The 144,179-nt window shown below is 43.6% G+C and overlaps 1 protein-coding gene across 1 annotated transcript; it reads left to right on the top strand.

Moving 5' to 3' along the window:
- Positions 1 to 59,891: 59,891 nt before the first annotated feature.
- Positions 59,892 to 122,353, top strand: RFLNA (refilin A). The gene is made up of 4 exons (XM_075322636.1): positions 59,892 to 59,990; positions 69,996 to 70,352; positions 116,560 to 116,669; positions 117,347 to 122,353. The coding sequence occupies exons 2-4, from the start codon at positions 70,134 to 70,136 to the stop codon at positions 117,678 to 117,680; spliced, it is 663 nt and encodes a 220-aa protein (XP_075178751.1). The 5' UTR covers positions 59,892 to 59,990; positions 69,996 to 70,133; the 3' UTR covers positions 117,681 to 122,353.
- The last annotated feature ends 21,826 nt before the right edge of the window (positions 122,354 to 144,179 follow it).

Genomic DNA, 144,179 nt, shown 5'->3' with positions numbered 1-144,179 from the left:
TTTTTGAGATATTTTATTCACTGTGTTCACTATATGGTAAAACTGATGTGTGGGTGTGATGCCTCAGGTCAGTGCGAGTTCGTAGACACCAAACATGTATAGGTTTACTTTTATATAAGGGGTTAAAAAAAAATCGGAAGTTTGTCCGAAAAAAGTGGCGCACGTTTTACGCCATATTCCGTGACCCGTAGCGTTCTCATTTTTCGGGATCTTAGGCTCAATGACGGCTTATTTTTTGCGTCTCGAGCTGACGTTTTTAACGGTACCATTTTTGCGCAGATGCTACGTTTTGATCGCCTCTTATTGCATTTTGCGCAAAAGTTGTGGCGACAAAAAAACGTCGTTTTGGCGTTTGGAATTTTTTTGCCGCTACGCCGTTTACTGATCAGATTAATTGATTTTATATTTTGATAGATCGGGCGTTTCTGAACGCGGCGATACCAAATGTGTGTATATTTTTTATTTTTTTAACCCTTTAATTTTTAATGGGGCGAATGGGGGGTGATTTGAACTTTTAGGTTTTTTTGTTTTTTTTTAATTTTTTAAAACTTATTTTTTTACTTTTTTTTTTTTTTTTACTAGTCCCCCTAGGGGGCTATTGCGATCAGCATTCCGATCGCTCTGCAGTATCTGCTGATCACAGCTGGAAGGCTGTAAACAGCAGATACGCTCTCTTTCTCTTTTGCTGTGCCCCGGGCACAGCGAAAGTGAAACCAATTCATGTGTAGTACAGGAGTCATCACATGACCCTGTACTACCATGACAACTATCGGGAGTCACGTGATCGCGTCACGTGACTTCCGGTTTCGGCGGTAAGTAAAACTTTACCGCGATTGCGCTTATAATGGCGCTGTCATGTATTGACAGCGCCATTATAAGGGGTTAATCGGCACGAGCAGATAACGATTCTGCTCGTGCCTAGCAGGCACACATCTCAGCTGTGAAAATCAGCTGAGATGTGTGCCGATCGCGGCATGCTGCCGCCGGAGGACCGCGGGCAGTAAGATTATGTCATTTAGGACGTAATTTTACGGCCCGCGGTCGTTAAGGGGTTAAGCAGCATGACCCTTATCACAATGTCATGAGGCAGTCCTACATGCCCCCTTCTCTGATTGACACCTCACTATCAATGTACAATCTCTATTGAGAAAAATAAAAAAGTGAGCCGGAGAATGAGTTGGTATACATGTAATTTATAAGCTCATGTTCACACTGGCCATATGACAAAGAAAACCTTATTCAGATTGAGGCCTGTTTTCACCCATTGTAAGATTTTAATATTAGAGAGTGTACGTACTGTCCTGATCGGGTACATTTTGTCACGGGGGGATGGCTGTACGCTTTTTTGATCAAAACAGTGTTTACTAAGTACCCCATGTTCATTTAAATGCATTATGCTTTTATTTAGTTACTTTATCTTGGGTTTTCTTCAATCTCTATTGAGAGACTGTGGTGGGCACGACAGCTGTCTCAGCTCTGCTACATGACTAAATCTAAAAATTCAGTTTTTTTCAGAACGGCTACACCCAGTAATCTAAGTGATACCTCGTTGGATCCAGGATCCCTTTGTCTTCATCATGCTGCTCTTAGATGAGGAAGCAAAACCCTCTGGACAGATTCCCTCTAAGACTTGAACTATGAAAATAATTTGGCATGATATTTTTGTAGTTTTAGGGGCATGTGTGGCGACCATGTTGCTTCAGGCACCACAGGGTACTGCACCTCATCTGGGGTGCAGTATTCATCTCGGATACGGAGGAGGTCATTGCCGGTAAAAGCACCACAATTCACCAAAACACACAGTTTAGTTGCCCTCTCACCGGGACTGGGCCAGGGTAGAGAATTGGGGGTGGCCATCACTAATGTAGTGAACCCCTGTGCTCACTAGTTCAGGAACCCGAAGGGGAGGAGCTTCACACGGGGAGTAAGGTGACAAACACACACAGCCATTCAGTCAGTCCTCAGAGTGTGATGGACAGGGAAAAAGTGAGATGTGGATGACTCGGTCGCTGAGAAGAGAGCTACGATATAGCTCCCTCAGGACCGGGCGCACAGAGAACAGGGTTCAGAGCCCTAGGCTGGTGGGATTTGCACATCCCTCCAGCAAAATCTGCCAGGCAGAGGATTGCAAGTCTTCTGGTCCACACCAAGTGCCCGGGGCACAGCAGCATATAGAGCCAGGAGTCGTGACACAATAGCGGCACCAGTGACAGACTCCCGCTGTCTGCCATACGGGACTGGAACGGAGTCAAATCCGAAGACTCGGGTCCCAGCGTAGCTTCAAGCCGCTGGGACTCACACAACACAGCATGGAAGGACTCACAGAGAAACACACTAGTTCTGACCTCCGAACTATCTGGGATTGGCTGCAGCCCATGACAGCGGGGCCCGGCAGTCCAAAGGCAGTGACATATCATTGAGTAAACAACTTTGATTGCAACCCCTGTGTCGCTCCCTTTCTTCACCGCCTCCAACCCTGCGCTCCTTTAATAGCGTGAACTACTACTCCCAACATCCTCCCTGGGGCCTGAGCTCTGCCTGTGGAGAGCTATACCATCATAGCTATGTTATCATCCCCCCCAGAGAAGCCCTCCTGCAGCGGCGGCTAAGACATGGCCACCCACCACAGGTGACATCATGAATAACTTCAACCCCCATCCTCATGTTTCCCCCATTTATTGACACTGCTAGGGTCACGGAACCAGGCCTGGCCGCTGTGACAACCCGACTCGACACCGGCCCAGTGACGAGTAACCCCCAAGACCCTGTGGGCGCGTCACATGCAATAACTCAGTCACCTGAAAAATAGTAAAATGTGATGTGAGTGATACCCAGTATGTACGGTGTAGCATGTCTTTGTGATTATAATATTGCTTCCTCTAAAACTAAAAGAGCTCCTGGCATGGCACAGTTTGTTTTGAAGTCATAAATGTATATGTTGCATCCAGTTACAAATACACTTAAAAAAGGAGTCCAGCTCCCCTCAATTCTTTACGTATCATTGTATTTATCTATCTACCCAATTTACTACATTATCTTTTAGATTAATCTTTCAGAAATGTCATCCAGATGTCTTTTAAACAACTGCTGAAAGACAGAAAAAAAATGTGGTGATGTATTTTTGAATATCTGGTTGGTTGATAATGTGCAAGGTATTTTGCTTTTCATTATCTATTTAAATTGCAGAACGGTATGACTGTAAATGTGATTGTCATTAATAAAAATTACTATGGTAATTATACTATCGGGTAAGATTTATAAAATCTGATTGTATAATTGATTCTTTTCTTTCCTTTGAAATCTCTGTGACTAAAATCTATTTCACACATCTGGATGAGGCATGTTCAAGGATTTTTGCAAGCTCCAGTTAAATGTATAGACCAGTTCTTGAAATATTTTTAATAAGTTTGCTGTATGTGAATATTCTTTAAAAAACAATGTGATCCATTTATATTTGAAAGTGCTTTGGGAGATAGAAAAGCACAGAGATTTCTGCTCTAGAATATTTCACACTATGGCCCTCATTCATTAAAGGGAACCTGTCACCACTTTTTTGGTCTATAAGCTGCGGCCACCACCACCGGGCTCTTATATAAAGCATTCTAACATGCTGTATATAAGAGCCCAGGCCAGGGTATAACATAAAAAAACACTTTATAATACTTACCTAACGGTCGCTGTGGTGGGGCTTATGGGCGTCTCTGTTGTCCAGTGCCGGCACCGCCTTTATTGTCCATCTTCTTCCTCTTTCTGACGCCTGGGTGCATGACGCGGCTACGTCATACACACTCGCCGGTCCTGCGCAGGCGCACTACAATACTTTGATCTGCCCTGCTCAGGGCAGATCAAAGTGCGCCTGCCCAGGACCTGAATGCCGGCGAGTGTGTATGACGTTGGACCCGTCATGCGCCACGGCTAGAGAAGAAGGAGCACAAAGATGGACAAAACAGACGACGCCGTCACCGGATAGCAGAGACGCCCATAAGGACCACTGCATGACCGTTAGGTAAGTATTATAAAGTGTTTTTTATGTTATACCCCCGGCCTGGGCTCTTATATACAGTATGTTAGAATACTGTATATAAGAGCCCAGTGGTGGTGGCCACAGCTTATAGGCCAAAAAAGTGGTGACAGGTTCCCTTTAAATCACTGGTCTTAATAAGCGGTGTGTTAAATCAGATACTCCTGATTCACGAAGAGGTGCTCGCCTCGTAATGACTCTGGAGAGCTTGATCAGTAGCGAACGTCTCTGTGCACCACACCAGAAATATTACACCTGTATGATGTGGAATAAAGTATAAAAAATATTCCAGAAGATTTGGAGTGACGGTCCTTTGTACTAATTAGAAATATTACTCCAGTCATGGACAGGAGTAAGATTTTTGGCATAAGGAATGCCACATCTGGTCAAGAATTAGACAAGTTGTGGCAACACGACTCCACCACACCTCCTTCTTTCCCCAGCTCCAACCATTTCAGTGGAGCAGGTGGTAACTACCGTGACAACTATCTGACAAAATTGCTTTATGAATCAGAACCTATGAAGCTACAAGACCTGTGTTTCAGTACCATAGCTACCGGGGGAACAGAGGGTGCAGTAGCTCGGGCCCCGTGCTCGAAGGGGGCCACCCGAACAAACAAGAAAAAAGGATAGTGCCATACAATGATAAAACAACCAAGTAATAAATTAGAATTAAAAAAAATAATAATTAATTGTATAAGCACACTTAGAAAAGCACGGATCACAAACTCTCAATGTGAAATAACCACTGAAATACACAGACAATGTTTAAAAACAATTAAAAACACACAACATCAGTGGATCACCATTAGGGCTGGGCGGACCTGGATTGTAAAAGTCCGGATCTGCGCAATTTCAAAGTTGCCCAGGAAAAATAAAGAAAATAAGACTGAAGCAAGAGCTTCATACTTACCCAGGCTCCGGCCCGACTGTATGCTGCTCCTGCTGCCTCCCTGTGCTCATTTCATATGCACTTCAAAGCGGGAGAGAAGAAGGGGTTAATGCCGCCCGCTCACCAGAAAGGATGTAAAATTGTTGATTAATAAATACAGTGCCTTGTGAAAGTATTCGGCCCCTTTGAATTTTTCAACCTTTTCCCACATTTCAGGCTTCAAACTTAAAAATTTTAATGTTATGGTGAAGAATCAACAACACGTGGAACACAATTGTGAAGTTAAATGAAATGTATTGTTTATTTTAAACTTTTATAAAACATAAATAACTGAAAATTGGGGCGTGCAATATTATTCAGCCCCTTTAAGTTAATACTTTGTAGCGCCACCTTTTGCTGCGATTACAGCTGCAAGTCGCTTGGGGTATGTGTCTATCAGTTTTGCACATCCAGAGACTGAAATTCTTGCCCATTCTTCCTTTGCAAATAGCTCGAGCTGAGTGAGGTTGGATGGAGAGCGTTTGTGAACAGCAGTTTTCAGCTCTTTTCACAGATTCTCGATTGGATTCAGGTCTGGACTTTGACTTGGCCATTCTAACACCTGGATACGTTTATTTGTGAACCATTCCATTGTAGATTTTGCTTTATGTTTTGGATCATTGTCTTGTTGAAAGACAAATCTCCGTCCCAGTCTCAGGTCTTTTGCAGACTCCAACAGGTTTTCTTCAAGAATGGTCCTGTATTTTGCTCCATCCATCTTCCCAGCAATTTTAACCATCTTCCCTGTCCCTGCTGAAGAAAAGCAGGCCTAAACCATGATGCTGCCACCACCATGATTGACAATGGGAATGGTGTGTTCAGGGTGATGAGCTGTGTTGCTTTTACACCAAACATACCGTTTGGCATTGTGCCCAAAAAGTTTGATTTATGTTTCATCTGACCAGAGCACCTTTTTCCACATGTTTGGTGTGTCTCCCAGGTGGATGGTGGCAAACTTTAACTTACACTTTTTATGGATATCATTGAGAAATGGCTTTCTCTTTGCCACTCTTCCATAAAGGCCAGATTTGTGCAGTGTACGACGGATTGTTGTCCTATGGACAGACTCTCCCACCTCAGCTGTAGATCCCTGAAGTTCTTCTGGAGTGATCATGGGCCTCTTGGCTGCTTCTCTGATCAGTCTTCTCCTTGTTTGAGATGAAATTGTTGAGGGATGGCAGGGTCTTGGTAGATTTGCAGTGGAATGGTACTCCTTCCATTTCAATATGGCTTGCACAGTGCTTTTTGGGATGTTTAAAGTTGTGGAAATCTTTTTGTAACCAAATCCAGCTTTAAACTTCTTCACAACAGTATCACGGACCTGCCTGTTGTGTTCCTTGGTCTTCATGATGCTCTCTGTGCTTTAAACAGAACACTGAGACTATCACAGGGCAGGTGCATTTATACAGAGACTTCATTACATACAGGTGGCTAAGGCTATGTTCACATTTCCGTTGTTTAGGATCAGTCACAATCTGCCGCTGTGATAAACAACGCAATCCGTTTGGCGGATTCCGTTGTTTCCCATAGACTTGTATGAGCGGCGGATTGTGACTGATGACCCTGTGTTGCATCCGCCACGTGGTGCATCAGTCGTTTTCTGACTGACCGTCGGGCGGGAGGGACGCAGCATGACACGTTTTTTGTTGCAGCAAAAAAAGCACCCCGCAGGATTCCGTTGGAATCCGTCAGGAGACATAATGGAAGTGCATGGCGCAGGATTACGTTATCCTGCGTCACACGACGGATTCCAGTGCAGGAATCCGTCGCGTTTTACTAAGCATGTCCAGTATGTGTCCTGGGGAAGAGGTTCCATACCTCGAAACGCTTAGACCTATGGAATAAAAGAATTATTTATTAATAAACAATTTTACATCCTTTCTGGCAAATGCACGGCGTTAACCCCTTCTCCTCTCCTGCTTTGAAGAGTCGTCCACGTGGGGCTGAGGGAGCCGCTATTAGCTGTATGCTATCTGTGGTGGTTGTGACCCTCACAACCACATTAGATGAGTGTACAGTATTACACTTTGCCCTTTTATGTATCTGGTAAGACTAGAGATGAGCGAACCGGTCCCGGTTCGGCTCGAGCTTGGTTCGCCGAACGGAGGTCACATTCGAGTTCGGTTCGGCGAACCACTCGAACCCCATAGGAAACAGTGGGAGGCAATCACAAACACATAAAAACACATTATAAATGTACACATACAGTTAATAAACATTGCCATAACACTTACCGATGCCCGCGATGCGTCCTGCACTCTGTCTCCAGACGCTTTTCCATCGGTAATCGCTGTGTCCTCCCAGTAACCAGCAGTGATGCAGGACCTATCGTGACATCAAAATAGCCATGTGACCAGTCACGTGTCTATTATCTCATTGGCTACAGACTGGTCACATGGCTTTGACGTCATTCTAGGTCCTGTCATTGCATCTCTCCGGTACACGGTGCACGTTTGGGTATCGCCGTGTACTGGCGACATGCTCTGGCACACGGTCGACTCCCCGTTCTGCTTCCCCGTTACGTTAGGGACCGGCTGACACAGCCGGTCAATAACGGAGATCACCGTTGCCATACCAACGCGCATGTTAGCGGTGACGTCACCGCTAACAGCGGCATCGGGAATCACATGATTGGAGCACCGTTGCTATGGCAACCCGTCTGTCAGCGGTAACATTACCGCTAACAGCCAGCAGCACTGATCACTCACGGAGTGAAGACTACACGGGGAGCAGCAGCGTCTTTCTCCCATGCTGTGCTGCTCATGTAGCAGAGCTGCATGGACTGAAGGAGAAAAATAGAAGAGCATGGATCGTGGAGGGAAATAAAGGGAGTAATAAACATGGAGTCTCTAAGTGTGTCTGTGTATTTATTTCTATTAAAGTATTTTTTCTCTGTGTGGTATCTTTTTTTAACCCTTTATTGGATATTCTTAATGGCTGGGTCAAACTTGCCTGACATTTAGAATCTCTGACTTAATACTAGCTAGTAAAACAAAGCAGCTATTAACTCATGATTACCCAGCAAGCCACCCGGCTTCAGGGCTGCTGAAAGAGTTGGATACAGCGCCAGATGCTGGCGCTTCTATGATAGCACCATTTTCTGGGGTGGCTGTGGACAGCAATTCACAGCAGAGGGGCCCAGAAATCTCGGGCCAACCTGTGCTGCGGATCCAATCCCCAGCTGCCTAGTTGTACCCGGCTGGACACAAAAATGGGGGGAAGCCCACGTCGTTTTTTTTTTTTAATTATGTCATGAAATTCATGAAATAATTAAAAAAAGGGCTTCCCTATATTTTTAGTTCCCAGCCGGGTACAAATAGGCAGCTGGGGGTTGGGGGCAGCCGTGCCTGCCTGTTGTACCTGGCTAGCATACAAAAATATGGCAAAGCTAACATCATTTTTTTGTAGTTTTTTGGCAATAAAAATAAAAATGCTTCCCTTGATTTTCCATTGCCAGTGAAGGTAACACCAAGCAGTGGTGGTTAGCAGCCAGTAGCTGCTTGGATTACCCTTATCTAGCAATACAAAAAAATGCAGCGGGAGCCCATATATATTTTTTTTAATTATTTATTTAAATAACTAAAAACAAAAAGGGCTTCCCTGTATTTTGATTGCCTGACATCACAATGCTGTAAAAATAAATCTTTAAAAAAAATGATGTAGCGCTCCGCGGTATTTTTGATTCTCAGCGCAGATAAAGCAGACAGCTACGGGTTGCCACCCCCATCTGCCTGGCGTTACCTTGGCTGGCAATCAAAATACAGGGAAGCCCATTCATTTCTTTTGTTTAAAAAATAGTTAAAAATAATGACGTTGGGTCCCCCCATTTTTGATAGCCAGCTAGGGTAAAGCAGAAGGCTGTAGCCTGAAAACCACAGCTGGCAGCTATACCATGGTTGGGGATCCAATGTGGAGGTAACCCCAGGCTCTTTTTTATAATTATTTTATAAATATTAATAATTACAAAAAAAAGTAGGGTCCCCCCAAATTGGATCATCATCAGCCAAGGTAAAGAAAACAGCTGTGGTCTGGTATTCTCAGGGTGGGAAGGTCCATAGTTATTAGACCTTCACAACCTAAAAATAGCAGGCACAGGCGCCCCAGAAGTGGCGCATCAACTAGATGCGCCAATCCTGGCACTTCACCCCAGCTCATCCCATGCCCTGGTGCAGTGGCAAACGGGGTAATAAATGGGGTTGATACTAGCTGTAAAGTCACTTGACATCAAGCCCAGCAGTTTGTGATGTCATGGTGTCTATGAGATACCCAACATCACAAACTGTCAGTACTAACAAAAAAAATAGACAAAAAAAATGTATTTGAAAAAACACTCCCCAAAACATTCCCTCTTTCACCAATTTATTGTAAGGAAAAGAAATAAGGGGGTCCCACGATAACTCTGGACCATCTAGAATATGGGGGGACACGCTCAGGTAACGTATCCCCCATTTTCTAGGAGTGCAGACCCTCCATGTGAGGAGTGTGGGTGCAATGAATCTGCACCCACTCTCCCCGGGTCCACAGCAGCAGAGTCTATGTCATAACTGTTGCTACCAAAGCTGCAATGCCCTGCTCATGAGGTAAGGGCATGCCTAATCAAGAGAACTATTCTACATTTCCAAATATTGGTATTTGCTGATATTATTGCTATTCCACCTACTATATATTGGGGATAGGATCTTGGAGATGGAATACCCCTTTAAGTCCAGTTATCCAGCTAAATGAATACTAAACAACCGAGCTTGCTAATTAGACATGTTTTTTTGTGGTGTATAACGGACTCTCATGTTTTGTAGTCGTTCAGCAGGGCAACTATAAAATCAAATACCTCCATTTGGAAATGTAGTATAGCTCTCCTGATCAACTATGTTCCTTACCTCATGAGCAGGGCATTGCAGTAGCTTACAGATGAATGGTTACCACCACTCACTGTGTCTGAACACAGGAAGCTGAGCTGACAGCCGCTCTGTGCATGCAGCAGCGTCTATTGTTAAGGAGGGGGCCGCGGGCATCAACGCTGCACAGGTACCATGGGACACTGGGGAACACCGGTGGGGTCATAGGGGGTAACCTGGCAGGGCCTGGGGAGGAGTTTTCTGTCGCATGTGTCATGGCATGGCAGAAATCAGAGGAGTAGGGTGAATGCGGCCGGCGCGTACAGTGCGCGCGGCCATCTTGGATTTCTGGGAGGGGATCGGGGGGGTGACTTTGGCGACACCGGGGGACCGGAGGGGACCGGGGAGGAGATTTATCTCCCATCTGACATGTTTGTTCATGCCAGATGGGAGATAAATAATTTTTTACCGGCGGTGTCATTTACTGTAACATGATCATTGGTATATGGTGTATACCGGTGATCACGTGAGCGGGGATCGGAAAAACCGGCCTGAATCATTATCTCCAGGGTCTCAGCTACCCCTGAAACCCCGAAGATTTTCTGACGCTGGGGGGCGCTATTCCCTTATTTCTGCCTGCTGTTTATAAATGGCAGATTAGAATAAGGCTACATTCTGACGACCGATCCGTTTTTGCGGTCCGCAAAAAACGGTCCATTTTTTTCACGGGTGCATCCATGTGGCATCCGTTTCCGTTCCGTATACGGTCCGTATGTCATCCGATTGTCATCCGTGTGCCTTCCGTTTTTTTTTCATACTGCAAAAAAAACTGAAGGAGGGAAAATACAGAAATTTACCCAGGATGCATAGCTTCAGCCTACATGAGGCGGTCACATGTTCACTCCAGTGCCATTTTCTACTGCCTTTCACAGCGTAGAGCACTCTGGTGATTTTCTTGTGTTTGTACGCTTCATATCAGTCTTTTCTGTCATTATAATGGCAGAAAGACACATAATGTCCCACTCTCCTGCATTTTGTACTTTTGCACCCTTTGGTGCCTTTCATGTGGCACTAAGGGGTGCTTAGCCTTGTATTTACAAAAAAAATAAATAAATTAAAAAAAAAAATGATGTGGGGTTCCCCCTATTTTTGATAGCCAGCTAGGGAAAAGCAGACGGCTGCAGCCTGCAGACCACAGCTGGCAGCTTCACCTTGGCTGGTTATCCAAAACTGAGGGCACCCCATACTGTCATTTTAAATTAAATAAATAATTTAAAAAAAACAACACGTGGGGGTCCCCCCAAAATTGGATCACCAGCCAAGGTAAAGCGGACAGCTGGGGTCTGAAATTCTCAGACTAGGGAGGTCCATGGTTATTGGACTCTCCCCAGCCTAAGAATAGCAGGCCGCAGCCGCCCCAGAAGTGGCGCATCCATTAGATGCGCCAATCCTGGTGCTTCGCCCCAGCTCATCCCGTGCCCTGGTGCGGTGGCAAACGGGGTAATATATGGGGTTAATACCAGATGTGTAATGTCACCTGGCATCAAGCCCTAGGGTTCGTGAGGTTAGGTGTCTATCAGATACCCGACATCACCAACCAAGTCACTAATAAAAAAAAATAGACGACAAACACATTTTTATTTGAAAAAACACTCCTCAACACATTCCCTCTTTCAACAATTTATTAGAAAGAAAAACAAATCCAGGTCTGATGTAATCCAATAAGGCGTTCCCATGACGATCCATACCATAGTCACTGTCCCAGTCAATGAAGAACAGAATGTTCCATATTGGCTGGGAGAGCAATGCAGTGACCTGAGCTAACATCAATCGGTCAGCCCAGGTCACTGCAGGGCATGACAAGTGCTGCTGTCAGGAGCGAGGTACATTACCTGCGGTGATGATCTCCTGCACTGCTGATAGCAGAGCTGTCACTGACTTCAATGATCGCCGCCTTCACAGCCAAGTATCGCAGGAGCCTGTGACGTCACCGCTAGTGACAGTCTCGGCTCCGCAGCAAGATGAGATGTGAAGTGGCGGCCATAGAGGACAGTGACAGCGCTGAGGTCGGGAGGGCAGGACTTCATCACCGCAGGTAAGCCGAACGGGGCCATGTGTGCGGAGTGCGAGGTGGGTGGAGCCAAGCGGGGCCATGTGTGCAGACGGCGGAGTGCGAAGTGGGTGGAGCCTAGCGGGGCCATGTGTGCGGGTGGCAGAGTGCAAAGTGGGTGGAGCCTAGCGAGGCCATGTGTGCGGGCGGCGGAGTGCAAAATGGGTGGAGCCTAGCGGGGCCATGTGCGCGGGTGGCGGAGTGCGAAGTGGGTGGAGCCTAGCAAGGCCATGTGTGCCCCTCCACAATCCTGGTCTTCTGTCACCAATCTAGCTTTGCTATATCAGAAAGCGCGAGGGGAGGAAGAAGTCTTCTGCTCCCCGTGCTGTCTAATCACTCAATGAGTTGCCATAGTAACCTAACGAGTGGGTTACTATAGCAATGGTGATCTCCGATCACCTGATTACTGGCGCCGCTATACACCAGCTGTGGCATTACAGTGTGTCGGCTGCATTCCCTGCATGTGGGCTGTCTCTGTAAAGAGCGCCAACATGTAGGAAGGGGTAGCCGAGCATGTGCCTGTTGAGGACATGAGTTGAGTACCCAGAAATACTTAATTCAGCCATTTCATAGACTCAGGTATATAGTTCAGTAGATGTAAATTAACACACATATTTGTGAATGTTTTTGTTTCTTACTAACATGTATATATGTATATTATATATTCAGTGTATTTTCCTTAGACACAGTGTGTGTGTGTGTGTATGTATATATATATATATATATATATATATATATATATATATACCAGCACATGTAATCCTAAAGATGGCTGCCGTATCCTGTCTACACCCAAAGGAGATGATATACAAATAAATTCCTGGAGCCTGGACTGACCAATCAGGAAGAGACTATGCAGATCTATATATCTTGAAGCTCTGACCCACGATATTTGATTGGACTGTATTTTGTCCACACCCTTCACTTCTCAAGAGTTGTGGAAAGTTTCAAATAATAAAGACCACTTGGTCAGTGCCAGTCATGGAGATAGCTATAACTGACTTGCTGTCCGTTATTATTTAATCTCACGGGCACACATGACAGTTTAATTTGAAACAGCAGCCAGATCCCGAGAGACCCTTTGAGTCTCATCCTCATCATCGTCATTTTAACCCTGACAGTTGGCGCGCCAAATGTGGAGCCACCGAAAAGAGTGAGTCAGAGCTTCCACTTTCCGGACATCTGGGGGCTACTCCACAAGTATCCAGGTGTCGCTTGATAGGATTGATCACCCTCCGATCCGCGGTAAGCATCATATACATTGTGTGTGCTGTTTTACCTGTGGTTCGAGAGACACCTGGCGAAAGGGGGTGGTCACTAGTCCGGAGAATGGTAGTGCACTGGAGACCTAACGGTGTGACTGTCAGTCGCCGGTGACCTAGAGAAGGACCCAGCCCCCATAGGTGCTAGGCGTAGGTTTTAACGGATCTGACTGTCTGTATTTCTGAGTTGTAAACGGGGTAGAAGCTTGTAAATTCCTCTGACTTAGTTCTCAAAAAGTTAATTGCTGCTGGACACAGAGTGGGAGTCGCATTACGCAGCTGTACCTGCAGTCTCTTACACAAAGGAAGCAAGGGGTGTTAGTGAATTACCCATCGCTGTTTAGAGCGAAGAGGCAGACAGCGGGGGTCTGGTAGAGCCCAGGGACATCCCTGAAAGTCTTTCTATTGAGAATAAAGAATGCGAGAAGGGGGGGTCAGTCCCCAACTGGCTGCTTGAGACAGAGACAGAGCGGAGATCGAAATACGCAGCCTACGTCCCTGTAGTTTTTTTCACTGAGAGCAAAGGAAGCAGCATTAAGGGGGGTCAGTGTGTGTTAGCAATCCCCCACTGCCGTGGTCTTTGCATTGAAACGGAGAAAGGAGGGGTCATATACCCATAGCTGCTTGGAGTGAGGAGAAAGGAGGGGTCAGTGGGCTAACATACAGGATGTAGCAGCAGCCTTTGTGTAGCAAAAGCAAGCAAAGGAGTTGTAGTGATTTGTAAGAAAGACAAGTGCTATTTTGTTTGGATTAGAGAGAAATTAACTGGTTTATGCGTTTTTCAGTAACTTGTAATTGTTGTTTTGTTTTTGGAACAGAGAGATAAGGGAATCGGCATTTCCCCCAGTGTTTTTTTAACACATCGATTTCTGTGTTTTATAGCCGGATAGGAACACGTGGAGAACGGTATTAGTATCCACGTGTTGGACGCTGAAAAAGTGCGTCCTCTTCCACGGGAAAGAGGGGGAGGGATTCTGGTGGTGGAGAAAAGTGTTTTGAATCAGCGTATTTCCCTGAGTATTAACTCATGCACTGTTATGTAAGAAGCCGGAAGAAAAAATAGGAACGTACGAGGAACGGTTTTGTATTCGTACGTTGGACATCTAAGTGTGTCCTTATTGCATAACAGGGAGGAGGGAAAAAGGGTTCAGTTGGAACCGGTCGGTCCAATTAGAGCACTGTATACTCTGTTCAAGAAGAGATTGTTTTTAGTAGGAGCTGAGAACGCTGTCGCCCTAGTTACAAAAAAAAAAAAAAGAGCGGAAAAAATATATAAAAGATTGCAAAAAGTTGTGTAAAATCGTTGGACTACCACTAGATGGCAGGCTGCAACCCATGTACTGAAGTTTAGATTAATCTCTAGTGAGGGTATACTGGAGGACAAAGACCCTATTCACTGTGTGTTGCCGTTTGTAGAATTACTAATGTTTTTCTCTAGCTGTGCCTCATTGTTCTCCTTTAGAAGTCATTCATACCTGGTACTAATCAAATCTCTCCTTTGTATGCTGGAATGCAAATTGGTTTACAGGCACTAAAAGTAACACCCCTGGTTTACTACCTAGTTCCAGCCACTCCCAGTACACCCAGGGAGTCACAACATAGATGCTACACCCGGAAGTCAGGTGCCTGGAACTTCCTGTGGCAGCTATCTTGCTACACCCACTGATGGCAGTATACCTCATAAGCCACGCCCCTCGCAATGGCTCTTTGTTTAAAGCTCTCCACCCATCCCCGGTGGGAGGTGTTCTCTGGTATATATGACTAACACATTTGAATAAGTATAAAACAGTATATTTGTTTACTCAGCTATCCCATAAATGCAAGTCAAAGATAAGTAAGTGAAACTTTTACAGAATTGATGAATAGAAAGTAGTGATGAGCGAGTACTAAAAAGCTCGGGTGCTCGAAGCTCGGGCCGAGCCTCCCAAGATACTCGTGTACTCGGCCCGAGCAACGAGCCCAATGTTATCCTATGGGAGACCCGAGTATTTTTGTGAAATGACCACCGGCAGCATGTAGAAACCCTAAAAATGGTACAAAAGTCTCCGAAGAGTGCTCAAATGACATGGCAACAGCATGGGGAAGACCCCTTGAAGCATTTATCACTCAAAAGTCACAGCTGTGAACAATTTTGTCCGCGTTTTACGCCATTTTTACGGACTCACCAGAAAACCTTCCAAAATGACACCAAAATGAATTTTCATGGCGGAAATGTTAAGGGCACATACCCAATAGTGAGATAGAGCTAATGTATGTTACTTTTTGAGATCAATACATGAAAGATTTTACGTAAAACATTGTGTGGCACTCCGATGTCCCTGAGAAGAGACGTACATAAAGGCCTCTGAGTCTAATGTGCCCATTTTGAGGAACTGAGTCTTTGTAGTATTTTCCTTTGCCAGGGCAGTCCAAAATTTTGAGGTTCACCAATGACCCTGCATACAGACGTGCATGAGGGCCTGTAAACCTGAAGTGCCCATTGGAAGGAAGTGGGTCTTTTGTAGTATAGCCCTTTGGCAGGGCAGCCAAAATTTGGGAGGCTCCACGTTGTCCCTGGATAGAGACGTGCATGAGGGCCTGTTAACCTGAAGTGCCCATTGGAAGGAAGTGGGTCTTTTGTAGTATAGCCCTTTGGCAGGGCAGCCAAAAATTGGGAGGCTCCACATTGTCCCTGGATAGAGACGTGCATGAGGGCCTGTTAACCTGAAGTGCCCATTGGAAGGAAGTGGGTCTATTGTAGTATAGCCCTTGGGCAGGGCAGCCAAAAATTGGGAGGCTCCACGTTGTCCCTGGATAGAGACGTGCATGAGGGCCTGTAAACCTGAAGTGCCCATTGGAAGGAAGTGGGTCTATTGTAGTATAGCCCTTAGGCAGGGCAGCCAAAAATTGGGAGGCTCCACGTTGTCCCTGGACAGAGACGTGCATGAGGGCCTGTAAACCTGAAGTGCCCATTGGAAGGAAGTGGGTCTATTGTAGTATAGCCCTTAGGCAGGGCAGCCAAAAATTGGGAGGCTCCACGTTGTCCCTGGATAGAGACGTGCATGAGGGCCTGTAAACCTGAAGTGCCCATTGGAAGGAAGTGGGTCTATTGTAGTATAGCCCTTTGGCAGGGCAGCCAAAAATTGGGAGGCTCCACGTTGTCCCTGGATAGAGACGTGCATGAGGGCCTGTTAACCTGAAGTGCCCATTGGAAGGAAGTGGGTCTTTTGTAGTATAGCCCTTTGGCAGGGCAGCCAAAAATTGGGAGGCTCCACGTTGTCCCTGGATAGAGACGTGCATGAGGGCCTGTTAACCTGAAGTGCCCATTGGAAGGAAGTGGGTCTTTTGTAGTATAGCCCTTTGGCAGGGCAGCCAAAAATTGGGAGGCTCCACGTTGTCCCTGGATAGAGACGTGCATGAGGGCCTGTTAACCTGAAGTGCCCATTGGAAGGAAGTGGGTCTTTTGTAGTATAGCCCTTTGGCAGGGCAGCCAAAAATTGGGAGGCTCCACGTTGTCCCTGGATAGAGACGTGCATGAGGGCCTGTTAACCTGAAGTGCCCATTGGAAGGAAGTGGGTCTATTGTAGTATAGCCCTTAGGCAGGGCAGCCAAAAATTGGGAGGCTCCACGTTGTCCCTGGATAGAGACGTGCATGAGGGCCTGTAAACCTGAAGTGCCCATTGGAAGGAAGTGGGTCTATTGTAGTATAGCCCTTAGGCAGGGCAGCCAAAAATTGGGAGGCTCCACGTTGTCCCTGGATAGAGACGTGCATGAGGGCCTGTAAACCTGAAGTGCCCATTGGAAGGAAGTGGGTCTATTGTAGTATAGCCCTTAGGCAGGGCAGCCAAAAATTGGGAGGCTCCACGTTGTCCCTGGATAGAGACGTGCATGAGGGCCTGTAAACCTGAAGTGCCCATTGGAAGGAAGTGGGTCTTTTGTAGTATAGCCCTTTGGCAGGGCAGCCAAAAATTGGGAGGCTCCACGTTGTCCCTGCATAGAGACGTGCATGAGGGCCTCAAAACATTGTTCCCATTGCAAAGGAGCGGGTCTCCTGTCGTTGTAATGTCCATTCTGCAAAGAATGGGCGAAAAAATTTACCACTGGGGTATACCTGAAACAAAGGCCTAACTCTTGTAACGGTCATCATGGTGGCGCATGAGGAGAAGGAGGAGCAGTCCAGCGATTATCCAAAGTATGGCAAATTCCCGTTACAAACTTTAAATTCCGCTCTCATTTGCTGGTGGTGTGGTGAAGTCTGGCCCAATCCAACCCTTGTTCATCTTGATCAGAGTCAGCCTGTCAGCATTTTCAGTTGAAAGGCGGGTGCGTTTATCTGTAATGATTCCACCTGCGGCACTAAAAACACGCTCTGACAAAACGCTAGCGGCAGGGCAGGCCAGGACTTCCAAGGCGTAGAGAGCCAATTCATGCCACGTGTCCACCTTGGATACCCAATAATTGTAAGGCACAGAGGAATGTCGGAGTACAGTTGTTCGATCTGCAAGGTACTCCTTGAGCATCTGGGCAAACTTAGGATTTCTTGTGGCACTACCCCGCACCTCAGGGGCTGTGGTACGTGAGGGGCTGAGAAAACTGTCCCACATCTTAAAGACTGTTCCCCTACCTCTGGCGGATTGGACTTGTGCCTCTCTCGGCTGTACGCCTTGGTTGTCCACTGATTCCTGACCTATGCCGCTAGCGTTTTGTGAGGGGAATGCTTTGCCTACTTCCGTGACTATGGCCTTCCGGAACTGCTGCATTTTGGTTGACCTCTCCGCCTCGGGAATAAGAGACATAAAGTTCTCCGTGTAGCGTGGGTCTAACAGTGTTACCAACCAGTAATGATTGTCGGCCAAGATGTTCTTAACGCGAGGGTCACGAGACAGGCAGCTTACCATAAAGTCAGCCATGTGCGCCAGACTCTTAACAGCCAGGACTTCAGTAGCCTGACCAACACGTTGACTGAACATGCTGTCCTCCTCCTCCTCCTCCTCCTCATCTACCCTGTCCTCTGGCCAGCCACGCTGAACCGAGGATATGACTGGTGTGCATGTCATATCCTCAATTTGGCCGGAGATTTGCTCCATGTCTTCATCCTCCTCCTCGTCATAGTCCTCCACTGCACGTTGTGATGAGACGAGGCTGGGCTGTGTGTTATCACCCACACCCACTACTGTTTCTTGCTGCAACTCATCGCGCTCCGCCTGCAATGCATCATGTTTGGTTTTGAGCAGAGACCGTTTTAGAAGGCAGAGTAGCGGTATGGTGACGCTAATAATGGCGTCATCACCACTCACCATCTTGGTGGAGTCCTCAAAGTTTTGGAGGATGGAACATAGGTCGGACATCCATCTCCACTCCGCAGGTGTTATGTGTGAAGTTTGACCCATTTCCCGATGGCTTAGGTGATGCAGGTACTCAACAACTGCCCTCTTCTGCTCACATATCCTGACCAACATGTGCAGAGTTGAATTCCAACGCGTGGGAACATCACACACCAGTCTGTGAGCCGGAAGATGCAAACTGCGCTGAAAGCCGGCAAGGCCGGCTGAAGCAGTAGGTGACTTTTGAAAATGTGCAGACAGGCGGCGAACTTTTACCAGCAGATCAGACAGCTCTGGGTATGACTTTAGAAACCGCTGAACCACGAGGTTGAGCACATGGGCCACGCATGGAACATGTGTCAGCTGGCCTCGCCTCAAAGCCACCACCAGGTTCCGGCCATTGTCACACACGACCTTTCCTGGCTTTAGGTTCAGAGGTGTGAGCCAGTGATCTGCCTGCTGTTTCAGAGCTGTCCACAGCTCTTCTGCATTGTGGGGTTTGTCACCTATGCAGATTAGCTTCAGCACAGCCTGTTGCCGCTTCGCCGAGGCAGTGCTGCAGTGCTTCCAGCTTGGGACTGGTGTGGAGGGTACAGTGGATGAGGATGCGCAGGAGGAGGAGGAGGCTGAAGAGCATGACATTCCGGAGCTGTAGAGTGTGGGTGAAACACTGACTGAGGTAGGGCCTGCAAACCTTGGTGTGGGAAGGACGTGTTCCGTCCCTCGCTCAGACTGGGTCCCAGCTTCCACAATATTAACCCAGTGTGCCGTCAACGAGATGTAGCGGCCTTGCCCACAAGCACTTGTCCACGTGTCTGTGGTTAGGTGGACTTTGGGTGAAACAGCGTTGTTCAGGGCACGTGTGATGTTTTGTGACACGTGGTTATGCAACGCGGGGACGGCACACCGGGAGAAATAGTGGCGGCTGGGGACCGAGTAACGTGGGACAGCTGCCGCCATCAGGTCGCGGAATGCTTCTGTCTCCACCAGCCTAAAAGGCAACATTTCCAGCGCAAGCAGTCGCGAAATGTTAGCATTTAGAACTGTGGCATGTGGGGTGTTGGCAGTGTATTTGCGCCTGCGTTTAAAGGTTTGCTGAATGGATAACTGAACGCTGCGCTGGGACAAGGACGTGCTTGATGATGGTGTTATTTCTGCGTAGGCAACTGCAGGTGCAGGACCGGAGGAGGCTTGTTCGCAGGCAGCATGGACAGGGGATTGGCTCGCATGCACAACCAGCGAAGACGTAGCAGTGACATTAGCAAGCACTGCTCCTCGACTCTGTTGTACTTCCCACAAAGTCGGGTGCTTGGCTGACATGTGCCTGATCATGCTGGTGGTGGTCAGGCTGCTAGTTTTGGTACCCCTGCTGATGCTGGCACGGCAGGTGTTGCAAATGGCCTTTTTAGAATCATCTGGATCCAACTTAAAAAACTGCCAGACTCGGGAAGACCTAACATTTGTACAGGCACCTTGTGTCGTGTTGTTGTTCCGGGGAACGGTTGCCTGACTTCTGCCTGGAGCCACCACCCTGCTTCTTACTGCCTGTTGGGATGCTACGCCTCCCTCCCCCTGTGCACTGCTGTCCTCGCTCTGCATATCCTCCTGCCAGGTTGGGTCAGTTACTGGATCATCCACCACGTCGTCTTCCTCTTCCGCACCCTGCTCCTCCTCCTGACTTCCTGACAATTGTGTCTCATCATCGTCCACCCCTTGTTGAGACACGTTGCCAACTTCGTGAGAACGTGGCTGCTCAAATATTTGGCCATCTGTACATACGATCTCCTCATGACCCACTTCAACATGAGCTGGCGAGAGGCCAGAATGTGCGAATGGAAACGTGAACAGCTCTTCCGAGTGTCCAAGTGTGGGATCATTAATGTCCAAGGACGTGTACTCAGCCTTGTGGTAGGAAGGAGGATCAGGTTCTGAAATGTGCGGTGCAGTATCACGGCTACTGACACTTGACCGTGTGGAAGACAGAGTGTTTGTGGTGGTGCCAATCTGACTGGAAGCATTATCCGCTATCCAACTAACAACCTGTTGACACTGGTCTTGGTTCAAGAGCGGTGTACTGCTGCGGTCCCCAAGAATTTGGGACAGGACGTGCGAGCGACTAGATGTGGCCCTTTGTTGTGGCAAAATTAGAGCTTGCCCACGACCTCGGCCTCTGCCTGCACCACCATCACGTCCACTTCCTTGTTCCTTGCCAACGCCCTTGCGCATTTTGCAATGCTGTGCTGACGTGTATTCACTAGACTTGGGCGTTATATCAAAGTTTGTGCAAATCGTGCACCTGTACGCTGCCACCGACAGGCACACACGTGCGGTTTTTAAATGCAAGCACGGACGCACTAAGAACCTAACACAGGTTTTAGGAGCAAAAATTAAGAACTCTGACACTATCAGCCACTGCTGACTGACGTGTATTATACACTACACTTGTGCGTTATATAATAGTTTGGTAAAAACGCACACAAGTGCACCTGTACGCTGCCACCGACAGGCACACACGTGCGGTTTTTAAATGCAAGCACGGACGCACTAAGAACCTAACACAGGTTTTAGGAGCAAAAATTAAGAACTCTGACACTATCAGCCACTGCTGACTGACGTGTATTATACACTACACTTGTGCGTTATATAATAGTTTGGTAAAAACACACACAAGTGCACCTGTACGCTGCCACCGACAGGCACACATGTGCGGTTTTTAAATGCAAGCACGGACGCACTAAGAACCTAACACAGGTTTTAGGAGCAAAAATTAAGAACTCTGACACTATCAGCCACTGCTGACTGACGTGTATTATACACTACACTTGTGCGTTATATAATAGTTTGGTAAAACCACACACAAGTGCACCTGTACGCTGCCACCGACAGGCACACACGTGCGGTTTTTAAATGCAAGCACGGATGCACTAAGAACCTAACACAGGTTTTAGGAGCAAAAATTAAGAACTCTGACACTATCAGCCACTGCTGACTGACGTGTATTATACACTACACTTGTGCGTTATATAATAGTTTGGTAAAAACGCACACAAGTGCACCTGTACGCTGCCACCGACAGGCACACACGTGCGGTTTTTAAATGCAAGCACGGACGCACTAAGAACCTAACACAGGTTTTAGGAGCAAAAATTAAGAACTCTGACACTATCAGCCACTGCTGACTGACGTGTATTATACACTACACTTGTGCGTTATATAATAGTTTGGTAAAAACGCACACAAGTGCACCTGTACGCTGCCACCGACAGGCACACACATGCTGTTTTTAAATGCAAGCACGGACGCACTAAGAACCTAACACAGGTTTTAGGAGCAAAAATTAAGAACTCTGACACTATCAGCCACTGCTGACTGACGTGTATTATACACTACACTTGTGCGTTATATAATAGTTTGGTAAAAACGCACACAAGTGCACCTGTACGCTGCCACCGACAGGCACACACGTGCGGTTTTTAAATGCAAGCACGGACGCACTAAGAACCTAACACAGGTTTTAGGAGCAAAAATTAAGAACTCTGACACTATCAGCCACTGCTGACTGACGTGTATTATACACTACACTTGTGCGTTATATAATAGTTTGGTAAAAACGCACACAAGTGCACCTGTACGCTGCCACCGACAGGCACACACGTGCGGTTTTTAAATGCAAGCACGGACGCACTAAGAACCTAACAGGTTTTAGGAGCGACAATTGCTGAGAAGTCTGACACTATCAGGACTGTTTTAGACTGTGTACACCAGCCCCAGATATGATGAAGGCTGGTATACGGTCACCACTAGGAATGGCTATATACCCTGCCTGCCTGCCTGTATACTGCTACAATAGTCCTGACAAGGACTCTTTTGGTCACTAGCCTGTATTCCAACCTGGCTATACCCTGCCTGTATACAGCAACAATAGTCCTGAGAAGGACTCTGCTACTGTACTCCGACCTGGCTATACCCTGCCTGCCTGTATACAACTAGAATAGTCCTGAGAAGGACTTTTGGTCACACTGTTTGCAGCCCTGCTACGGAAATAGCTATAAAGGGCCGCAAACCTTTCCCTGAAGCAGCGACCCTCTCCCTGCACTGACTGTCTGGATAGCTGTGAGCAGAGCACAGCGCGCCCGCCGGTATAAAGGCTCGGTCACGCTGTGCAGGCCGGCCAATCACTGCAATTCCACAACTAACAGGGCTGTGGCATTGCAGTGGTCTGCCAGCCAATCCCTGCATGAGGGCTGGCTCTCAAAAGAGCGCCAACATGCAGAAATGAAGACCACGAGTACAGCACGAGTATCGCGAGATTACTCGGTCCCCGCCGAGTAGCCCGAGTACAGTGATACTCGTGCGAGTACCGAGTAGTAACAAGCATGCTCGCTCATCACTAATAGAAAGATATCTGTTCACATAAAATCAATTGGTATTTTAGAAGTCCTGCAGCATTATATCATAAAATAAAATAGAGGAAGGTAAATATATATCTTTGTACTGTGTTAGTTAATTTAAAACAAAAATTGTAAACGACTTACCCCCACTGATGTCAAAATGTATCAAATCTATTTGTAAAAAGAAATAAGTAAAAATGTATAATGCATCCAATGGAGATGTGGGGAATGGATGTGTTCACTGCTACGTCTTTGTTATAACAAAGGATGAGGTTTTTTTTCTTCTTCCTCTCTCGCTTTTAAGAGATAAGGATGGAATGTGTCTTTGCCCAATAGTGACGTAAGTTTGGTTTAACCCTTAGAGTTCAGGATTTTCCATTTTTTAGTTTACTGCTTATACCTGAATAGGGAATATTAGATTTCATGGGATGTGCGATTTAATTTCTGTGTTGTTTTGTTTTTTAATGGCGATTTATTTGAACAATATATTTTTATTTTGTGACTCTATCACCTTTTCTGTTTTTATGATTATTTCTAAACAATTTATATATTTTTGCAGGTTAGTCGCCCAGTCACAACTGTCATTTAATCACGTCTCAGTTATTTCTATTATCAAAAGGTTTTTCTTTTCTTTATGGATACAGTGTTTATCGTAAGGTTTTAAAATTCCCTAGCAATGTATATTGTTGTAAGATATACGTTGTTTTCAGTGTTTGTCCAATTTTAGTTTCTAGTATGTAGCTAATTTATTACCTGCTGTCTTATTTTTTTCTTATGGGAATACCAGCATAAAAACTCTGAATTTTGTTATATTGGTAAATAAAAAATTAAACAACGGGGGACAAGGTAATAATTATATTCTCCAGTCTCTTCGGGGGCGCAGCAGGCAAATTAGATAGGTTTTGAAGCTGACCCTTCCCCCGCCGGTTATGTTTATTTGTTTATTTATTTAGTATTTTCAGTCATGTTAAGTATAGATGACCACTAACTGTATTATGGCCAGTTAAAGTTATAAGAATGATCTAATGTATATTTTTTTAATTTTTGTTTTTATAGATGGAACAAGATGTTGGTCGGTTCTACACTGGATATGCTGCGGTTTGCACAACATGAGGTAGTCTAAATTCGACCACTCCCTCCAATCCTATGGGTACAGAAGGCAGTGCCGCATTAAATGCCTCTCTAGATGGTTAGAACAGGAGTGGGTAAGAGTCTTTAGAGGTGTATGTAGGTTGTAGATTTTTTCCTGTTGTCAAATGAATTAGGTATGCTGAAGAGAAAGTCTAGATCTGAGCTGATGGAATTGGATGGAGATCCCCACACAGGTGCAGCTGACCAAGAAGCAGTGAACGGGCCTAGAGTTGAGAGTCTTTCACCAATACCGACCATGCCTCGGTGACACCTGTCACATCGTTAGTGACTTCTGTCACTCCTTGTGTTCTTAAATCCCTACAGGAACAAGCAAATCAACAAGGAATGGAGTGTGACATGCAGGGAGCCAGCTGACTGAGGAAGGTCTGTGGACAAAGGGTGGTAAGCTTCTCTGCCATGAGAGCTCTTCTTAATGATGGCCCAGATAACATCTGTGAAAGACAATTGTCAGTGTGTGCTTTGGTGACACCAGGGTTCAGTACTCAGGTGGGCAGATTCACCCAGTCTTGTAAGACATGTGCCTAAAACGAAGTGAGGAGGAGAATTGTAAAGAATCCACAGAAACACCCTGCACCTACTCTACCCATTTTTTAGAGACTGCAGACTGATTATAGATGTATATCATGAGCACGTCGTATGCAAGTCTATGCGTGTTGTGTAGATTTCTCTCCAGGTTTGGTCAGAGGCATTCCAGTGCAGAAAACGACATTATTGTTGAGAAGCACATGAAGGTGGTATGTAAAAAAAATGTGTTTACAAAAAGTGTATATTTTATAGAAAAGTGGAAACTAGTAAACTAGTAAATCGTGTATAAAATGTTTTGTTTTGTTTTCTTTTCGTAATAAACAGGTCTTTATGTAAGATATTTTTTGGTTTAACACAGGCATGTACAATTTTTATATAATTGACTGAATAGTGTGATAAACAGGTGTATTTTCCAATTCCAGATCTTAAATCAGAGCTATTAGCATATGGTCTCCAGTCAGGAGACTGATTGATCCTAAATGACAAGCGAGAAAGAGCCATGAGTCAACACTAGAGAAGCCGATCCAACTGCAGAAAAATCTATGAATGCGACGCTGGAGGACTGTGGAGTACGCCGGACATGGAGGGTTTGTCGGGGTTAATAAATTGGTGATGAGGGACTTTGTTAGTGTTTTTTATTTCTAATAAAGGATTTTTCGGGTGTGTGTGTTTTTTAACTGTAATTTACAGATTAATCATGGAAGGAATCTCGGGGAGACGCCTGACATGATTAATCTAGGATTTAGTGGCAGCTATGGGCTGCCATTAACTCCTTATTACCCCGATTTGCCAACGCACTAGGGTAAATCGGGAAGAGCCGGGTACAGTCCCAGAACTGTCGCATATAATGTATGCGGCAATTCTGGGCGGCTGCTGACTGATATTGTTAGGCTGGGGGGCTCCCCATAACGTGGAGCTCCCCATCCTGAGAATACCAGCCTTCAGCCGTATGGCTTTATCTGGCTGGTATTAAAATTGGGGGGACCGCACGCCGTTTTTTTTTAATTATTTAATTATTTATTTCACTGCACAGTATACACACACCCACCGGCTGCTGTGTTTGGGTGCAGTGAGACACCTGTCACTCAGCATGGGGGCGTGTCTCACTGCAACCAATCATAGGCGCCGAAAAGCAGGAAAGCAGGGAATACGAGATTGTTTAATGAGCGGCCGGCTTTTTCAAAAGAGGAAAAGCCGCCGGAGTTTAGTGACCAGCTGTGCAGCGCCGCGGCAGTGATCGGGGAACAGTAAGTAAGAGAGAGGGGGGAGAATGACCGACAGACTGTGAGAGGGGGACAGACAAGACAGAGAGAGACAGACAGAGCGAGACCGACCGACGGGAGATAGAATGAAAAAAAAATGACCGACATCGCTAGTAAAAAGCACAAAACGTGCGTTTTGGACATCGGAGTGCCACACAATGTTTCACGTAAAATCTTTCATGTATTAATCTCAAAAAGTAACATACACCAGCTCTATCTCACTATTGGGTATGTGCCCTTTACATTTCCGCCATGAAAATTCATTTTGGTGTCATTTTGGAAGGTTTTCTGGTGAGTCCGTAAAAATGGCGTAAAACTCAGACAAAATTGTTCACAGCTGTGACTTTTGAGTGATAAATGCTTCAAGGGGTCTTCCCCATGCTGTTGCCATGTCATTTGAGCACTCTTCTGAGACTCTTGTGACATTTTTAGGGTTTCTACATGCTGCCGGGGGTCATTTCAGAAAAATACTCGGGTCTCCCATAGGATAACATTGGGCTTGGTGCTCGGGCCGAGTACACGAGTATCTTGGGATGCTCGGCCCGAGCCTCGAGCACCCGAGCTTTTTGGTACTCGCTCATCACTAGATGTAAACTGACACACATATTTGTGAATGTTTTTGTTTCTTACTAACATGTATATATGTATATTATATATTCAGTGTATTTTCCTTAGACACAGTGTGTGTGTGTGTATATATATATATATATATATATATATACATATATATATATATATATATATGTGTGTATCAGCACATGTAATCCTAAAGATGGCTGCCGTATCCTGTCTACATCCAAAGGAGATGATATACAAACGAAATTCCTGGAGCCTGGACTGACCAATCAGGAAGAGACTATGCAGATCTATATGTCTTGAAGCTCAGACCCACGATATTTGATTGGACTATATTTTGTCCACACCCTTCACTTCTCAAGAGTTGTGGAAAGTTTCAAATAATAAAGACCACTTGGTCAGTGCCAGTCATGGAGATAGCTATAACTGACTTGCTGTCCGTTATTATTTAATCTCACGTGCACACATGACAGTTTAATTTGAAAAAGCAGCCAGATCCCGAGAGACCCTTTGAGTCTCATCATCATCATCGTCATTTTAACCCTGACATGCCCAAGCATCTCGCTGGTACTCGGCGCTCGCCGAGTATCTCGAGTACTCAGATGCTCGGGCTAGCACCGAGTACCGGCGAGCATGCTTGCCCATCCCTAGTCACTGACACTGCAGGACCTTGCATGACGTCATAATCATGTAACCAGTCTGTAACCAACGAGGTAACACAAAATTCACACCTGACTGGTCACATTGCTATGACGTCACGAAAGGTCATTTAGTCAGCGCTGGTTACCGGGAGGGCACAGCGATGATCGGGCTCGGATTCAGAAGCGGCAGGGAGACATAGTCTGCAGGATGCATCGCGTGACCTGTAAGTATAATGACAATGTTTCTTATTAACTATATTCTTTATATTACAGCCCCACTGCCCCATCCCATAACTGTAAAGTACAAGATCAGTGATCGGACGCAAGATCGTGTTATCTCGATCCCAATCTCGATCCTTACAAAATGATCGAGCGAGACTCCCCGAGACCGACCATCCGGAGGACCGTCCATTACTAGTAGTCAGTCGTAAATTAGCTCCTTATATGCAATCAATTTCTGCCATCAACAGATCCTCTTCTGATCCACTATTGTTGCTGGGATAGAAAGAACATCTTCAACCAATCACTGTCACTGGCTATTGGCAAAATTCCACTAAGCCATGGATTCTATGGAACCGCATCGGATAGATGATAGCTTCTAGATCACTATTCGTCTCTATCATCAGATATGTGATAATTTGTTGTATCCAAAATATCCCCTTAATCATTCTTATTTCTTCTTATGTACTTTAACTAAAACATCCAGAAAAACAATATTCTGTAATCGTGTTTTGGCAATTCCATAGAGGAAAAATGGAGCAGTGTTCCAGAGTCATCCTGGGGATAGGTGAGAATGTCTTGTAACCAGAATACCCCATTAAGGAAGAAATCCATAAACACAGGAATACCAGCTCACCCAGTGGAGACAATCACGGACGGTGCACGGAAGAGAGGCCACTCCTAAATCCAAGTGAAAAAAAACTCCAGCATCCAGTCCAGATAATAAAAATTAATTCTTTCTTTTATTGGATTAATTAAAGAAGGAGTATTCTTCTTCTTCTCCTTCCTGCTGGATCCACCTCTGGTCTTGGATCTAAAAACTGGACCAACAACAGCTTGTCTGATTGTGTCGCGGGCGGAGGGGACGCGCTCGCCACGCTCGGGTCCGGGGCTTCTGCTGCTGCTCGGTGGCTCGAGCGGTGGACCGGACCCAGGGACTCGAGCAGCGCTCCTCGTCTATCAGTGAAAAGGGGGTGGTTTGTTTAGGGAGATAGTTCGTGACGCCACCCACGGGTCGTGGTGATAAAGGGCACCACCGCTGCTGGTGACGGGGATCCTGGGAGCGATGGTAGGGAGCAGCTAGGATGTTGTCCCCTCCGTGGGTAGGGGTTGGTGGTCCTGGGTCCCGGTGGTGTAACGGGGAGGCTGGATGGCTGGGATGCAGGGTTGCAGGGGCAGCGCGGCGCGGTGCCGGATGGCACTGGTGTACTCACTCAGGCAGTCAATGACAGAGTCTCTGGTAAACCAAACGGCTGGATGGACGGGTCCCGCAGCCGGCTGCAGTGTTTTTGTGTTCTCCCTGGACAGCTGATGGTGGCTTTCTTTCCCTGCACCTGTTAGAATGTTCTGACTCCTGTGGTTGCCCACCGGTAGTCCGCTCCCCGGCGTATAGGTACCGATGGAGCCCGTTTTGCCCGCAGGCACTGGCCCTTGGATCTCTAGCCTATGACGGTGGCTGTATATCCTCACAGCGTGGACTGTTGCCTTCTGTCGGGTCTTGGTTGTTAGGAAACCCCTGGGGTACCGGTCACACTCAGATTTGACCGTCGTCGGCGGCTCCAAGCCTAATCGGGGTCCGATGGCCCTGCCTGTGTGCTTAGCTTCCCTCCGCTCCCCGGTTCGGTACCGGCGGGCCACCGCCCGACCCCGGTCCTGCGGTTCTGCAGAGGTCCACTAACTCCTCCAGACGGCCACCACCGTCTGCAAACCTTGCTGTTTGTGTCTGGGCCCCTACCCAGACACCGACAGTTTCTGACCTCTCCTTTCACTGTCTACACAAAATCTGTCACTTTTCCCGCCTCCAGGCCTGTGAACTCCTCGGTGGGTGGGGCCAACCGCCTGGCTCCGCCCCACCTGGTGTGGACATCCGACTCTGGAGGGAGGCAACAAGGGTTTTTGTTTGACTGGTGTGACTATCCAGGGGAGGGGGTGTGTGTGTTGTTATGTCTGTGACTACCTGGCTAGTCCAGGGCATCACAATTGCAACCTCATTCAGCTTTTTCTTTTAACCAGAATTTTATGTTCTGTTTACTTTCAGTTTTACAGCCACAGACACAATTAACAATAAGGAATAACGTTTGGAACACCATTCTAAGTCTGAACTGGGTGCAAAAACCTAAAAAAACATCACTATGGGGAGATAAGGTATGCACACCAGTGACTATGTAAGGGGAATACATGAAATAGCAGAAACTGCTGTGTGAATACTGACTTGAAAAATCCAATAGCTATATGTAAGAGTGAAAATGTGAAAAATGGAATCTGCATTACTGCCATGAACATATGAATAAAGAGAAATTTAGCTACTGAATTGATCAATGCAATAGAGCCCCAACACTACGCCAAAGTATTTCTCTACGTTGGGGTCCCTATCTTGTGTGTGTCCTCTCATGCAGTTAAAAAAAACTTACCGTGTATGGGAAGCTGAGACCCAGGCTATTTATGCGTATGATATGGATTGGCAATAGGTGTGGTTGGGGAGGGTTCACAAACGAAAAACTACTAACAATAAGGAATAACGTTTGGAACACCATTCTAAGTCTGAACTGGGTGCAAAAACCTAAAAAAACATCACTATGGGGAGATAAGGTATGCACACCAGTGACTATGTAAGGGGAATACATGAAATAGCAGAAACTGCTGTGTGAATACTGACTTGAAAAATCCAATAGCTATATGTAAGAGTGAAAATGTGAAAAATGGAATCTGCATTACTGCCATGAACATATGAGTAAAGAGAAATTTAGCTACTGAATTGATCAATGCAATAGAGCCCCAACACTACGCCAAAGTATTTCTCTACGTTGGGGTCCCTAGCTTGTGTGTGTCCTCTCATGCAGTTAAAAAAAACTTACCGTGTATGGGAAGCTGAGACCCAGGCTATTTATGTGTATGATATGGATTGGCAATAGGTGTGGTTGGGGAGGGTTCACAAATGAAAAACTACTAACAATAAGGAATAACGTTTGGAACACCATTCTAAGTCTGAACTGGGTGCAAAAACCTAAAAAAACATCACTATGGGGAGATAAGGTATGCACACCAGTGACTATGTAAGGGGAATACATGAAATAGCAGAAACTGCTGTGTGAATACTGACTTGAAAAATCCAATAGCTATATGTAAGAGTGAAAATGTGAAAAATGGAATCTGCATTACTGCCATGAACATATGAATAAAGAGAAATTTAGCTACTGAATTGATCAATGCAATAGAGCCCCAACACTACGCCAAAGTATTTCTCTACGTTGGGGTCCCTAGCTTGTGTGTGTCCTCTCATGCAGTTAAAAAAAACTTACCGTGTGTTTTTTTAGGTTTTTGCACCCAGTTCAGACTTAGAATGGTGTTCCAAACGTTATTCCTTATTGTTAGTAGTTTTTCGTTTGTGAACCCTCCCCAACCACACCTATTGCCAATCCATATCATACGCATAAATAGCCTGGGTCTCAGCTTCCCATACACGGTAAGTTTTTTAACTGCATTAGAGGACACACACAAGCTAGGGACCCCAACGTAGAGAAATACTTTGGCGTAGTGTTGGGGCTCTATTGCATTGATCAATTCAGTAGCTAAATTTCTCTTTATTCATATGTTCATGGCAGTAATGCAGATTCCATTTTTCACATTTTCACTCTTACATATAGCTATTGGATTTTTCAAGTCAGTATTCACACAGCAGTTTCTGCTATTTCATGTATTCCCCTTACATAGTCACTGGTGTGCATACCTTATCTCCCCATACAGACACAATTAAGGCTCCTATGAGGCACACTGTGACTCCTCATCGGAGTTGTCTTGTAGATCATTTCAATAACTGACTCATAAAATGACAAGACTGACAGAGAGGGATATAGTTACTGAAATGCCAGCAGTCTAGCCTCTTCCAAGTTATCTGGCTCATAAACAAGGTATTTAGCGCGTATTGCAAGGAGATCTCCTTAGGGCAGTTTTACTTGTTCTTCCACATTGAACCAAATATTTTGAAGTATTACACTGTATCCTCATTAAACTATAAAGCTTATAAAAGGAGGATCAAGTTTCTTGTTCACAGCAGAAAGGAAAATAAGGCAAAAATGTCACCAAATCAAGTGTGTATATCTACACACTAATATTTAGAGTGTGAAGAAGGCCCTTGCCCCAGACATAACTACAATAGGTGCAGGGATTGCAATCACATCTGAACCCTGGAAGCTAGGGGGCCTGTAAAGTCCATTTGGCCTACATGAAACAACTAGTGGTATTAAAAATTTGCAATTATACAGGGCCAAGTTGGATCTCTTGCATTGGGGCATATAAGCTTCAACTTACGCCACTGCTTACACATACACTGGTATCATGAGCTGCCAGATACTCAGATGATTGACAGATGTTATTAGGGTTATCCTGTTTATCCTGATAGTATGTTGTGAGTGTGGAGAAGGAAGCTGTTTGGGAGGAGGTAAGTATATGGTATCATTCGGGCATTATGACTAATGATTCTATTAGCAAAGTGGCAGGTAAAGGAAGGGGGCACCACCCTTACTAATGCGGATGTAAAAATTTCTGATTGTGTCAGAGAAACATAGTGAACAGTGAACTATCAGAGAAACCATGATCTAGTAGGTGTAGTCTGGAAAGAATTAGAGACAGTTATTTTTGGGGGCAAAGAAAATATTTGAATAAAGATTGACACAGACTTATTACTCAAGTGTGATTTTTAGACAGTGGAGGAAAGTAACACAGAAGCATGAAGCAGGCAAACAATTAGAACTGTCTTGCTGAACAAGTGTCCAAAACACTTTTGCCCCTTTCCTGGGAGAAAAGATTTCTTCATATATATAGATAGTAAAATAACTGTATATTTGAGGGGTCTATGAGGGTGCAAGTGACACGCCCAGCTCCAGGGCCGGGGGTACTCGTTACCCGGCCGGACTAGTCCGGTTATGTCGCGGCGGCATGGCCCTGTTTCGTGACCCTGGCGGTGTCTTTCAATAAAAAAAGAAATGATAATTATGATGATGGGAGTTGTAGTTAAAAGTAAAAGTTTGTGACGCCACATGTGGTACTGCGGCTATGTGAGCCGCCGCTGCGCTGTGTATTCCCAGGGGCAGATGATGATGGCTCAGCTGAAATGATATTGCTCCCCACAGGTGGAGCAGGACCTCGGGGCAACCAGTGGAGAGTCTATTTTTCGGCAACTGGTGGGCTTCAGGGTGCAGGGCCAGGAATGTGGACAATAACAGACAAGGACTGCAGTTTCGTTACCTTTCACTATACTTGCTAACCGGTGAGAAATTCCTGAGTACCTGGTACAGGTGGTGATGATGTTGGTCTGAATAGCCTGGAAGCAGTTGGGGAAGCCTCCCTGGCAAGGTGGAGTTGAGGCCTACCCGCTATGCTCTTTCCTGGTTTTTCAGGGCCCCCCGCTGCTTCTCCTAGGCCTAGGCCCTTTCCTCTATCCCTTGTGGTAATTCTCTCACCCGTATGGCAGGCTGCTCGGGCCGTCGCAGGTACCGCTTTGCTGACATCGGATCCCAGTCCCTAATCTGTGGCTTTGCCTTCAGGTGGTCTGTGGGGGCCAGGAGACTTGTAATCCTCCTGCCCTCTGGATTTAGCTACCGGGGCTGGCGCACCCGAGCAGCCACGGACTCCGGTGTCCAGTTCCTAGGTGCCCTTCTAGGGTGAGCCAACTTAGCTCCCCTCACCAGAGTCTTCCTCCTTTTTGCCTCTTTGTCAGACTCCGTTCGCCTAAGCCAAGCTTCTCTCAGCTCCACGAACTCAGGAAAAACTAGTCTACTCTCCTCAAACTCCTGGCTCCAACTCCTCTCTCTTCAACGGTCAACTCCCAACTGCCACTCCTCTAAGTCCTCCACCAGGTCAGAGCTTCTGAGAAGCTCTCCAGAACAGCAGGTTTAGAGCTCCCTCTGCTGGCCCGGAGTAGGAACTGTGTTGAATGTAGATACTGACCAAGGGACCCCTCGCTTGCTTCCAGGCTTAGTATTAACCCCTTTGTGGGGGCAACACTACTGTAACAACCAGGCCACTGGGGTGCCACACAAATAGTCCACAGCCATACATTGGGAACATGCCAATGTTTAACATACAAATTAAAAGACTGGTGACAGAAAAAGACCACATGGTCTATCTAGTTTACCTTCACGTTTCTCCTTATTTAATTTTTATTTAATCCTTATTTTTATTTTAGGACAGTTCTATAGCAACGCTGTGATACCTTGAACCAGCACTACAAAACAGGAAAGTACAAATAGCATGCCAATCAATCACAAACATTGAAAATTGAAGATTATAGTTTATAAACCAGGAGCATTCTTAGGAATTTTTTATGTGCAAGTGAAGGGATTTATCCATTGGTTTTTTTTGTAGGTATTCCATATGGAATAAAGAGAAGGTGTGATCCATTTAGAAGGCTGTGTTGGATCCATGTCATTTTTCATATTACTATGGGATTGTTTTGAAGATCCATGTTACAAAAAAAGGGCGGGATGCAATTTTTGTTTTTTTTTAAAAGACCTTCAGATTGGTTTCGAGACTTGGCCACTTGATGATTGAACTCTCTATAGGAAGATCGATCTTGTGCAAGGCTAGATAAGTCCACCAGGGTCTTCTCCGCGGTTATCTTAATAGTATAAAGCCATTGGGTTGCTGGTCTTCCTCTTTGCCATGTTTCTTTCATTCTTCTGACCATTATGTCCTTTGCTAGTGATGCATCCAAAATAGGCAAGTCGTAGCTTGGTGATCCTTGCTTCGAGTGACATGTCCGGCTTGATTTGTTCCAAAATAGATTTGTTTTTCTTGCCATCCATGGTATTAATAACATCCTTCTCCAGCATCACATTTCAAATTCATCTATTTTTCTTCTAGTTTATTGTCCAAGTTTTGCATTCATATGTTCCTACAGAAAAGACCAAACTATGTACAAGCCGTGTGTTCATTGCCAAATATTCCTCAATTTGAAGACTTTGTCCAATTACTTCATTGTTGATTTGCTCCTAGCTATTTTTCTATTGACTCCTTGTGTCATCGCTACATCTTGAGACATTAACGTTCCGAGTATGTTGAGCTACCACATCACTATATTATTTCTACTTTGTAAACACTAAAGAGGTAGCAGCAACTGTACAGCTTTCACAACCTCCCAAGTCCCTTCAAACAGATGACGGACATTGGTTACATGAATCAGACCCTCATCAGTGTAATATTCATGGCCTAGTCTAAGTATAGCTCATTAATTTAAAAATTCGAGATAACCTCTTTAATTTGGAATTCTAAAAACGCTCTTTGTTGTAAGTGAAAATGAATCCGTCAGCAAATTTAACAATACAAATGTGCTAACAGAAAAAATGTGTACACTACGTGCGATTGTCACATTTTTATATTTTTTTTATGTATGTTACTCCCCATACACTTTAAAGGGTGAAAAGTGCTACAAGTTCAATGAAAGAATTCACATGACATGTCTTGGCAAAAATGTGGCAGGGCTCAAAATTTGCATGAAAAAAACAAACATGTGCATGAGATTTCAGAAACCTAATTGATTATGCTAGTACTGTAAAATGCTGTGTATTTTATACACAAAATACACAGTGTAAAATACACAGTAAATTTAATGCAAAAACCCCATGTGTGTTATATTTTAATACATCTTCAGATATGGTCACAATTTCCTTATACAACAGCATCCATTGTGTTTCATATATGATAATGAGATTGTTAATGTATACTTGTTTGTTAATGTAAATTTCAGTAAAAATCTATATTTTAGGGTTTTTTTGTTAAAAAAAAAAAGCTTGTTACAGTAGGAAAAACATCAAAGGAGGTGCTGTGGATGACTGGACTATATGCAAATTCTGACCTTTCCATTACTGGCATTTTTAGATCAGCTGTTTGGTGTGGAGGAAATAAAAGGTCCCACAGAGCTTAGCTTTTCATCATTGCCTTCTCTGTCTTGCGGCTACAGAGCGATGGGTCAGAGAGGTACTTCATTCTTCTGGAGCATTGTGTGTGGGTTGCTGACTGTTTGACATTTGTGGATGAGATGTGTCCTCTGTGTCCTTAAACACATCATTTCAGAGCTTGCAGTGAGTGTTTGCTTGCTCACTGATCCTCTTTGTGCACACCATTTGGGTAATTATACAGAAAGTCATGTATAAGAAATCTTTAGTCAGCCAATGTTGGGTGGGGGCACTACAGTCTCTTTAGCAGAAAATAATCTGAGACCATCCAGATGGGCTTTTCCAGCCTATTAATGACTGCAAAATCAGCTATATCCAAGCTTACACAGAACAGTGAAACAGTGATGTGGACAGAATGATCCCTAATATGATAGTTCTGTCCCCATATAGGTATCACACCAGGACAAGTGGACCCCCAATGAGAGAGGCAAAACAAAGGGTACCCCAGGGAAACAATACAATAGATGGTCCTGGCGCTAGGGAAAGGGGAGAGGGATGACCTCCTGATACTCACTTGAGGCGGATCCTTGTACTCCCTAATGTCCCAAGATAGGTCCTTCCCCCCTGTGCACCATCACATGCCTAGGCCCTTGCTGACTTCGAACTTACCCTGACTCATGCGAAGGCCACTCACCACTACAATAAAACAATACAAACAGGGAAAAAATAGTTCTCCATAGATACTCAAGCAGGAAGCTTCTCTGCTGCAACAGAAACAACCCCATCAGCTTCTCCAGAACCTGGCTTCTTCAAAGTGGTCAGTTATAGAATGAGCTATAGCCAGCATAGGGGAGAGTTAGGACTGAGTTTATATAGCAGAAAGGCGTGGCTCCAGCTGAGATTAAACTGCTACAAGTCAATCTCAGCAGCACAGAAAAGAGACCTTAACCCCTTCAGCACCAAATGGAATTAAATATAAGTTTTACTCAGGATAAGCAATGAGCAGATTAACAAATGGGTCTACGATCAAACAAACACTGAGCCTTTCTGATTACCGATTCCCCTCAAGTTCTCAGCAGGGTGTGAAACACTTGTGACAATAGGTCATCATGTTATTGACAGCACATTTCCTCCTTAACGTATGAACAAACATTTTGCTCATTTTTTAATTGATTGCCATCATGTTTAGACTGATCAATCCCGTTATCAACTAAATGGGCCATTTTAGAGATGTATTTACTGTATGCATTTTGAATGACATTAGTGCTATATGTCCTATAACTAAATTTGAGATCATTAGCACTTTCATAATTAAATTAACACAGCCAATCAGCTAAACGGAAAGAAAGTTGGAGTCCAGTGAGTGCTGTATCTCCCTTCTTTTTTACAAAGGCACAGTGCTTTACATATGATTGTAGTTACGGCTATTAGTGCGATTCAATGCTATTTACTTCAGGACTGATCTCAGTGGCTGTGGGTTATTGACAATCAATGTAACAGTTCAATTTACATATTTATTATTATTTTTATTATTGTAATAATGTAGTTGTGTGAGGAAAAATTCACCAATGTTAGAGTTTTACCATTGGTCCAAGTTCTCAGTAGCGATACTTCCGGTCCTGCTCTAGACATAGGAGAGAGTATCTTGTGTCTGCATGTCATGAATATTGAGTGTTAGGAGGTTGGTTGACAGATAAAGGCAGCCCCCTTATCGGTCACAGCCAACACACATACAGAGAAGGAGGCTGGCTTAGCTATTGAAACCAGTTCATCCAACCCCATTCACATAGTTCTGATTACATGCAACATAGGGATTTCCTAGGTTTGGTAAATTGCCAGAAATAGAAATGCCAGGATCGGAAAATGACTGATTGCCAGATCTTTACTAATACAAGGAAGACAACTGGTAAATTATCTATAATTAAATTAGGAACAAATTTAAGCTAATTCTTAAGTAAATAATCTTTGTATAATGTTACTGTAGAAAGTCACAGAGACCCAGAAACTACCATTGAGGTGTCTAATTCATACATGGCTTAATATAGTAAAAGTTTGCATTAAAAATGCTGTATGTAATACATACATTGAATATACTGATTTATAAAATTATTATTGTGTTCAAGAATTGTGCTTTGGTGTGCGTCTTTTACAGAATCCGTAACTTCCATAGAACTGAAACAGAAAAGTCCATCTAGCCCCATTTTTTTGGTGTTCAAAGTTTCCCTTTTGCGCTTCCCCTATTTTGTATCAGAACAGTGATATCAGGGTGTAATTTACATCTTATTAATGGCTGGCACTTGGAGTTAATTACAAAATATTTTTTAATTTCATCCTCTTTCTTTTTAGGTGTTTTTTATTTGTGCTTTTGTGTAATGTGCCATGTATTCAATTAGTATTGTATCAATAGAATTTTCATTTTGGATGTATTACCGTATTTTTCGCTTTATAAGACGCACCGGATTATAAGACGCACCCCAAATTCAGAGGAAAAAAAACGTGAAAAAAATATATATGGGGTCTGTTTTATAATCCGGTGGTGTCTTACCGCTGTGCTGGGGCTGCAGGCTCTGCTCTGCGCTGACTCTGCTCTGTTCTGTCCTGGCTCTGCTCCATGCTGGCTCAACTCTGCTCTGTGCTGGCTCTGCTGTGCCCCGAGCTGGCTCTTCCCCATGCTGGCTCTGCTTTGCCCTGTTCTGACTCTGCTCTGCCCCATGGGGGTTCTGCTTTCTGCAGGGTCTGCCCCGTGCTGGCTCTGTTCTGTGAGGGGGCAGTGAGGCACGGGTCTGAAGATGTCAGCGGTGAGGGCTTCAAACAAATGGCGCCTGGAGGCAGACCGTGAGCAGATGGAGTTCTTGAGCCAAGAGCTCCATCTGCGCACACGTGGACTCTGGGCGCCATTATTTGAAGTTCTTACCACTGACATTGTCAGAATGGCTTGTACCTCGCCGGCCGCCGGCGACGACCACAGCAGCTGCGCCGGCAGCCGCCGCCAACCACAGCAGCTGCGCCAGCCGCCGCCGCCGACCTTGGCAGCTACGCCGGCCACCGACGATTACCACGGCAGTTGCGCCGGCCGCCGCTACAAACCAACCACAGCATGTGCCCCGGATTCTGCCAACCACAGCAGGTGCCCCTGCCACCGCCAACCACAGTAGCTTCGCCGGCTGCCGCCAACCACAGTAGCTTCGCCGGCCGCTGCACAGAGCCCCTGCCTCCTGTGACCCCTCTCAATCACCATCTGGTAAGCTACATTCGAATTTTATGATGCACCCCTCATTTTCCTCCCAATTTTTTGTGAGGTAAAGTGCGTCTTATAATAAAATACGGTACTTTGTTTATAATTTTATTGAGTATCCTTGACACAACTGTAGCACTTCAGAAAGCCTAAATTTGGCTTTTGTATCTTCTTGTATGTTGAAGTGAACCATTACCCTCCATTCTTCTAAGCAAAAAAAACCCTAAAAATTACAATAGGAAGTACATCTTGAGATATACAGTACTTCAAACATTATTGCATGCCAAACATTTTGCAGTACGTAAATTTGCAGCTCCTAAATAAGAGTATCTAGATCAAATTATACATATACATTAGAGATTACCATGGGTGGCATTTAGTTAGACTACATTCCTGATGAATATTCATGGATAAATAGCCTTGCCTTCATGTAAGATTATAAAATAGGTCAGATGAGACTGAAAGCGAATATGAATATTGAGGAATTAAGGAGGATCTGCCACCGCCTTTGGTATGTCTATAGTAATACTGTAGTTGTATTCCATATAAATTAACACTTATGGAATATATTTTCTTTTAATTCATTTTGAATGAATTGCTAACTGGGTTTTATCAGTTAGAGGTACTGTATGATACTGTACCATCAGTGCTGTCTGTGCTAGACTACGTAGGTACATATTCATTTGGCAAGGTTAATTGTAAGACCTCATTCAGGAATCAGTGATTTTTCTTTTACGTAAAAACAAGACCGGTTTTCATCATTGTTTTGGATCAGATTATCATTAGTGTTTGGTCAGTTTCTACCAGAAGTTTATTTGCCCAGAACATCTTTTTCAGGAAGATTCTCTTAAATGTGCCCGAAAGTTCTACAAAAATGAACATATACAATGCAACATCAAAATGACTTGATGAGCACATGTTCAGTCTTTTTGAGCTTCTTATATCTGCTTCTGGCTTTGAAAGCCGTTAAGCAACTAAAAGAAGTGACCTGACTATTCTTCAGGTTGGATTTCGTTTACTAGTTTATTTATGCAGTTAAAAAAAATATAAAAACTAGGGATGATCGAATATCACAAATATTCGGCAATATTCGGCTTCACGAATATTCGACAAATAGGTCACTGCTATGCGAATATTCGATCCGCAATGTAAGTCTATGGAGAAGCCCGAATAGTTGCTATTCGGTTTTCCCATAGACTTACATTGCGCATCGAATATTTGCAAATAGTCGAATAGGGGCGACCTATTCATCAAATATAGGCGTAGACGAAAATTTGAGGTATTCGATCATCCCTAATAAAGACAGTGGAAAAGCCAACGCAAAAGTCAGCTAAAGGATTTCAAAGATGATGCTTCAGGAAAACCACAGCTGACATTTCCTTGACAGACCTTCTGCTTCAAAAAGTCAGCAAGTATACTTGCGCCTAATAGATGCATCATTAGACATATCATTACTATTATGTTGAGTCACTTACATAGTACCTTTGATTCCACAGCGCTCTACAACATCATCACTTTCCTCATTGGGGCTCACAATCTAAAATCCCTATCAGGAAACCCACGGAAACTATGGCCCTAAGTTTAAAAAAAACAACAAACCTCCTGATTATTAGAAAAGATGCTCCAGTATTGTTTTTTTCATTGGGATTACACATACTTACTAAAACAGACGCAACGGGCGCTAAAAAGATTCTCTTAACTGCACAATATGCAAAGAAAGTAGTCAAAACAATTCTAATTCACTAAAGAGCTGCAGAAATTTGGTATACTTTAACTCTATCATTTACAAAGTGCATAACTGAAAAAGAACAAAACCTCTTAAAGGGGTTGTCCAGTCTAGAATAAAAAGTCTGCACTGTATGCAGTGAGGATTTGTTGTCATCTACACCAAAAATGGCGGTCAAGAATGCGATGTGCATAATCCCGCTCAGAACCCTACTAGTAGGCGCGGCCTCATTCAACTCAACTGTATTGAGTGAGTCCACACCCACTAGACAGGTTCTGGCCGGGAGAATGCTTATCGCATCTTTGACCGCCGTTCCCATCACAGACACTGACAAATCCTCACAGCGCACAGTGCATGCCCTGGGAGGTTTCACAAGTCTGCAGTCACACAGAGTGACAGCAGACTTTTCATTCTAGACTGGAAAACCACTGCGATTAAAAGGGAATGTAAAAGTAAAAACAATTAAGGAAGGAGGTTTCCCTGTGAAATATTATCTGGAGGCACATAGAGTATGAAATTAAGTTTACGTACTAATTCTGAATGGTTGTTTGAGGTTAAACATATCTAGGAACTGTAGCAAACAAAAATGTAGTTGGGATAATGGCACCGTCCAGGAGGTGCAGGCTGCTGCTCAGTAGGACTGTAAACTTCCACCACCCGCTGCCAGCAGAGTATATCGGAATTCCAAAAATAGTGGAAAACAATTTGTTGTAGCCTGATATCGAGGCACTGACAGAAATAGGTGTTGTGCAATAGTGATAGAAAGTATAAAAAAATATTGATTGGATAAACAATATACAAACATTGTGTTTCAGTGCAGGCTTTGAACTTTACTTGACTTCTTCAGTAGAAAAAAAATCACACAGTTATATATACACAGTTAAAAACCATTAGCCTGATGGGAAATCTATTGACATACCTTTAGTAGTTTAGAAATTGTTCTGTAATTAATGCCATCAGTATGTTTTGCAATAATGACTCATTCAGACGACCATTCCGTCTGTTTTTTTGCGGACCTACTGACAGGACAATCTTTTCAATGTCTTTTGTGTAGGATCGGATGGCACATGGAAGCACTTCTGTGTGCATCAGTTCCTACAAAAAAACGCATCGGATGCCATATGTCCCATCCGTTATTATGGATCATGTCCTATTCTGTTCCATAATAACGGGCCATGACTCAATACAAGTCAATGGGTCTGCAAGATCCCCGGAAGCCACACAGAAGTACTTCAGTGTGACCTCCGTCGGGTGCCCCTGCAGTCTGTGTCCTGGCTGGCCGCACAGTGGTCAACATCTGAATGCACTGGAGTGTGTCAGCATCTGCCCGCACTGCAGTGTCAGCAGCTGTGAGATGACGAGCGCCGACATTAGGAGTTTAGGAATTTTCATTACCTGCTGTGATGAAGTCTGCTGCACTCCTCTTGACCTCAGCGCTCATCACTGACTTCCATACCCACTGCATACTCACATCAAGTCTCGCGAGCAGCCCAAGACTGTGAATAGCGGTGACATCACGGGCTCACGCAAGACTTCGCTTATGAATGCGGTGGACAATGGATGTCAGTGATGAGTGCTGATATCAGGAGTGTAGCGGCTTCCATCACCGCAAGTAATGTACCTAGCTAACCTTATGAATTCAGCGTTCGTCATTCCCTGCGGTGACCTGGGCTGACCTAATGATGTTCACTCAGGTCACTGCACTGCTTTCCCAGCCAATGGGGAACATTCTGCATTCTGTTCTTCATTGACTGGGACAGTGAGTATGATATAGATCGGCATGGGACTCCCTTATTGGATTACGCTGGACCTGGATTTGTTTTTTCTTTCCAATAAATTGGTGAAAGAGGGAATGTGTTGGGGAGTGTTTTTCAAATAAAATTTTGTTTGTCGTCTATTTTTTTTTATTACTGACTGGGTTAATGATGTCGGGAATCTGATAGATGCCGTGACATCACACCCTCTGGGCTTGATGCCAGGTGATATTACACAACTGGTGTTAACCCCATATATTACCCCATTTGCCACAGCACCAGGGCATTTGGGGTGAGCCGGGTAAAGTCTCGGAACTGTGGCATCTAATGGATGCGGCAATTCCGGCCGGCTGCTCGCTGATATTTTTAGGCTGGGGGGTCTCCCTATAACATGGGTCTCCTCAGCCTGAGAATACCAGCCAGCAGCTGTGAGGCTTTATCTTGGCTGGTATCAAAATTGCTGGGGACCGCATGGTGTTTTTTCTTTTAATTATTTATTTATTGTACTGTAAGATATAGACCCGCCCACCGGCAGCTGTGATTGGTTGCTGTCAGACAGCCGTTACTTAGCAAGGGGGCACGTCTGACTGTAACCAATCACAGACGGGGGGAGGAGTGAATATGTTTGAGCCTCAAGAGCGGCTGGCTTGGGAAGAACAAAGAGCTGCCGCGAGAGCAGTGTGACAGCCGCGCCAGTGATCGGTGAGTATGTAGCGCTTGCTCCTACCCCTTTGCGCCAGATTCTGTTCCCCATAGACTTTATATGGGAACCAGCATCTGGCCAGATACCCATAACTGTATGTAACTGTCCTTCCGTTTTTTTCCAGACCACAGAAACGGAATGGTCGTGTGAATGTAGCCTAAGGATGCAAAGGTCTAGAGACACCTCACTGGTTTTACCCATCAGTACATGTTTCATGTGTGGCATCTTGGTAATGAGACACCTTTTTATAGGCCATCAGTTGAACCAGCTGATATTATATTTCAGTTAGTGGCAGGATTGCTTTCTAATTACTGATAGATTTCAGCTGGTGTCATGACTGTGCATGGTTTTCTGCACCTCTCTTTCATCAAGTTTTTAATACTTTTTGCCTTTGTTACTTCTTATTATTGCGCAACACTAAATTTATAGACATCTATGGTTTGATTTCTTTCCATGTGTGGATTGCATGGGTTATTCTTGACATCTGGTTAGAAATTCATGTCACTATCACCTTTAGAAATAAATGTTTGTGTGCAATACTCATTTCACTTGCTGTATATTCTATGTATATACTGCCTCAGTGTTCCCTTTATTTTTTTGAGTAGTATATATTTTATATATATATATATATATATATATATATATATATATATATACTGTGTGCAGAATTATTAGGCCAATGAGTATTTTGATCACATGATACTTTTTATACATGTTGTCCTACTCCAAGCTGTTTAAGCTTGAGAGCCAACTATCAATTAAGTACATCAGGTGATGTGCATCTCTGTAATGAGGGTAATGAGGAGGGGTGTACTGTAATGACATCCACACCCTATATAAGGTGTGCTTAATTATCAGGCAACTTCCTTTCCTTTGGCAAAATGGGTCAGAAAAGAGATTTGACGGACAAGAGATGTCTTGCAGAGGCATGCAGCAGTATTGAAATTGCCAAACTTTTAAAGCGTGATCACCAAACAATCAAGTGTTTCATGGCAAATAGCCAACAGGGTCACAAGAAGCGTGTTGGGCAAAAAAGGCACAATATAACTGCCCATGAATTGAAGAAAAACAAGCGTGAAGCTGCCAAGACTCCATTTGCCACCAGTTAGGCCATATTTCAGAGCTGCAATGTTACTGGAGTATCAAAAAGCCCAAGGTGTGCCATACTCAGGGACATGGCCAAGATAAGGAAGGCTGAAAAATGACCACCTTTGAGCAAGAAACATAAGATAAAACGTTAAGACTGGGACAAGAAATATCTTAAGACTGATTTTTCAAAGGTTTTATGGACTGATCAAATGAACGGGACTCTTGATGGGCCAGATGGAATTCTGGACAGTAATAGTTACCTGCACAAACCAATATTCTCCTAAGATAGACAAATCTAAAAAAAAAACAAACACTCAAACTTCCAAAAATATTAAGCTTTATATATATATATATATACAGTGCCTACAAGTAGTATTCAACCCCCTGCAGATTTAGCAGGTTTGATAAGATGCAAATAAAGGCTACTTTACACACTGCGATATCGGTCCCGATATCGCTAGTGTGGGTACCCGCCCCCATCTGTTGCGCGACACGGGCAAATCGCTGCCCGTGTCGCACAACAGCCGTCACACATACTTACCTGTCCGGCGACGTCGCTGTGACGGGCGAACCGCCTCCTTTCTAAGGGGGCGGTCCGTGCGGCGTCACAGCGACGTCACTGAAGGGTCACTGAACCGCCGCCCAATAGCAGCGGAGGGGCAGAGATGAGCGGGATGTAACATCCCACCCACCTCCTTCTTTCCTCATAGCGGCTGGGAGGCAGGTAAGGAGAGCTTCCTCGTTCCTGCGGCGTCACACGCAGCGATGTGTGCTGCCGCAGGAACGAGGAACAACTTCGTTACTGCTGCAGTAACGATTTTTAAGAATGGACCCCCATGTCGCCGATTAGCGATTTTGCACATTTTTGCAACGATGCAAAATCGCTTATCGGTGTCACACGCAACGGCATCGCTAATGCAGCCGGATGTGCGTCACAAATTCCGTGACCCCAACGACTCCACATTAGCGATGTCGCAGCGTGTAAAGCCCGCTTAAGTTAGAGCCTGCAAACTTCAAACAAGAGCAGGATTTATTAACAGATGCATAAATCTTACAAACCAACAAGTTATGTTGCTCAGTTAAATTTTAATAAATTTTCAACATAAAAGTGTGGGTCAATTATTATTCAACCCCTAGGTTTAATATTTTGTGGAATAACCCTTGTTTGCAATTACAGCTAATAATCGTCTTTTATAAGACCTGATCAGGCCGGCACAGGTCTCTGGAGTTATCTTGGCCCACTCCTCCATGCAGATCTTCTCCAAGTTATCTAGGTTCTTTAGGTGTCTCATGTGGACTTTAATCTTGAGCTCCTTCCACAAGTTTTCAATTGGGTTAAGGTCAGGAGACTGACTAGGCCACTGCAACACCTTGATTTTTTCCCTCTTGAACCAGGCCTTGGTTTTCTTGGCTGTGTGCTTTGGGTCGTTGTCTTGTTGGAAGATGAAATGACGACCCATCTTAAGATCCTTGATGGAGGAGCGGAGGTTCTTGGCCAAAATCTCCAGGTAGGCCGTGCTATCCATCTTCCCATGGATGCGGACCAGATGGCCAGGCCCCTTGGCTGTACGTTACTTATGGTATTGACTGAAACCAATGTCCCCACTGCCATGAGATCTTCCCGGAGCTCCTTCCTTGTTGTCCTTGGGTTAGCCTTGACTCTTTGGACAAGCCTGGCCTCGGCACGGGTGGAAACTTTCAAAGGCTGTCCAGGCCGTGGAAGGCTAACAGTAGTTCCATAAGCCTTCCACTTCTGGATGATGCTCCCAACAGTGGAGACAGGTAGGCCCAACTCCATGGAAAGGGTTTTGTACCCCTTGCCAGCCTTGTGACCCTCCAGGATCTTGTCTCTGATGGCCTTGGAATGCTCCTTTGTCTTTCCCATGTTGACCAAGTATGAGTGCTGTTCACAAGTTTGGGGAGGGTCTCAATTAGTCAGAAAAGGCTGGAAAAAGAGATAATTAATCCAAACATGTGAAGCTCATTGTTCTTTGTGCCTGAAATACTTCTTAATACTTTAGGGGAACCAAACAGAATTCTGGTGGTTTGAGGGGTTGAATAATAAATGACCCTCTGAATAAACTTTTCACAATTTAAAAAAAAATAAATAACATTCTTTTTTGCTGCAGTGCATTTCACACTTCCAGGCTGATCTACAGTCCAAATGTCACAATGCCAAGTTAATTCCGAATATGTAAACCTGCTAAATCTACAGGGGGTTGAATACTACTCGTAGGCACTGTATATATATATATATATATATGTATATATATATATATATACTGTGTATATATATATAAATATATATATATATATATATATATATACATATACATATAGATATATCTATACTGTATATACTGATATATATATATATATACATATATATATATATATATATATATATATATATATATATATATATATTTAGTCTACACACCTCTGTCAAAATGCCAGGATTTTGTCATGTAAAAATCAGACCAAGGAAAATAATTTTAGAACTTTTTGCATTGTCAATGTCACTTATTATCTGTGAAAAATAAACTGAAATCGCTATGGTTAGTAAAAGAAAGATATAGAGCTAAAATAATTTGCGTACATGAATATTCACACCCCTGATGCGGTTTCCTCATGAATAAAGTTAATTTTAATCAATACATTTTGGAATAAAAAAAAGTTCCACAATTGAATGTGAGTAACATTTTTTTTCCTGTACTGAAATACTGGGACATAGTCTGATCATACCACAGCACCTGGGCAGGGGAAGAAACAAAAAAGATTCAGAGATTACAACACGGGATCCCAAATAATTATTTCTTTGTAATAAAACACTTTTTATAACAGTCAAAGGAAAGCAACACGCGAAACATGTGTTGGGACTTGTCCCCCCACCTGTCTACACGTCCTATTCTGGTAAGCAGTCTGCATGGTTTATACTTGGTGTACCTGTATGCCACTATGTGCCTTTTCCCTATTGTATGGTGACTCTCTGGTTGTGCTGTGCAGTATTTTACTAACGCAGCAACAGAGATATCCCTAATTACTTTAACTGGGAATTTATCTATCTTGTCTATGTGGCAATTACATGGTCCTAAGAAACTATGCATAGATATGTGATGTGTAGACCTGTGGGGGTTTTCTTTCACCCTCCTGTGTCTGTATGAACTTGGTTTTATCATACCATTTTGTAATTATTATTCCCCCTTAATGGCTTTAATGACTTTTTGCATCAATAAAAATGTTTTTTATATGCATTTTCTTGTTATACTTCATTGAGCTAGTGTAAGAGAAATAAGGGGTATTTATTTGGCAGTTCTAAAAGACTTCTTATGTCTGTTGGTTCATTAAACTAATATTTTGTTGGAGTACCCTTTGAATTTCTGACAACATTTAGTCATTTTAGGAGTCTATCAGAATGGCACATCTAGAATTGGCAAACTATGCCCACTCTTCCTTGTGGTAGGATTCCAAGTCTGTCAGATAGCAAAGGCATCTCCTGTGTACAGATCTCTTCAGGTCAGCCCACAGGTTTTTAATTGGATTCAGGTTTTGGCTATGGCTGGGCCATACCAAAACTTGAGCTTCTTCAGACAAACTGATTCTTTTTTTTATTTGAAGGCCTGCATGGGGTTGTTGGCATGCTGAAAGGTGAAATTCCACTTCATCTTCAGCTTTTTAGCAGAATCCTAAAGATATTGTTGCAAAATTGACTGAAATTCAGAACTGTTCATAAATCTCTGCACCTTGGTTAAAGCCCAAGTTCCAACTGCTGAAAACAGCCGTAAAATATAATGCTGTCTCCATTATGCTTTACTGTGGGTATGGTGATCTTTTGGTGATGTGCTGTGTTGGCTTATATCAAATATAGCTTTTGGAATTATGGCCAAAAAGTTCAATATTGGTCTCATCAGACCAGAACACATTTTCCCCACATACGTTTAGCAAACTGGATGTAGATTTTGTCAAGACATATCCTTGCTTGGATGTTTTTCCTTGCAAGAAAAGGCTTCCATCTTGCCACCCTACCCCACAGCAAAGACATATGAAGAATATGAGAGACTGTCACATGCAGTACACAACTAATATTGGCCAGACTTTCCTACAGCTCCTTTAATATTGCTTTTAAATCAATTTTCTTCTGGTCCTTTCAGCAGTTTTTGAGGTAGATCTGACTTGCCCACCCCAGGGCTTTGGGACACCCGGTGTCGGGCCGGACTAGTCCGGGGGGTAGTCAGTGGTGGTGGGGCCCGACTCCGTGACCCTGGCGGGGTCAACTAATATGGCAGCGGTGGGGATTGTAATCAATAATAAAATTTATAGGTTTTTTGTGACGCCACCTGTGGAATGCGGCTATGGAGCCGCCGCTGCTAGATGGGACCTCCGGGGCTGATGGATTAGCAGCTGGGATGGTTCTGCTCCCCACAGGTGGAGCGGTACCCCGGGGCAACCGTTGATGCTTATTAGAGTCTATGTTGGTGTTGTAGTTGGTGCAGAGCAGGCGAAATAATGGAGGCAACACCAGGGGGTTCAGTTTCAAGGTTTTACTCACTGGTTCCTGGCTGTCGCGAACTGGTCGCCCACTGGTGTGCTGGAGTCCCCTGTCAGGGACCTCCGCCGATCCCGGGTAGATCTGGGAGTAAATGCCGGTGCACCCTTTTGTTGTTTCTCTTCCCTCGGCTGTCTTCAAAGCCTTGACCTCTCTGGATAAACCTGTCTTAGCCTCCACTATAGGTTCTGGACAAGATGGCTTGCCTGGATGGAACTTTGCCCTCTTCCCAGGGGTCCTACGGTGGGATGTGGCCCGGGGTGCTTGCAACCACCCTGGGCCTTTGGTGTTTACTTTGGAAATGTCTCTCTTTCCTTGGTTTCTAGGGACCGTCCCTGTATGCAGCCTGATCTCTCCACCCGATGGTCATGGAACAGGCCACGAGCTTGAAAGCTTTTCAGTGGCCCTGGAATCCGTTCTTTCAGTCTGTGGTGTCACCTGGGCCTAGCTGGGCCCCAGGGTCTCCACCAGGAAGCTTCACTTTCTCTTGCTTTTCCGAGGCATCAACCTCTCTCTCTCACTTCTCCTTGCTCGCTCCTCTCAGCTCTCTGACTCCCACCAACTAACTGCACTTGAACTTCCCGTGTCTGCTCTTTCTTGCGGTTGGCTCCTCCCACCTTCCCAGTTGCTAGGCCCCACCCTATGGGAGAAGAGATGGGTCTTACGGCCCCCCAGCATGCAGCCTGGGGATAGCTGCCACTATCCCCGGTCCCAATATATGCCTAACAATGGGTGTGGTGTGAATTTGCCTACGGCGTTTACTCCTTTCTTTACCCAGAATGGGACATCACACCTCTGGCTGAGGTGCAATGTCTCTGTGGCGACGGAAGCCTCAGGGGCGCCACACATCCAATTCTAGGTAATGTTACCTTTGTGCCAAATTCAAGACACTTTTTTTTAACTGTCTTCACTGCATTCCAGGGTATATCTAATTATCTAATGCCATGAAAATGTTTTGGACCCTTCTCCTGACTGATGACTTTAACATTGGGATTCCTTTGCTGTGTTGTAAGCTGCTTATGGGCTATGTTTTGCATTTTTCTCAGTTGTTGATATAAGTTGTCTGACTGCTGTGACTAACTGTAATGCCAGCACCAGCATTCCTGAGCTGTCCCGCTTCCTCCACCTGGCAGGGACGCTGGCACACTGACTATTCGTCTCCGCCGCAGTTTTCTGTTCCTGGAGCCTGCGCACACTACTCAGATCTCCCAGGAACATGCTTAGGGCACTCACTCTCTCCCCTCTTCTTTAAAGGGCAGCGCGCTTAATCCAGAAGTGCCTCTCAGCCTGTGTTCCAGAAACCAGTACCTGTGCTGTGAATCCAAACCCAAGATGCTGAAACAGTACCAGTGCTATGTACCAGTCTGTACCAGCTGTCCAGTCTATATCAGCTTTCTTGTCTGTTTCTGCAGTTCTGCAGATCCGTCACTTGTCCAAAGACTGTTCTTGCATTCCTGACTCCTAGGGTCAGCTGCCGCAGTACTGGGGGCTGCCCTGGAGTGGCAACTGGTGGCTACCTACATCAGCAAGCCTAACTACACCATCAGTGGCTCTACTGAAGAACCAGGTAGCCACTTAGTCAAGCCCTTACAAATCTGGCCTAAAGGCGCAGTGGGCCGACACCCACAAGCGTGACACTAACAATAGAACATTATGTGTGAACTTAGAGGTTTTCCACAACATCGATATTAATGACCTATCCTCAGGATAGGTAATCAATATCGAATTGTAGGAGAGCAAACACACGGCACCCACATTAATTAGCAGCAAGCAGCGTCGTCAGCAGGGTTGCCAACTTTTTATTTTTTTCTTGACAGCTTATGAAAAATAGCGCACAATGTTTTTTACAGATATATTGGAAAACTAATAATTAATCAATATGATTATAATTGACCCATGTCTCCAACTCATAATTCTGATATGAAGACATCAGCTGCAGTCACTATAAGCTGGAATATGATAATAATTACAGACAAAATAATCTGTAAACGTTTCTGCAGATTCAAAAAAATAATGGACACGTGAAATTTTTGTTACGGACCAAACAAAAAGTGCCCTATTTTTACAGACTGTCCTAGAATCTCTGGATGGTTGGCATCCCTGGTCAGCAGTGGGTGGTGTGGACAGTGCATTGCTGCTCCATCACACGGCTTAATGGTTGCTCTTGGGCATTGCATTCAATTTAATGGATCTATTGAACAGAGCAGCGTTACAGAGCAGTAGTTTGCCACTCTGACGCCAGCTCAAGATGCAAAAAATAAGCCATCACTGAGCCCCAGTTGCCAAAAAATGAGAACGCTAGGGGTCTCGGAAAATGGCAGCAAAAGCGCAATTCTTTTTTTGGACAAACTTTACAATTTTTTTCACGGCTTTGATAAAAGCAATAGTATACATACTTGGTATCTGTGAACTCGTACCGACCTGAGGCATCATAAATAACAAAAAAACATTGTGGAATTTCAGTATTTTCACAATTTCTCCACATTTGGAATGTTGTTTCCCATAGTCAAGACACTATATGGTAAAATGAATGGTATGATTCAAAAGTACAACTTGTCCCGCAAAACATAACCCCTCCTATGGCAGTATTGATGGAAAAATAAAAAAGTTATGGCTCTAAGAAGAAGAGGAGGAAAAAATTAAAATGAAAAACGAAAAAACCCCCGGGGGTGAAAAATCCCCCGGGGGTGAAGGAGTTAAAAAGAATCTGTCAGAGTACAATTTTGTAATATAAAGTAGACATGGCTGTAATGGTGCTGTAATAATGATTAAATTGATACCTTTGGTGAAGAAATCCACTTTGTTATTCTTCTTTATTCACCATTTGAAGTGCTAAATGGATTTCGGTGCACAGGGGCCGGACTGTACACTGGGTTTCCTCCTCCCCGTCTGTGATTCTCCGGACCCTCTACCTGCCTCCTTTTCTTGAAGAGGACATTTCAAACATAGGATGCAGGTCAGTCAAAAGCAGTGACCTGTTAGGCTATGTGCGCACTGAGAAATGGAATTTTCTTGAGAAAATTCCGCATGCTCTCAAAGATTACCGCACCCGCGGTAAAAAACCGCGGCAAACCGCACCCGAAAACCGCATGCGGTTTGCTGCGGTTTCACCGCGGTATTGTTTGCGGTATTGCCACCGTTTTGCCGCGTGCGGGTTGGGATGTGCTTTATTGCATTCAATGCAATACAGCACATTGGAAAGAAAAAAAAAGGCATTTAATTCTGAGATAGTAGATAGATAGACAGAAGAATAGATAGAGGGATAGATAGATAGACAGACAGACAGATAGAGGGATAGATACAGACAGATAGAGGGATAGATAGATAGACAGATAGATAGATAGATAGAGGGATAGATAGATAGAGGACAGATCGCTGCATTTCCCACGGTCAGCAGTGAGTTCACATTACCGGCCGTGGGAAATGACCGGTAATTACCTCTGCTGTCTGCTGCATTCATTCAGCGCTGTGTCTGTGTCAGTCGCGGCTGGATGTAAGCAGCGCAGGACCTGTGGATTACGTCGGAGCTGTGGATTACGCCGGAGCTTTGGTGCGGGAGGGGTTAATAAAATGGTGAACAAGGCTTGTTTGTTTTATTTAAAATAAAGGATTTTTCTGTGTGTGTGTTTTATTCACTTTACTTACAGGTTGATCATGTCAGCTGTCACATAGACGCTGCCATGATCAAGCCTGGAGTTAATGGCGGTGATCCACCACCATTAACCCCTTGTATTACCTTGCTGCCACTGCTACACGGCAGCAAGAAGAGCCGGGGACACGCTGGTGCTGCCGCATAATGCATGCGACAGTCCCGGGGCAGCTGCGGCTGATATTCTCGGCTGCGGGAGGGGGAGTGAGGCAGGGGACATTAACCCTGCCCCTCTCCCTCCCCAGCCTGAGAATACCTGGCCGCCGCTGTGTACTTACCTCGGCTGGACGGTAAATATGCAGCGGAGCCCACGTTCTTTGTTTTCTATATTTCCGTTTTCTTTCTATGTGTGTTCTATGTGTCTGTGTCTATGTGTTCTATGTCTGTGATGTCTATCTGTGTCTGTGATGTGTTTGTGTTTACTCTCTGCACGGCTTCCTCTTCCTGTAATGACATCACTTCCCTGCAAAACCGCAGACAGGCGATGTACATTACCGGAGGTAAACCGCGAAATACCGCAGGGAATAACGCAGGAAAACGCAGTGAACCGCACAGAATTTGCTGCCTGCGTTATTCCCTGCGGGATTTCATGATTAACATTGGAGTCAATGGAGTGAAATCCCGCAGCGATGTGCGGAAAAGAAGTGACATGCACTTGTTTTTGCTGCGGGATTCCCACAGCAAAACATGCAGCTGTCAAATTCCGCCCAGTGCGCACAGGATTTTTTTTCTCCATAGGATTTGCTGGTGATTCACTGCAGAGATGTTATGAACATTTTCTGCAGCGAAACATGCAGCAAATCCGCGGAAAATCCGCGGCAAAATCCGGTAAGGGCGCACATAGCCTTATTCACAGATCGGAGGCAGGTGGATAGTCCAGAGAATCAGACAGGGAGAAGACCCGATGTACTGTCCGACCCTTGTGCACCAAAATCTAATTGCAGAAAATTTAAGATGGTGATTAAAGAAGGACTGCAAAGTGGATTTCTTCACCAAATGTATCAAGGTTAATCAGTATTAAAGTGCCATTACTGCCATGACTTTACATTACTTTATAAGGTTGAGCTGAGTTTCTCTTTAAATTCTTATCCCCATAAACAGCAAAAAAAACAATATATAAGAGAGCTGTATAGGGATATGTCCATGTTATGGGTCACATTGAGATCAATTAGGGTAAGTTCACACAGTGCGTTTTTCGCGGCGTTTTTGCGCAGTTTTTGGGTGCGTTTTTGCTCAGAAAACTGCATGACTTTGCTTCCCCAGCAAAGTCTATGAGTTTTCATTTTTGCTGTCTGCACACAGCGTTTTTTTTCAGCTGCGTTTTTGTGGTGCCACAAAAACGTAGCATGTCAATTATTCCCGCGTTTTTCACTGCGCTTTTCATCCATTGAGTGCAATGGGATGTTGAAAGACGCAATGAGAAACGCAAATAGCTGTGTTTTGGTGCGTTTCTAAGACCAAAAACGCAGCTATAAACGCAGGAGGTGGGTAGTAAAGTGACGTGTACAGGAAGAGGATTCCTTCTGTCAGTAAACACAGAAGCGTGAATCCTCCCGGTACCGTCACCGCCGCGTCCACCTCCCGTCCTGTGCATGTCTGCTGCCGTGCGGCGCCATGTACAGGCAGGAGGTGGAAGCGGCTGCGAAAACAAAAGTTAACAGTAGAAAAAAAAAAGTTATACTCACCTGTCTGCAGCCTCCCGGTGCCATGCCCGCTCCCATCTCCTCTCACGGTATCGCCACCCCCGCTCCGACTGTGTGCAGACGGCTGGGAAACCTCCGATGGATGCAGGACCTGGCGATGGATCACCTGATGCAGTCACCTGACGCATCAGGTGATCGTAAGTATCGCGGTGACGCGGGCGCCCAGCCGGTATCAGTGGATGCGTCAGGAGACTTCATCCCTGATTACCGGCAGCTGCTGCAGCGATCGGACAGGATCAGACTCCAGCCCCATCGCTCCAGGAGCTGCCGGTAATCAGCACATAAGTGAGTATTATTTTTTTTTTTGCACCGATGCATCTGCTGATTGTATAAACGACTTTTATATAATCAGCTGATGTGTGATGGGATTCAGGCACTTGATCCTGACACATCTGATCACTTTGCATTCCAGCAAACCGATCAGATGATATTGGATCCGGATTGGACGGCGCGGGACCCTTGACCCAGGATTACTGCGGAGGGGGGTTCTTTATTTCAATAAAGATGGAGTCACTAATTGTGTTGTGTTTTATTTCTAATAAAAATATTTTTCTGTGTGTTGTGGTTTTTTTTTATCTTTACTAGAAATTCATGGTGGCCATGTCTAATATTGGCGTGACACCATGAATTTCGGGCTTAGGGCCAGCTATACAGCTAGCCCTAACCCCATTATTACCCAGCGAGCCAGCCGGCATCAGGGCAGCTGGAAGAGTTGGATACAGTGCCAGAAGATGGCGCTTCTATGAAAGCGCCATTTTCTGGGGTGGCTGCGGGACTGCAATTCACAGCGGGGGTGCCCAGAAAGCATGGGCACCCTGCACTGTGGATTCCAATCCCCAGCTACCTAGTTGTACCCGGCTTGACTCAAAAATTGGGCGAAGCTCACGTCATTTTTTTTTTAAATTATTTCATGAAATTCATGAAATAATTTAAAAAAAAGGGCTTCCCTATATTTTTGGTTCCCAGCCGGGTACAAATAGGCAGCTGGGGGTTGGGGGCAGCCCGTAACTGCCTGCTGTACCCGGCTAGCATACAAAAATATGGCGAAGCCCACGTCATTTTTTTTGTTTGGGGGGGGCAAAGAAATCCTGCATACAATCCTGGAAGGAGGATGCTGAGCCTTGTAGTTCGACAGCTGCTGTCTGCTCTCTTGCATACACTATTGGATGGAGGATGCTGAGCCTTGTAGGTCTGCTCCCCCTGACTCTCCCTCAAGCATACAGTCTTGGATGGAGCATGCTGAGCCTTGTAGTTCTGCAGCTGCTGTCTGCTCTCCTGCATACACTATTGGATGGAGTATGCTGAGCCTTGTAGTTCTGCAGCTGTCTGCTCTTCTGCATACACTAGTGGAGAATGAAGAACACATAGAAGAAGGAAATGACATCAGACCTTTTTTTTTGTTCACTGATAAAAAACGCATAAAGACGCAGTGAGCAAAAACGCAGCAAAAATTTTTGGCGTTTTTTTGACGCGGGTGCGTTTTTGTGCAGTTTTTGCCGCAAAAAACGCACAAAAACGCAGCGTCAAAAAAACGCAGTGTGTGAACCTAGCCTAAGTGTGATGGAGAATGGGAAGGGGAAGAGCGCATGAGGAACAGGCTGTGTAAGACAGGAGGATAATGATAGGGGGCATAGTAAGAAATCTGTGTAGGATATGGCCACCAGAGCAGCATTCTCTGTGACCCGAGAGATCATGGAGAAAGAGGGGAAATCTCTTTATTCTAGTACTAGCTTTCCTAGGAACACTGGTGGGGAGGGAAGGGGATACTCCACGAGACACCAGTCATGCAATATTAACATTTTTTTGCTCTAGCCCACTAAGAGATACTGAAATAAACACCTTCTCTGCCCCTTGCTGCCAGGAATAGTGAAATTAACCCCTTCACTGCCCTAAGTCCAAAGAATGTTAGCATAAATCCATTAATTACCTTTATTTATTGCAATACAATATTAGGTATTTGCTGCTGTTTTAAAACAGTGCCAAGGTCACCACCTACTCACTTGTCATGAGTGTGTCCTGCTCTGGGGAGACCTCTGGTGAGTCTGGGATCAGAAAGTCACAACCCTTATTGCTCGCAGATCTACTACTTGTATTTGAGTGAAATCTACTTGCTTTTAGTGCTGTAGGGGATAATGACTTTTTCCTATCTGATTGTCCTTTGTAGCCTAAAGGGGGCTTTACACGCAACGACATCGCTAACGAGATGTCGTTGGGGTCATGGAATTTGTGACGCACATCCAGCATCGTTAGCGACGTTGTTGCGTGTGAAACGTACGAACGACCGCTGATTATCAAAATTACTCACCTAATCGTTGATCGTTGACATTGACACGCCGTTCTAATCCCAAATATCGTTGCTGTTGCAGGACGCAGGTTGTTCGTCATTCCTGAGGCAGCACTCATCGCTACGTGTGACACCCCAGGAACGAGGAACAACACCGTACCTGCATCCTCCGGCAACGAGGTGGGCGTGACTTTCTTTCGGCTCCTCTCCGCCCCTCCACTTCTATTGTACGGCTGCCGTGTGACGTCACACGAACCGCTGCCTTATAAAGGAGGTGGTTCGCCGGCCACAGCGACGTTGCTAGGCAGGTAAGTATGTGCGATGGGGACTAACGATATTGTGCGCCACAGGCAGCGATTTGCCCGTGACCCACAACCGGGTGCGATCGGCAGAGACATTGCTAGAGATGTCGCTGCATGTAAAGTGGCCTTTAATCCCAGGTACAGCTTTTTTGTGACTATTCCCTTTTGCTATAAAAAGTGAAGTGTCTTACGAAGATCTGATGCCAGTTATAGAATCTTCATTCTTTTGCCGACCACTTTGGAAGGAGCTGAAGTGTCGTCACAGTTGCAGCTGTGGTGTTTATCTGAGGAGCTTGGAGTGTTTCTCTCCTGCTCTCTGCGACCCCCTACTATTAATAGGTATTTATCAGAATTTTTATTTATTTACTGACGTTTTCCTTTGTAATACAGACTTTAGCCTCTCTCAATACCTATCAGCCTTACCATATTTCATCCAAAATCTATAGATCTGTGGTGGCAGCACACATCTAATATATTTCTTACTTTCTTATTTCATTAACTTTATTCCCAATGACTACAAAAATATTTTTTTTTCTGAATCTTTACACTTTTATACTTATGTCCTAGTGCATGGATTGGTCATTTAACTGCTAAATAAATAAATGTTTTAAATTTTTTTCTGAATTACGATACATTAAATCTCTGACCTATGCATTATGCCATAACATCCACCATTTTGCAATAATTTATATCACTTTTCATGTGACCTCATACTACGATTTTCAATCCTCATCAGGATTATCTGTCAGCCCCCCTTTTTTTTTTGGTTTTTGTTTTTTACATCACTTACCACGGCGGGTCGCACTGCATGGGTGAGGGGCCCTTTCTCATTTACTGTCATATTTTGTGCAGTCTCCTTTTTTCTATAATAACCCCATTCCCCTTGTAATTGACCTTTGATGTTTTTAGGAATTTTTTGTATCACAATAAAATAAAAATATTTATATTTCACTCTTACATTTCTCTTGCTTTTGTTCTTACTCTCCTCCGGTTTTTCCATGTTTTCCTTTTATGTCTATTCCCCCCATTCTGTCTCCCTTCCCTTGTATTGTATTATTGCAGTGGTAAGACTAGTGCTCTTGCTGACTTTCTCGCTAGCCACGGTGAGTTCAGGGCAAGTGAGGGCCTAGGCATGTGATCAGTGGTGGGGGGAAGGACATGTATAGGAATGTTAGGGAGTACAGGGATCAGCCTCAGTTAAGTGGCAGGAGGTGACCCTGCTCCCCTCTCCCTATGCAATTAGAATGATGTATGCCATTAAGGCCTCTTTCACACGTCTGTGAAAATCACGCATGTTTTTCACAGACGTGTCAAAGGTGCGTATTGCCCTCCGTGTGCCGTGTTTATGGCATACGAGAGTTCTCCGTCTGGTATCCGTGATAACACATGGAGAACGGGACTTTTCTACTCACCTGGCGTTGCTGTCCGTGGTGCTAATCTATGGTCTCCGGCCCTGCCGACTCTCCGCTGCTGCTGCTTCCGGCCCGCAGTTGAGTGAATATGCGATGAGCATAATGAGCAGCGATCGGAAGTAAGTGACAGCAGCGGCAGAGACAGGAGGGCTGGAGAAGGAGAGTATCTGCCCATTTGTGCGGTCCGTGTGACACCCGTGTGACACCTGTGATGCTGGAGAAAAGCGGACATTTCTACGTGTGGAGCACACGGGCACACGGTCCATGGCAAAACACGCATGTGAGCGCAGACCCATTGATTTTAATGGGTGTACGTATGCCCGTGTCTCCGGCACTTGAGGAAATGGACCACACATGTACCGGAGACACGGACGTGTGAAGGAGGCCTAAAAGGAATCTATCACCAGGTTTTTGCCACCTAATCTGAGAGCAGAATAATCTAGAGTCAGAAACCCTGATTACAGCGATGTGTCACTTACTGTGCTGCTTAGTGTAGTTTTGATAAAATCACTGTTAATCAGCAGTAGATTATCATTACAGGGCTACTTGTCATGCTGCAGGTAGTCCAGCATATTTATGAGCTCTGTATAAACTGCTAGATCTGCAGCAGAAAAAACATGGATTTTATCAAAATGACAGCAAACATCTCAGTAAGTGACACATCGCTGGAATCAGGGTCTCTGTCTCTACATTATGCTGCTCTCAGATGATGGAGCAAAAAGCTGGTGACAGATTCACTTTAAAAAAATAATGTACCTCAATATTAATCTTTAACTTGTCTATGAATATGGCAACACAAACACGATCTTGCTCTAGAAGTGTGTATAGTGGCAAAAGTAGTAAAACAGCTAAAAAAGATGATTAGGTAGCACTATAGGCTATGTGCCCATACTGCGTTTTTTAATGCGTTTTTGATGCGTTTTTGGTTGCAGATTTGTTAAACGACATGCTTATTCTTATGCCAGCAAAATCAATGAAAGTTTTTCAGTACTTTTGTCAGTGTATTTCCATTCCTAATGGATGAAAAACACATTAAAAACACAATAAATAAACGCACTGTAAAAAATGTGTTTTTTTTTGTCCTGCCAGCAGATGCAGATTTGGTGCAGAAATTTCGGTAACCAAATACTTAGCATCAGGACATAGCCTAATTATATTGACACACACATCAAAAAGATAACATGTCTCTTAAGGCCCCGTTACACGCAACGTCATCGCTAACGAGATGTCGTTGGGGTCACGGAATTTGTGTCGCTTCGTTAGCGATGTCGTTGCGCGTGACACGTACGAGCGACCGCTAACGATGCAAAATACTCACTAAATCGTTGATTGTTGAGACGTCGTCCATTTCCAAAATATCGTTGCTGCTTTTGGACGCAGGTTGGTCGTCGTTCCTGAGGCAGCACACATCGCTAAGTGTGACACCCCGGGAACGACGACCAACAGTGTTCCTGCGTCCTCCGGCAACGAGGTGGGCATGTCTTTCCTTCGGCTGCTCTCCGCCCCGCCACTTCTATTTGACGCCTGCCGTGTGATGTCGCTGTGACGCCGCACGAATTGCCCCCTTAGAAAAGCGGCGGTTCGCCGGCCACAGCGACGTCGCTAGGCAGGTAAGTATAGTGTAACGGGTACTAGCGATATTGTGCCCCACGTGCAGCGATTTGCCAGTGATGCACAAACGACGGTGGCGGGTACTTTCACTAGCGATGTCGCTGCGTGTAAAGCGCCCTTTACTCCCCATGGTGGACACTAAGAACAAAACCCAAAAATCTGTAAAAACAGGATTTTTTCTACACCTTTAAAAAATAAACGCTGTACGATACAATATACAGTATATTCTACTTGAAATGCAATTGATCCAGAAATAAAACAAGCCCTCATTTATATGTCTACATTATTATTATTATTATTACCGTAATAAGCCATTTTATTCCATGAAAAGGGGCTTACATTGCAGGGGGAAAAACCTCTTGCAAAGAGTTAAAAAATAAAACATCGCTGAGTCCCAAAGGCAAATATTAAATTTGTCTTTAAGTGGTAAAATTCTACATTTTTAAGAAAGATATGATACATTTAGTGGTGCACAACAACAGAAGCTGCTGGAAATACAGTATGTCAGCCATGAAAAGTCCATGACTTTCCAGGGTCAGGGGTCCAGCACTGGGTGCCCCCCCAGAGGGCAGTGACTGGCAGGGCTCAGGCTTGGTGTGGCTCTATAGGGAGCACACTGGGGACTGTTCTCGCTGGTGGCCTTCAGCTGGTGACAGGCTGCCTCTGACATTTGCAGATCAGCTGTGCTGCCTCCACCTCTGTCCCTCCCTCAGCAGGGCAGCCCTGGAGTGGAGGCTGGATTCCCTCCAGATCTGAGAGCAGCAGCTCCAGGGAGCAAGCACTCTCCTCAGCTGCTAGCTGCCTGCAACACTCCTGGAAGGATCTCTGCCTCCTCAGTGCAAGAAGCCGGAGCCCAGTAAGTGCCTGCAGCCCCTCTCCTGTCCTGTGCCTGTCATACTTTCCTTCTGCACAATGCTGTGCAGTATTCTGTAACCTGATTTAGCAGAGCTCAGTGTGTGCTTACTACAAGTGAAGGTTTCCTGCAGTCCCATGTAAAAATCACACTGTAACTCGCATGCTTATAACTGATGAGCTGTAGTAACACAATCAGCTCTGTGTAGTAACACAATCAGCTCTGCTACATTGTAAATAGACATCTATGATGTTGCAGTCTTCCCCAGTACAATAATTGTGAAATAGTTTTTTCTGTAAGATGGAATAGTCTGTGATGTGGCAGGGGGAGAGTTAAATGGATATATTGTATATGTTCGAAAAGTATCTAAAAAGCATTATAGGATATAAAGTGTTACAGTCACTACCTGGTACAAGGTGTAGGGGAAACCGCCTCCATTAAAGGGGCATACACTGAGGCCATGACAATCAGAGCTGTCATAAAGCAGTGATTCCAGGGCTTTACTGCAAAGCTGGCCATGAATTCTGCTGGGTATGAATACCTTTTGAAGTTGACTTTCTAATCATTTTTTAGACAGCCGGCAACCCCACAGTTATCGACCCGGCGCAGTCCTATTCTTGACATTTCTTCTTTCCAGAATGTCACCTCTGCAGAATTGTTGTTCTTGAATACTTCCCCTCTATATATATATATATATATATATATATATATATATATATATATATATACACACACATACACATATATACACACACATACACACACACATATATATGTGTGTATGTGTGTGTGTATATATATATATATATATATATATATATATATATATATATATATATATATATATATATGTATATGTATAAGTGTGCGTATTAGTCCATGCCCCTGTTTTCCTGCTGGTTGTGAGAGAGTGAGGGAAGTAGTGGATACAATGATATTCTTTTTCATATGGTTTGAATTGCTGTACTGTACAGGCAGTTTGTGTTAGGAGTAGAATGGGGGCATTGATCCCGCGCTGGAATTCCCATTTGGTCTACCTATGTTTACAGTACACTGCTTCCCTAACATTGCACAAGCTCAGGTTACCAGTCCCAGAGATATTAGACCGAGTTAACCTCTTCCTGGCACAGTACAGTGGATCACCTGGATCTCTTCACCGTAGAAGCAATAGAGCACCTGCATCATGAATTCCTACCACAGCTTGGCGTCACAGAAAACCATTCGGTTGGAAATGACAATGATATTATGGGGAATGGCAGCTTTATTTTGCTGTCAGTAGAATGATTTTCCCAGTTTGTGCTTCTTTTAGATATTATAGAGAATGACAGAAAAATACCAAATAAATAGCAAACTAATATCAGTGGATAAAAACGACATGGCTCATAATACAGTATACACTTAACTTCATTCACAACACAGTATACACACTTCTCTTCATTCACAACATGGTACACACTTCTCTTCATTCACAACACGGTATACACTTCTTTTCACTCACAACACCGTATACACACTTCTCTTCATTCACAACATGGTATACACACTTCTCTTCATTCACAACATGTTATACACTTCTCTTCATTCACAATACGGTATACACTTCTCTTCATTCACAACACGGTATACACTTCTATTCATTCACAATACGGTATACACTTCTCTTCATTCACAACACGGTATATACTTCTCTTCATTCACAATACGGTATACACTTCTCTTCATTCACAACACGATATATACTTCTATTCATTCACAATATGGTATACACTTCTCTTCATTCACAACACGATATATACTTCTATTCATTCACAATATGGTATACACTTCTCTTCATTCACAACACGGTATACACTTCTCTTCATTCACAACATGGTATACACTTCTTTTATTCATAACACGGTATACACACTTCTCTTCATTCGCAACACGGTATACACTTCTCTTCATTCACAATACGGTATATACTTCTCTTCATTCACAATACGGTATATACTTCTATTCATTCACAATACGGTATACACTTCTCTTCATTCACAACACGGTATACACTTCTCTTCATTCACAATACGGTATACACTTCTCTTCATTCACAATACGGTATATACTTCTCTTCATTCACAACACGGTATATACTTCTATTCATTCACAATACGGTACAAACTTCTATTCATTCACAATACGGCATATACTTCTATTCATTCACAACACGGTATACACTTCTCTTCATTCACAATACGGTATACACTTCTCTTCATTCACAACATGGTATACACTTCTTTTTATTCATAACACGGTATACACACTTCTCTTCATTCACAATACGGTATATACTTCTCTTCATTCACAATATGGTACATACTTCTATTCATTCACAATACGGTATATACTTCTATTCATTCACAACACGGTATACACTTCTCTTTTCACAATACAGTATATACTTCTATTCATTCACAAAACGGTATACACTTCTTCATTCACAACATGGAATACACACTTCGTTTCATTCACAACACGGTATACACTTCTTTTCATTCACAACACAGTATACACTTCTCTTCATTCACAACATGGTATACACACTTCTCTTCATTCACAATACGATATATACTTCTCTTCATTCACAACACAGTATACACACTTCTCTTCATTCACAACACGGTATACACTTCTCTTCATTCACAATACTGTATGTTCTTCTCTTCATTCACAATACTGTATGTTCTTCTCTTCATTCACAATACGGTATATTCTTCTCTTCATTCACAACATGGTATACACTTCTCTTCATTCACAACATGGTATACACACTTCTCTTCATTCACAACACAGTATACACTTCTCTTCATTCACAACATGGTATACACACTTCTTTTCATTCACAACATGGTATACACTTCTCTTCATTCACAATACGGTATATACTTCTATTCATTCACAACACGGTATATACTTCTATTTATTCACAATACGGTATACACTTCTCTTCATTCACAACACGGTATATACTTCTCTTCATTCACAATACGGTATACACTTCTCTTCATTCACAACACGATATATACTTCTATTCATTCACAATATGGTATACACTTCTCTTCATTCACAACACGATATATACTTCTATTCATTCACAATATGGTATACACTTCTTTTATTCATAACACGGTATACACACTTCTCTTCATTCACAACACGATATATACTTCTATTCATTCACAATATGGTATACACTTCTCTTCATTCACAACACGATATATACTTCTATTTATTCACAATACGGTATACACTTCTCTTCATTCACAACACGGTATATACTTCTCTTCATTCACAATACGGTATACACTTCTCTTCATTCACAACACGATATATACTTCTATTCATTCACAATATGGTATACACTTCTCTTCATTCACAATACGGTATATACTTCTCTTCATTCACAACATGGTATACACTTCTCTTCATTCACAACATGGTATACACACTTCTCTTCATTCACAACACAGTATACACTTCTCTTCATTCACAACATGGTATACACACTTCTTTTCATTCACAACATGGTATACACTTCTCTTCATTCACAATACGGTATATACTTCTATTCATTCACAACACGGTATATACTTCTATTTATTCACAATACGGTATACACTTCTCTTCATTCACAACACGGTATACACTTCTCTTCATTCACAATACGGTATACACTTCTTCATTCACAACATGGTATACACACTTCTTTTCATTCACAAAACGGTATACACACTTCTCTTCATTCACAATACGGTATATACTTCTATTCATTCACAACACGGTATACACTTCTCTTCATTCACAATACGGTACATACCTCTATTCATTCACAATATGGTATATACTTCTATTCATTCACAACACGGTATACACTTCTCTTCATTCACAATACGGTATACACTTCTCTTCATTCACAACACGATATATACTTCTATTCATTCACAATATGGTATACACTTCTCTTCATTCACAACACGATATATACTTCTATTCATTCACAACATGGTATACACTTCTTTTATTCATAACACGGTATACACACTTCTCTTCATTCACAACACGATATATACTTCTATTCATTCACAATATGGTATACACTTCTCTTCATTCACAACACGATATATACTTCTATTCATTCACAATATGGTATACACTTCTCTTCATTCACAATACGGTATATTCTTCTCTTCATTCACAACATGGTATACACTTCTCTTCATTCACAACATGGTATACACACTTCTCTTCATTCACAACACAGTATACACTTCTCTTTATTCACAACATGGTATACACACTTCTTTTCATTCACAACATGGTATACACTTCTCTTCATTCACAATACGGTATATACTTCTATTCATTCACAACACGGTATATAGTTCTATTTATTCACAATACGGTATACACTTCTCTTCATTCACAACACGGTATACACTTCTCTTCATTCACAATACGGTATACACTTCTTCATTCACAACATGGTATACACACTTCTTTTCATTCACAAAACGGTATACACACTTCTCTTCATTCACAATACGGTATATACTTCTCTTCATTCACAATACGGTACATACCTCTATTCATTCACAATATGGTATATACTTCTTCATTCACAACATGGTATACACTTCTTTTCATTCACAAAACGGTATACACACTTCTCTTCATTCACAATATGGTATACACACTTCTCTTCATTCACAATATGGTATATACTTCTATTCATTCACAACACGGTATACACTTCTCTTCATTCACAATACGGTATATACTTCTATTCATTCACAATACGGTATACACTTCTTCATTCACAACATGGTATACACTTCTTTTCATTCACAACACGGTATACACACTTCTCTTCATTCACAATATGGTATACACACTTCTCTTCATTCACAATACGGTATATACTTCTCTTCATTCACAACACAGTATACACACTTCTCTTCATTCACAACACGGTATACACTTCTCTTCATTCACAATACTGTATGTTCTTCTCTTCATTCACAATACGGTATATACTTCTCTTCATTCACAACACAGTATACACACTTCTCTTCATTTACAACACGGTATACACTTCTCTTCATTCACAACACAGTATATACTTCTCTTCATTCACAACACGGTATACACTTCTTCATTCACAACACAGTATATACTTCTCTTCATTCACAACACGGTATACACTTCTTCATTCACAACATGGTATACACTTCTTTTCATTCACAAAATGGTATACACACTTCTCTTCTTTCACAATACAATATACACTTCTCTTCATTGACAACACGGTATACACACTTCTGTTCATTTACAACACTGTATACACACTTCTCTTCATTCACAATACGACATACACTTTTCTTCATTCACAATACGGTATACACTTCTCTTCATTCACAACATGGTATACGCACTTCTCTTCATTATTGTCCCCTGTGACTGTCATACCTGGGAGTTCAGATAAAGTTATGTTTCATCCCTTTACTTGTCTATCAAAAGGAAATGAAGAGGATGTGTCTTCAGAAAATAACCTATTGTTTAAATTGTTTAAGTTTTTATGTTACAGATATTTTTATTTTTCTTCCATATCATGGTCTTCATTAAAATCAAAATTAGTGATTGTAATTTTCACACTGTCCACCAGGGATTTTTTAGCCTCATACGTCCTGTCCTTGTAGGAAGAGTTTCCAGCAAGGTTCCATATTCAGAGACAGGATTACAATGACAGGTAACACCTCTGTATACAGCTGATCACACAGGATCCACCAATCACAATAGGGGATGTCACAGCGGACCCTGCCCCCTCTCTTCCTTCACATTGACCTTTGCACAGGCTCAGTAGATGTTCCATAACAAAAGATGGGGTCTGAGTCTATTCATTGCTGTTAATGTATGTGGATATCATGAAACAACAAGAAGCTAAAGCCTAAAAATGCCCCAGTGGCCGGTGTGAAAATGACAACATTTCTCAATTTTATTTTTTATAAAGACTGTGATAAAGAAAAAATGTAAACTGTCAAAAATGAAAAAAAAAATACATTTAGGGTACGTGGCCACGTTCAGGATTATGTAGTGTTCTAGACATACCGTATTTTCGCTGCGTTTTCCCGCTCGGGAAACTCAAGGGTCTCTGTAGGAAAAATTGAGATGCTGCAGATAGGAAACCCACATTACAGGTCACTTTACACAACATTAGAAAGCAGCACAGTGGGCAAGTTATTTCTATAATCCCATCCATTTTGCCTTACAATGCAGAGTTTTGGACATCCAAAATGCTGCTATCCTGATCGTAGACATGGAGCCTTAAAATAAAAACCTAATTTACACAATAGGTTTTCTGATGGCACATTTCCTTTAAACAGTACTTTCATAACTGTGTCATTTGCTTTAAAGAAATGGTGCCAATGACACCAGGCATAACCTTTCTGGTATGTTTCATTCCACAGACATGCCCCAGTAGATGATGAGCCAACCATGTCTGACAGCCATTAGGCCGCATGCACACATTGAGTTTTTGGTGGTTTTTTTTTACCTCAGTATTTGTAGCCAAAATCAGGAGTGGAACAATAAGAGGAAAAGTATAAGGAGTACTTTGCACGCTGCGACATCGCTACTGCGATATCGTCGGGGTCAAATCGAAAGTGACGCACATCCGGCGCCGGTAACGACGTCGCAACGTGTAAAGCCTAGATGCGCCGATAAACGATCGCAAAAGCGTCGAAAATCGGTGATCTGTGTAGTGTTGGTCATTTTCATAATGTTGAACCAATAGGAGATACTATGTTGTTCCTCGTTCCTGTGGCAGCACACATCGCTGTGTGTGAAGCCGCAGGAGCGAGGAACATCTCCTTACCTGCCTCCACCGGCTATACGGAAGGAAGGAGGTGGGCGGGATGTTTACGTCCCGCTCATCTCCGCCCCTCCGCTTCTATTGGCCGCCTGCCGTGTGACGTCGCTGTGACGCCGCCCGACCCGCCCCCTTAGGAAGGAGGCATGTCGCCGGCCAGAGCGACCTCGCAGGGCAGGTAAGTGCATGTGAAGCTGCCGTAGTGATAATGTTCGCTACGGCAGCTATCACAAGATATCGCATGTGCGACGTGGGAGGGTACTATCGCGCTCGGCATCGCTAGCCGATGCTAGCGATGTCGCAACGTGCAAAGTACCCCTAATAGAAACACGGGCACCACTTCTTTATTATTTACCCACTCCTGGTTTGGGCTACAAATATTGAGGTAAAAAGCCTCACCAAATACAGTGTGTGCACATGGCTTTATCAATGTAATTAGCCACAGGATATTTGTAACAGGGTGAGGTATAAATGAGCACCTGTACTTCAGTGTGAAGGAAATGTTACCAAGGGTTTGGTTGGAAATTGGTGTTATTAGTAATGGATCGGTATTTAGAGTTGCGATCAACCAGTGAAGGGACTTCAGTTCCATGTTGCAATGATTTCATTGTGTCCTCTTAGTTAAATCAATAATTTTTACACGTATAATACATTTTGGGAAATGTAATGTTTGTTAGTACTATCCACTCCCTTAAAGGGAATCTGTCAGCAGGTTTTTGCTACCTCATCTAAGACCAGCATGATGTAGGCAAAGAGATTCTGAATCTAATAATGTATGACTTAAATTAGTGGCTGCAGCCTTTCTGACATAGTGAAAGATATATTTTTTGTATGTAGCAGAGCTCTGGGAGCTACCCTCTCCCACACCAGGCTTTCAGTATACATTTCCATAGACAGAAGCTGTTAATCACAGAGGGGGCTGAGTCGAACTACAGTCAGACCCACTAATGATGAAGCTAAGAGGCTTAAACTAACATTGCAGATAAACAAAAGCAGACTTTGAGATAAGAGAATCACTGTAAACTGCATGTTAACTCTTTACAGCATGCTGACTTCAGATTACATAGCAAAAACGTCCTGACAGAGTCCCTTTAAAGTAACCAATGCCACATCAGTATTGTCAGCTATTTACTACTGGAAATGTCCTTCAGATGTCCTTTACGTGCCTGAGTATAGTACCACTATGTCCCTCTGTGCTGTGAGGCGGTTTTATCATCCTCACTTTCTGGACCTCTGCCATGTTGCTTTGCTGTGTATCCACTATAACCACCAATCATAACATTTCTATAAGGCTTCATGCTTAAAATGCTCTTGGTGTCACTCGTGTGTCATCCGTGTGCCAACCGTGTGTCATCCGTGTGCCAACCGTGTGTCATCCGTATGCCACCTGTGTGTCCGTTTTTAACATCAGTGTGTCATCAGTGGATAAGGAAATAAATATATTACAAAGCTTGTCCTATACTTTGCAATGTTAAATACGGACAGTACACGGATAGCCCACGGATGCCATCCATGTCCTATCCATATTTTTCATGGACCCATTGACTTGTATTGGCACTCTTCTTCTGTGATTCTGGAAAAAAATAAATATATCACCATGGGAAAGCATTTCAAGAAATGAAGAATCTTTGTAAGATGACACACCAAGAAGGAGAAATTTGAGTTTTTGCCTGAATGAAGACCAAATTGTTCATTCTTAAACTATGACTTAAAAAAATTTCCAGTTAATACATCACACTTGTTTTTGTCTTTACTCTTGGTTGGAGGTAACCAAGGTGAGTGGCGTATGATGACCAGCTAAGGAAAGAAAATATTTTTGAGTTACTCATGCTGTCCCTCAGAGTAACCCAAATGGTTTTTTTTCTGTAAAGAAACAATGGTCACCTAGCGCCATTCTTTTTTGGATATCGTTAGGAATGTTATGGAAGGACAGATCTGCCCAATCACTTTTCTGCAACCTGTGGATAATATCACTTATTGTCAAAGGACCATATCAAAACCAAGTCTCGCAAGGAGAGATCCTAAGATGTTAAATAACAAGCGTTGTTCTGAAATCCTTATCTGACTGTATGCATTACCTAGGGCCTGCTTACTCCTGATCCAGACCTTTAACACCTTCATGATACGCTATATAATTAGTATTTTTTGAGTGAAGTGTTTAGCCTTAAGAGTCAAGTGCTACGTACTTCAGATTGGGACCTGATGCATGTTTAATATGGTTAATGTCTATCAAAATTTGCCTAAGAGAAACGGAATTATAGCATAGATTACTTTTCCAAAAGTCTTTTTAAATATGTGAACAGCAACCTGATTGGCTATTAGATTGCCAACTACTTCATACACAAAACAATGCAGTGATCTGATTTCTCCTAATTAATTGCCCATAGAGAGGAAAGAGTGATGAAAGAGAAGGGTTCATGTGTTTCTACGAAATCTGAGTGACTAAATGGTAGTAGTTCCATAGTGGAAAAATGGTTGTTGCTACTATTGTAGTATATGTGGCCAAGAACATAACTGGTTAATAGCAGAAGAAGGATGTAAAGTTTCATTTTTGAGTATAGATGAGCTTTAACCGCAGATGACTTTTGACCATAGAACAGGACAATGTATAACTTGTTCTTTTGAGCTCTGAGCTTCCACCTAAATTTCAGACCCTGTAGGGCTTCCAGCACTGGCGTTAATATAATGATTCTCCAAATACCAGAAAACAGAATATAGTATGTAGAATATGGCATGTAGTGTTTGTATACTTGCTATATGGATTAGAAAGGTCATCTTTGAAAGCAGACGTTCTTCCCTGGTGGCTCATTCAGAACATCACATTGCTTTGGGATAGAAGAATTCAGATAAGGGGATTTCTGTGACTTTGAACTGTTCCCTAAATATCTTTTCGAGAAGTGTTCATTCATGGTGAGAGCAGAACAATATGTAGCTTATAGAAGAATAGAGCCACAGTGTTACATTAGTAGCCCTCCTACTGAGTCAGCACTACCGTATAGCTTTACAGAAGGTCCATGACTCCTGTATATCTGACAAATGTATACAAACAATGATATGATTGGTAAAGTATCTTGGTTTTTAATATTAATTTATTCTTAATCTAGGGCCTGATCTTAGGGTGGTCTGCATGTGCATGGTGGGAAGATCCCAGAATTGCGTCTGATCTGTGAATCCATTGTGGTGAAGAAATAAACAGAAATTGGATCAGGTTTTCCTGGGAGTTGACCGAGGCTCTGCCAGACATGGTAGGACATCTGAATTTGCAAGGGATGGAAGACAGTTTAAAGGACAAGAATCGGGAAGGGTTATTGGATAGTCCGGATTCTGGCCTCCCACCGAGCCCAAGTCCTCCTTTTTATTCCATCTCTCCTGGCGTTACTGAGAGCAGAGCAGAGGGCAACATTACACCAACACAATACCCAGGATATGCCTACAAGAAGGAGACCAGAGAGGGGAAAGTGGTACGTACTTTATTCTTGCTTTCCTAGCTAAACTGTTTATTTGACTGTCATTGCATTCCTCTATTCCCAAATTCTAAGGATGTGTCTTGTGATAACTTGTTCATGGCTTTTCAGCTTGTATCCATTGTGTTTACACCCTATTAGAGCATGTTAATGATCGCAGGGTGGGGTTTAATGTACGCCGTAGAATGCACTTGAGGTTTTAACGTAAAAAATAAGTGGTTTACTAATCCTTCAGTTTTTTTCTTAATCGTAACTTCTTTCTGTAATGTATTAAAAACGTCATTCGGATGCTTCTGACCTGATTCTGTCTTCTGTTACAGCTCTATATATACTGCTATTTCTCGTATTGATGACAAACAGATCTGTATGTTTTGTTTATTTGTCAGAGATATACTGACAGTGAGAAGAATATCGAGAGCTTAGTGTTAATAGTTTGTAAAGCGTAGTACCAGAACATCAATACCCGGTGTAAAAAGTACACTCATAGACTGGAGCCACGGAAAAAGGGGCCACATAAATATTTCTAGTTCTTCTGTGAATCAAAACTTTCCCTTGGCATACTTCTCTCCCCTTCAACCTTTGCAGTAGAAAATTATAACTGTCTCTGGGATGATTACTCCGATCCCTTTATATCATAATCTGTTAAAGGGGTTATCTAGGCATACAATAATAATATCCTTTGGATATGTCATTAATATCAGATTGATGGTTGTCTTACACATGTCACACATGCTGATCAGCTGTTATTAGCTCCTGTGGCTCAGAGATGTGTAATATACCAAACCGAGCTTTACTTACCCTCTGTGGGTCCAATGCTGCCACTTCGCAGCTGCCTTGATCTTTGTTATTTAGTTGCAATTGGATATCACATTGAGAGTACTGCAGCCGATCGTTGTAAGCAGCACTCCAGTGCTTTTTTTATATTGTACCTCTGGAGCGGTGCTTTAAATCCAAGTTCCCTGTAGTATACTCACCCACCCACCTCTTCATCTTTGTCTAGCGTTACTTCTGTCAGACTTTAGGGATTTGTGATCTGCTGGGCAGCTCCAGTGTTTCATGGAGGTCACAACACAATAGAAGTCTATGAAAGCCTCAATCTGGCTTCTTTCTGGCGCTCATAGAAATGCATTGAGCGCTTGTGATTTAAATGCTGACTTCTGGCAAGTCTTAAGTCACGGGCACAAGATGGCGCCACAGAACTGGAGTGGCAGCGGAAAACAATGTAGGTGAGTATATGGCAGGGGGTATACATTTAAAGCGCCACTAGAGCGATAAAAAAACAAAAATGCTGAAGTTGTGCTTGAATTTAGTAGCTTGTGGCAGCTGTGACTGATCAACAAAGATCGAAGCATCAATGGAAAGGCAGCACTGGATCCTGGGAAGATAAGTAAAGCTCTGTGGGTTATTTAATACATCGCAGAGCCTTTTGTCTGTGCTGGGTACTGTAAATCAGCACCTGCTCAGAGAGGTTTCCACATTTTCAGACCTCTGCTTTTTTGTAGTATCAAAAAGGGCAAGTCCTAGATTGACTTCTCTTCACTATGTAATTTAGAGACTGACATTAAAAATGCTATGGACACAAAGTTGCAGGTAACTGTTTTGAGGATTGGGGTCTTGGTACACCAGGTGGCCTCTCAAGACCAAAGTGTTCCTCTGCTTTAGCTGCTATGTATTAGGTCTGCCCTTCTCTGAATAATCTTCCTTCTCTCTTAGTGGATGAAACCTAATTTCAGCCTGTTTGAGGACACTGATACTTGACATAGTAGGGTCCAGGACACTGTCTCCACTCCTGTGTTGGCTCTGCCCATCCACTTGGGTTGTTTTTGCTTTCATTGTGTCCGCACTTTCCCTGCTGTTCCGTCTCTGACTGCACACACTGTATCCCCCGCTCTTCCCATCCTTCCTAGCTCTACAGTTAACTTCTTTAATACAGTAGGTTACAATCATCTTGGTGTCTCATGATTGATGTCAGTTTTGTTTTACTGAAAGTTCAGAGCAAGCATACAGAAACTGGTGACAATATGTGGGGGGTTTTTATGGTCGGTATTTGCTTCTTTTTTGCTATAATTGACTATTATATTCTTGCTGTGTTACTATTATATATACCGCTTTTAAACCTGCATATTATAAACATGACAAAAATCAACTTAGAAAATTGAGAAATTATGTTTTAAGTACCCATAATTAATTATGATCCAGAGCTGCATTCACAATTCTACAGGTTTTAAACCTGAAATCTCCAGCATTTTGTTTGGTATCTAAACAGAATCTTCTGTAGTGCTTTGAATTTTAAGGAGTCCTCCTTTCATACCAAGGACTATACAGCTATTTGATTTAAAGAGGACAAACCACCAGGATTTTCCTATATAAACTAAAGCAAGTGCTATCCTGGCGCTGTCATGTTGATTATATACATACCTTTAGCTGTAAGATCGAATGTAAAGTTTCTGAAATAAAGGCAATTAAAGTTTGGGAAATACACTGTTATTTGATTGATAGAAGCTGCAAAATATCTAATAGGTGGATCGGGTTTTGTTGGTTATTCCTGCCCCTGTCTGCCTGCCTGTCCTTCCTCCCCCTGTCTCTGTTATTACAGGGTGAAGGAAGGACAAGGGGAGGAAGGGCAAGGAGTTAGACAGGAGCAGGAATAACTAGCAAATATAATATAAATATAATATAATAATATTGGAATATTGATTGTCTATTGTTTGGATAGACCCTGGATATTAGAAATGTGAGGTTCAACACCTGTCACCTCTGCTGATCAACTGTTTGAAGGGACCACCCTGTTTTTATAGAAATGAGCGACAATACAGCTACTACAGTTATAGGTATTATGAAAAGTACAGCGCAGTGCTGGTAAACAACAAGGGGGAAATCCTTTTAAACTGTTAGGTATGTCTCTACCAAGACATATACTAAGGCCGGGTACACATATCCGGCTTTTCGCCGGTTTGGCGGATGCCAGTACAGTATGATACAGTACAGTGGCAGCGCCGCAACCTCCGGGTCACATGCTCCGGTCACATGACAGCATGTCACGGGCGCTTGTTGCGCTGCCAGTGTACTGTATACACTGTACTGGCATGCGTCATGTGACGCCCTGGACCCCAGGGGTCACAGAATAACATTACATACACACACCCCCTCCCCTGTTCAGGAACATCAGTCAAACAAAATCCTTGTTGTCTCCCTCCAGGCTTGATATCCACACCAGGTGGGGCGGAGCCAGGCGGTTGGCCCCACCCACCGAGGAGTTCACAGGCCTGGAGGCGGGAAAAGACAGCAGATTGGAGTAGACAGTGGAAGTGAGAGGAGTAAAACTGTGTGTGTGTGTGTCTGGGTCGGAGCACAGGCACAATCAGCAAGGTCGGCAGACGGTGGTGGCCGTCTGCAGGAGTTGGTGGAGGTCAGCGGAACCGTAGGACCGGGGTCGGGCCGTGGTCTGCCAGTACCGAACCGGGGAGCAGATTGAAACCAAGCACCAAGGCAGGGTACTCAGATCCCGACTAGGCTCGGAAGCCGCCGTAAAGGTCAAATTCTCTGATTGCGGTCTGGACCTCAGGGGTTCATTCCCAACCAAGTCCCGTCAGAAGGCAACAGTCCAACCCGTCTGGATAAGAGCCACCGCCAAGGGCCAGAGATCCAAGGGCCAGCACCTGCGGGCAAAACGGGTTCTCCCGACACGTACACGCCGGGGAGCGGACTACCCGTGGGAAGCCATAGGAGTCAAACACATACACATAGGTGCAGGGAACGACTGCCACAATCAACCCGTCCGGGGGAAGTGAAAACACCGCAGCCAACTGTGGGCCCCGTCCATCCAGCCGTTTGGTTTACCAGAGACTCTGTCCTTGTCTACCTGAGTGAGTACACCAGTGCTATCCGGCACTGCGCTGCACCGCAACATTGCACCCGCGTCCACACTGCCTCCCCGCATCGGCACCTGCACCTATCCCGCCTCCCTGCTCCCCAACCGGGGCCCTGGGACCAACAGCCCCTACCCACTGAGGGGTCAACACCTTAGCTGCTCTCCGCCATCGCTCCCGGGATCCCCCATCACCAGCAGCGGTGGTGCCCACCATCACCACAACCCATGGGTGGCGTCACAACCGACATCCCACCACAAACCTACCCCCCTTTTTACTTGTGAGCGAGGAGGTGCTGCTCGAGCCCCCGGGTCCGGCCCCGTGGTCGAGCCACCATGGAGCAGAAGCACCGGACCTGAGCGCCAGCGATTCCCAGGCGAGCGGCGTTCCCAACCCCTCCGCCCGCGACACGCCACATCCGTCAAACCGGCGAAAAGCTGAATATGTGTACCCGGCCTAACTAGTTCTTCTTGCAAGCAGCAGAATTGTAAATGCAACTCTGGGCTTCACGTAATATACTGGCTGTAATTCAGAATCAAAAATACGTTATTGATACAAAAGTGACTCAACTTTTTAGAGAGATAATCTTAATTACCTATAGAATGTAATATTGAACATATCCCTTTAAGTGGAATAATCTTTCATCTAAACAAAAGAGGAATTTATCTACAGCCAAAGTGGTAATCTGCAGTTTTAAATTTGTGCAGCAGTCTAAGAGCGAAAAAATTAAGTTATATTCTCCCTGCAGCTGCTTGCGTCCAGTCATAGGGACGACATTGGGTCAGTGAACAGTCAGTACATAGTGAGCTGTAATCTTTCCCCCTGCACCTTGACTGACATCCTGCACTGACTCTTCAAAGCCACAATTTAGTCCTGATAACTGGAAGCAAGCGGCAACAGGAAGAATGTAACTTAATTTTCTCTGTGCAGCCAACCTTCCAATTAGATTGTTGCACATATCTAAAACCATATTTATCTGTAGATTGCTACTATGGCTGCAGGTAAATAGTATTTTTTTTGCTAATAGGTTCCCTTTAAATTACTTTTGGAAGAGTTGTTATTGATGAGTACAACTCATTTTTTATTTAGTAATAATACCTTATATTATAAAAAAAAGGAAAAACTGTCCAAATCTTATCACTTCACTGGTTATCTGCAAGTTGTGAAATTGAACTATTTTTATTTAAAGGGAATCTGTTCCAGAAATACACCAGTATAGGGGCGGCACAAAAAAGTGACAGTTTTGAAAATATGACTGTTTTATCGTCTGCTAGACTTTTCAATGGCGATCTCTGTCTAACTCCACCCAGACTTATACTATGCATAAGCAGTAAGCTGTCAATCAATGGTTGGGTGGGGGATAGCCGGAGTTCATGGATATCTAGTACTACATATTAGGTATGATACAATACGATACACTTTATTGATCCCGTGGGAAATTATGGTATCACAGCAGCACAACTTAAATAATAACATGAATTACTTAATTGACAAGATAGTAGAGTTGACAGAAGAACATTATACATTAGATTAGGTCATACACAGCGGGTAAACTGAAAGTAGAAGAAATAAAGAAGTAAACATTCACCTTGATGATTTAACACTAATGTTATTGTTGTTGTAAGGTGCTTATTACTGAGAGAACTAGCAGAGCTGCAGCAGATAATGCAGTGTTTTATCAAAACTACAGCAAAAAAGCCCAGTAATTGCAAGGTTTAAATGACACCATTGCAGCTGTTTAACAACAACTGATAGTCTACATGTAAGTGATTGCTGAATGGTCGTTTAATGGCCTGTTTTGATGGCTGTATTTATTAGGTGTTTGCTGGCCTGTTGAGACAGACCGACACTCAGCAATGAGCATTCCCCAATTATTTGACATACTACTGGAATCAGGGTTTCTATCCCTACTTTAGTAGATATATCAACAGAAACCTGGTGACAGATCCTCATTAATGTAAACTTAAAAGATGAAAAGTACTTAAAGGAACCTGTCACAAGGTTTTTCCCATATAAACTGCAGACACCACCAGTGAGCCCTTATAAACAGCACTGTAGAATACTATATATAAGAGCCCAGGCTGCTCTGCATAACATAAAAAAGACCTTAAAGTATACTCACCTGCGGGCGACCCGGTCTGATGGGTGTCACTGATCTTGATCTGGCTCCTCTTATCTTCTTGCGATCGCTGTCTTCTTTTCCAGCTCCTTGTAGATGACACGTCCTACATCATCCACACAGTGTACTTCACTGTACTCCTGTACAAGTAAACTTTGATCTGTCATGCTGAGAGCACAGTGCAAACTATTGTAGTGCGCATGTGTAGTGGGTGGGCAGACCCCTACAAAGAAAGCATAGTCACCCGGAAATGTTGTTGTTGTAATAAAAGTGTTTTATTGATGTTGTATGGGGTTAGGGCACCCCCTAGTGGCCGGGTGGGACGGCTGTCGCCACAAGGAACGAGGAGGAGCCGGCAGAAACCAGGGGAAGATAAAAAGTGTGTGAGAGGTAGAAAGTGGCAGTTGAGCCCGGGAGGAGCGAGTGAACAACAAGGGGGGCAGAGTGTGTGAGCTGAATGGATAGGGGACGCCGGAGAAGACAGGAGGAGACGGAACCTCAGCGAGTGAAGCAGCCGGTGTGGGTCCGGCCTGTGGGTAGCTGTTAGTGGGAGCCCGGCGAAGTGGAGTAACCGGTCACACCCCACTGGAGGGTACGTCAGGGCAGGTTGTCCCCCAGCTCAAGCAAGTGTACCCGGGATTCATAACTGCACTGTGTGTTTTTTTGCTGGAGAAGCAGTGTGAAAATAAAACATGTCGTTTATTTGCATTGAACCCTGCCTGAAGCGTGTTTATGCACCGGATGATCGTTACACCACCACACTCTGCCCCACGGAGTCATCTCCCGGTTTTGAAGTAACAGAGGAACCAGGGGTAAGCCTTACAGTAACCATGGCCACGACTACAAGGCCGGAGGCCCCCCTGGCACCTCGTTACACATGCACGGGCGGCTTTTAACCTTTCCCAGCGCCTGCGCATTACAGTACTTTGCTCTGCCTATAGGCAGGGCAGAGAGAAGTGTGCAGAAGCGCAATGGAGGACACTGAGGATTATGTAGGACCCGTCATCGACATGAAGTAGGGAAAGAGAACAGCGATCGCAAGTAGATAGAAGGCACCAGATCAAGATCAGCAACGCCCATCAGACCGGACAGCCCGCAGGTGAATATATTAAAAGGTCTTTTTACGTTCTACAGAGAAGCGTGGGCTCTCATATACAGTATTCTAGAATGCTGTATATAGGGGCTTACTGGTGCTGGCTGCAATTAATAGGGGACAAATCTGGTTACAATGTCTCTTTAAGGTCCAAGGTTTCCTTTACTTGCTTTGGTTATATCAATGTAATTGAGATTGATCACAATTTTGCATTTGCAAATCAGACGTGAGCTCTGTTAAAGGACATAAACCAAGTATATTCTGCACTATTTTTATTTATTTATTTAAATCAGGCAACAGATGTAAAATGTTCTGTCAAATTCTGTTTCAATGATATTTTCAATGCCAATGTATATTCAGGCTAAATTGTCCAGTGCCTTGAAGTATATGTCTGTTCCTTACTGGGGTTAACAGAATAAAGCAACCCGGGCGTTTTAACTCGTCTCTGAATTTACACATAAAGTAGTTAATGATGTCCATTAGTGGATCTTCTGCAGCCTCTATTGAAGGCCTGGTTACTGTTAATTTCTTACAGACATTCATGATGCACTAGATGAAAAGGAGATGGTGATTTAATATGAGGCACATGGGGAACGTTTATGTCTGAAATGTATGTGTATATCATACTCCTGTGCTGGCAGCAGAGCAGTAATGGAGAACTAGCGGAGGTAGTAGAATATAGTGTATATAGTGTGCGTATACATAGAGTACCTCATGGCTTTATATTTCTTCACATGTTGAATATATTTTTTTACCATCCTAACTTTATAGTAATAATGGCTCAGTGTCAGTGTCTAAAATGATTCATAAATTGTTACCGTATTCCTGAATCAGTGGAGAAAACATGGCCACTCTTCTAACTTTTTGGAAAGTTAAAGAGGGACACTTATGTTTCATTGCGTGAAAGACCCACTTATGGTTCACATGCTTGAATGGTTTTTCATTTAAACGTAACCGCAAAGACCACGCTTGATCGACTGCTTCCATAACTAGCATAGAACAGAAAATGGGAGTCACATTCATGGTGGTCACATTTACATTCGCTCCCCATCTGGATTCTACAGCTGGTGGACACCTCTACATTTGTAAACGATCATAGGACTCTTATTCTCCATATAGGTGTGTAACCCAAAGATGTCTCACGGCCGTCTCTGTATTTTGTGACTAGTGACAGCATGAGGATTAGAGTCTCTCATTGTCATCTGAGACTGTAAACATGTTTTCTATCTTTGTGAGTGGCAAGGGTTCATGGCAGTTTTACTTGCCAACAGCTTCTGACTCCTGGTCATGTGCTTCCAGTTTGGGACCACTCCCTGTCCCTTTATAGATCTTCTGCTTCCAGCAGAGGGTGCTAGTTGTTCTCTTTGCCATTTGGATTTTGGTCCAGGAGGAGGAAGGAGTGGCTTCAGTTTTTTTCTGTTGGTAGAGGTGTGGGCTGCAGTACTGGTGCCTGACTGCAGCCTAGTTGTTAGTCAGTTTGTTGTTTCTCCCTGTCTGTCCTACCTTCCCTTGGTGTGTTCTTTTAGTGTAGCAGTAGGACTAGTGATCCTTACCTTCCCACTCACTTGCCAGGACTTACTGCAGGGTCTCTCAGGGCTTCAGGTTCCTGCTCGGCCCCAGGTGAGGAACCACTACAGAGACTTGCTAGGAGTGCATGGTACAGCGGAAGCTATGTGGTGGAGGTGTCCATCTTTCCTCTCTCTAGCATCAGGGTGCATCACTGTTAATGTGCCCCCAGAGTACCCCTTATTTGTCTTGGTAAATCCGCTGTCAGTTGTGTGTTTTGCCTCTCGCCGACCTTCCAATGTCATGCGTGACAGTGTCCCACCAAAGACAGTACTATATTATTAATTTCATCCAATTTACAAAATCATTCATGAAATATATTGAGTTATAATGCTAATTATCCATGTCATGCACATGAATATATTAACTCAGATATGTGAACGAAAAATGAGTGAAAAATTGTAATATTTCAATGAATCATTGTTGAGCCAACCTTGTTGAGTTTCAAACATTTTGGCAAATTGGATAAATTTGCATAGTAAAAGGGCAAGAATGTTGCACGGAAGGAACAAGAATGGTTCAGCCAACCTGATATGCTTAGAATTGTCTTGATATTTTGCTCTTGATGCTTACAGGATTAAATTTTGGATGTTTTTGGATAGATTTGGATAGATTTGGACAAGTTGTGGTCGAGATTAGTTTTTTCTTGACCCCAATTTCTCTAATCTGAGTGTTATATATGCTCACGATTTCACCTAAACATTAAAGGGGTTGTTCACTACAGGACATCCACTTTTCAATGCCCCAAGTGTGACGTAAACATACTGTTTGGGATCAGCAAGGTTCTTCAGCCTTGATCTGCAGTGTTCCCTCGCATTCTTGTTTCATTTTTTTATGTGACATAAGCGCTACAGCATATCAGTGACCAATGATGGGCTGCAGCCTTCACAAGTGTGTAAGACAGAACAGTTTCCTTGATGGGCTGCAGCACTCACATGACATATAGAATGTCAGGAGATCGCCAGAGGACACAGTGCTTGGTGCGGAGATCACCAAGGAGTAAGTATGCTTTTTCTTTCCAGCACTGAAAAAGGTTTGTCCACTAACAAACCCCTTTAAAGCCTTGCTTGGAAACTAGGGGAAATGAAACAAGAGTCATCTAACGTACAGAAAAATCAATAGTATAGTATCTGCAAAATAGTGTCTGTATAGCCTCATCTTACTAGCCCCCAGTCTAGAGGAAATCAGACAAGGTTTTCTGTTCCATGGTTTTATGCAGAAACCATAAGAAAACAAATATATATATATATATTATATATATATATATATATATATATATATATATATGCATAGTGCTGTTTCAGGGAGATGCTGAGTGCCCAGAAGTCTTCATTAAAGGGAATCTGTCAGCAGGTTTTTGCTATATAATCTTAAGACAGCATGGTGCAAGGGTTAAAACAGAGAATTCAGGGATGCCTGTCTTGTCAAAGTCCGATTTGTTGTTTATTTTCTTTGTTTAAGCAGCAGAACTTCTCATTGCTCGAACTACAATGTCACATAGACTACAATGTGACGTGCACGGGAGTCTGGCACACCACCTATCCTCTGATTAAGGCGGGCTTTGCACACTACGACATCGCAGGTGCGATGTCGGTGGGGTCAAATTGAGAATGACGTACTTCCGGCATCGCATGCGACATCGTAGTGTGTAAAGGCTCGATAGTACGATTAACGAGCGCAAAAGCGTTGTAATCGTATTATCGGTGCAGCGTCGGCGTAATCCATGATTACGCTGACGCGACGGTCCGATGTTGTTCCTCGTTCCTGCGGCAGCACACATCGCTGTGTGTGAAGCCGCAGGAGCGAGGAACATCTCCTACCGGCGTCACTGCGGCTTCTGTAGGATATGCGGAAGGAAGGAGGTGGGCGGGATGTTTACATCCCGCTCATCTCCGCCCCTCCGCTCCTAATGCCCGCCTGCCATGTGACATCGCAGTGACGCCATACGACCCGCCCCCTTAATAAGGAGGCGGGTCGCCGGCCAGAGCGACGGTCGCAGGACAGGTGAGTCCATGTGAAGCTGCCGTAGCGATAATATTCGCTACGGCAGTTATCACAAGGATATCGCCGCTGCGACGGGCCTGCGATGTCGCAGCGTGCAAAGTGCCCCTTAGACCTCAATGTCAATGTACAATCACTATAGAGAGCCTGGTGTAGGTGGAGAAGCTCTCTAAGCTCTGCTACATGTGCAGATTGTGTCAGAATGGCTGAACCCAGTAATCTAAGTGATACATCATTGGATTCAAGATCTTTTTGCCTACATCATGTTGCTCTCAGATGAGATAGCAAAAACCTGCTGACAGATTCCCTCTAAGTGGGCCCCCATCCCGTTTATGCTGTATAATTCTGCACTTTGTTTTTCTACCCCAGTTTCGCATGTAAAGGTTGAATAATATATATATTATAAGATGGGCTAAGACACACGTTTTTTTTCATGACTGTTGACATTTCTGATTTCTAAAGCAGAATGTAAAGTATTGGTTTTCACTTATTTTTGGGAATATGATTATATTAGAGTTTTGTAAAATTCTTTGGAAAACTTAATAGGAATTTATTCCATAAATAGACATTTCTTATGTGCAGATCTGTATTTCCCGTTGGACCTCTGAGAAGTGCACATTGTTTTCTGATCGGTTTATGTGGACGCAATTGTCTGAATAGTAATAATATATTGACCTGTGAAGAGCTAAGTTGCATCCATTTATACATTGGCCTTTTCTGAACTCTGTCATTGGGAATAGCAAAGAAACAGGAAGACAAGAGGTGAAAATATGAAAAGTATGCGATCACGATGGCAAACGCAGACATGTGATATTTAAATCTAGTTTGATGACATTTCCATCACTTGATTTCAGCCCTACTTCTTGTTTTGTGTATAGTGGATTGTGTAGTTTAGTTGTCAAATCACATGAAAACATATTTGTAAATCAATATATGTTTTTCAAAGAGCAATTTAGAGAGATTATCAATATAGAGCATACAGCCCTTAAGCGCTCACAGTAATAGTGTTTCAGTGTATAGTACAGTGAAACATGGACACAACTAGTACACAACATCAGGACTGGTCTCCCGTTCTCCTGATAGGAGTATGTCAGCTTCATGTATTCCTTTGCAGCTGCACGCTCCTGTCAGGAGAGTGGGTGGCCAGTCTGGGCAATGCGATCCTTCCGTGAGTCACACACAAATGCTTTATTGAGCACGTCTCCTTTGCCAAGTTGATCCATCGACATCACAGGTGTGACATATCAAGATGCTGATTAGACAGCATGATTATTGCACAGGTGTGCCTTAGGTTGGCCACAATAAAATGCCACTCTAAGGCTGGTTTCACATCAGCGGTATTTTGCCGCACTGAGGGCAGTACAGTACAATACAGTTCACAGACAGTGCGGCAAGCCCCGGTCACATGCTGTCACATGCTCCGGTCACATGACCGCATGTGCCCGGAGCTTGCCAGTGAACTGTATTGTACTGTACTGCCCTTGTGCCGGATCTGCGAGTGCGGCAGGAAAACGCTGATGTGAAACCAGCCTAAAATGTGCAGTTTTACTGTATCGGGTGGTCAAAAAAACAGTCAGCATCTGGTGTGAACACCGTTTGTCTCACGGATTGCAACACATCTCCTTCACATAGAGTTAATCAGGTTGTTGATTGTGGCCTGTGGAATGTTGGTCCATTCCAATTTAATGGCTATGCAAAGTTGCTGGATATTGGCAGGAACCTGAACACACTGTCATATATGTTGATAGAGAGCATCCTAAACATGCTCAAAGGGTGACCTGTCCTGTGAGTATGCTGGCCATGCAAGAGCTGGGATGTTTTCATCTTCCATGAACTGTGCACAGATCCTTGCATTACAACTTGGGGCCGTGTATTATCATCATGCTGCAACATGAGGTGATGGATGTGGATTAATGGCACAACAGTGGGTCTCAGCATCTCGTCACAGTATTTCTCTGCATTCAAAATGGGATCAATAAAATGCACCACTCTTAGGTTGTCCATAACATAAGCCTGCAGTCCAAACCATAAATCCACCGCTACCATGGGACACTCAATCCACAACATTGACATCAGCAAACTGCTCACCCAGACGATGCCATACACTCAGCCTGCCATCTGCCCTGTACACTGAAACCCAGAATTCATCCTTCACAAGAACACCTCTTCAACGTGGCAAATGGTTCTGGCTGACTGGTAAAGGCAGCCTTAGGCCCCACTCACACTTGCGCTATTTTGACGCAAACGGAATCAGTCAGTAATGTAGTACAGTTCATTTATTTACAGTGGAAGCGCGACACCATGTGGACACAAGCTGGTACTGCATGACACACACACGGCATATTAACGCGCTTCCACTGTAAATAAATGAACTGTACTACATTACTGACTGATTCAGTTTGCGTCAAAATAGCGCAAGTGTGAGTGGGGCCTTAATCTATCCTCCATTTCCTTGAGATGGCTGAATTATCATTGTAAATAAGCACTTGCACCTTGTCTCGCCCCATCTCATTGTAGATTGTAAGCTCTCACGATCAGGGTTGTCTTTTTTCTTTTTATCTAATTATTGTATTTTCTATAAATGTTACTTGTTTGTATATGATCCTCCTGAATTGTAAATCGCTAAGGAATATGTTAGTGCTATAGAAATAAATATTTTTTATTATTATTATTATTATAATAAATGCCATTCAATGTGAACATATAGCTCAACATTGAGACCACCATCGATCCTGGTCAAGTATCCAACATTTTTGGCTGCAAAACAACTCCATATCATCAAGCCTCCGCTATCGAACTTGACAGTTCTTTCAATTTATCAATCCGATAACCCCTTTTTCCCTTGTTTCTTCCAGATCTACAGTTAGGTCCAGAAATATTTGGACAGTGACACAAGTTTTGTTATTTTAGCTGTTTACAAAAACATGTTCAGAAATACAATTATATATATATAATATGGGCTGAAAGTGCACACTCCTAGCTGCAATATGAGAGTTTTCACATCCAAATCGGAGTAAGGGTTTAGGAATCATAGCACTGTAATGCATAGCCTCCTCTTTTTCAAGGGACCAAAAGTAATTGGACAAGGGACTCTAAGGGCTGCAATTAACTCTGAAGGCGTCACCCTCGTTAACCTGTAATCAATGAAGTAGTTAAAAGGTCTGTGGTTGATTACAGGTGTGTGGTTTTGCATTTGGAAGCTGTTGCTGTGACCAGACAACATGCGGTCTAAGGAACTCTCAATTGAGGTGAAGCAGAACATCCTTAGGCTGAAAAAAAAAAATCCATCAGAGAGATAGCAGACATGCTTGGAGTAGCAAAATCAACAGTCGTGTACATTCTGAGAAAAAAGGAATTGACTGGTGAGCTTGGGAACTCAAAAAGGCCTGGGCGTCCACGGATGACAACAGTGGTGGATGATCGCCGCATACTTTCTTTGGTGAAGAAGAACCCATTCACAACATCAACTGAAGTCCAGAACACTGTCAGTGAAGTAGGTGTATCTGTCTCTAAGTCAACAGTAAAGAGAAGACTCCATGAAAGTAAATACAAAGGGTTCACATCTAGATGCAAACCATTCATCAATTCCAAAAATAGACAGGCCAGAGTTAAATTTGCTGAAAAACACCTCATGAAGCCAGCTCAGCTCTGGAAAAGTGTTCTATGGACAGATGAGACCAAGATCAACCTGTACCAGAATGATGGGAAGAAAAAAGTTTGGAGAAGAAAGGGAATGGCACATGATCCAAGGCACACCACATCCTCTGTAAAACATGGTGGAGGCAACGTGATGGCATGGGCATGCATGGCTTTCAATGGCACTGGGTCACTTGTGTTTATTGATGACATAACAGCAGACAAGAGTAGCCGGATGAATTCTGAAGTGTACCGGGATATACTTTCAGCCCAGATTCAGCCAAATGCCGCAAAGTTGATCGGACGGCGCTTCATAGTACAGATGGGCAATGACCCCAAGCATACAGCCAAAGCTACCCAGGAGTTCATGAGTGCAAAAAAGTGGAACATTCTGCAATGGCCAAGTCAATCACCAGATCTTAACCCAATTGAGCATGCATTTCACTTGCTCAAATCCAGACTTAAGACGGAAAGACCCACAAACAAGCAAGACCTGAATGCTGTGGCTGTAAAGGCCTGGCAAAGCATTAAGAAGGAGGAAACCCAGCGTTTGGTGATGTCCATGGGTTCCAGACTTAAGGCAGTGATTGCCTCCATAGGATTCGCAACAAAATATTGAAAATAAAACATTTTTTTTTGGGTTTGGTTTATTTGTTCAATTACTTTTGACCTCCTAAAATGTGGAGTGTTTGTAAAGAAATGTGTACAATTCCTACAATTTCTATCAGATATTTTTGTTCAAACCTTCAAATTAAACGTTACAATCTGCACTTGAATTCTGTTGTAGAGGTTTAATTTCAAATCCAATGTGGTGGCATGCAGAGCCCAACTCGCGAAAATTGTGTCACTGTCCAAATATTTCTGGACCTAACTGTATTTGTACACATCAGAACCTAGTCTATTGATCACCCATTTCAATCTTTTACTGTCCACATTTCATAGTTCTTTGTAAACTCGAGACAACGCTTGTAATGACAATTTTGAAGTTGAGACTTCATCACCTTTTTTTCAGGCCACCATTTCAGACTTTTCGAATGTGTGTTGCACAGGATGTCTGTGATCTCACTATTAGGAAGCCTACGAACCACTTGCACTGCCGTGTTTATTGTGCCAGAACTGATAGACCTTGTAATGAGCCGACTTGTTGACTCAGATATTTTGCCTGGACGTCCACCTCTTGACTTTTGAATAGATGGACGGACTTCATTTCATATTCTTCTAACTGTGCTGGCACTCACATGATGCAGTTTGTCAATTTTCTTGGCCGAGAGACCGCTATCGATGAGCTGGATGATCCTGATTCTCTTCTCTTGGGAAATCTTCTTCATGGCGGCTCCACGATTCAAACCAGTGACCTTTTGCTTGGGAATCAACCAAATAACACACTGAACTATAAGAGAATGTGAGAACTGGTTGTAATTTGTAGTATACTGGAAGAAAGATTTTTCCACTACCAAGAGCAAAACAGTAACAATACAGTGACATGACAAGAATCTGCATAACTAATCATATGCAATCATATGCAAAATAGTTACAAGTCACATTTATGTGTGAGATAGCCAAGATGTTTGTTTATAAAATGAAGGTAGTCTCATGCTCAAATTGTAGCTGAAGTGGATGGTGAGATATGGAGCCTGAAAATCAAAAGTTCAAAACTCATGAAATAGGCCTGTACCCTTCAATTAATATTTTGTCGTACTACCTTTTGAGGCAATCACTGCAATAAAACGATTCCTGTAACTGTCAGTGAGACTTCTGCACCTCTCGACTGGTATATTGGCCACTCCTCAAGAGCAAACTGCTCCAGTTGTCTCGTGTATGAAGGTTGCCTTTTCCAGACAGCATGTTTCAGCTCTTTCCAAAGATGCTCAATAGGATTTAGGTCAGGGCTCATAGAAGGCCATTTCAGAATAGTCCAATGTTTTCCTATTCGCCATTCTTGTTTTTTTATAGCTGTGTGTTTTGGGTCATTATCCTGTTGCCATACCCATGACCTGCAACTGAGACCAAGCTTTCTGACACAGAGCAGCACATTTCTCTCTAGAATCCCTTGATAGTCTTGAGATTTCATTATACCTTGCACAGATTCAACACACCCTGTGCCAGTTGCAGCAAAGCATCCACAGCACATAATAGAGCCTCCTCCATGTTTCACAGTAGGAACAGTGTTCCTTTCTTGATATGCTTCATTGTTCAGTCTGTGAACATAGAGTTGATGTGCCTTGCCAAAAAGTTCAATTTCTGTCTGATCTGTTCTAGAAGCTTTGTTGCTTGTCAATGTGTAGTTTGGCAAATTCCAGTCTGGCTTTTTTATGATTTTTTTTTTCAATAATGGTGTCCTCCTTGGTCGTCTTCCATGAAGTCCATTTTGGCTCAAACAATGACAGATGGTGCGATCTGACACTGATGTTCCTTGAGCTTGAAGTTCACCTTTAATCTCTTCAGAAGTTTTTTTGGGTTCTTTTGTTACCATTTGTATTATCTGTCTGTTTGATTTGTCATCAATTTTCCTCCTGCTGCCACATCCAGGTTGGCTACAGTCCCATGGATCTTAAACTTCTGAATAATATGTGCAACAGTAGTCACAGGAACATCAAGCTGCCTGGAGATGGTCTTATAACCTTTACCTTTAACATGCTTGTCTATAAATTTCTTTCTAATCTCCTGAGACAACTCTTTCCTTCACTTCCTCTGGTCTATGTTGAGTGTGGTACACACCATGTCACCAAACAGCACAGTGAGAATCAGTAGCCCTATATACAGGCCCACTGACTGATTACAAGATTGTAGACACCTGTGATGTTAGTTAGTGGACACACCTTGATTTAATATTTCCCTTTTGTCACATTATTTTCAGGGGTACCAAAATTTCTGTCCAGACCTATTTCAGGAGTTTTATTTATTTTTTTTAATTGTGTGGAAGCATGGTTGAAAATAAATGTCTGACTTTCATTTGTTCATTTTCATCACTTTCATATTTTTTTTTTATTTATTATTACTTTTGTCAGATTGAAATTATTTCTGTGACCATTGTGGGTTTTTCTTTCATTAAACGAGGGGTACCAACAATTGTGACCGTGTGTGTGTGTGTATGTACAATTTTTTTTTTCTTTCTTTCTCATAATGGTACCTTAGAAAAGCAATATCACTAATTATTTTAATCAACAATTTAAATATCTAGATAGCCCACAAACTGGAAAAAAAGGCTTTTTCTATTTTTTTTTTAATTACAAATTTATTTGAATTGTGGTTAAGTCATCAGTGTTATTACGGTTCATATGGTTATGTCCTTGAAACCCTCAACACACCCATGTTCTTCACAGCTGTATGTAGTGAGTTATGTAATGTTTCCTCAGTTCATGTTCCACTTCAGTATCTGTACTTCTAGATTAGTGTTTTCCAACTTGCTTCCAACCTGGAACCTGGTCTGGGTTTCCACATAACACAGCAGCAACAAGATATGTCACCCGTACAGTAGGAGGTAAAACTGTGGAGAGATAAAGCGCAATAGGGTCTTACCCGGTATATATCCGGGGAAAATAAAAGGAATGCACTCACCTTAAGGAGTTGTGACAGTCACAACTCCTATGAAAGCTTATGTTGTTGGGATGAAATCTGCTGCAGCTCCCGTGGTTGATAACAGAGAACAATAGAGAAGGGGTTTATGCCGCGCTATTAATCAGGAAGAAGGACAGAGAGATGATCAATGTTCCTTTATTGTGGCTTGCATCTACGCGTTTCAGGAGCTCTGCTCCCTTCATCAGGACATACAGCACAAAAACAACATATCTTAGAGATATGTTGTTTTTGTGCTGTATGTCCTGATGAAGGGAACAGAGCTCCTGAAACGCGTAGACGCAAGCCACAATAAAGGAACATTGATCATCTCTCTGTTCTCCTTCCTGATGAATACCCTTAGGCTACTTTCACACATCAGGTTTTTGCCATCAGGTACAATCCGGAAAAAAACGGGTAAATCGGATCCGGTACCGCATCCTTTTTATCCCCATAGACTTGCATTGTAACCGGATTGTACCTGATGGCTTTGCGTTGCATCCGTTTTTTTCCGGATGCGGCAAAATTTATCAAAGCGGCGGCCGGAGGCAACGTATCTTGCAACGTTTTTTTGTCCAGCAAAAAAACCGCATCGCGCCGGATCCGGCGCGATACGGCGTGTTTTACAATGAAAGCCTATGGACGCCGGATCCGGCGCAATGCGGTAAAAAATGGATGCGGCTACCGGATCCGTTTTTGTAAACTGCGCATGCACCAAATTAATTAAAAAAGCTGATCCTTCAAAAAAAAGGACAAACCGGATGCAAAAACGGATGCAAACCGTATCCACCGGATCCGGTTTTGTACGCATCCGGCATAACGGATCCGTTAAAAACCGGATCCGGTGGATACAGTTTGCATCCGTTTTTGCCGGATCCTTTGCATCAGGAAAAAAAAGGATTGTGCCTGAATGCAGAAAACTGATGTGTGAAAGTAGCCTTACAGTAGGGAAGACAGATTAATTCCAGTCTGCCAAAGATGCCTGTCAAAATTGTCAATGAATCCTGGGTAGAATTTAGCACGGTACTATAATGATGGAATGCCCCTACACCTAGGTTTTTTTTATTTATATTTGTATTGCATTAATATAAATCAGTATAGCAGGCAGGTACATACAAGGCCTTGAAAAAGTGAACTTTTCCACAATTTTTTCACATTACATCCACAAACAAATGTATTTTATTGGAATTTTATGTGATATATCAACAGTAGGTAGCAAGTATGTGTCAACTGTAAAGGAAATGATCCATGATTTTCTAAATATTGCAAAAATATCAATCTGAAAATTGTAATCAGCCCCACTTTGTAGTACCACCTTTTACTGCAATTACTGCTGCAAGTCTTTTTGGGGTATGTCTCCACCAGCTTTGTACATCTAGAGGTTGAAATATTTTGCCCTTTCTTCTTTGCTAAATATCTCTAGCTCCGTGAGATTGGATGGAGGCGTCTGTGAACAGCAGTTTTCAAGACTTGCCACAGAATCTCAATGGGTTTTACGTCTGGACATTCAAACACATGATTATGCTTTGATATAAACCAACCATTGTAGTTCTGGCAGTATGTTTAGGATTGTTATCCTGCTGGAACATGAATCTATGTGCTAGTCTCAAGTCTTTTGCAGTCTTTAACAGGTTTTCCTTCATGATTGTCCTCTATTTAGCTCAATCCTTCTTATCATCAACTCTGATCAGCTTCTCTGTCCTGCTGAAGAAGAGCAAACCCACAACATGATGCTGCCACCACCATGTTTGACAGTGGGGATGGTGTTTTCAGGATGATGCACAGTATTAGTTTTCCCTCACATTTAGCCCCAAAAGTTCTACTTTGGTCTCATCTTACCAGAGCACCTTCTTCCACAAGCTAGCTGTATCACCTACATGGCTTTTTGCAAATTGTAAATAGGACGTCTCATGGCTTCCTTTCTAAAATGGTTTTCTTCCTGCCACTATTTCACAAAGGCCAGATTTGTGGAGTATATGACTAACAGTTGTCCTGCGGACAGATTCTCCCTCCTGAGCTCTGGATTTTATTTAGAGGATATAAGATGACAGGGGCTGAATACAAATACACATCAGTTTTTTCTGATTATTATTTAGAAAACCATGTATCACTTCCTTTACACTACACAAATACTTGCTACCCAATCACAAGAAATCACCCCCCCCCAAATAAAATGTAAGTTTGTGGGTGTAACATGAAAAAATGTGGAAAAGTTCACAGTGTATGAATACATTTTCAAAGCACTGTGTATCTAAGGCCCCCTTCACACGTCTGTGAAAATCACGCACGTGTTTCATGGACGTGTCAAAGGTGCGTGTTCCCCTCCGTGTGCCGTGTTTATGGCACTACGTGTGTTTTCCGTGTGTTATACATAATAACACATGGAGAATGGAAAGCCCCGCCTTACTTTTTTCTTCCGGAGCTGTCTGTGGTGCTGAATGACAGCATCCATCACAGGCCATGCCCTGCTGAAGCTGCTTCCGGCCCCCAGTGAAGATGATGCGTTATTCAAAGTTACTTGGAGTCGGATGCAGGTGACAACCGCGGCAGAGACTGCAGGACTCGTGGAGGGGAGTGTGTGTTTTTTTATTTTTAAAATGACATGTGTTTTTCTCCGGCGCGTGTCACGTGGGCCCGCATCCACATTACTTCCGTGTGGTGCATGTGCGGGCCGCGTGACACCCGTGCTGCTGGAGAAACACGGACATGCATCCGTGTGGAGAACACAGGCTCACAAGTGCTCCACACGGAGGCACGGGCCAATGGCTGCACACGTACGTGCACATAAACCCATTGATTTTAATGGGTTTACGTGTGCCCGTGTCTCCAGTACATGCGGGCACGGACCTAGCACGTACCAAAGGCATGTGCGTGTGAAGGGGGCCTAAAGTACAGTGCATATGTAGGATACCAATTATAGTGAAATAGGGTAGTGAATATAATATTTGTTTTTTTGGAGGAATACCTCTTAAATTGTTTTTCACAAAGAGGGGCTATTTATAATTACTCCCACTGTAAGGATACTCCATATGTTATGACCAGCAAATCATAATTCAGCATGACGTATTTTTTTCTTGAAGCAGTCCCTGCATAGTGCCACAACGCCATGTGTGTTCAAGTGAAATATTTTAGCATTTGATGCTCATTTAAACAGGATTTTCCAAAGGTTTGAGCATGTTAAACCGGTTGCTTCATGGAGTAGTATCTGCAGAGCTCATTAAAACACATTTTTTTTTCTTTTTACTTTCTCATCTTTGTTGCTGATAAATTAGCTTGTGAAGTTTAGGTTAATATATGTTACAGTTCAAATGGGTGTTACCAGAGATTTGCCTCTGAGGGCTAAATGTCTTCTGGTTAAGTTTGACTTATAAGCAGCCAGCAACACATGGGGGAAAAGAACACGTCTCCAAAATAGCTTAGGAAAGGTTTCTTGGTGAGAGACATGTAATGACAGACAGTTTGAGCTCCTGATCTCACTGCAGAGCTATGTGTGTTTACATAGTGCCAGGAGCAGAACTGACATGTGTTATTATATAATTCCAGGAAGCAAAGATGAGTAACTGCATCCTCCTTTCTGCTTTCATCACAGCAGCCAGTGTGAGGTGGAGGGTGGGGAGAGGGCAGTACAGCAGATCTGAGCTTTGTCTCATTACAAATACTACTAGCAGCTCTCCTGTCATAATGCTGTCAGCCCTGCTGTACTGTAGCTCCCCTTCCTACTGTCTGCTGTGATGAGAGCTGAAGAAGTGTTAATAGTCACACTCATCTCTGCTCTACTCTCTACACTTTGTGATCACACTGTTCTGCAGTGAGGAGACCAGCCTGTCTGTAATTACATGTCTCACACTGTGATACTTACTCTAAGCTATTATGAGGCATGTTCTTATTTCCCTTGTATATTGCTTCCTGCTTATAATTGTCAATCTCATGCATGGGGAAGAAGTACATGACCCCAGAGAAAAATGTCTGGTAATGCTCAGTTAAACTATAACATACATTTTTCAAGCTACAGAAAGGAGTAATTACAAATAAATACAACGTTTTACTCAGCTCTACAGCTACTATTCTATTGCATGGCCAGTCTAACATGCATACACCACAGTGGAAATTGTATATCATAATATTAGAGAAACATTCACAACTATAACAGATCCCTATGCACATAGAGAGAGGGGTGAATAAACTCAAAGAAAATTGTCATAAAATGTGATTTTAAAGATACATAAAAATAAATTATATATTGCGATATTAAAATAGTGGGGTGAAAATACACAAAAGAAAGTTCACGAAAGAAGACACATCGGAAACAGGGTATTACATATGTGGTATTATAATAAATATATATTGTATTCCAAAAGGTTAAGATTGAGCTTAAAATAATAATTGAAATGGGACCACTTCCAACTCCGCTCAGCAACCCTTAAATCCGGCCTCAGTTCTTTAGTCATGCTGGTATGCTGGGGTTGTCTGTTGGATGTGCATGTTTTGGTATGCGTGGGGGGACAGACAAATTGAAAGCTGTAGTTATTGTGGTGTTATATAAAGTGGTTGTCCTCTTTAACAGCAATATTTTATTCAGATGTGATTTTCTCTATCAGTTGGTGACTCAAATTGGCTATTGGTGTTGGTTGCCATTTTAGTCTGTATTTGTATTGTTTTATTGCATTCTTGTGGAGGGGTAATGTTTGGATTAGACTTATTATATATCTGTAGATAGACTAGCATTACGATATATAATATGATATTCACTGCATGGTGGGTGCATAGTATGTGCTTTTTAACCTTATCACATCTTTAGTGTATAGATCAAGTGACTTCCATTTTCTTGGTGTGCTCTTTCCATTTTATTTTTTGTGTTTACAATTTTTGTTATTGTAATAGAAGTGATTTTATTAGTAAAAACAAAATATGATTTTATATCATGTTGTGTTTCCTCACTAAGCATACAAGAAATGAATAGATGTAGTAAGGATTCACCTATGGGCAATTTTTGCTTGTTTGCCCTGATTAGATGAGCTGTTCCATCCTTAGTTAAAATATGCTGCCGATTCCTGCATCAGATGTGAAAAGGGTCATGACTGCATTGTATACTGTACAATAGTATGTTGGGTCAGATTTCACATTGATTTTGGCATGGACTCACGGCGTGCCTAAATATGTGAAATCCATATCATATGCATCTTAAAAGGAATCTGTCACCCCCTTTGACCGTTTTAAGCTATTACTATGGGTATACAGGTAATAGGATGTTGAATGTAGTCTTACATGTATACCTCTAAATAGATGCCTTGTTCCACAAATATTACTTTAGATCGCTATATGCAAATTAGCTTACCAGGCTACTGGGCAGTGTGCTTCGTATACTGGACGGTTGCTTCCCTGTAAGAAATCCCCCCCCCCCCGCTTCATTATCCTTTCTGTCACCTCTTCTCAGCGTTACAGCTGGCAGATCCCATGCGTGCGCAGTAGAGTGTTCTTCAGCCTGCTTTCATTCTCCCCTCATTGAATCTACTGCGCAAGCGCTGGTGAGTGAGCTCCACTTCAGTTATCGGTGCACTATTCTAAGTTGTCCTCCCTACTTCCTGCCTGCAAAATCACCCAGGTATGTGTGTGTGTGTATGTCTGTTTTCCCACCCACAGGCAGGCTGTCGGGAAAACAACTTAGAACAGCGCACTGATAACGGAAGTGGTGCTGACTCACCAGCGCATGCGCAGTAGATTCAATGGCGGGTGAATGAACGCAGACTGAAGAGCACTCTGCTGCGCATGGCGGGATTTGCCAGCTGTGACTGTGATGCTGAGAGGAGGTGACAGGAAGGATAATGCAGCACGGAGGCGGAGATTTCTTACAGGGAAGCAACAGCCCAGTAGCCGAACACACTGCCCAGTAGCCCAGTAGGCTGATTTGTATATTGCGATCTAAAGTAATATTTGTGGAACAAGGCATCTACTATGAGGTATACAGGTAAGGCCCCTTTCACACATCAGTTTTTTGTCATCAGTCACAATCTGTTTTCCCGACGGATCCGTCGTAGATTAGCAAAACTGATGCGACGGATCCGTTTTTCGACGGATCTGACTAGCTGGGGGCTAAATAATAATTGGAGCATGCTCAGTTAAATAAAACGGAATCCGTCGCTGGATTCCGTCATTTGATGGATGATGGCGGATCCTGCGATTCTGCGCCCATAGGCTTCCATTCTACCAAACGATGGACGGTGATGGATCTGTCACTGTCCATTTTTTCGACGTAGACAAAAAACGTTACTGAGGACGTCATCTCCATCCGATGGACAAACGTGAGGCCATCCATCGCTAACACAAGTCAATGAGAAAAAACGGATCCAGTGGCATCAGTCGCTGGATCCGTTTTTTTATTCAAAATTCGACGGATTGTGACTTGACTACATTCAGCATCCTATTACCTGTATACCCATAGTAATAGCTTAAAATGGTCAAATGGGGGCAACAGATTCCCTTTTATGGGTGCTTGCAAACCTATATCACATTCATCAGATATTTTCTACCCAGATTTGGTAGATTTTGGTTATTTCCATCTATCTGTTTAAAGAGCTACTAGCTATTCATTTCATATATGCACCCTTTCTGTTAATGATTTAGTAAAATAAATCAGTCTGCCAAAGTTTAGGGACTGTGACCGTCAAATCTGAACCTATAGTGTTACAACAGCCATATGTGTCTGGTAGATCAGCTCATTGCCAGCAAGCACCCAGGGGCAGATTTTGACAAATGGTTTATGTCTCCATCTACTGGCTACTTCCATACCTCAGATATAGACCTTTTTGAATTATAACCCAGCAATAAACAGAAGCTGAAATAGCAGAGAAGAGCAAATGATTATTCTATCCATGTACATATAATCCATGGCTATTACCCCTGTGCAGTCGGGAGGAAGAGAGTAAGCTCAGAATTCCACATATGAAGGATCATCTTTCTGTGTCAATCTCTTTCTTTAAAGGAGATAGTTGAAATATGACAGCTGCCTCTGTGCCAGACCTCAGGGAGCCACGTCTTGTTTACATCCGCACTTTTCAAATGCAACCTGATATAGTATGATGTGTGTGTGAGCTATTTATATATCATTGTATTGGTCGGAGAAGAATTTTGTCCTGTCAGTCTTATCAATCTAGCAAACCAGAAATAACAAGTATAGTTCTTCATAAAGTGCTATATGTAAAGGAGTTGTCCATCATATTTAAAGGGATTATCCATTTTGTTTCTACCTTGAGCCAAAAGACTAAAGGCCCAGTCACACACAACGACTTACCAGCGAACCCGAAAACGATGCGACCTGATAGGGATAGCAGGTAAGTTGGTGGGAGGTCGCAGGTGAGATGTCACACAGTCAGATCTTACCAACGATGCAGGAACAATACAGGTCGCAGTAGCAGTAGCGACCTGTATAACGATCTCAGCAGTCACTGTGACCCTGTCACACAGTGTCAAACACCGCGATGTGTCCTGCCCAGCAGGACATCGCCTTTGAAGAAAATGGCCTGGACCATTCTGCAACGACTAGAGATCTCACAGCAGGGGCCTGATCGCTGGTAGGTGTCACACATAACAAGATCGCTAACGGGATCGCTACTGCGTCACGGAAACCGTGCCTCAACTGCGATCTCGCTAGCGATCTCGTTATGTGTGACAGTACCTTAACAGGAAGTTAGTTGCTAACTGGATAGCTTGATCTATTCGGCACCAGCTCAGAGCGGTCATTGAGTGCTCCTACTAGTGTCAGCTGCTCCATATTAACAGAGTAGCCCTTTTTCTTCTTCCGGGCTGCTCTGTCGACAGGGTCCAACTGACAATGTCATGCTGACTGGCAGCGGGCTTCCCACAGGTGGTTAGCAAATACCTGTCTGTTAGCTCTTAGGTACATAGTAAAAAAATAAAGTAGTCCCAGATAACCCCTGTTCAAAATTCTAGAATGATTGATACTATTAATGAAGGGAAACATTTTGGGTTTTTTTCAATGATAGGTTGGAATTTTTCCTACTCATGTCCTCCATAGGATTCACTGAAATATGTAAATTTGAGAAATTTCTAAATTGTAGCTAGATTTTTATTTTGTTATTTAATATATAGTCCCTTTCTAACTGTTGCATATTTCAAAATAATGAAAAATCCAGAAAATCACATGAACGATTGTATATTCACTGCATTTTATTGCATTAAATAAGTATTTGATACAACAGAAAAACAGAACTTAATATTTGGTACAGAAACCTTTGTTTGCAATTCTAGAAGTCAGACATTTTGTGTAGTTCTTGACTAAGTTTGCACACATTGCAGCAGGGATTTTGGCAAACTCCTCCATACAGATCTTCTCCAGATCTTTCAGGTTTCGGGGCTGTCACTGAGCAGCATTGAGTTTCAGCTCCCTCAAAAGATTTTCTAATGGGTTCAGGTCTGGAGACTGACTAGGCCACGCTAGGACCGTGAAATGCTTCTTAGAGAGCCAGTCTTTAATTGCCTTGGCTGTGTGTTTCAGGTCATTGTCATGCTTTGAAGACCCATTCATGACCCATCTTCAATTCTCTTACCAAGGGAAGGATTATTTTTGGCTAAATTCTTGCAATACATGATCCCATCCATCCTCCGTTCAGTAAGATGCTGTCATATTGTCCTCTTTGCAGAAAAGTTCCCCAAAAGTATGATGTTTCCACCCCCATGCTTCCCACATGGCACGGTGTTCTTGAGGTTGTACTTATCCTTCTTCTTCCAAACATTGTGAGTAGAGTTGATACCAAAAAGTTCTATTTTGTCCTTATCTGACCACATGACCTTCTCCCATGCCTTGATATTCATTGTTGAACTTAAGTCAGGCTTGGACATAAGCTGGCGTAAGCAGTGGAACCTTGTATGCCCTTCAGGATTTTAATCCTTGACGGTCTAGTGTGTTAATAACGGTAATCTTTGAGACTGTGATCCCAGCTCTTTTCAGGTCATTGACCAGGTCCTCCTGTGTAGTTCTGGGATGATTCTTGACTTTTCTCAGAATCGTCATTACCGCAAGAGGCGAGAGCTTGCCTGGAAACCAGACCAAGTAAGATTTACAGTCATCTTGTGTTTCTTTCATTTTCTAAGAACTGCGCCAACAGATGTTGCCTTCTCACCAAGCTTCTTGCCTATTGCCCATTAGCCCATCTCAGCCTTGTGCAGGTATACAATTTTGTTGCTGATATCCTTAGACAAAAATCTTTGGTCTTTACCATGACGGAGAGTTTGGAGTGTGATTGATTGAGTGTGTGGACAGGTAACGAGTTCAAACAGCAGGTAATGAGTGCAGAGTAGGAGGGCTTCTTGAAGAAAAAAATTACAGGTCTGTGAGAGCCAGAATTCTTGCTGGTTGGTAGGTGATCAAATACCTATTTCATGCAATAAAATGCAATTGAATCATTTAACAATCATACAATGGGATTTTCTGAATTTGTTTCATTCTTCCACAGTTGAAGTGTACCTACAATAAAAATTGCAGACCTTTCCATTCCTTGTATGTGGGAAAACTTGCAAAATCGGCAGTGTATGAAATACTTATTTTTCCCACTGTATATACACCAGTGCCAGTGTCTTATGTCATGTACATACGGCAGTCTTGGTGTCTCCTGTGTGATTTATATATATACTAGCCTTAGTGTCTCTTTTGAGATTCATATATACACCAGCCACAGTGTTTCCTATGTGATATATACATTTGTTTTGGTTCCTCCTATATGATGTGTATATAGCAGTTTCAGAGTCTCCTATGTGATGTATACAGCAGACCTCCCACTGCTTGAGGTCTGTAAATATTATGTGTGTAGGCATAAGTATCCAACTTTGAGAAGAGATGCAGTGAAATATGCATCTGTGTTTGGTACAACTTGAGCTGCAGAGTGGAGGTCTTAGTGTCAGACCCGAGTGATCAGCCAGTCCTATACATTAGATAAACTTGTCATAACTTGCGAAGTGAGAAATAACCCTTTAATTCTATTAGGAGGTAAAACAGCTTGGGCGAAACTTCAATTTACTAGCAGTGCTCATTGGTTTTAACTCATTGGTTCTATTATAATTACAAATATAGGTTTAAACCACTTAGCATAGCTGTATGTATACAGTTAGGTCCAGAAATATTTGGACAGTGACACAAGTTTTGTTATTTTAGCTGTTTACAAAAACATGTTCAGAAATACAATTATATATATATAATATGGGCTGAAAGTGCACACTCCCAGCTGCAATATGAGAGTTTTCACATCCAAATCGGAGAAAGGGTTTAGGAATCATAGCTCTGTAATGCATAGCCTCCTCTTTTTCAAGGGACCAAAAGTAATTGGACAAGGGACTCTAAGGGCTGCAATTAACTCTGAATGCGTCTCCCTCGTTTACCTGTAACCAATGAAGTAGTTAAAAGGTCTGGGGTTGATTACAGGTGTGTGGTTTTGCATTTGGAAGCTGTTGCTGTGACCAGACAACATGCGGTCTAAGGAACTCTCAATTGAGGTGAAGCAGAACATCCTGAGGCTGAAAAAAAAAAAAATCCATCAGAGAGATAGCAGACATGCTTGGAGTAGCAAAATCAACAGTCGGGTACATTCTGAGAAAAAAGGAATTGACTGGTGAGCTTGGGAACTCAAAAAGGCCTGGGCGTCCACGGATGACAACAGTGGTGGATGATCGCCGTATACTTTCTTTGGTGAAGAAGAACCCGTTCACAACATCAACTGAAGTCCAGAACACTCTCAGTGAAGTAGGTGTATCTGTCTCTAAGTCAACAGTAAAGAGAAGACTCCATGAAAGTAAATACAAAGGGTTCACATCTAGATGCAAACCATTCATCAATTCCAAAAATAGACAGGCCAGAGTTAAATTTGCTGAAAAACACCTCATGAAGCCAGCTCAGTTCTGGAAAAGTATTCTATGGACAGATGAGACAAAGATCAACCTGTACCAGAATGATGGGAAGAAAAAAGTTTGGAGAAGAAAGGGAACGGCACATGATCCAAGGCACACCACATCCTCTGTAAAACATGGTGGAGGCAACGTGATGGCATGGGCATGCATGGCTTTCAATGGCACTGGGTCACTTGTGTTTATTGATGACATAACAGCAGACAAGAGTAGCCGCATGAATTCTGAAGTGTACCGGGATATACTTTCAGCCCAGATTCAGCCAAATGCCGCAAAGTTGATCGGACGGCGCTTCATAGTACAGATGGACAATGACCCCAAGCATACAGCCAAAGCTACCCAGGAGTTCATGAGTGCAAAAAAGTGGAACATTCTGCAATGGCCAAGTCAATCACCAGATCTTAACCCAATTGAGCATGCATTTCACTTGCTCAAATCCAGATTTAAGACGGAAAGACCCACAAACAAGCAAGACCTGAAGGCTGCGGCTGTAAAGGCCTGGCAAAGCATTAAGAAGGAGGAAACCCAGCGTTTGGTGATGTCCATGGGTTCCAGACTTAAGGCAGTGATTGCCTCCAAAGGATTCGCAACAAAATATTGAAAATAAAAATATTTTGTTTGGGTTTGGTTTATTTGTCCAATTACTTTTGACCTCCTAAAATGTGGAGTGTTTGTAAAGAAATGTGTACAATTCCTACAATTTCTATCAGATATTTTTGTTCAAACCTTCAAATTAAACGTTACAATCTGCACTTGAATTCTGTTGTAGAGGTTTCATTTCAAATCCAATGTGGATTTGCAGAGCCCAACTCGCGAAAATTGTCACTGTCCAAATATTTCTGGACCTAACTGTATAATGGAACTATTCGGTACTGACTTTCTTGCAATTGTTAAAGCTGCCAATCAAGTTGTGTTGAACTAGCAGCAGGCGAAGTAATCCTGTATCAATAATGTCCTGCTGATGAAATAGTAGTTTTATAAAAACTGCAGCAAGCAGACAAGTAAGTGAGACATCATTGGAATAAGGTTCTGCCCCTAGGTTATGCTGCTCTTAGATTAGGTTGCAAAAACCTGGTGACAGATTCCCTTTCAATGGAAAGGCTTCAGATCTAGCCTTTTTTAGTCTCATGTGCATATCAACTGAACGCAGATATCTTAATCATGTTGACAGGTTTCCATCAAGCAAGTTGTTTGTTCATTCATTGTTAAAGGGACCCTGTCACCAGGTTTTTGCCATATAAACTGCGTCCACCAGCAGTGAGCTCTTATATACAGCATATAAGTCCCCAAGCTGATCTGTATAAATATAAAAAAGACCTATATTATATTCACCTGCATGGCGGTCTGGTATGATTGGCATCTCTGATCTTGACCCGGTACCTGCTATCTTCTTGTGATCGCCGTCCTCCTTCCCATCTCCTTGTGAATGACACGTCCTACGCTATCCACAAAGTGTCTCTATCCAAAAAATCCACAAAGTGTCGCTATCCACAAAGTGTCGCTATCCACATAGTGCTCTAGCACATGCGCACTTCTCTCTGCCCTACCAAGAACAGAGCAAAGTATTGCGGTCCGCATGCGCGGGCGGTCTTTAACCTTTCCTATTGTTATTCACTTGTGTATAACAATATTTTGCTCTGCCCTCAGCAGGGCAGACAGAAGTGCACATGCGCAGGAGCATAATGGAGGACACTGTGTGGATGATGTAGGACACGTCATCCAGACAAAACAGGAAAAGAGGACGACGATCGCAACAAGAGAGAAGGCGTCAGATCAAGACCAGAGACGCCCATTGGACCGGACCGCCCCTCAGGTGAGAATAATAAAAGGTCTTTTTGATGTTATACTGATCAGCCTAGGCACTTATATACAGCATTCTAGAATGCTGTATATAAGAGCTTACTGGTGGTGACCGGCGTTTATATGGGAAAAACCTGGTGAGAGGTTCCCTTTTAAAACTACTGATATCTCTATTTGGTTGTCATCAAAATGTTTTTGCCCAGCATAACCGTACAGTTTGTTTTTTAGTACTGAGTTTGTAGCTCAATTTTGGCAGTAGCCACACTAGCTGCCTTCAGTTAATCTACTCCTCACTGTTTGCCAGTCATCTTCTTTCTGCTGCTGTCAGTGTAACAGCTGCTTATCTTGGCTCTGGCAGCATGATGGACCTGATATTTTGTCAGCAAATGAGGTGTCAACTATTAAATTGCAGATCATGTCATTTGTTTTTAGTATTTTGGAATCTCTCTTGTGCTAACATTATAATATTGTATCAAATGTTACACGAATGGATGATGGAAAGAAATCAAATTATAGAAGTTTTATCAGATGAAATGTCACATGTTGGTAAGCGCGGCCATCTGTAGCTTTATGGTGGCTAGTTTATAAATTACATTTTAAAACCTTTTGTCTATATTTGACTGCAATAAACATATCATCCTATACAAAGGAGGCTATCAGCGTACCGTGCTCATTTAGTAGATGAAAATATATCAATTCGATATTAGATGCATTATTTTCTAATCCAACACTAACGTCATTGTTCAAACATTGCTCTCTTAGCCATGTTTGCATAAATAGGCTGTTCAAGGCTGAAACACACATAATATTCCAAGGTAAATAAGGCAAGCAACGCTGCTCTTAATGGCACTATTGACATCTTGTTCCAGCAGAACGATACGTTTTATTGGTATCAAACTACAATTATTGTTTCTACTGGAACAGCCTCTTATTCTTACCATAGCATTGCAGTTAACCTTTTCCTCTAACGTGCACATGTTGTGTTATTTGTCAATTAATTTGATCAATGGCGATAGATTTGGGGATTTTCAGGTGTGTTTCTGAATAGTTTAATGAAGATAATTGCCAACTTACCTGGTGGTAGCACTGGTAGTAGTCCAATATTGGAGCAAATAAGCCACAATCCCAACGTCCAATCTTGCCTTCACTGTAGCCTGCAATAGGTAACCGATATAAGAGCCAAACTGATTCAAATCATCTCCAAAAAATTAAATATATCATATCAAAAAGAATAGATTTATTATACTGGACAATACAATGCAGAGTACACATGAAAGAGTTACAATATTGGAAAATTAATAGATATAGTGCCATAATTAATTTATTGTGAGAAAATCAGATGGCATCTAATATAATCCATTGGCATGTAAAATTATTTTTTCAAGGATGACCAGCTAGAGGTATAATAATAATAAACTATATGTGGTTTATGTACCAACAATATGTACAAAGGTGCTAATAGTATCTACAGAGGTAAAGGAACTTCAATATATAATATCATGTAATTAACCTTTAGTTTACCAGGTTGGCATATATGTGTGTGTGTGTGTGTGTGTGTGTGTGTGTGTGTGTGTGTATGTATGTATGTGTATATATAATATATAATATATAATATATAAGTGCTCAGAATTATGGCTGAGCGGACTCACAAAAAACCGTCTCTTATAAAAAATCTGGATCCAGTCTCTTCCCGAATGCCCTGATGCGGTGCAATCGGGGTAATAAGGGGTTAATAACAGCACACAGCTGCTACTAAACCCTAGATTAATTATGGGAGCATCTATGACACCCGCATCAATAATCTGTAAATGAAAGTAAACAAACACAGACCCCCAAAAAAATCTTTATTTGGAATAACATACAAAAAGCCACCCTCTTTCACCACTTTATTAACCCCCAACACCCTGCAGGTCCCATGTAATCCACTCGATATCACACGGCGATTCCAGCTCTGCTACATCTGAATATCACAGCGAGCGCCATAGAACAAAACTGCCCGCTGTGAGCTCCAGAGAATGAATAAGCCGCGATGAGAGATGACTGCAGGCAGACACTGTATTACAGGCTGGGGGCGTGTCTGACTGCAACCAGTCACAGAGGCCAGGCCGGCGGGTGGGTGGGGAAAGCCGTGCATATGAAATGAGTGGCCCAGGGGGACCACAGGAGCAACGTACAGCAGCGCAGGAGTAGCGTAAAGCCGGGCCGGAGCCTCAGTAAGTATGAAGCACTCCCTTCATTCTTATTTTCTTTTTCCTTTATTATTTTATTATCTCAAGTTCCGGATCAAACATCCAGTTACTTGGGTCCAGCACCCCGAGCAACTTTGAAACCATGCAGAGCCGGAATTTTTCAGTCAGGGTCCACCCAGCCCTAATCACAATCTGTGTGCAGGAATCATGAAAAGCTTAAAATTATTATTATTATTATTATTATTTAAATAAATTAACTTTGTCTATCAAATTAGCGTGTGTGATGTTGTAAACACAACTCTAGCTATGGGTAAGTAAAGTGTTAAATGCAAACAACCTTTAGAATCAGAGAAAATGCATGTACATAATACCATACCATCACCCACTAATAAAAAAGGTAAACACAATAGTAATATAACTTCACCTCTTCTTCTGATTCCAGCATGCCCCCCTCAAGAGACCAATGTGAAAATGCCAGTCTTGTTCAATCGGGGCCTAAAACTTAAACTTGTCCAATTTACTTTAGTAGTTTCGAATACCTACATTAATGGGTTGTCTTATCACAGAAGAGCCCTTTGAACTTGCCACCAGAGTGCGCTAATTTTGATAAAGGAAAATGCAGCCAGATACTTTCCCCACAGTGGTCAGTGCATAGAAAATCTAGTATGATGTGGTGGCCATTAACATGCATATAGTGCTTAGCTATGTTGAGACAAGTGCTGAACCTATCGGATCTGTCACACACACACACACACACACACACACACACACACCACCCACACACCCCCACACACACAAAATGCGGATGTGAGTAGCGGAAGGGAGCAGGAACTGCCTAATGTCTATACACTATGCTCCGATCAGGCATAACTAGTGCATGCTGTGATTTTTTTTTAATCCTCACAAAGCTGAGCTGCATGGCTAAAATTGTTCCATGTACTGTCCACCTGCCATCTATCGTACACAAGGACAGCACAAAACTGAACAAACATTTCTGTGAAAGTATGCTTAGGCTATAGGGTGCTTTACACACTCAGACATCGTTAGCGATAGCTAGCGATGTTGCTGTGGCGCCCCTGACCTGGTCAGGCACCACTGAGTACTGCACCCATGCTGGGGACAGTACAAAACAGGTAATCCAGAAGGCTGACCGAGGTGTGACTACACAGGCGCATAGTGATCAGGTCTCACACATTTACCTTTGAGAGGACCCCTGGGGATCCCAGGAGGGGGCGAAGCCTCCATCTCCACTCGAGGGGTGGAGGGGGCGAAGCCTCCATCTCCACTCGAGGGGTGTGGTAGAGAGCCTGGTTGCTAGGTGACGTAGGCAAGAATAGGAGAGGAGGAGCAGTGAGCCAGTTTAGTGTGCAGCTCAGGGAAAGCAGACGAGAGGAGCAGACCCTGGGGCTGTGGCAGTCTAACAGCGTCCGCGCAGTGACTACCAACGGGGGAGAACGGTCACCTGGGAGTGCTGCCCGAAATCCACACACAGCTAAAGAGAGAGCAACGGAGTGGAAAGTAAGGAGACTGTCAGGGAGAACCAGGCCCAAACGGGTAGCAGGTCCCAGTGCAGGGATAGATTCACCTTTCCTTTGCCAAACCTGCATGAGGGGGCACTTTACACCCCCAAGACAACACCACAGAGTCCGCAGCCACGTAGCCAAAGTTAGGGCCCATAGCTCACAGGAGGCAAGCAGCCGGAGTGATCTGGTCCAGGCTACAAGCAAACGGGCCAAAAAGAAGGGGAGAGAGGCACCAGCAACTTCCCTGGGCGACCCCAGCAGGGCTTCAAGCAGGGGTTACCCCAAAACACAAAGGGCTAAGGAAGGCGAGTTGGTAGCCACCCTCATCAGTCAGCCTGAAGGATACCTGGTTCCAGCCTGGTTCATCCCAGCTACGCCCGGGTTACTCACCCTGCCATCAACAGTGAGTAAAACCCCTGAAAGACATTCTGCTTGTGTTGAGTTATTCTGTGCCTTGTGGTTCCACACACTTATACAGGGTCCTGGGGCTTGCCTCACTCTCAGGAGGCTATTACAACTGACTGCACCCACCATCAGCCCCAGGCACCCCTAACCTGCAGTGGCGGTCTCCACTGACCGCAATTCTGAGAGTGGCGTCACGACAATCAAAATAGAAGATTTCCTACCTGTGACAAGATCAGCCGCGTGGAGTCCCTGAAGGTAATGCACCGCTGCACCGACACCGAACCTCGGGGCCCCACATTGCGAGCGATAGCACCCGCCCCCGTCGTTCGTGCGTCATTTGGTGATCGCTGTCGTAGCGAACATTATCGCTACAGCAGCGTCACACGCACATACCTTTTCAGTGACGTCGCTGTGACCGCCAAACAATCCCTCCTTCAAGGGGGAGGTGTGTTCGGCGTCATAGCGACGTCACTGCGGCGTCACTAAGTGGCCGCCCAATAGCAGAGGAGGGGAGGAGATGAGCGGCCGGAACATGCTGCCCACCTCCTTCCTTCCACATTGCCGGTGGACGGCAGGTCAGGAGATGTTCGTCGTTCCTGCGGTGTCACACGTAGCAATGTGTGGTGCCGCAGGAACGACAAACAACCTCGCTACTGACCAGACGATTTTTGGTAAATGAACGACGTGTCACAGACCAACGATTTTTGACTCTTTCGCGATCGTTTAAGGTCGCTCCTAGCTGTCACACGCTGCGATGTCGCTAACGACGCCAGATGTGCATCACAAACACTGTGACCCCGACGATATATCGTTAGCGATGTCGCAGCATGTAAATGGCCTTTAAGTCCGCACACTGTAGTTCAGTTTATTTGTTAACAACAAAACTGCACCTACTAGCAGAAAACACAGCAAAAAAAAAATGCATGCATTTTTGCCACGTTTTTCTTCCATGCCTTTTTGTGAGTGAAATTAAGGTTGGGAAAGGGCTTAAAAATGCAGGACAAAAACACACAAAGAATTGACATGCTGCAGGGTTTTTTTGTTAGGCCCCTTTCACACTGCGTTCTGACCTCCATTCAGTCGGGGCTTCCGTCCGAACCTCCCACAAAACGGGTTGCGCCGCTGGGGCCATTGACTATAATGGTGCAGACGGAGTCACCGTGTGCTCTGTCTTGCACCATTTTTGGGAGTATACGCTTATTGAAGGCGGACATTCAGGCGCTGTCTACTATGTATGAGTGTCCTCCTCCAGAAAGTGTATACTCCCAAAAATGGTGCAAGACAGAGCACACGGTGACTCCGTCTGCACCATTATAATCCATGGCCCTATCGGCACATGTGTCCAAAACCCTTCTTGTGGGGGGAGTTCAGACGGAACCCTGACGGGATCACTGTGCAAAGAGGTCAGACGGTACAATTTGTTCTCTTCTCCCTGTCTGTGATTCCTCGGCCTCTCTGCCTGCCTCTGGTTTATGAATAACGGGTCACTATTGAGATATCAAACAGAGGAAGCAGGTCATTCACAAAGTGGAAAAAGGGGGTTTGGAGAAATATTGAAAACATGTTTTTCATCCTTTTGTTATACACAATATCATATACCTTGATGAAGGCTTTTATCTGAGCCGAAACATTGGACAATTTTTTCTTTGTGAACGTTTTGGATTCATTTATTTTGCACATGGTTTATTGAATAAAGTAACTTTCAAAAGACCAATTGCTCGTCTTTTCATCTACAGTGTGCCAAAGTTTTATATCTCTGGTTATTCACAAACCAGAGGCAGAGGAGAGGCTGAGGAATCACAGATAGGGAGGAGAAAACCCAGTGCATAGTCTGGCCCTGTGTACCAAAATCTAATTAACAGAAAGTTTCAAATGATGATTAAAAGAGAATCACAAAGTTGGTTTCTTCATCAAAGATATCAATGTAATCAATAATACAGCGCAATTAACGCAATATGATTACCTTACATTACAAAATCATGCTGACAGGTTCTCTTTAGTGGAGTTATTCAAATGTTTTAGATTTTTTTTTATTCTATTTTGATTACTAATATTTTACATAAAAAAATATATATTTTTTTATTTTGTTTTAATAAAGACATTTCCTACTCCATCTTGCAGACAGAATTTGACCATTCAAATGAATGGTTGAGTGGAGGAAAACCAATAATACACTGATGGCATCCTAGCTGTGTCCTAGTGTCTGTTCGCCATTGACTATTAGCAAAAGCTTGAGAAGCCTCCATTTTTTTACATGTAAAATGGATGGCACCTGAATGTTAAAAACAGACACACTGACTGAAATTGGATCCAGCACACTGATGAAAATCGCTTTATTGACAGATTGAACCTGCCAGACTAGATGCTACATTTTCATGCCCATGGAAGTGAATCCGAGCAGGATATGGCAAAATAGGGCACATGGATGCGTTATCGAGACAATCGTGTAATAAATGATATTTTTGTCAGATAAATTCCATTGAGATGTCCAGATGTAGAGCCAATTTGTCATTGCAACAGTGTATCATTTGTATATGTATAGATCCTTAGGATATACAACTAACAGGACTGCTGGTAAACCGTGCAATACAAAAATTAATGTGTTAAATGAGATACAAAATATATAAGTTGCAAGGCTGTATAAGTGCACAATTGTCCTGAGTTATGTATAATGACAAGTAGACATTTAGTGTGTTCTCTCTTTTTTCTATGTAATAAGAGAAAAGCCAAGAGGAATGAAGGGTAAAATCTTTTGAGGTGTATTGCTGATTTCAGTAGAAATGTGACACTGTGCAAGAGCTTCAGTTCCATTCTGGTTGGAAAGTGAAATTTTAATGCCAAGACTTGTGCTTTCTTGGCTGTCAACAGCAGTCTCATTGCCCAAAATAAAGAAGTCTGGCAGTTCCATAAACCATGCTGATTTTAAATTGAAAATAACAGTATGCAAATATGCACCGAGGGTTTTCATGCAGAGTTTCTTTTGGCTGTAGACAATATTTTCTACCTTCAATGTGCACATATAAAATGGTATGTACTAAAATACAGGAATACTATAGCATGTAATGTGCAAGATTCATTAACCATTATTCTGCAGAAACAGACAGCAGTATAAATTATATATAAGGGTAATAACTTAAAGACCAAGAAGTAAATGTATCATGTAGAAGTATATTAAAGTATATCTATGTTTTCAAAAGAAAATGATGATAGTGTAGAACACTGCAGTATAATAATTTTTCAAAATGACTCTATTAGCGGCTTTTGCCGATAATCCACGATACAGACCTTCCCAAGTCACTCATATTCAGTGCTGGAGCAAACGCTGTAAAATCCCTTGATGCTTTCTCATGCCCTGAAGACAGTGGCCTAGGAGCAGAAGGAAGACGCCGCCAAGTTTATTGCAACCCGCTTATTTCAACCCGCAGTCAGACTCCGGTTGATCTGTATCCATTGTTTTCAGGCCAAATTACTAATAGTCATATTGAAAAAATATTTTACTGCAGAGACCAGTGCTATAATAATTTTCTCGCAAAAGTGTTGGTATGCTTTAGGTGGTAATAGATATTAGTTTACTTCCATTAATATACTTTTTTACTCTAATGCAGGGGTGGGGAACCTCCGGCCCGCAGGCCGTTTGCAGCCCGTGATTACGTTTTCTGCAGCCTTCGGGCACATTCCCGAGGACCAAAATGCTAGGCCAGCAGCCGCAGTTTTGCTGGCTGCGGGCCCTTTAAATTGCACTGAGTGATGCCAGGAAGCGCACACACTCTTGTTGGATGCTAGAATGTACGGGTTCCTTCCAGATCCTGATTGCAGCCCGTACATTGTAATAGACTCACTACTGAAGGTGCTATAATGTACGGGCTCCTTCCGGGACCTGACTGCAGCCCGTACATTCTAGGCTCAAACCTGGACTGTGTTAGCGTGCTCAGGGCTTACCTTGTGGGTGGGGTAAGCAGCTCACTGTGCTCCTGTCACAGAAGAAGAGGTGCAGCAGATTTACCAGCCTCCCTGCTGTACATTCCTCCCGGAGCTGTGCTGTGTCACTCTTCCTCCCCCAGTACTGTGAGTCTGCAACCCATCGCTGCCCCCCCAGTCCAGTGCTGTGTACCCCCGAGTACTCTGTGTACCCCATAGTACTGTGCGTACCCCCAAGTGCTGTGTACACCCTAGTACTGAGTGTACCCCTAGTACTGTGTTTACTCCCCTAGTACTGTGTGCCCCCTCAGTGCTGTGGAACCCCCACTGCTGTTCATGCCTCCCTTATGTTGTCCATACTCCCCAGTGCTCTGTAGCCCCCAGTGCTGTCTACCACCCCCTAATACTGTGTACCACGTCAGTGCTCTGTGCTCGCCACTGTTATCCGTACCCCCCACTGCTTTCCATGCACCCCCCTGTTTCTGTCTGTGCCTTCCTAGTGATGTCTATGCTCCCCCAGTTGCTCCTAGTGCTGTCCGTGCCACCGCCAGTGCTGTCCGTGCCATCGCCAGTGCTGTCCGTGCTGTCCATGCCGCCGCCAGTGCTGTCCGTGCCGCCGACAGTGCTGTCCGTGCCACCGCAAGTGCTGTCCATGCCGCCGCAAGTGCTGTCCGTGCCGCCGCAAGTGCTGTCTGTGCCGCGGCAAGTGCTGTCTGTGCCACCGCAAGTGCTGTCTGTTCTGCCGCAAGTGCTGTCTGCTGCTGCAAGTACTGTACGTGCCGCCGCAAGTGCTGTCCGTGCTCTCCCAGTGCTATCCGTGCCCCAGCCCCTCCTGTGATGTATATGCCCAGCCTCTCCTGTGCTGTATATGCCTCAGCCTCTCCTGTAATGTATGTGCCCCAGCCTCTCCTGTGATGTATATGCCCCAGCCTCTTCTGTGATGTATATGCCCCAGCTTCTCCTGTGATGTATATGCTCCAGCCTCCTCTGTGATGTATATCCCCGAGCCTCTCCTATGATGTGTTCCCCCAGTATCTCCTGTAATTTATGCACCCCATTGTTTCCTGTGATGTGTATGTCCCAGCGTCTTCAGTGATGTATATGTCCCCAGCCTCTCCAGACCGAGACAAATCTGGAAAAGCAGTTGTGAGAAACATGATCAATATCACTGAACATCACAGCCACACCAAAGAGAAGCAGCTCCAGCCACCACAATAGGGGTGTGTTAATTAATTATTTGACCAAATATAGCCGGGTAGTTTTCAAGTTGATAATTTGGTGCGGCCTCCAAAGGTTAGCAGAAAATTCTAAATGGCCCCCAGCAGTAAAAAGGTTCCCCACCCCTGCTCTAATATAATTAAATGATATGACCTGAATTGGGCAAAAAACACCTAGCTAATATGCGCATTTACCATGCAAGGATTTTATCTATATCCACTATTACAATATCTGGTTGGCTAGCTAACACCGGCTGGATCATGAAGTTCCACAGTCATGGCCAAAAGTGTTGGCACCCTTGAAATTGTTCCAGAAAATGAAGTATTTCTCCCAGAAAATTATTGCAATTACATATATTTTATTATGTACATCATTATTTGTATTGGAACAATACAAAAAAACAAACAAAAAAATGAAAAAAAAGCCAAATTGGACACAATTTCACACAAAACTTCAAAATGGACCAGAGAAAATTGTTGACACCCTCAAGTTAATATTTGGTTGTACACCCTTTGGAATAAATAACTGCAATCATTCACTTTCTATTACCATCAACAAGCTTCTTACACCTCTCAACTGGAATTTTTACCACTCTTCTTTTGCAAACTGCTCCAGGTCTCTTATATTTGAAGGTGTCTTCTCCTAACACAATTTTAAGATCTCTCCACAGGTGTTCAATGGTATTTAGACTCCGGACTCATTGCTGGCCACTTCAGAACTCTCCAGCACTTTGTTTTCATCCATTTCTGGGTGCTACTTAAAGAATGTTTGGGGTCATTGCCCTGGTGGAAGACCCATGACCTATGATACAAACCCAGCTTTCTGACACTGTGCATTACATTATGACTCAAAATCCTTTGGTGATCTTCAGATTTCATGATGCCTTGCACATAGTCATGGCACCCAGTGCCACAGGCAGCAAGACAACCCCAAAACATCTTTGAACCTCCATCATATTTTACTGTAGGTACTATGTCTTTTCTTTGTGGGCCTCAGTAGAATGATGTGCTTTACTAAAAAGCTCTACCTTGGTCTCATCTGTCCACAAGACGTTTTTCCAGAAGGATTTTTATTTTCCTCACAATGCATTTTGGCAACCTGCAGTCTAGCTTTTTTATGCCTTTGTCAGGAGTAGGGTTCTCCTGGGTCTCATGCCATAGCATTTTATTTCATTCAAAAGTAAACGGACTGTTTGCGCTGACACTGATGCACCCTGAGCCTGCAAGACAGCTTAAATTTCTTTGGAACATGATTGGGGCTACTTATCAACCATTTGGATTATCCTGTGTTGCAACCTTTTATTCATTTTTCTCTGCCGTCTACATCCAGAGAGACTAGCTACAGTGCCAAGAGCTGTAAACTTCTTCATTATGTTGCGCATTGTGGACAAAGGAACATCAAGGTCTCTGAAGATAGTCTTGTAAGCCTGAGATTATAGATATATTTTTCAACAATTTTGGTTCTCGAGTCCTCAGACAGTTTTCTTCTCTTTCTTTTCTCCATGTGTGGCATACACAATGCAAAGATTGAGTCAACTTCTCCCCTTTTTTCTGCTTCGAGGTGTGATTTTCATATTGCCCACACCTATTAATGGCCACAGGTGAGTTTGAACAAGCATGACATACTTGAAACCAAGTTGTTTACCCACAATTTTAGAAAGTTGTCAACATTTTTGTCCAGCTCATTTTTGGGATTTTGTCTGAAATTATGTCAAATTTGCTTCTTTTTCTCTGTTTTTGTTTGTGTTGTTCCAATAGCCACAAAAATAAACCTGCCATATACGTATGGATGTGTACATGTATTCTTTATTGTATATATGTAATGGAGATCATGACCAGTATTCTACTATTTGGAACTTCATACAATTTATATTTCTTGTACCTATCTTACATGCTTATGCACTACTTTGTTGCCAGGGTTCTCTGTTTTTAGCCTCTATGTTTTTGAAATATCAGGTCTCCAGCCATTAGCACCGTAGACTGTGTGTAAGATGTTATTGCAGAAACCCTCTGTTGTTTATGAATAATAGTGCCAGTGGTATTTCCTTCTTCAGAAGTGAAGTCAACATGAAACATTGCATTCATTTGTAAGGATATTTTGCAAGATAGGCTGGAGGCCATTTACCGTATATGACTAGGGTCTAGAACTTAGAAATGCTACAACATGTTAGCCTGGTTCTAATTTCTGAATTGCAGATGTGGGAAGTGCCCAGGCTTGAGGCTTTGTTCCATCTGCAAATAACAAGGATCTCAGGGCTCATTTCAATATAATAGATCTTACAGCACAGTCATAAGTTAATGCTGTTGAAGTCAATACAAATGTGTACTTTCAGAAGCAATAGTGTGTGTGTGTGTGTGTGTGTGTGTAAATACGTGCAATTTTACCGTTTTTAACAAATGATTTGTGGTAATATAATAAATAATTAGTGATTTTGCACCTCTTTGCTTATCCAGCCCCCAATTCTTATTTTATAGATGAAGTATGGCATAAGGATTTTTAAGGAATATGCATTTAGCATTAACAATTACTTAAATAATTTTTAGTACAATTCTGAAAATGTTAAATAGTGCCCTGGTGTGTAATTCACGTGCACAATATGTAGCTACATGTGCTTTATATGGATTTCTGAATTAAAACATATAGCCCCCAGAAATAGCCCTATACTAGAGAGAATAGCTACGTATGGTAAGTCAATAAATTTAATTATTGAGGAACGGTGTAATCCTTCTTTTTTCCTGTGGAGACGCTCTAGCAGAGCTAGTAAGCAATATCTCTAACGTATTACCGATCACCGCTGATCAGTAGGTGCCAGCAGCAGGACATCTGGTGATTAAGTCATCATTGGGGACATCTAAGATTAAAGGTATCCATGCGAAAATACTCTTTTTTTTATCAGACAAATTGACAAGTAGGTACCGTGTTTCCATGAAAATAAGACCTAGCCCAAAAATAAGCCTTAGTAGGATTTTACAGGCTTTTTGAAGTATGCTTGAAATATAAGCCCTACTCCATGGGTCCCCAATTCCAGTCCTCAAGGGCCGCCAACAGTGCATGTTTTCATGATTTCCTTAGTATTGCACATGTGATAATTTAATCACCTGCACAGTTGATGATTCCAACACCCATGCAATGCTAAGGAAATCCTGAAAACATGCACTGTTGGCGGCCCTCGAGGACTGGAGTTGGGGAACCCTGCCCTACTCCAAAAGTTAGCCCTAGTTACAGTCAGTGCCAGTGTTAGGGGAAGTCAAACTTCACAATTTCTCAGGGCCCTGCTCTTTTAAGGATCCCAGTAGTTGTATTCCCAGGTTCAGATTGTTTAAAGATCTATTGATGACTTCACAGTCATGTGACCAAAGGTCTCTTAATTGCAGAGGTCTTAAAGAACTGAACAGGGAATGGGTTGGTATGCTGGACTGGCATTAGGGAGAAGGGAAAGCAAACTGGGCAATTTCATAGGTCCGCCATTCCCTAGGGGCCCCAGCATTTATGCCCTGATAACACTGCTTCAGAACCTTTGTGACCTCACATCATTTGCCTTGGTTGTCACCAAAAGGTCTCTTAATTGCAGGAGTCGAAGGCTGAAGAGGAGACAGGTAGGTATATGTATGGGTGCATAGATAGATAGGATACACACATGTTTTACACACAGTATTTGGAGAGTTAAAGTGAACCTGTCACCAGTTTTTCGGTCTATAAGCTGCGGTCACCACCAGTGGGCTTATATAAAGAATTCTAACATGCTGTATATAAGAGCCTAGGCCACTGTGTAGAATGTAAAAAACACTTTATAATACTTACCTAACGGTCGCGCTGTGGTGGATTTTAGTCAGATGGGCATCCCCGTTGTCCGGAGCCGGCGCCTCCTCTTTCGGCCATCTTCGTCCTCCTTCTGAAGCCTGTGTGCATGACGCGTTCTACGTCATACACACCCAGTCCCACACAGGCGCACTACAATACTTTGATCTGCCCTGCTCAGGGCAGATCAAAGTGCGCCTGTGCAGGACCTCAGTGCCGGCGAGTGTGGATGAGGTAGGACACGTCATGTACCCCGGCTACAGAAGAAGGACAATAAAGATGGTCAAAAGAGGCGGCGCCGGCACCGGACAACAGCACTGAACAACAGAGACGCCCATTTGACTCAAATCCACTGCAGCGCGACCGTTAGGTGATTATTATAAAGTGTTTTTTATGTTCTACACAATGGCCTGGGCTCTTATATACAGCATGTTAGAATGCTGTATATAAGAGCCCACTGGTGGTGGCCGCAGCTTATAGGCCCCAAAACTGGTGACAGGTTCCCTTTAAAGTTCCAGAAACCAATATATCTATTTTTGAATAAATGTTGATTTTTTTTTTTTGTTCAAGAATAAATGTGAATAGTTATTCATGGAAAAATAATAAGGCATCGCCTAAAAATAAGCCCTAGACCATTTTTCGCAGCAACAAATAATATAATACTCTGTCTTATTTTCGGGAAAACACGGTAGTTAAAAACTACAGGTAAATAAGTCATCTTCATTGCAGTCAGCAGGGAGGGTTTGGCTGCTTGAGTGTACTTTTATTATTTTGGCTGCAGGAAAGTAAGCTATTACTCAAGCTGTCACCCTAAAATAAGACGTTAGTCTGGAATTTATGCTTAAAGTTATTTGGAATAGCGTCTGTCATTAAACAAAGCTGCTACTGCTTGCCTTGTAACTGGGAAATTTCAGCTCAATTAAAATATTCTGGTTTATCTCTAGCAGAGCCAGGTAGGCATTCAATATTGTGTGGTGGATCGGCTGCAATCCTCCAAATAGTTCTAAGACTTATTATAAGGGTTTTCCAGGGCTACAAAATGTATGGTCTAGGTTTAGGATTGGGCATCAATTTTAGAATTAGGAAGGTCTTACTATCAGCATCCCCACTGATCAGCTAACTGACGGTGCTTTGAATTCCCCTTCATTGTAGATGAAGAACAGTTCCATAATTTTCTTACCGTCTGTGTCTGGTACTGCAGTTCTCTGCATCTCAGTACTATTCAAGGTAATAACACTGAGCTGAAATACCAGGCACAGCCACTACAAAATGTCTGGAGCCTCTAGACAGACTCCACTGGTAGGATATTGATGGTCTATTCTAAGGTTGTGAGCAGTGATCCAAGATACTGAACACCAAAATTACTGTATACTGAGGATGAAACCTCGTTGGTCCCAATTCATCATTTTGCACTCCAGACTTGATGAGGGGACAGGTTGGGGTCAAAGATGCCTGATTTATTAAGAGACATACACTTCTTAATTAAGCAGGTGAGGCACGAAGGGGTATGTGCCTCTGTGTGCACCTCTCCACAATTCTTATTCCAGTCAGAAACTGGAGTATCGTTTGGGGTGTAAGGAATTTGAAAACAGGGGTCTCCACGACCAGTCACACTCCACCCCAGGACCACCCACTTTCTCGGAGTTGGGCAATTTTGCAACGGTTGCAAACATATTGCACAGTTTTGCGTTGCTCAAAAAGTTTGTGACTTTGTAAAGCTTTTTTTTATCAGAATTTTACGAAAAGGATTATTTTGAATTGGGGCCATTGAGTTGATGGATTAAAATAGACATGAATGCAGTTGGTTCACATACATAGCCTTCTTACAAGAAACTGTATTGTGGCAAGCAAATGTGGCCAAAGGGATAATATAATCCAAAAACTATTTACCTCTAGGCCTCTCTGTTATCTGAAGAATGGAGGACTGATGGCTCAATTCCTATCTACCATATTGTCCATAGACCTCACTGGAAAGATGGCTATGCATAGATCCACCTTCCACAGTGAAGTTATGTTAAAAGCACAGGTGTAAAGTGCAAGACAAATTCAGCACTTGCAAGTAAAGTACACTGTCCATGCAAATGGTTGTGCTTATTGATGAAGCCATAGAAGATTACACCCTCTGTTGCTAAAACTAAATTCTAGAGGTTTTTGTTTTTTTGGATATGACCAGGACCGGCGCTCTAATATAATCAGCGTACAAGTGGTGTCAGATATTGGAAGTAAAAACTAAGTATAAAAGCTATCAAAGTCCAAACTTTTTATTTACACTTTGTAGATGCAAAATTTGGTGATCGTCTGATTATTATAACCTAACCCTGGATAACTATTACATGTCTGTCCTGTGCTAAGTGCTCAGGAACATTAGAAAGTCATCTTCCATACATTTCTGCTGCAGTATTATGGCTGCCATATACAGTACATCTCTCCTGCATTATATGCATTTTTCAAAGCATGAAATGTGAAGCTACTAAGCATTGTAAATCACAGATGACTGCAGACTTACATTTTGTCTTTGTTGCTGTTATTAACACACCTATAAGCAATACTTTCTGTGCTTTGATAAAGATCTCATCCGAATGTATCATTCCTCTCCTCTTCAGATTCCATATCTTCTACTTAACAACTCCCCTCCGGAGGCAAGGCCAAGGATGCACCCAGTTGTGTTTGGGGAAAGTATAGAAGTAAATCCAGAGCCAGTCCAAGAAATCAGGTAAATTACAGTTTCATTGCTTTGTCATCCCACAACCCTCAATTCCATTCAGAGAAAAACAATGTGATTAATTAGATGGGGATATTTAGCTGAAAAATGCCATACTATTTATCTAAATATCATATTTTAGATTTTTGCCTTATTACTAACAAATATTTTCTTAGAGAAAATTAGAAAGACAGCGTCTCCAATAGGGTAAGAAAACGTACATCCTTTCTTTATTCCACCATGACAAGGTTTCGACACCACAAGGTCTTTGTCAAGGCTTGAAAAGAACCTGTGTGGTTGAAACGTTGCTATGGTGGAATAAGGAAATAATGTACGTTTTTTTCATTCTATTGGAGACGCTGACTTTCTATTTTTCTGATGTATATAGCCAAGTAGACTTCTTAGTAATTTTTGGAGGTCCTATTGGAGTGCTGTGAACAGTTACAGTATATGGTTTCAAATATTTTCTTAGAGTGACACAAACTGTATAAATCCCTCTAAATAACCCACGTTGTACATATTTTCAACAAGAGAAGTCACCTGGATGATGCTCACTTTGTAGACGTCAACATAATCTCCTCCTTAACCGTACTTTAAAATTTGTGTTGAATACATTTCAATATGTCCTCTGAATATGCCGTCAGTAATACGCGTCCATGTTTTCATCTTGTTCAAACTTCTTTTTTCAGGTGCAATTCAGAAATCAAGTATGATTCAGAAAAGCATTTTCGAGATCATGTGTTTTATGCCCCAATCCCAACAGTCACTTCTTTCAGCGAAACAATCATCTCCACCCCAAACTGCACGTGGAGGAATTACAAATCTCAGCTGGTTTTTGAGCCACGTAACAAGCCTCTGAGGTTCGAAAGCACAACTATCATCTACCCAAAACACGCCAAGAACATTTACAGAACGACACTCAACTACAACTGCGGGGGCCCGAAAAAATGGTTTGCCTCCAGTGTACACCTGGAACTATGTGAGGAAACAAGCCCTTGTATGATATACACAGATGATCTGTAATACTGCACCGGGTTTATCACAACCTCTTTGGAGAGTCTAAATCTTAACAATGCAAACATGGAAGAAAGGATCTGCAGTCTGGACCTGGAATTCTTAGAACTTTTCTGACTATAAGTAAATTTGAAGAGTGAAACGCTGGAACTGGGATGACCAGTATCGTTCTTATTGATAATTCTTCTTGTATTTTTTTCATGGGCTATTGTATGTAAAATCATTAAGGATTTCACTATAATCAGAAGATCTGTTGAAAGGATTTATTATGAGATTTATTGTTTAATCTTTGATGGATTTTGAAATCTCATTGTTTTTCAAGATAATGCTATCATCGACCCACCCCTGGTATATCCAGGGTGAAACAGAGCAGTTTTTCTGTTGAGGGATTATTTCCTTAAAGTTCTGCTATCTTTTAGGGATACAAATGTGTACAAGAGAAGCAGGTCGGGTGGTCAGCTCTTATACAGAGGGATCTGTGCAATGGGTGGCTTGGCTTTTGTATCAGCTACCAAAACTTTTGAAAAGTTGGAAAGTTTGGAGAAGTTTTAGAAGTTACATATTGAAGGTTAATAGGGACGGAATGACATGGCAACTGCAATCATAATTTCCTTACGTGATTGAAAGCTGTCTTGGAGGCAACAACTGCAGTTTGGATCAGATGAGCTTTGGTTACATTTATTTACATGGGATATCAGTCATCTCAAGACTGAAGTTAGGTTGGTATACAGTACGTTGACAAATTATGGGCTGAATATTATAAATTATGTACTTCCCTATTGAAATGTGAGATGTAAAATGTAAACAATAGTAATGTAGTATGTGAATATCCACATTTTATCATCATGTAATTTTTAAGTCTAACTTTCTGTATTGGTTAATTTCTCCATACATTGGAGGGTGAGCGTTCCATTTTTCTGGTAGCTTGCTTCAACAGCAGGGAATTAGCAGAGGATATTGTGGACTCTATTGTTTTTTATGCCAGACTATTAAAAAAAAATAATACTGATTATCCGGACACTCCCTTTATGTAGGTAAATTTTTTTTAAAAAAATTCTGCCTGCCTGTGGCTACTGCCTAGGAACATTCTGTATTACTGTATTGAGGTCATAGTATTGCTAGTGTGCAGTAAACGGCTTATAAGTATGGATATATAGGCCAGAGTTAAAAGAGCAGTCTGAAACTGAACTATTGATGATGTAGGATAAGTCATTCATATGAGATCAGCGGGAGTTTGAAACTCTGCACCCCGAACGATCAGCTGATAACTGCTCTAGTAGTCAATGTACATTGCCTTGTGAAAGAATTCATCCCCTTGGATTTTTACCTATTTTTTTACATATTCTTGAGCAAAACCTGTTTGTCAGTGATTTCAGACTGAGAAGGAGGTTCACCTTCCAACAAGACAATGACCCAAAGCATACTGCTAAAGCAACACTCGAGTGGTTTAAGGAAAAACATGTAAATGTATTGGAATGACCTAGTCAAAGCCCAGACCTTAACCATTTCACCCCTGGCCGATTTTCTGTTTTTTTGCTTTGCTTCTTCCAAGAGCCATAACTTTTTTATTTTTCTGTCAATCTTGCCATATGAGGGCTTTTTTTTGCAGGACGAGTTGTACTTTTAAATGAAACCATAAGTTTTACCATGTAGTATACTGGAAAACAGCAAAAAAAAATCTAAGTGCAGAAAAATTGCAAAAAAAAAGTGTGATTGCATGATTGGTTTTGACATATTTTATTCACCGTGTGCACTATATGGTAAAACTGATGTATTAGTGTGATGACTCTGGTCGGTATGAGTTCGTAGACACCAAATATGTATAGGTTTATTTTTATCTAAGGGGTTAACAAAAAATCAGACGTTTGTCCAAAAAAATGGCACACGTTTTGAGCCATTTTCCGCAACCCGTAGCGTTCTCATTTTTTGGGATATGAGGTCCAGTGATTACTTATTTTTGCATCTCGAGCTGACGAGTTAATGACACCATTTTTGCGCAGATGCTATGTTTTAATCGCCTATTATTGCATTTTGCGCAAAATTTGCGGCGACCAAAAAATGTAATTTTGGTATTGGAATTTTTTTTTATGCCGCTACGCCGTTTACCGATCAGATTATTTGATTTTATATTTTGATAGATCGGGCTTTTCTGAACACGGCGATACCAAATGTGTGTATATTTTTTTTAACACTTTAGTTTTCAATGGGCGAAAGGGGAATGATTTGAACTTTTAGGTTTTTGTTATTTTTTTAACTTTTTTTTTTTACTTTTTTTAATTTTACTAGTCCCCCTAGGGGACTATAAGGAGCAGCAGTCTGATTGCTCATTCTTTTCTGTTGATCAGAGCAGCACAGCTCAAATCAGCAGAAAAACTCACCTCTTGTCACTGGCAGCAGCCAGCCAGGTGAAAGAGGAAGTGAGTCATGTGAGCTACAGGAGTCATCACATGACCCTGTGTTCCCATGACAACCATCGGCTCATAGTTATCACGTCACTGCGACACCTATGGAGCCCGGTGAGTAACGCTTTACCGTGCTGGTGATTTAAAGCACCATTTAAGAGGTTAACAGGCACAGGTGGAACGCAGATCCACTCTTGTCTGCGAGGCACACATCAGCTGTACAAATCGGCAGCCAGCGGGGATTAGACTATGACCGCTTAGGACGTAATATTACTGCTTGTGGTCATTAAGTGGTTAATCCAATTGAGAATCTGTGGTCAGACTTGAAGATTGCTGTTCACCAGCGGAAACCATCTAACTTGAAGGAGCTGGATCAGTTTTGCCTTGAGGAATAAGTAAAAATAACAGTGGCAAGATGTGGAAAGCTCATAGAAACTTATCTAAATCGACTTGCAGCTGTAATTGCAACAAAATGAGGCTCTACAAAGTAATGGCTTGAGGAGGGTGAAAAGTTATGCATACTGAAGTTTTGAGTTATTTTGTCCTATTTAATGTTTGCTTCACAATAAAAAGAAAATCAAGTGTTCACAATTGCAGGCATGTTCTTTACATGAACTGATGCAAACTCTCAAAAAAACAGAAGTTCCAGGTTGTGAGGTAGCAAAACACAAAAAATGCAAAGAGGGTGAATACTATTGCAAGGCATTGCAAGGAATGTATGGAACAGAAGAACACAGATTTGTACATTGTTTTGCTGAACTTCGTTTCAAACGAATGGGAGATAAACTGCAGTATTCGGCAGCAGTTGCTAAATAATGTTTGAGCTTGTGTTTCCCTACAATGGTGCCATCCGGCTGCAGCAGATATCAGCTGATCGGTGGGAATACCAGGTGTTGTACCCCATTAGCCTCATATTGGTGACCCACTGGTGGACACAGGCAGAAAAGGGCCCCTGTACAAAAGCATTATATGGGCCCTTTGAAGTCTAATATCTCATTATAATTTATCATTACACCTTCTTTGGTGATGGAAATGGGCCCCCTTACCTCCTGGGCCCCTGAGGCGCTACAGTGGTTACACCAATGATATCTTAACCCTGTGATGACCTATATCTACAGATAGGTAGTCAATATATTAGTATGGAACAAATGAATGATATTTTATTCCTGTGATGACCTCTATCTACAGATAGGTAAACAATATGTTAGTCTGGAACAATATGTAGCAGAAAGAAAGGCACTCACCAGAATATCTTGTATCAAAAAAAGCTTTATTCCCACGTTGGATTCACATGTGGACGCAAGAGGGGAGGGAGGAACACAAAGTACGTCGGACAACTGCCATTTCACGCCTGTACACGGCGCCTCCACGGGTCCACATATGTTAGTCTGGAACAACCCCTTCAATAACCATAGCCATACGGAACTGTAAATCCCCTACAATCCCCTGATTTAAAGAAATAAATCATCACAGAATCTTTGACTTATCTACATGAATAAAAAAAATGGTATTAAGGGCAGGTAATCACTTTAGGGAAGGGTCTTTTATGTCACTTGGTTTGGCTTGACTTGTTCTATTTTACATTCCACTGTGGAAAGGTCTATAATTTTGTACACATGAGGATTTGTATGTACATTTGTATTTATTTGGTTCCTCAGATTGGATATAATACTACTTAAAATATTCTTGATCTGTATTTTACTATTGTCTATATGTGTGGATACTTTGAAAGTTTTGCATTGTTTAATGGTTTAAATATGAAATGTACAGTATGTTAACAAGTAAATGCCAAGGAAGAGGACAATGTAAATGGATGAAAAGTAAAACTTATCAACAGCATCTAGTCATAATAAACAGTTAAGAACTTTTTTGCTTATATAAACATAAATTCAACCTTTTTTTTTTTTGTTATGGCTATTTATAAGTCTGTAAAATATTGATGCCCTATACATTATGCTAGAAATATATGATACATTTGGCCCTATGTTTTGAAAATTGGAACCAACTGTTATTATGACTTTGTACATATGATTACCTTTTTTGCTACATTTTGGTGAAAAAATTGGCTTATATAAATGTGTTTCTAATTTATGTTTGTAAACTGGAGCTTTTCATTGGCATGTATAATCACTGCTTAAATATACTACAGCCTGTGTTCTTCTGTCACCTTTCATTATTCTTTCGTAACCCATTATATTTATTGTATATTCATTTTGTGTTCCTTTCTGTTTGGTTATTTATTTTTTGTAGCAATTTTAAGAAAATCACAACTTGTCAGAATTCCCGTTTTAGTGAATTGCATTATTACAGTTACTGTTGGCTTCTCTTGCCTTACAATTTATAAGAGATGATATAATGCCACAGCTAATATTCTGACAAGTAGCACTTCTATAATTTTTGATCTGGCGTACATGCTGTAGGGATAATTGAATGCTGCACCAGTAAGGTAAGGGGTATAAGGTTCTCTAGCTCTCCCAACAAATTCTAAGCTGCTGACTACCAGGGAGAGAGACATCAGAAACAACATTTACTATATAAATTGGTACAGCTAGAAGTCCACCCCATTTTTTCAGACAACACTAAAAACTTGTTTGTGTCTGTAAGGCCTAAGCCATACCGTGAGAAAAATGGTGTGAGTGGAGTGCATTCCACTCGGACCAATTTTTGCCTGTGTGTCAGCGCACATGGGCGATTATTTCCTCAGCCCTAATGGGACCGAGAAAACAATCGCAGCATGCTGAGATTGTAATGTGAGACTCTTTCTCTCGCACCCAAGTGTATGGGGTGAGAGAAAAATTGCACTGCACTCGCAAACACCAGTGTACCGCGAGTGCACAGCGAGAATCACAATAGCCGGCTACGGAGTAAAGAGGGAGAGAAGTCCCTCCCGGCCCTCCGCAGCGCCGGCCCGCCCCTCCTCAGAGCCGGCCCGCCCCCCGCAGCTGAGGTCTGCTAGCACAGTCAGACCTCAGTCGCAGGGATACTAGCATGACACTCGGCTCTGCTGTACTGCCAGCGTGAGCCGAGTGTCATGCGAGGATCGCACTAGTGCCCCGTGTGGCCCCAGCCTAAAAGTGATAGGTAGTTCTTTATAGATATACTGACGAGCAAAAAGGTAAGGGCTCATGCACACGTTGCATACTGACATGCATTTACACTGCGTGTTGCACTGCAGCGTAAATGTAGATTGTGCATGAGACATGCACATGATGCTTTTTTGAACGCAGCGATTTGGGTGCTAAAATTTTTACCCAAATCCGTGCGTTCATAAAAGCAGCATGTCAATTATTTCTGCGTTCTGGATGCAGCTCCCACTCTGTCTATGGTGGGGGCAGCATCCCGAGCGCATGAAATCGGCTTTTTTTAACAAATATACTGCATTCATTCTGCAGCGATTTGAAGTGCACATGTGCTGTCAAATCGCTGCAGAAGAATCAGCAGCTACATGCGCATGAGCCCTAACAATGTTTTGAACTTTTGACTTTCAGGCTCCATATCTCATCATCCAGCTTTGAAACTGAGACTACTTTCATTATAGACAATCATCTAAATTTGACTTGCAACTATGTAGCATATGATTGGTTATGCAGATTCTGGTTATGTCACTGCATTGTTACGGTTTTGCTCCTAAAAATATACATTTTATTTTTATTCTTCTGTTAGTATTTTGTAAGTCTACCTTTTGGCTTTCAACACTGGATGATCCGTCACATGCTCTCTATAAGATTCAATCATGTCTTGAATGTATACAGCTTTTTCTTTAAATCTATCCACAAGTGTTCATTTCATTCAATTGAGTTGAGGTCTGTGGACTGTAGGGGGCCAATCCAGCACCTCTACTTCATTGTTATTGAACCATTTCTTCGCCAATCTCGACATATGCTTCGGGTCATTGTCCTGCTGGAACACTATTTCATCCTTTTCATACCTATAGTACTCGAATGTATGCAGCAACTCATCTTTTAGGATACTCACATATAACTCAGCATTGAGGCCACCATCAATCCTGGTCAAGTATCCAACACCTTTGACTGTGAAACAAACCCATATCGTTAGGCTTTCTCCACCGAACTTGATAGTTCATTCAATTTCTATATCCATTAGCCCCTTTTTCCCTTGTTTCTTCCAGACCAATTGCACCCATCAGAACCTTGTCTATTGACATTCATCTCATCGCTCCAAATCACCGTTTCCAATCTTCTACTGTCCACTTTTTGTACTTTTTTGCAAACTCAAGCCGACAGATCATATGGTGATATTGAAGTCAAGGCTTCTTAACCTTTTTTCAGGCCATCATTCCAGACTTATGTAACGTGCATCGCACAGTGCTTGCATAAACTTCTAGGATCTCACCATTACAAAGCCACCTACACTGCCGTCTTGTCTTGCACCAGAACTGATAGTCCTAGTGATGAGCCAACTTGTAGACACCAATATTTTGCTTAGACGTCCACCTCTTGGCTTTTGAATGCATAGACCGACTTCATTTTGCATTCTTCCAACGGTCCTGGCACTCACATGATGCAGTTTGGCAATTTTCTTGGCCGAGAGACCGCTATCAATGAGCTGGATGATGCAGTTTCTCTTTTCTTGGGAAATCCTCTTCATGGCTGCTCCTCGATTTGAACCAGTGACTTTACTCTGGGTAACTAACTTAATAGCAAACTGAGCTATTAGGGAATGTGAGAACAGGTTGTAATTTGTAGTATGCAGGAAGAAAAAGGTTTTTCTACAACCAGGTGCAAAATAGTAACAATGACAAGAATCTGCATAACTATTCATATGCTAAATCGTTTCAAGTCAAATTTGTGTATGAGATAGCCAATATGATGATCTATAAAATGAAAGTAGTCCCACGCTCAAAGCTGTAGCAAAGGGTGAGATATGGAGCCTGAAAATCAACAGTTTAAACCATTGTTACCCTTTTGCTTGTAAATGTGTGTGTATATATTTTTTTATTTGATGAACAGACAACTTGTATAATTCGAATGATGCATAAGCCCCTAAAATCGTCCTTGAAGTTTCTCTGATGTGTGTAAAAATGTGAAAAATCTGCCAATGGGTCTACTAAAATCATGGATATGGCCAGATTTACATAAAGGCACAGTAATAAAGCCCAGTCACATTAGATAACTGTCGGACAAAAAAATTATGTTGAATGTGCAGAATACTAAATAGTAAATTATACATGCTGTGGAAACAAGAGGAGGACACCCATGGACTGACAAGGAGAAGGTTTCATTTTAATGGTATACTTTATTCTTTAAGGATGCTGTATTACCCTACAAAAACCATGTCAGAATGGATGAATAATCTTGTATAATAGTTTATCTCATCTCAGCTTGATTGACAGCTCCTCATTGCTCCTCCTGCTGCTGAGATATCACACTGTTCAGTACAAGCTGCAGCTGTTTGTGTGGCATGTCATCTTATTGCTGGATTCAACTTAATATCAGAATGATACAGCCATTCTGACATGGATTTTTTTTAAAGTGAATACACTGGCCTCATCAAGTCTGAAAGCTCCATTAAATAAAGTATACAGATTGTATTGTGAAATCTGGCAACAGGTCTGCTGCAAGTCCAGGCTGATCATAGGCTCGTTGTTACAGCTTACTATAAGAGAAGCATAACCATCTGCTATTAGTTCTTATAAACCACAGTAAACCTGCAATATTAAGAATCTAAACATATCTTTCAACATGAAGAAGTGAAAGGATTAAAGGCTACTTTACACACTGCGATATCGGTCCCGATATCGCTAGTGTGGGTACCTGCCCCCATCTGTTGTGCGACACGGGCAAATCGCTGCCCGTGCCGCACAACATCGCGCAGACCCGTCACACATACTTACCTGCCCAGCGACGTCGCTGTGACCGGCGAACCGCCTCCTTTCTAAGGGGGCGGTCCGTGCGGCGTCACAGCGACGTCACTTAGCGGCCGCCCAATAGAAGCAGAGGGGTGGAGCTGAGCGGAACGTAACATCCTGCCCACCTCCTTCCTTCCACATTTCGGCCGGGAGGCAGGTTAGGAGAGAGCTTCCTCGTTCCTGCGGCGTCACACATAGCGATGTGTGCTGCCGCAGGAGCGACGAACTACATCGTTACTGCTGCAGTAACGATAGTCGAGAATGGACCCCCATGTCACCGATGAGCGATTTTGCACGTTTTTGCAACGATGCAAAATCGCTCGTCGGTGTCACACGCAGCAACATTGCTAATGCGGCCGGATGTGCGTCACAAATTCCGTGACCCCAACGACTCCGCATTTGCGATGTCGCAGCGTGTAAAGCCCCCTTAATTCTCTGCTGTGCTAACAGAGTTATTAGTTCTGAAGGAGAGCCAAAAACATGGAGATCTCTAACTGGTCATGTCAGGAAATTCCTCACGGTTAACAGGTGTTGATAAATAAATAATACATTTTTATTTTTATATAGCGCTAACAGATTCCGCAGCGCTTTACATACATCAGGAACACTGTCCCCATTGGGGCTCACAATCTAAGGTCCCTATCTGTATGTCTTTGGAGTGCGGGAGGAAACCGGAGTATCCGGAGGAAACCCACGCAAACACGGGGAGAACATACAAACTCCTTGCAGATGGTGTCCTTGGTGGGATTCGAACCCAGGACTCCAGTGCTGCAAGACTGCAATGCTAACCACTGAGCCACCGTGACGCCCGGCTTTAGTGGACTGATTTACCAGCTTCAGACAAGTTAGGCTAAGTGCGCACAGTGCGTTTTTCACGGCGTTTTTGCGCGTTTTTCGGGTGCGTTTTTGGCCTCAAAACTGCAGGACTTTGCTTCCCCAGCAAAGTCTATGAGTTTTCATTTTTGCTGTCTGCACACATCTGTTTTTTTTCAGCTGCGTTTTTGTGGTGCCACAAAAACGCAGCATATCAATTATTCCCGCATTTTTCACTGCGCTTTTCATCCATTGAGTTCAATGGGATGTTGAAAGATGCAATGAGAAACGCAAATAGCTGTGTTTTGGTGCGTTTCTAAGACCAAAAACGCAGCTATAAACGCAGGAGGTGGGTAGTAAAGTGACGTGTACAGGAAGAGGATTCCTTCTGTCAGTCAGTATATACAGAAGCGTGAATCCTCCCGGTACCGTCACCGTCGCTTCCACCTCTCGTCCCGGGCATGTATGCTGCCGTGCGGCGCCATGTCTGGGCGGGAGGTGGAAGCGGCTGCGAAAACAAAAGTTAACAGTAGAAAAAAAAAAAAAAAGTTATACTCACCTGCTTGCAGGGTCCCGGTGCCATGCCCGCTCCCATCTCCTCTCACGGTATCGCCACCCCCGCTCCGGCTGTGTGCAGACGGCCGGGAAACCGCCGATGGATGCAGGACCTGGCGATGGATCACCTGATGCAGTCACCTGACGCATCAGCTGATCGTAAGTATCGCGGTGACGCGGGCGCCCGGCCGGTATCAGCGGATGCGTCAGGAGACTTCATCAGCTGATTACCGGCAGCTGCTGCAGCGATCGGACGGGATCAGACTCCCGCCCCATCGCTGCAGGAGCTGCCGGTAATCAGCACATAAGTGAGTATTATTTTTTTTTTTCTTTTTTTGCACTGATGCATCAGCTGATTGTATAATCGGCTTTTATACAATCAGCTGATGTGTCATGTGATTCACATAGTTTAACCTGACACATCATCTGATCGCTTTGCCTTCCAGCAAACCGATCAGATGATATTGGATCCGGATTGGACGGCGCGGGACCCTGACCCAGGATTACTGCGAAGGGGGGTTCTTTATTTCAATAAAGATGGAGTCACTAATTGTGTTGTGTTTTATTTCTAATAAAAATATTTTTCTGTGTGTTGTGTTTTTTTTTAATCTTTACTAGAAATTCATGGTGGCCATGTCTAATATTGGCGTGACACCATGAATTTCGGGCTTAGGGCCAGCTATACAGCTAGCCCTAACCCCATTATTACCCGGCGAGCCACCCGGCATCAGGGCAGCTGGAAGAGTTGGATACAGCGCCAGAAGATGGCGCTTCTATGAAAGCGCCATTTTCTGGGGTGGCTGCGGGACTGCAATTCACAGCGGGGGTGCCCAGAAAGCATGGGCACCCTGCACTGTGGATTCCAATCCCCAGCTGCCTAGTTGTACTCGGCTGGACTCAAAAATTGGGCGAAGCTCACGTCATTTTTTTTAAAATTATTTCATGAAATTCATGAAATAATTTAAAAAAAGGGCTTCCCTATATTTTTGGTTCCCAGCCGGGTACAAATAGGCAGCTGGGGGTTGGGGGCAGCCCGTACCTGCCTGCTGTACCCGGCTAGCATACAAAAATATGGCGAAGCCCACATCATTTTTTTTGTTTGGGGGGGCAAAGAAATCCTGCATACAGTCCTGGAAGGAGGATGCTGAGCCTTGTAGTTCGACAGCTGTGGTCTGCTCTCCTGTATACACTATTGGATGGAGTATGCTGAGCCTTGTAGTTCTGCAGCTGTCTGCTCTTCTGCATACACTAGTGGAGAATGAAGAACACATTGAGGAAGGAAATGACATCAGACCTTTTTTTTTTGTTAACTGATAAAAAACGCATAAGGACGCAGTGAGCAAAAACGCAGCAAAACGCAGCAAAAAAACGCACCAAATCGCGGCAAAACGCGTGCGTTTTTTGCCGCGTTTTTTCGACGCAGGTGCGTTTTTGTGCTTTTTTAGCGGCCAAAAACGCACAAAAACGCAGCGTCAAAAAAACGCAGTGTGCGCACATAGCCTAACAGAAAACATCCCAAACTGGATTCAAACAAGCACTTCTGAATTTACATCTCCACAAGTTACACCTCTATATTTGCAGTTCCACCCTACTTTATAGGTCATTGGGTCATGTGATCTCCAGAGTCTGAGAACATATCTGTGAACTACAAAGTGAAATCATTTAATTACCCATCAGATGCCTTCAGGAAACTTTCAGACTGCTCTTCACCCAGCTCCAACATCCTTGTCCCTCTGTATCTTCTATCATGCTGCTAAAGATATGGATTAACGTCTTTGTTCTACCAGTGATGTGGGAACTCCCGATATTTCCAGTGAGAGATGAACCTAAGAGGGAGCTGGTTTTGTGAGGGATAAGGTAGAGATTTTATTGGTAACATTTTGGCTTACGTAACATTTTTTGATTGCTTTTAATATGAGGCTGTGATCACATTCTTGTGTTCTGCGATGAGCACTGCAGTGATTCCATGTAAATCCTCCAAAAATGTGATTCAGACAAAACAGCCAGCGGTACTTTACACTATACTTAGGCAAATTGAGACACTTTGGACTCTGTTTGGCATCTGTTCCGGTGGTATCTATCTTTTTAGGTGTGCACAGAACTTTGGTCGTCCGCATTTGTGCGCTAAAGAGGTGCCTAAAATGATGGGACACTGCCGAAACAGAAACCAGGGCATGTCGGCATGCTCTTCTGACCATTCATCCGCGTGCCTGTAAACAACGCAGGATGCCAATGTGTTGTCATGAGAGCCAAAGGTCATTTGATGACCCCTTTGTCATTTCAGCCCATGGCTGGCGTTCATAGGAGACTATGATTTCTTCTATATACAGCAATGCTATGGCATTGCTGTATATAGAACAAGTGATCAGTCTATAGAAGGTTTAAGTTAAATACAGCAAAACAAGAAAAAAAATCAAAGTGCCAGAATTGCACTTTTTCAGCCAACGGAACATCAGAATAAAATGTAATACCAGGTGATTAAAACACAATATATACCCTAAAATAGTATAAAAAAAGTCAGCTTGGGCTGCAAAAAACAAGAAAAAAGCCCTCACATAGCTCCATATCCCAAAAATTGAAAATGTTACTGCTCTTGGAAAGTGGTGACACAAGAAATATTTTTTTTTCTTTTTCAAAGTATCTGAATTTTTTTTTATCACTTAAATACTAAACATATATAGTTTTTATTTATTTATGTAATTGTACTGACCTGGAGAATCATACTGCCAGGTCAGTGTTATGGTAAAATGAACTTCCAGCTTACCATTATATCATATGATATAATGGATGGTGTCATTCAAAAGTACAACTTATCCTTCAAAAAACAAGCCCTCATATAGTTATATTGATGGAAAAATAAAAGTTATGGTTCTTGGAATAAGGGGAGGAAAAAACAAGAGTGCTAAAATGAAAAATCGCCCAGTCCTTAAGAGGTTAATACTTCATACAAAAGCCTTTATTGGTGATGACAGCTTCAAGATACCTCCTGTATTGAGAAACTAGTCTCATGGATTGCTCAAGTGTGATTTTGGACCATTCATCCACACAAACACTCTTCAAATCCTGAACAGGGCCGCCACTAGGAATTTCAGGGCCCCATACTGTCAAAATTTCTGGGCCCCCTTGGGACTCCGCATAGGCTGCACTCCAGCACCGCCTACACCCCTCAAACCTCCCACACTCTCGACACCGTGCTTGGAAAAATGTGTGTCTGTGCATATATATATTATATATATAATATATATATATATATATATATATATATACAAGGTATATATATATAGTATATCTCTAATATATAAAGCTGTATGTATGTACTGTATGTGTGTGTGTGTGTGTGTCTGCTAAAGGAATCCGCACCGTCACATTTACAATCACGAAATTTTGCACAGACGCCTCGTGACTCACGGAATGTCATAGACTATGTTTTGAGGACAAAATGTAACCCCACGCTTTAGTTATTCACCAAAAATCCTGCCTCCATTAAAGTCAACGGAGCTGGGAGCTACAGGTCATTAATAGGAGCTGTAATTGGTTGCTATAAGAACAAAGGACATTCTTAGTATAAGAAGCTTGTGTGTGAGATAATATTATATTAGTGGAGAGACGGAGAGAGACAGAGAGAGAAAGATAGAGATAGAGAGAGACAGAGAGTGAAAAAGACAGAGAGGCAGACAGGGAGAGAGGCAGACAGGGAGAGAGACAGACAGGGAAAGTGACAGACACACAGACAGGGAAAGACACACAAAGATAGACAGACAGAGAGAGACAGGGAAACAGAGTGAGGCTGGGAGAAAGACAGAGACAGCTACCATCCCAGGCAACTCTGCATATTACAGCTAGTATGTATGTATTTTATATATATTTTTTATATATATATATATATATATATATATATATATATATATTTATATAGCCATATACAGTTAGGTCCAGAAATATTTGGACAGTGACACAAGTTTTGTTATTTTAGCTGTTTACAAAAACATGTTCAGAAATACAATTATATATATAATATGGGCTGAAAGTGCACACTCCCAGCTGCAATATGAGAGTTTTCACATTCAAATCGGAGAAAGGGTTTAGGAATCATAGCTCTGTAATGCATAGCCTCCTCTTTTTCAAGGGACCAAAAGTAATTGGACAAGGGACTCTAAGGGCTGCAATTAACTCTGAAGGCGTCTCCCTCGTTAACCTGTAATCAATGAAGTAGTGAAAAGGTCTGGGGTTGATTACAGGTGTGTGGTTTTGCATTTGGAAGCTGTTGCTGTGACCAGACAACATGCGGTCTAAGGAACTCTCAATTGAGGTGAAGCAGAACATCCTGAGGCTGAAAAAAAAGAAAAAATCCATCAGAGAGATAGCAGACATGCTTGGAGTAGCAAAATCAACAGTCGGGTACATTCTGAGAAAAAAAGAATTGACTGGTGAGCTTGGGAACTCAAAAAGGCCTGGGCGTCCACGGATGACAACAGTGGTGGATGATCGCCGCATACTTTCTTTGGTGAAGAAGAACCCGTTCACAACATCAACTGAAGTCCAGAACACTCTCAGTGAAGTAGGTGTATCTGTCTCTGAGTCAACAGTAAAGAGAAGACTCCATGAAAGTAAATACAAAGGGTTCACATCTAGATGCAAACCATTCATCAATTCCAAAAATAGACAGGCCAGAGTTAAATTTGCTGAAAAACACCTCATGAAGCCAGCTCAGTTCTGGAAAAGTATTCTATGGACAGATGAGACCAAGATCAACCTATACCAGAATGATGGGAAGAAAAAAGTTTGGAGAAGAAAAGGAACGGCACATGATCCAAGGCACACCACATCCTCTGTAAAACATGGTGGAGGCAACGTGATGGCATGGGCATGCATGGCTTTCAATGGCACTGGGTCACTTGTGTTTATTGATGACATAACAGCAGGCAAGAGTAGCCGGATGAATTCTGAAGTGTACCGGGATATACTTTCAGCCCAGAATCAGCCAAATGCCGCAAAGTTGATCGGACGGCGCTTCATAGTACAGATGGACAATGACCCCAAGCATACAGCCAAAGCTACCCAAGGAGTTCATGAGTGCAAAAAAGTGGAACATTCTGCAATGGCCAAGTCAATCACCAGATCTTAACCCAATTGAGCATGCATTTCACTTGCTCAAATCCAGACTTAAGACGGAAAGACCCACAAACAAGCAAGACCTGAAGGCTGCAGCTGTAAAGGCCTGGCAAAGCATTAAGAAGGAGGAAACCCAGCGTTTGGTGATGTCCATGGGTTCCAGACTTAAGGCAGTGATTGCCTCCAAAGGATTCGCAACAAAATATTGAAAATAAAAATATTTTGTTTGGGTTTGGTTTATTTGACCAATTACTTTTGACCTCCTAAAATGTGGAGTGTTTGTACAATTCCTACAATTTCTATCAGATATTTTTGTTCAAACCTTCAAATTAAACGTTACAATCTGCACTTGAATTCTGTTGTAGAGGTTTCATTTCAAATCCAATGTGGTGGCATGCAGAGCCCAACTCACGAAAATTGTGTCACTGTCCAAATATTTCTGGACCTAACTGTATATATATATATATATATATATATATATAGATATATAGATATATATATATAACCATAGATATATATATATATAGATATATATATAGATATAGATATAGATATATCTATATATACACTAGAAGGTGGCCCGATTCTACGCATCGGGTATTCTAGAATTTATTGTGTAGTTCATGTATGATTTTTGTTATATATATAGATGTTGTTGTGTGTAGTTACCAAGTGTTTGTGTAGGGCGCTGTACATGTTCTGGGTGTTGTCTGGGTGTGGCGGGGGGTGAGAGCGGCGTTGTATGTGTGTTGCGTTGTTTGTGGAGCGCTGTGTGTCTGTAGCATTGTGTGTGTGTGTGTGTTGCGCGGTTTGTGTGTGTGTGGTGTGTTTTGGGGGGAGGTATGTTTTGTGCAATGTGTGTGTTGTGCGGTATGTGCGTATATTTATGTATGCTGCGGTGTTTGTGTGTTGGGTGTTGTGTGTGTGCAGCGTTGTCTGTGTGTGTGGGTGTCTGTGTAGGGCGGTGTTTGTGGTTCCCAGTGTGTGTGTGTTGTGCAGTGCGCGCGCGTGTGTGTGTGTGTGTGTGTGTGTGTGTGTGCGCACTCCCAAACGTGCTCCATCCGCCATGCTGTGCACTCCCCATCGTGCTCCATCCGCCATGCTGCGCACTCCCAAACGTGCTCCATCCGCCATGCTGCGCACCCCCATCGTGCTCCATCCGCCATGCTGCGCACTCCCAAACATGCTCCATCCGCCATGCTGCGCACTCCCAAACATGCTCCATCCGCCATGCTGCGCACTCCCAAACGTGCTTCATCCGCCATGCTGCGCACTCCCAAACGTGCTCCATCCGCCATGCTGCGCACTCCCAAACGTGCTCCATCCGCCATGCTGCGCACTCCCCAACGTGCTCCATCCGCCATACTGCGCACTCCCAAACGTGCTCCATCCACCATACTGCGCACTCCCCATCGTGCACCATCCGCCATGCTGCACACTCCCAAACGTGCTCCATCCGCCATGCTGCGCACTCCCAAACGTGCTCCATCCCCCATGCTGCGCACTCCCAAACGTGCTCCATCCGCCATGCTGCGCACTCCCAAACGTGCTCCATCCGCCATCCTGCGCACTCCCAAACGTGCTCCATCCGCCATGCTGCGCACTCCCAAACGTGCTCCATCCCCCATGCTGCGCACTCCCAAACGTGCTCCATCCGCCATGCTGCGCACTCCCAAACGTGCTCCATCCGCCATGCTGCGCACTCCCAAACGTGGTCCATCCGCCATGCTGCGCACTCCCAAACGTGGTCCATCCGCCATGCTGCGCACTCCCAAACGTGCTCCATCCCCCATGCTGCGCACTCCCAAATGTGGTCCATCCGCCATGCTGCGCACTCCCAAACGTGCTCCATCCCCCATGCTGCGCACTCCCCATCGTGCTCCATCCCCCATGCTGCGCACCCCCCATCGTGCTCCGTCTCCCATGCTGCACCAGCATCAGCCTCTCTGCCCGCAGCATCAGCCTCTCTGCCCGCAGCATCAGCCTCTCTGCCCACAGCATCAGCCTCTCTGCCCACAGCATCAGCCTCTCTGCCCACAGCATCAGCCTCTCTGCCCACAGCATCAGCCTCTCTGCCCGCAGCATCAGCCTCTCTGCCCGCAGCATCAGCCTCTCTGCCCGCAGCATCAGCCTCTCTCCTCCCAGCATCAGCCTCTCTCCTCCCAGCATCAGCCTCTCTCCTCCCAGCATCAGCCTCTCTGCCCGCAACATCAGTCTCTCTGCCCACAACATCAGCCTCTCTGCCCACAGCATCAGCCTCTCTGCCCGCAGCATCAGCCTCTCTACCCGCAGCATCAGCCTCTCTGCCCGCAGCATCATCCTCTCTCCTCCCAGCATCAGCCTCTCTCCTCCCAGCATCAGCCTCTCTCCTCCCAGCATTAGCCTTTTCTGTCCCTAGTATCAGCCTCTCTCCTCCCAGCCTACCCCAGCCTCAGCCTCCCCCAGCATCAGCCTCTCTTCTCTCAGCCTCCCCCTCCCAGCCTTCCCCAGCATCAGCCTCTCTCCTCCCAGCATCAGCCTCTCTCCTCCCAGCATCAGCCTCTCTCCTCCCAGCATCAGCCTTTTCTGTCCCCAGCATCAGCCTCTCCTCCCAGCCTACCCCAGCCTCAGCCTCCCCCAGCATCAGCCTCTCTTCTCTCAGCCTCCCCCTCCCAGCCTTCCCCAGGATCAGCCTCTCTCCTCCCAGCCTCCTCCAGCACGCCGTGCTCCTCTGCCGACACAGATCCGATCGCACACACACACACACACACGATCGCATACACTCACACACACCCGATCGCATACACTCACACACACCCGATCGCATACACTCACACACACCCGATCGCATACACTCACGCACACACACATTGACGATATTGCACATACGCGCTCACACTCACAACATCCGGAGATACCACATGCTTCTGGCCATGTGATCCTCCGGCAGAACCTGGAGGTTCACTGCACAGTATCGCCGCCGAGAAGCAAGCGATATCCCAGGATGTTGTGAGTGTGTGGATGCAATGTGAGGTGTGTGTGAGAGTGAGTGTGATCTGATGTGTGTGTGTGCGTGCGTGTGTGTATGTTCCGCCGCTGCAGGACCTTGATGCGCTGGTAACTATGCTACCATGGTTACCAGCGTATCCCGTCCCCCGCTCGCACGGGAGCCCACACCAGCATACGGCGGCAACCCCAGCAATGCAAGGGTATGTGTCGGCTGGGTTGGCGTCGTACGCTGATGTGGGCTCCCGGGGGTACAGTACTCACCTGGGAGTCGTGGCTCCGTGTCGGTCGGTTCGGGGAATGCGTGCGGGGGGCGGGGCCAGAGCGAGCGTGCATTGCATGAGGGGGGCGGGGCGTGGGCGAGTTGCCTGGGCAAGCAGCCAATCCGTGCGGGGGGCGGGGCCATGGCGAGCCCAGCGGCCAATCAGCTTTGTGTCACCATAAGGACACAATTTTGGAGCAAGACAGACAGACAGACAGACAGAATAAGGCAATTATATATATAGATATATATACATACACACTCACACAAACACACATGGCCATCAGTGTTAGAACCCTTGAAGTTGTTCCAGAAAAAGAAGTATTTCCCTCAAAAAATTACATTACAGACATCATTAGGGGGGGCACACAGACATCACTAGGGGGGGTGCACAGGGTAGTACAAAACATCATTAGAGGGGGTACACAGACATCACTAGTTGGGGCACACAGACATCACTAGTTGGGGCAGACAGACATCACTAGGGGGGCGCACAGACATCACAAGGGGGGTGCACAGACATCACAAGGGGGGGGTACGCAGACATCACTAGGGGGGTACACAGACATCACTAGGGGGGTACATAGACATCCCTAGGGGGCCACAGACATCCCTAGGGGTCCAGAGACGGCCCAAGGGAGGCACATACATCCCTCAGTGGGCACTAACATCCCTAGAGGGCACGGACATCACTAGGGGGCACGGACATCACTAGGGGGCACGGACATCCCTAGGGGACACGGACATCCCTAGGGGGCATGGACATCACCGGGGGGCACGGACATCACTAGGGGGCACGGACATCCCTAGGGGGCACGGACATCACTGGGGGGGGTACACAGACATCACTAGGGGGGCGCACAGACATCACTGGGGGGGTACACAGACATCACTAGGGCGGTACACAGACATCACTAGGGGGGTACACAGACATCACTAGGGGGGTACATAGACATCCCTAGGGGTCCACAGACATCCCTAGGGGACCAGAGATATCCCAAGGGAGGCACATACATCCCTAGGTGGGCACTAACATCCCTAGGGGGCACGGACATCACTAGGGGGCACAGACATCACTAGGGGGCATTGACATCACTGGGTGGCATGGTCAGCAATTGCAGAGTACAGACATCTCTAGGGGGGGGCAAACAGCACTGGGGGTGGTACACAGCATTGGAGGGAACACAACACCAGTGGTGATAAACAGCATTGGAGGGGGCTGCACACAGCACTGGAGGCTGCACACAGGGCTGGAGGCTGCACACAGGACTGGGGGCTGCACACAGTATTGGGGGGGCTGCACACAGCACTGGGGGGGCTGCACACAGCATGGGGGGCTGCACACAGCATTAGGGGGGCTTCACACAGCACTGGGGGGCTGCACACAGCATGGGGGGCTGCACAGAGCACGGGGGGGGCTGCACACAGCATTGGGGGGCTGCATATAGCACGGAGGGGCTACACACAGCATTGGGGGGTGCTGAACTCACTGGAGAGCAGGCACACAACACAGGGGGGACTCCAGGCACACAACTAAACCGGCTCACAAGAGTAAGTCATGACCACAGCACCGGAGCACTGCGGCCCCCGGGCAGATTCCCGGGGGTCGCAGAAAAAGTCATTGCAGGCTCGCGGTTCAAACCCCTCACCTAAAGCAAGGCAGGGGCGCCCTCCACCCCCTGCGATGTTCAGCTCACCGAGCGCCTACCTTTCCCCGCCGGATGTCACGGCCTCACCACCTCCGCGTTGCCCGCAGCACTGTGATGAGGCGTAGAGTGATGACCTCATCACAGTGCTGTGTTAGGACGCGCCGCCTCCCTGCTCCACGCGGCTTGTTTCCCGGCCACATGGCTAATTTGCATGCGATGCCCTGGAAGGGCATTGCCTGCAATTTAGCAGTGTGTGCAGTGGCTGAAACAACACCGCCGGACCCTCTGCTGCGCCTGTGACTGGGGCCCGGTGAAGAGGGAAGGCCTGGCCTGCCCGGGACTTAACAAAGCTAAGTAATTACCCCGGGCCTGTACGGGCCCCCTCTCTTCACCGGGCCCCCTACACCAGGCACAGTAGTAATGCCCTGATGGCGGCCGTGATCCTGAAGGTTCCATAGGCTACTATGAACTCTGAGCTTGAATTCTGAGCTCTTTTCATAAATTTTCTATAGGATTCAGGTCAGGTGATTGGCTGGGCTGTTCAAATAGCTTTATTTTCTCTCTCTAAAACTAATTGAAAGTTTCCTTGGCTGTATATTTGGAATCATTGTCTTGCTGAAATGTTCACCCTAGTTTTATCTTCATCATCCTAGTAGATGGCAGCAGATTTTTATCAAGAATGTCTTGGTATATTTGTTCTTTCATCCTTCCTTCAGTTATATGAAGTTTACCAGTGCTGTATCCTTAAAAACAGCTCCATCACCATGGTGTTACCAAGTCCAAACATCACTGTTTGTATTGGGTTTTTGGCTTCCAAATATGTTGTGTAGTATGGTGTGGCGCCCCTGACCTGGTCAGGCACCACTGAGTACTGCACCCATGCTGGGGACAGTACAAACAGGTAATCCAGAAGGCTGACCGAGGTGTGACTACACAGGCGCATAGTGATCAGGTCTCACACATGTACCTTTGAGAGGACCCCTGGGGATCCCAGGAGGGGGCAAAGCCTTCACCTCCACTTGAGGAGTGGAGGGGGCGAAGCCTCCATCTCCACTCAAGGGGTGTGGTGGAGAGCCTGGTTGCTAGGTGGCGTAGGCAGGCACAAGAGGGAGAAGGAGGAGAACAGTCTGAAGCAGAGTGTGGAGGAGTGAGGAGCATGAAGTGGAGCTCAGACAGGAGCAGCAGTGCAGGTCCCAGGAGTGAGCCGGTTTAGTGCAGCAGTCCAGGGAGAGCAGACGTCAGGAGCAGACCCCTGGAGCTGTTGCAGTCTAACAGCGTCCGCGCAGTGACTACCGACGGGGGAGAACGGTCACCTGGTAGTGCTGCCTGAACACCACACACAGCTGGAGAGAGAGCCGCGTAGTGGAAAGTACGGAGACTATCAGGGAGTACCAGGCCCAAACGGGCGGCAGATCCCGGAGCGGGGATAGATCCACCTTTCCTTGCTAAACCTGCCGGTGTGGGGCCCTCAAAGCCCACGCCACAACACCCAAAAGCCGCAGCCACGGAGCCACAGTTAGGGCCCATAGTTCACAGGAGGCAAGCAGCTGGAGTGATCTGGTCCAGGCGACAAGCAAACGGCAAACAGACGAGGGGAGCAGCTACTTCCCTGGGTAACCCCCATAGGGACTAAAAGTCGGGGTTACCACAAACCACAGAAGGGCTAAGGAAGGCGAGTCGGTAGTCACCCTCATCAGTCAGCCTGAAGGACACCTGGTTCCAGCCTGGTTCATCACAGCTACGCCCGGGTTACTCACTCTGCCACCTTCTGTGAGTAAAACCCCTGAAAGACATTCTGCTTGTGTGGAGTTATTCTGCGCCTTGTGGTTCTACACACCTACACAGGGCCCTGGGGCTTGCCTCACTCTCAGGAGGCTATTACAACTGACTGCACCCACCATCAGCCCCAGGCGTCCCTCAATCTGCAGTGGCGGTCCCCACTGACCGCAATTCTGAGAGTGGCGTCACGACAATCCTAGATAGAAGATTTCCTACCTGTGACAGGATCAAGCCGCGTGGAGTCCCTGAAGGTAATGCACCGACACTGCACTTGTGGGGCTTCACATCGGCATCCAAAGAGTTCAATTTTAGTCTCATCTGACCAGACTATATTCTCCCAGTATTTCACAGGCTTGTCTAAATGTTGTTGAACAAACTTCAAACACACTTGAGCATGCTGTTTTTTAGCAATGGAGTCTTTCATAAATAACATGCATGCAACCCATAGAGGTTAAGTGCATTACTTATTGTTTTCTTTTAAACAATTAAGCGGGCTTTACACGCTGCGACATCGCTAATGCGGAGTCGTTGGGGTCACGGATTTTGTGACGCACATCCGGCCGCATTAGCGATGCCGTTGCGTGTGACACCGATAAGCGATTTTGCATCGTTGCAAAACCGTGCAAAATCGCTAATCGGCGACACGGGGGTCCATTCTCAATTATCGTTACTGCAGCAGTTACGAAGTTGTTCCTCGTTCCTGCGGCAGCACACATCGCTGCGTGTGACGCCGCAGGAGCGAGGAAGCTCTCCCTACCTGCCTCCCGGCCGCTATGAGGAAGGAAGGAGGTGGGCGGGATGTTACGTCCCGCTCATCTCCGCCCCTCCGCTGCTATTGGGCGGCGGTTCAGTGACGCTTCAGTGACGTCGCTGTGACGCCGCACGGACCGCCCCCTTAGAAAGGAGGCGGTTCGCCCGTCACAGCGACGTCGCCGGACAGGTAAGTATGTGTGACAGCTGTTGTGCGGCACGGGCAGCGATTTGCCCGTGTCGCGCAACAGATGGGGGCGGGTACCCACACTAGCGATATCGGGACCGATATCGCAGTGTGTAAAGTAGCCTTTATACCTGTTGATTCCAGGTCTTTTTGTAGCTTTTTACAGGTGGTCCTTGACTCTTGGACAACTCTTCTGATAATTATTTTATCTCCTTTGTCTAAAATCTTGTAGTTTGTTGTGGTAAACCTGGTCGTGGCTGGTTTATAGTGAAATGATGTTCTTTCCACTTCTGGATTATGTGTTCACTGGATCCTTCAGTAGTGTATCCTTCTGTAACCAATGCCATCAATTTGTTTTGCAACAATTAAACTGCGAAGGTCTTGAGACAGCTCACGGATTTTACCCATCATGACATGTTTGTTGTGTTTCACCTTGGCAATGAGACCCCCTTTTATAGGCCATCAGTTGAACTACCTGATATTATTTTTCATGAAATAGCATAATTACTATCTAATTACTGTTAGATTTCAGTTGGTGTCATGATTTTTCATGGCTTTTTGCACCTCTCTTTCTTCATGTGTTTAATACTTTTTCCCTGTGTCATTTTACAATATTACACATCTCTAAATTTGTGGACATCAATGGTTTGATTTATTTGCCTCTGTGGAATAGAGGGGTTGTTACCGACATCTTGTGAAAAATGAATGTCAATAGGGGCTTTAGAAATATATTTACTTAGAATATTGGTGAATTGATAAATAATTATTTCACCCTATGTATATATATACATATATACCACATAGAATACACTGAGACTGCTGTACATACATTATATAGGATACACTGTGATATCACGGGAGAGCAGCTTTATGTCACCTATCACTGGTGATCATTAGGAGCAAGCGTAACAAGATGTCATATAGGCATCATGGACGATTAAAGGGAACCTGTCACCAGGTTATTCCCTTATGAGCTTTGGCCATCAGTGAGCTCTTATATACAGCATTCTAGAATACTGTATATAAGAGCCCAGGCCGCTTTGTATAATGTAAGAAACACTTTTATTATACTTACCTTATACGCAGCTTATAGTCGCCAAATCTGGTGACAGGCTCCCTTTAAGGGAACTATAGCAAAGTGGAAGTAAGAATTAAGACAACAGACAACCCAGATAGGATACACCAACTAAATAGGTACAATCAAGGAATACACAAGACCCTCCCCAATGTTCTTTATAAATAGCCTATGCTGCACTATTTAGGGAGAATTCCCCTGACTTGTATTATGTTTTTATCCAATAAAGATTTTTTATATTTTTCCTACATTCATGAGGCTGTTTAATATTTTTCTCTTATCTGATGGGTTACATTTTAAAATAAGATACACATTTATACTTTTCAATATTAAACAGCCATGGGACTTGACTTCAGATAAAGCAAACAGCTGCTGTAAATACAGTGGAACCTCGGTTTACGAGTAACTTGGTGTGCGAATATTTCGCTATACGAGCAAAGCTTGCTGTAAATTTGTAACTCAGTTTACGAGCAAGCTTTGCTGTACGAGCAAATACAGCACACACTTCCAGTTCCGTACTTTCACCGTGCTCTGACCCGCTCTTGCAGTCCGCACAAGAACACACAAGCACACACAAACACACATAAACATGCACCAACACATGCGCAAACACATATTATGCTCACCTTACCTTCCGTTCCCTTGCCTCCTGGTTCTTGAAGTTTGCCGGTACAGGATGTGTATTGGGTAACCATCGCGACGATGAAGGAACTTCCGCTGTCAGCCGCTACTCAAATGCAGCGGAAGGTCCGGCATCGGTCGCGATGGTTACCTGATACACATCCTGTACTGACGAACTACGAGAACCAGGAGGCCGGCGAGGGAGCGGAAGGTAAGTTGAGCATAATATGTGTGTGTGTTTGTGTGTGTTTGTGAGTGTTTGTGCATGTTTGTGCATGTTTGTGAGTGTTTGTGAGTGTTTGTGAGTGTTTGGGCATGTTTGGGCATGTTTGGGCATGTTTGGGCATGTTTGGGCATGTTTGTGCATGTTTGGGCGTGTTTGGGCATGTTTGGGCATGTTTGGGCGTGTTTGGGCATGTTTGGGCGTGTTTGGGCATGTTTGGGCGTGTTTGTGCATGTTTGGGCGTGTGTGGAATGGCACAATAGGGGACCAGGATGGGACATTGAACAAGTTGTGGAACGAATTGTCTGCATTGCAATGATTTCCTATGGGAAATCTTGCTTTGCTAGACGAATAACTTGGTTTACAAGCACACTCCCAGAACGGATTGTTCTCATAAACCAAGGTTCCACTATATACAGTTAGGTCCAGAAATATTTGGACAGTGACACAATTTTCGCGAGTTGGGCTCTGGATGCCACCACATTGGATTTGAAATCAAACCTCTACAATAGAATTCAAGTGCAGATTGTAACGTTTAATTTGAAGGTTTGAACAAAAATATCTGATAGAAATTGTAGGAATTGTACACATTTCTTTACCAGCACTCCACATTTTAGGAGGTCAAAAGTAATTGGACAAATAAACCAAACCCAAACAAAATATTTTTATTTTCAATATTTTGTTGCGAATCCTTTGGAGGCAATCACTGCCTTAAGTCTGGAACCCATGGACATCATCAAACGCTGGGTTTCCTCCTTCTTAATGCTTTGCCAGGCCTTTACAGCCGCAGCCTTCAGGTCTTGCTTGTTTGTGGGTCTTTCCGTCTTAAGTCTGGATTTGAGCAAGTGAAATGCATGCTCAATTGGGTTAAGATCTGGTGATTGACTTGGCCATTGCAGAATGTTCCACTTTTTTGCACTCATGAACTCCTGGGTAGCTTTGGCTGTATGTTTGGGGTCATTGTCCATCTGTACTATGAAGCGCCGTCCGATCAACTTTGCAGCATTTGGCTGAAACTGGGCTGAAAGTATATCCCGGTACACTTCAGAATTCATCCGGCTACTCTTGTCTGCTGTTATGTCATCAATAAACACAAGTGACCCAGTGCCATTGAAAGCCATTCATGCCCATGCCATCACGTTGCCTCCACCATGTTTTACAGAGGATGTGGTGTGCCTTGGATCATGTGCCGTTCCCTTTCTTCTCCAAACTTTTTTCTTCCCATCATTCTGGTACAGGTTGATCTTTGTCTCATCTGTCCATAGAATACTTTTCCAGAACTGAGCTGGCTTCATGAGGTGTTTTTCAGCAAATTTAACTCTGGCCTGTCTATTTTTGGAATTGATGAATGGTTTGCATCTAGATGTGAACCCTTTGTATTTACTTTCATGGAGTCTTCTCTTTACTGTTGACTTAGAGACAGATACACCTAATTCACTGAGAGTGTTCTGGACTTCAGTTGATGTTGTGAACGGGTTCTTCTTCACCAAAGAAAGTATGCGGCGATCATCCACCACTGTTGTCATCCGTGGACGCCCAGGCCTTTTTGAGTTCCCAAGCTCACCAGTCAATTCCTTTTTTCTCAGAATGTACCCGACTGTTGATTTTGCTACTCCAAGCATGTCTGCTGTCTCTCTGATGGATTTTTTCTTTTTTTTCAGCCTCAGGATGTTTTGCTTTACCTCAATTGAGAGTTCGTTAGACCACATGTTGTCTGGTCACAGCAACAGCTTCCAAATGCAAAACCAAACACCTGTAATCAACCCCAGACCTTTTAACTACTTCATTGATTACAGGTTAACGAGGGAGACGCCTTCAGAGTTAATTGCAGCCCTTAGAGTCCCTTGTCCAATTACTTTTGGTCCCTTGAAAAAGAGGAGGCTATGCATTACAGAGCTATGATTCCTAAACCCTTTCTCCGATTTGGATGTGAAAACTCTCATATTGCAGCTGGGAGTGTGCACTTTCAGCCCATATTATATATATAATTGCATTTCTGAACATGCTTTTGTAAACAGCTAAAATAACAAAACTTGTGTCACTGTCCAAATATTTCTGGCCCTGACTGTATAAGCACAAACTATATTAACAGAACAACGCAAAAAGCTGGATCAACTTGTGTTCACAAGTCTGACTATGACTTAGGAAAGAAGGGAACGAGTATTATTCCAGATCATTTGCCTGGGAGGCGAAATAATAGTCTTTTATTTATGAGATGACAGGATG

This window comes from Anomaloglossus baeobatrachus, chromosome 1, assembly GCF_048569485.1.
Source record: "Anomaloglossus baeobatrachus isolate aAnoBae1 chromosome 1, aAnoBae1.hap1, whole genome shotgun sequence".
NCBI lineage: Eukaryota > Metazoa > Chordata > Amphibia > Anura > Aromobatidae > Anomaloglossus > Anomaloglossus baeobatrachus.
This window is presented reverse-complemented; position numbering and strand designations above follow the sequence as displayed.

Excerpts from the sequence above, each read along its gene's own strand:
- RFLNA (XM_075322636.1), top strand. The coding sequence starts at position 70,134 with ATGGTAGGACATCTGAATTTGCAAGGGATGGAAGACAGTTTAAAGGAC. Across the intron at positions 70,353-116,559 it reads AGACCAGAGAGGGGAAAGTG|ATTCCATATCTTCTACTTAA; the intron begins GTACGTACTTTA and ends TCTCCTCTTCAG. Across the intron at positions 116,670-117,346 it reads GAGCCAGTCCAAGAAATCAG|GTGCAATTCAGAAATCAAGT; the intron begins GTAAATTACAGT and ends TTCTTTTTTCAG.